This window comes from Curcuma longa, chromosome 11 (assembly GCF_044706935.1).
Source record: "Curcuma longa cultivar G26 ecotype Majalengka, Jawa Barat chromosome 11, ITB_CL_G26_1.1, whole genome shotgun sequence".
Classification (NCBI taxonomy): Eukaryota; Viridiplantae; Streptophyta; class Magnoliopsida; order Zingiberales; family Zingiberaceae; genus Curcuma; species Curcuma longa.
In genome coordinates, this window is record NC_133871.1 from 2887608 (window position 1) to 3027448 (window position 139841).

Sequence of the window (139841 nt, forward strand, 5' to 3'; positions counted from 1 at the left end):
TTTTCAATAAAACAACCATAAGAATGAAATTAAAAAAAATAAAAGTTTTATCATCTTTCCTGACCATCTCAATTAGCTTCTATAATAAAAATAAAATAGCTCTTGAGATATAATTGAGTTGATTATGATGAAGTAGATTGGTAGAAAAGGACAAGGATTCGGGACATAGTTGCTACTGGTCAATTGAAAAAATAAAAAAAAAGAAAGAAAGAGAAAAAGGATTGTTGCTGTTAAAACAAGGAAAAATAAAAGAGAATTATTATTGAAGAAGGAGAAAAAATAAATAATTAAATTATTATTGGAAAGATTAAAAGAAGAAGAAGAAGTCGACATGAGGAATGAGACTACATATGTGGGGGGGAAAAAAGAAATTACATTTTTTTCAAATATTTTATAATTTATTTTTAATCAATTACATTGATTCAATCGTAACTTAACTAAATTAAAATTAAATCAACTCCAGTTTAGATCAATATATTTTTTATGTTATGAATTTTATTTATAAGAAAACTAAGTTGACTTAATTTTGCCAAATGTATGGCACACGCACATGACCATAAGAATCGTACCATGCGTGGCTCACTCGACATGCCTAGTCTAAAATCATATTAAACTGTGATGTCGATCCTTCTCGATCAGTCTTCGACTGATATTCAGTCGGAATCTAACTTGATCATTATTGACAATGACTGCGTCATTTCTAACCAAATCGTGATCGAATTTCGACTAAATCACGATCGAGGAAGGACCGGCGTCGCACGCTGATCTTTTCTCGATCGATCTCCGATAGTGATTTGACCGGAATCCAATCGTGATTTCACCGGAAACAACACTGCCATTGCCGACCTTGTTTCCGATCGAATTCCACCGAATTCCACTGAATTCCGACCACTATCCAACCGAAATTAACGTCGAACAAAGCGTCGACAAGCGACGCGTCGATCGAGCCCGAGACGGCGATCGAAGTAGTCAGACGACGAGACAAAGGCGGTGGATCACAAATGTCATGCACAAATCACAAATTCCTCATCACACAACGTAACATTTCTCTATATACATATATAATATTAAAAATTTTAAATTTAATTAAAAATTAAACCTATAAGTACATTAAAATTTTCATTTTTATTTTAAATTTAAAAAAAAAAACAAAAATTCGACTCACGAATCAACCTAACACGGATCCACCCGCACAGTCAGGAGCCCAGACTAACGAACCCACTTTAAAATAAATTAATAAAATACCAACTCTACCTACTTAAATTATTTGACAAAACAGACCAATTCAACATACCTAAACCAAATTTACATCTCTAATTGAAAGCTCACAATTTGGCAAACTACATAGGAAGAAATAATAGTAACTTAGTCTTGGAGCTTCTAAACTTGGCTCAAGTAGAGCCAGACCTGAGACAACTCGGCCTTATGGACACCCCTAATGCTTTTGCAGATATTTTATTTCCAAAATTAAGTCAAACACAATCAAGTAAACCTCCCAAAAAGTTGCTATAATTTCCTTGGCAAAAAGAATTAACTCAATACAAGGCAGCTAATACATGAACTGGCTGGGTGAACATGTGGATGAACAAAGCATATCAGATATATCTCCAACAACATGTGGAACAACTTGCTCATCCTTGCCAGACTGAAGGATTCTGTATGGTTGCAAAATCTTGGTTCAGGCGATCGATAAGTGCTCATCTTTCAACTTGATGGGGTGTATGGCAACTCCATTTCGTGCCAACGAAACGCGACCCCATCTCCCGAGACGCGGTTCCTGGTACAAGACATCATGTTTTTAGGATCATGTGTTTGAAGTAGACGAAAGAAGAAGAAGATTTGATGGATTCAAAATGAAGTTTTATCGAACATAACATTGAATTCATTAAAATTATTTCCTGTTAGTAGACTAAAAACAATCGGGAAACGTATTACCTGGCCAACACCGGCAACAAGGAAGCGTGCAGATTTAGCAAATGCAAGTGAATTGATGAATCCAAGCTGCACATAAAAGAGGAGCTTATCGATATTCTACTGAATATTACCATACATAAACTAAATTGGGTATACAGATAAAGAACAATAACCCTTGAAAGAAGAAGTAAAATTGCAGATATTCACTATACAAATTATACACAGAGATTGCTGGTATAAGCAGGTAACAATACTCTTTAACTATAGAAATTATAAATATCAAGTGCCAATGAAAATAAGGAATAGACTGTTTCGACTAGTTAGTCGCTTACGGACTATGTATCTAAATCAGGTGGGGTATGGATCTGAACTTTCATGTGTGCTTTTTCAAAAAGTAGTCACACAAGGAATCTTAAAAAGACAAAAGTTAATACATGCAAAAAGTATATAATGTATCCAATATTGTGTAGGAAAGGTATATAGTATCTATTGTATGCAGTTTATAATTTATATAAAATATTTAATGTTTATAATTTAGCGGGCATTTTAAAAATTCCTAAAAATTTGAGCCCTCTTCCTTCCTCGGCAAGGCATGCAGGAAGACTCCTTGTGCGATCATCGAACTCCCCTCCTGTAGAACTCCTTTTCCACCCTGTGCGGCATGATCAGCCTGCAAACCTACATAAACTTCCTCCTCAATCTCTTTCTTCTCCTCTCTGGCAGACAATTCCAGCTGCTCAGACTTTTTTTCATTAAAGTTCCCATGTGGTATTGTGCCAACATGATGCCAAAGGTGTATCAGAAATTTCAGCAAGCTGAACTAAAGCATGCATCAAAAAATGGGAATACATAATCAAGATAACATACTGTGAACAATTTAGATCAAATGGTATCCATCTGATGAAAGCATATCTTAGTTTGCTGAGTCTAAGAGAATAATCACAAGAAACCACAAGTAACATAAAGCACAATAACTCGGATCAAAACTAGCATAAGAAAGAGTATAACTCTCTCTAGTCTCCCACCTTCCAAGTTTCACCTTAAGAGCACCCATAAGTCTTTGCCTAACGACGCTTCAATCAAGCTGTCGTTAACGAAGTACCAGCTAACTAGACTAGGGAAACTTAGGAAAATTTATTACTATGTTTCCTTTATTAATTAGCCGACCTCACTTAGTGGGATAAAACTTAGTTGTTGTTGTTGTATGTTTCCTTTACTAATAAGAAATGAATATAAGAAATATCATGTAGCTCTCTTGTTTGAGCTCCAATAGGATTTTTATCGGGCATTCCAATTGTGTGTGCCCATTTGCTCAGGGAACCAATCAAAAAATAAAAAAGTATAGCAAAAAGAAATTGTTGGAGAAAGAAATCAAATTCATTACGAAATGAAAGAGTAATTAAGTACTTTAGAGAAAACATGAGAGTTTGAAGAATACCAGAGAATAATCATATAATGGCTTAATACCACTGCTCTCACTTTGAATAGACCACAAACGAACAACTCCATTTGCAGCTCCAGAAGCAGCAAGATCACTACCTCTACATACAGCAACTGAACTTATCCACGAGTGAGCTGAAGAATGGCTTTCTTTTTTTTTACACTCATTGTCTAGAAACAGTCATATATAAATGGAACCATTAGGCAATTACAGGACAATCCGAAACAGTTGTAAGCAATCAACGTCTGAAACTACAAATATATACGCACAAAAAGGGTATATATGAATGCAATAAGCAAGAAAATTGCATAATGAAAATTTGAACAGAACTCAAAATTACCTATATCACCACCATTACAAGTAGTTGTACCATTCTCTTCATGTGAATGACTGTAGTCCAACAGAGATGAAGCATGTGCATTTTTTATAAGGTGTGTAGGCTTCTTGCGCTTTAAATTCCAGAGCTCAATACTACCATCATCAGAGCCAGATAAGAACTCACTATCATTTATGAAACAACAACATTCCAAAGATGATGCAGGAGCCCGAAAGACCAACTGTGATTCCTCAGGTACCTATGCAATCCAACAAAAAAACTCATCGCATATAAATTAAGCTGACGTGAAGTTATCCCATTAAGGATTTTATGCAGATATTAATAAATGATGATGGTGGCAAAAAAATCCATTGCTAGGATGTTTCTATAACGTAATTCATGCATGTTTACAACTAGTATTTAGTAATAGGCTTATGCATTCAGATTCTTCTACTCGCCTTCCATGCATATTAGGATGTTGCTCTTACCACAAACATACGGCGATAACCGTTAATGATGTATATGCATGGACTCGTGGATCCCTCTAAAGTATCCTTAAGGACAAAGGAAGGTCATGGCACCAAATATATATCGTTTTTCTTAAAGTTAATTGATTAACCTCTTATCCCAAAAACTCTAGCTGTTAGGAAAGACATCAATTTATACGTCTATAATAGATACCCTTACTTTTCCATGTAGGACCAATGAGCAGGGAGAGTCTTAGCCTAAACACGTCCAATCATTCCCATCATGACTTAGAGGTAGAGGTCCTTTTGTTTGACATACGTAGGATTAGAACTTCAACCTCCTACTCCAAAATGATGTTAAAGTATTGGCTAACCACTTATTCCAAAAGCTTGAACTGCTAAAAAATGTACAAAATATATAATTGATCGCCTTACTTCTCCATGTGGGATCAATTGGCATAGAGACTCCTAGATGCAATAGTTTGAATAAATTACAATGTGATCCTACATCTCATACAATAAGATGCAAACTTCTATATTCGCAAAGATTAAAAAGTTTTGTTCGACACAATCAGATGATTAATTTAGTGAATGTATCCATCAGCATGTTCCATCCAGACTTCTTAGTTAGACAATTAACAAGAAATCAATTTATGATGTTTTGTAGAATCCTAGTTTGCAACTCCTACATGAAATGTCATTCTATCCTAAAAGGAAGTCTTCCTAGATTATATCGTTGACTAACCATCATCAAAAGAACTGGAATGTATTTCGTTTTTTTACAGAAACAATGGATCCCCTTGCAAAAAAGAACTAAATTCACAAAGACACTTGATGCATTTATGATTGCAATCACAAAGGGAAAAGCAGATCAGAAATACCTTTTGAATAATTCTCAAAACTGAAAGTGAATGAAATCACTAAAGAAATGTATGACCATGTAAAATATGCATTTTGATGATCACATGTTGGATAGCTATTTAAACTGAAAGAAACAAGAAGTCAGACACATTAACAAAGTAGTTTGCGAGAAACTAATACGCACCTTCCACAATCGCATGGTACGATCACGCCCTACAGTCAAAAGTCGTTCTCTTCGCAGGCAGTCAATTGCCAGTATCTCACTCTGGTGGCCAAATAAGTTGTCCATATGAGTTTTATCTTCAGCATTCCATAACTTAATTGTTCTATCGAAGGACCCAGAAAAAAGCTGTGGAGTCCCTTGTCTAAAGGTAAGACATGAAACAGGTCCTCTGTGACCATGAAATGCCTGCAAAGAATGATGCAAGATAAGATATGTTTACAAAAACTAACTAGGAAACACAGTAGTCCCATGAATATATGCTTTAACAAATGGCACATGTTTCAATGGAGAAGAAGCTACTTAAAACTGTCAAGGTCAGATAATTTGAAGGAGAAAAAATTTAATGTATGTTTGGGCAAAAAAAGATTTGTGTGTATGACAGTGTCTTTCGAAGAGAAATAACACTCGGGACATCTATATAGAAGTGCTATATATGCATCCTTATTAACCAAATTATAACAGTCAAAATAACTAGCAATATATATTACTTTGGTGTTGCTCAACTATGATATTCAGAATTACCTGGAGATGTCCCCGAGTGCGGATATCCCATAAATGGACATGGCGGTCCAACCCCCCACTTGCCAAGAGCCGCCCATCAGAGCTAACAGCCAAAGCTAGCACATTCTTACTCCTTTTCTTAGCTGAATTTTGTGGCGGCTTTGCTTGATGTGATATCAAGACATCTTCGCTAGGCCATAAATACTTCTCAGACTTACCAGTCTCAACATCCCAATGCATAATAACTCCATCTTTAGAAGCTGAAAACCCCTTTGAGTCGTCTTCAGCTAAAGCAACAGCAGTAACAGCCTGACGATGCTTCACTAGCATTCGAAATTCATCATCAGGTTCTGGTCTTAGAACCCTGCATTCTTTCACATTGTTAATAATCTTTAAGAAGGAAGGAAGCATTCACTCTGTATCTATAGTCCGAATTCTAAATAGATAAAGGTAGTAGATTTTCAACTGTGCTGAAAAAAGTTCCTTTTTTTTTCCTTTCTATTCATTTAGCGGCTAGATCAAAACAAAGCGCTATCCAGAGAAAAATGAAGAAGCATAGGAAAAAATTCAACCAAGTGAGATGTTTGATGATGCAATCATTTGTATCATGTTCAGTTTTGGTGGGGGGTCCAATTACCTAGTTGCAATGACTCTCCGTAGGCGGCCACTCTCCTCAAGCTGCTCCTTTTGAAGGAGCTCGGCAACCAAAGAATCTCTTTTCCCCTCCCTCTCATATCTACCCTCGTCGCCTTCCTCCTCTTCGTCCTCATGCACCCTCTTCGCTATAGCTCGGACCCTGTCTAGGTGCTCCCTCGCGACCCTAATCCTCTTCTCGCCGGCCGTCTCCTCTTCCTCGTCTTCCCTATCCTGTTCGCTCAACTCCTCGTCGCTCTCCAAGCTCTCGATGTCGTCGTCGAGGCCGCCGCCTCTCCTGCTCCGCTTTGGTTCAGGCTCAAAGAAAGCATCGTCCGAGGACCTCGGCTTCTTCTTTCCTGCGTTCAGTCCGACGACCCTCTTGCGACTGCGCGGCGGCATCGTAGAAGGGAAGCAGCGAGCGCGAGCAGGAAGTTGGGGTCGAAAGTTTAGGGTTTTAGAAAGGCAACGGCGAGCGCTTTTATAATGTGTAGTAACTGATATTTCATATTTTTTTTCCCATAACAGAAATTTATAAAATCAAATTAGAAATTCATAAAACCCAATTAAAAATTTTATTTACCAATTTAATTCAAATTTAGATTTTATAATATTTATGTGTTAAATTAAATAATAATTTATCTTTTATTCATTATTTATATTTACATAAAGTTTTTTTTATTATTATTAATTTTTTTTCTTAATCTCATTTATTTTATGTATTTAATAAATTTTATATCACTTGTAACTTGAATATATATTGAATATTATATCCTAACTTTTGTTTTTATTTTTTATTTTTTATTTTATCTATTTTAGTATTTTTTTTATTTTTGAGATTCTCATCTTCTACTTTATATACTTAATCATAACTTCAAGGAAAACAATTAGTTAATAATTAAATTACTGAACATTTTTAACTCAATGGAGATCAAATTTTTTAAAAAATCAAATAAAGAGTATCAAACATTAAGGGTCAAAATTGAATTTTGATGAAGTCGAGATAGAGTCACAAATTACAAAATTAAAATTTTAAAAATTTTTTATTTTAATTTGGATTCGAACATAGTCAAATTTGATTTAATTGAATTCAGATTTTTGAAATGAGAATCGATTTAATCTAAATAATTGATATTTTAAAAAAGAAAAAAAATCTAAATTGACACTTTTATTAATTATCAATTAATTTAATTTAATCAAACTTTTATTATAAATATATATATATATATATATTAATTTTATACATATATTTGACTGTCATAAAAAATTTAACCATTATATATATATATATATATATTTAATTTTATACACTGTCTAAAAAAAACTTAACACTCCCCTCCTCAATATTAAATTAAATTAAATTTATAATTTTTTTAATGGAAACCAATGAAAATTAGATTTAATACTGTAAAAGTTTAGATTTGCAACCTAATTTCACAAAATTTTCAAATTATATTTAGGAAAAAGAGTTTCACATTTAATTTTTATAAATCCATGACTTTACATACAAAAATAATAAAAACTCTTGACTCCATTTTAAAGTACTTTCATTTCATTGATATGCACAAAAATAAGCTAATTCAGTAATTTTTTATTTAATTTCTCATGGAGTCAAATTTTCATTGAGTCAAGGGAATGACTCATTTGACCCTTGATTTCTACAAGATCGAGAAAGTAATCAAAAAATTATAATTGACTATTATAAAGAAGGATATTAACTACTTCATCAAAATTCAACCTTTGCTGAAACAAACAATTACTCCAAATTTCATTACAATAATTACTAAAAAACTCTCAGAATAAAATTATTTGCAAATAACACAAAAATTCATCTTTGTCATGTATTCAACTTTTTTTAGGGGACAAAAAAAAGGGGGTCAACCCAATAAATGAGGATGGAGATTAGAATATATAGTCCGACCAAAATCCATTTTTTTATCCCAAAAAATTAATTGTAATGGAATTTCCGACCCAAGTCTTTAAATGCAAAAACGAATCCGACCCAAGTCCTTAAATGCAAAAATGATTTGAAACCCCCCAAAAAAGAAAGAACTAGATGCATTAAACTCCAAATCAAACTACAATAATCTCTTCAAATCCCTCAAAATAAAATTATTTGCAAACTAAACCAACGAACACCAAATCATACATCTTTTCGAATTTAAGAAAAAAGGATTACATATAATTTTCATAAATACATGTCCTTGCATGCAAAAAAAAATTGAATTAAACTACAATAATCTCTATAGAAAACCCCTCAAAATAAAATTATTTTTAAACTAAGACAATGAACACCATGTTCTTCTTCCTTCACCACCACCCTAAACCCTAAAAAAAGAAAGGAAAAAAATAATTAAACTGAGGGCGTGTTGGTGATCTCCACGTGTCCTGAATCGCCATTCTTGTCGTTCACGTACTTGGCCCAGAACCAGTGGCTCTTCCAGACGTGGTGCATCTCCTCGATCGGAATGCCCTTCGTCTCCGGGAGGAAGAAGTAGATGAACACGGTCATGAAGATCTCCCACGCTGCGAAGAAGTAGAAGAGGCCGAACTTGAAGGAACAGAGCATCGGCGGGAAGATCTGGGCGATGACGTACGTGAAGAACATGTTGACGGAGACGGTGATGCTCTGCGCCGCCGATCTGACTTCCAGTGGGAAGATCTCGCTCGGCACCAGCCAGCCGAGCGGGCCCCACGACCACGCGAACGCGGCGACGAAGATGCAGATGAAGATCACGACGAAGACGGCGTAGGTCTTGGGGATGAAGCCCTGGCCGGAGACGCCGAACTTCAAGCCGATCAGTGTTCCGACGATGACTTGGGCGGCGATCATCTGCAAGCCACCCTCGAGGAAGAGAACGCGGCGGCCGACGCGGTCGACGGTGACGATGGAGACGATGGTGGAGAGGACGTTGACGAGGCCGGTGATGACGGCGGACATCAGCGAGGCCTCAGTGCCGAAGCCGATGGTCTTGAACAGGACGGGCGCGTAGAACATGACGACGTTGATTCCGGTGAGCTGCTGGAGGCCGGGGATGAGGATGGACATCACCAGCTGAGGCCTGTACTTCCTCCCCAGCAGAGTCTTGAACGGGTGCTTGACTCCCTGAGATTGCTTGCTGGCGGCGACGAGATCCTCGTACTCGGCGTCGATGTCGTCGGTCCCGCGGATTTCTCGGAGCATGGCCTTGGCCTTCTCGGTCTTGTTGCGCTCGATCATCGAGTTCGGCGTGTCGGGGAGGAAGAGCGCGCCGACGGCGACGAGGATCGCGGGAACGCCGGCGAGGCCCAGGCTGAGGCGCCACCCCAGATTTCCGTTGATCTTCGACGTGCCGTAGTTCACCAGATGCGCCACGAATATTCCGATGGTGATCATCAGCTGGAAGCTGATGTTGAGCGTGCCTCGGATCTTCATCGGAGCCATCTCGGCCAGGTACAGCGGCACCGCCTGAGACCAATCCAGAGAAGGCGGTAAGCTACTCCGGAGACAGCTAGCGAAGGATGAAAAAATGTTAGAAAATGAGTGGCCGACCTGGTTGGCGAATCCGACGCCGAGGCCGAGGAAGATGCGGCCGACGATCAACATTAAGACGTTCTTGGCGAAGCCGTTGAGGAGGGCTCCGGCGAGGAAGATGAGGCCGCCAAAGATCATGGTGATCTTCCGGCCGAGGAGTCTGGTTATCGAGGATGCGAAGAAAGACGACACGAAGGCGGCGAAGTAAAGGACGGAGGTGAAGGTCGACAACAGCTGGCTGTTGAACTTGCAGTACTGGTTGCTGTCGACGGCGTGCCTCTCCTTCTCTAAAACCTCCGGGAAGAACTTCGACAAGAACGCGTCCATGGATGTCACTCCACCTTCCCAAAACAAGATCAACAACTCAGTTAGATCGAATCAAATCAAATCGAGCCAAATGAGTTTAAAGATAAGTAGATCACCGGATATTCCAATGTCGTAGCCGAAGATGAGACCGCCCAAGGAGGCGACGATGCAAGCGATCAAAGCGTAGGATGTCAATCTTCCAGGGTAGATCTTCGTCTCGCCGGGGGCGATGACATGTCCACCGGCCATGGTGCTGGCAAGGGTGGCCGATGGAGAATATGAAAACAAGGAGGGGTGAAATGTAAAAGTGAATAGGGGCGAGTGAGCGAACGAACGAGTTGAATTGAGGGAAGAAGAAGTGTGATTTATAGTGGGACTAAACTTCTATCCGGTGCCACGTCATTTTCCAACGTGGCATTCTTTTTTATTTTAAAAAAAGATATTTTCGTTGACATTTTCTTCGTTTCTTATCTTCTTATTCCATTTGAAAAGTCAACAGCTGAATATCGATAATGATAATTTTTGGATAAACTTTTGAATAAAGTAACTTTTTAACCGAGCGTTAATTTTAAATTTCGTAAATTTTTAACGGAGCGTTAATTGTGTAGTAGTTATTGTTAGCATTTTATATATATATATATATATTTAGATAATTCCAAGAGATAATTATTATCTAATGAAGAAATTAATATTTTGCCTTATTAAATTAATTAAAAATATCGATGGAAAATCTCACAGTTTTCCCCAAATTCAAACCGCAGAGGCTTCAGTCGCCGGCTTCTACTCTTCGATTCCTTGCAGTTCGCCGGAGCGTCGATGTCTTCCTCCGTCAGGATGATCGGCAAGTCCACTTCCCCAACTCTTCTTTCAGTTCCGCTGGATCGATCAATCTTTTTTACTCAATTTTTACTAACGTCTCCCCTTTCCCGTTGTCGGAATTGCTCGAGACGCATAGCAGACATTGCCGTCAACTTCACAGGTTCAGTACCTTCCTCAATGTGGTAAAAATTACACCTTTTTGTTGCTTTCTCACTCGAGCTTTCAGTTCTCCTGCAGACAGCATGTTTAAAGGGATCTACAATGGCCGGCAGTGCCACGCCGCTGATATCCCCGCCGTGTTAGCTCGTGCGTGGAGCGCCGGAGTCGATCGGATCATTGTGATGCTCCTGCTTTCGTTTCCTGTATTTACTTGTGTTTGTAGATAAAAAAAAGTTCATTTTTGAATTTGTTTGGCTATTACCTTTCGTGGTAGGTCACAGGGGGATCACTTCATGAATCAAAGGAGGCCCTTGCTATTGCAGAAACTGATGGTTTGATCGTTTTTCCTTCGTTGAATTTCTATTTGAGAAATGCAAATGCACATTAGTTGTTTGTTTTAATGTTTCACTAAGATTGGCTACCACTCATGTTATGAAGGACGTCTCTATTGTACGGTCGGTGTGCATCCTACTAGATGTAAGGTGGTTAACCTGCTCAACTGCATCAGTGCAAGGTTACCTTTTGGTGATATTCTAGTTAATAATTGATTATTTTTCAGGAATTTGAAGACAGTGGGGACCCTGAGCAATATTTCCAGGCGCTTGTGTCTTTAGCTCGGGAGGGCATTGAGAAAGGCAAGGTACACTTCAAATAACATATTTTTGTGCTGTCAGTTAGATTGAACTTCATAATGTTTTGATTGATGAGGTAGGAATATGGTTGTGTAGATTGTGTTGTTCTCTCTAAGTCACAGCCATATGTACACCTACAGTTAGATCATGTTCTAATGAAAGCCCACCTGTCCGAGTTGTTACCCATGTTAGATTCTGTAATTGAGCCATTCGATTGACCATCTGTAAGTCAACTTGTGCTGTCTTTATCTTAGACTTTAGCCTGGTCTTTGTTTAGCGTTCCAAGTCATGTTTTAGCTGTAGTATAAGTCTGTGCCTTACTGAACTTGATTTAGTATTGACTTATTGCAGTGGCTTCTTTCTCATATCTTAGGTTCTGCTTTCGTTGTGGTTCTTGGTAGTTAGGAGGTGCAAATGTTAAAGTTCATATACCAATGGAATCTATGGCACCCCTTATTTCTCTGTTGCATATGGTGTTTAGATAAATCTAACGAAATTTCTTTAGTAGTTTGCAGATACAGCTACTGCATCACCAGTTAGAAAAGAAAAGAATAATGACTTACTAAAAGCATATTTCTAGCTATTGTAAGGCAGGGAAGCATCAACTTGACTAGTGAAACTAATATATGGCAGCTTACAGCGTCATACTACTTATCTAACCTTTGACGTTCAACTTTACAGTGGGAGTAGTATGAATGCTCTAGGTTCATTGTCACTATTTCTAATGCATCAGTTGTACTTTTTAAAAATAAAAATAAAAAATGCCTTAATTGAATGTAGGTGGTTGCAATTGGAGAATGTGGACTGGATTATGACAGGCTTCACTTTTGCCCTGCTGAAGTTCAGAAGAAGTATGCTTAAAACTTCAATTATTGATGTGCAATATTTGAAACTGTTGGCTTATGAGAACATGATAATAGTTGTCATTATTTCCATTAGATACTTTGAAAGGCAATTTGAACTGGCAGAAGCGGTAAAGTTGCCTATGTTTTTGCATATGCGAGCTGCTGCTGAAGACTTCTGTGATATTCTTAAGCGGAACAAGGAAAGGTGCCTACCATAACTGCAGAGTCACTTGCTTATGTTTATGTCTATTGACCGTTTTTGTCTTGCTGACATGTTTCAAAAGGGTATGGTTTTGTTTAAATAGACTTTACTCACGGAAGGATACATAAGTCTCTCAACAACATTAATTCCTCAAGGTCTCTTCATATTCTATTCACATTCTATTCTATCCTATAAAATTTCTATGAACTTTTAGATTTTGAATAAGTTTAAATTAACGCTTGTTTAAAGGAACTATTGACTGACTTTTTTTTTTTTGCTAAATTATGATGCCTATTTCTGCAAATATACAGTCTTTTCGGCTGTTAAATGCCTTATTTTAGAATTTCTTTTCATCATGCATTATGTGATTAACCTGGGCATGATTGGCATATATGCTATTTTGACAGGTTCATTGCTGGTGTTGCTCATTCATTTACGGGAAGCGCAGAAGAGCGTGATAAGCTCTTGGCATTTGAGAACCTTTTTATTGGTGATAATAAAAATTTTGTGTTTTGTCTAGTACTTAATTTACAACTAGTTGAGGAACTGAAGCTTATTTGTGATCATCTAATAAATAGCTATCCTATTTGATCTTTTAAATTTAGTACTTCTTTCTTTACTCTCAGTAGCTGTACAGTCCTCCAGTGCTGCATTATTTAATGTTTCACATTATAAATATCCACATAGTTGTAATTTAGAGTTTTATTCTGATTTTCATATATATATATATGTGTGTGTGTAGAAATTCAATATCCTGCGCGATGCACGGTGTGCGACTGTACGCGATTGTGTGTCGGCAGGATTTTTTTCCTTTTTCTTTTACTTTTTTCTTTATTTTTTTAGCTTGAGGTTAAGCTATTTAGGATTTTGCCTTTAGGGTTTAGGGGTTAAGTTATAATATTAAGTAAAAAAAATTCAAAATGAAAAAATATTTTAGGTGCTCACGAGGTGTGCAGAGTAAGGAGTGCAGGATAACATTCCCCTATATATATATTCAATAATTTTCTTAGAAGTTATAAGGTAGTGACATCCTCTCTCTCTTATTTGTCCTGACCATAGGCATCAATGGCTGCTCTCTCAAGACACATGAAAATCTTGATGCGTTGCGTGGTATTCCAGTTGAGAGAATGATGATAGAGACAGATTCCCCTTACTGTGAAATTAGAAGCACTCATGCCGCAATGCAGTTTGTAAAATCAAATTGGCCCTCTAAGAAGAAGGAGAAATATGATCCTGATTCTACCGTGAAAGGTCGCAATGAACCTTGTTTCGTGAGGTAATTGAATATTATATTTTTTTCAAATTCTTTCGGCAACATGTGTCATAATATCATATATTTATTTAATTTGGCTCTAAGTTGGTTGAACTAAGAAGGCATACATCAAGATCAAATGCATCATACCTTTGTTTTCTAAAGAAGCTACAGTTACATGTTGGCATAAAAAATTTCCAATTTAACTATGATTATGTGAGGAGGTGTAAAGGTCAGCTGTTAGATTTCTAACCTCCCGCACAGATAACTCTCAAGTACCATTTTCATGATAGTGTATACTATACTATTTCTAAATTCCTATTGTTTAGAAAATATCTAGTACTGATATTGTCTTTAGCTAATCCCCTTATGATTTGACAAAGACAATTTCCTTAATTATACTTGCTTAAATTAACAATTTGATGCCATTACGGTGCCTCTGTTTAATCTCTTGCCTAATCTTGTTTAACCAGCCTACTTTATGGTTTATGGAAGGCACACCTCTGCTTGAATTTTTGCTCTTTAACTTTTTAGCTGAAGTTCCATTACACTTGTAGATAATCGAGCCTTTCCTTTATTTTATTGCATTTTTTTACATAACTAAAGGCGTCTTCTCTCAATTTGAATAATTATATTGTCCCCTATATATTTTCACTACATAGTGATGATAACAAAAAAGGAAAAAAAACTCTTCTACATGACATTTGATTCACATTATGGCATTGGTAAGGATAGAATAGTTATTCCTTAAAATTGATAGGCAATGAGATAAGTAATATACATTCATTAGTTTCGTTCGTGGAGTGGAAACATGGATGGATCATTGTCATTCCTATTTGTTGCTTGGTTTGCCCTACTTTCTCCCTCTTAATTCATCTGGATTGTACATTCGAAATATGTTTCTTGGAGAATTGAATTGAGTAGTAGATATTCTTAAAGATTGGAATAGAATATGAATAGATGTTCCTTGAAATGGAGTAAGCAATAGGAAGGATCATTAGTCAATAACAATTTTATAAGAATTTGATATTTCTAATCAAACAAAAGTATACATTCTCCATGAAAATTCGTAAGGCGTAGAGTAGCTATTCGCAAACCAAACACTACCCTTAATGCCTTTCAGTTAGTCTGTCTTTTCTATTATCTGATTGCTTTCTCTGGAATTGATGAATCTTCACTTCCTAGGCAAGTTCTTGAGGTGGTTGCTGGTGCCAAAGGTGTTGGGGAAATAAACCGATTGAGCAAAGTTTTGTACCACAACACTTGCAGGTAATTTTTACTCTAGAGAGTGTTTTGGAAGAAAGCTTCCTCGATCCAAATCATTGAAACATAAGAAACATATGGTTCTAAACATTCCGGCTAATTCTCTCCTTGAAGATTTCACATACTTCTTATCTGCATTCTTATTACTGCGAAGATGTTTATTTCCAGCTACGGGTATTACTAGCCCTCTTAAATCAATTTACTTAGGGAAGTTTATCTTCATATTTGCATTACAGATTCAGAGTAATATAGGAACATCTGACCATCGAATATTATAAACCCTTTGTCCTGACTGGAGTCAAGAACCTACCAGTGTGTTAGGTAGGATCTAATTCACTGTCGACAAATCTAACTCATATGCAAGCTTGATTTTGTAACCTGTAGGTGTTCTGATAGTTTTCTAGTGTAGTTCATTTCAAGTGAACTTGGTTTTGCCATAGTGGATAGCTTGGTTGAAGTAAGTGCAGTTCGACCGAGGAAGTTTCAGCTTGGAAAGGCGACCATGAATGTGGTAGGTCTTAAGGGGAGACAACCAATCTAATTGCGATAACATCTCCCTCTCTGCATCCCTGGGTTCCTCTTTTATAGGCATTGCGATTAACCGGTATTAATCCCAGATTTTGATTTTTATTCCACATGATGGAGATCCAACTACCTTGTTGGTGGTTACTTCCACATCACACCTGATATCTTCTCTTCATGTTGGAAGGCGAAATTGTTAAACCTTAGATAAATCTTATACAGTTAAAGTTTCATCAATGATCCGAGTCTTTAGATTCACCGAATTATTAAGCAATCAATATGCCTATCGAGCCAGATACAAGTTGACATGGAAATTTTCGTTCTTTTCTTTCTCTTCAACAAAACACAACCACGATACAATGTAAACTGGCGAATGCCTTTACTTACTGCCCTTGATTTTGTAGGGTCTTCTTTCCGAATGATTTGGATACAGCTGCGGATGCTCTCCTTGAAGGCGATCACAGTATCGACGAATAACAGCTAATTTTCGAGACTTTTAACATACTTGTATTCCTCTCATCAGTGTTCCTGTATTCAAGTGTCTTTCCTGATACTGTACACTGTTCTAAGTTATCTTGGATTCGGTTGGACCGAAAAATTAGTGTTTTCAGACTTGGACGGGAACCGGTTAACCCCGATTGGCCTCTGGTTTCCGGTTTAACCAGTTGAATTGGCCACTTCGATCGGGTTTGAATAGATTTGTGAGTGTTTGGATTGTTGAGAAGGTTTGAATATATTTGTTTGCATGGAAAAAAAACTGTGAAATTTGAAGGGTTGTCTTCGAAATTTAAGATTTAGTCGAAAAGAGAAGGATGTTGATTGTGTTGATGTTGTTCGTAACTTTACGATCAAAGATAATGTTTTCTTGTCGTCGGGCTTAGTCGTGTTCTTGTGTGTTTTTGGATTTGGTGTTGCTTATGTAGTGTATAGGTGGTTGTGGTGATCTTTTTGAGTTCATGGAGCTTGTTGGCTTGTGAACGTGGTAAGTCGAGTGTTGGAGGCTTGGATTCAGTGGAGCTAGGAACTTGATGGACTCGAGTTGTTGGACTCGGAGAGATTTTTTTGATTAGAGAGATCGACATAGGTTGCAACATTGGATCTTTGCATCGAAGACAAGTCTTCTATTGATCAATTCAAGTCATATCTTTGCATTAGTTGATTGTAGGTTGATAGAAAGTTTCTATTTCGAACCAATTGACTAGTTAGTCAACTATAGAAGGTCAATAAAAATAACATATTGACTTTCAAAAAGTCAAATAATTGACTTGTGAGTAATTCATATCTAGTTTGACTTTTAAAATGATACTCAAATAAAATGTTTTTTTTGAAGATAACGTATTGAAAAAAAACATTTAATTTTTTAAAAAAAACCTTCTTAATTTTTATTTTTGAAAAAAAATTTAATTTTGATACTTATTGATTTAATGACTCATTAAAGCTTCAATTAAATGCATTTTTGGGTTGAGTATTCAGTTAAAATCGAACCGAATCGAATAAATCAAAAATTGAATAAACCGATTTTTTTGAATCAACCGAACTGACTGAATTTTTCAATAAAAATTGAACAAACCGAATCGATATTTTATCGATTAATTCAGTTTTTAACCGAATTAATCAAATTTTTTAAATATTATAAAAATTTTACTAATTAATTAGGGATTTATAAATTTATTTATTTAAAATTATAAATTATTTTTTATAATTTGAATAATTTGATTTATTCGGTTTAATCGAATAAGAAATTTTAAAACCGAAATCGAACCGAATTAACTAAATTAATCAATTTTTTAGAAAAAATAATCGAAATTCTGAAATAACCGAATCAAATTTTTTAATTCAGTCAGTTCGATCGATTTATTCAGTTTAATCGAATTTTTGTTCACCCCTAATTTTTATTACATGATATATACATACAATTTTTAATTTTTAATTATATTGTCTACCCAAAAAAATTGAAAAAGAAAAATAAATAAAAATTTTAAAAATAAAATAAATAATATGCTTATTAAATATTTAATTTTCCAAATTTATGGAACTCAAAAACAAATTAAAAAACAATTAATTTTAATTTTAAATTTTAATGTTCTCATCTAGGCCAAATCGATAAGACTAAGACCATTTCTATTTTAATTAATTTTTCGTGTATGAATATAGTTATTATTATATTTAAGAAAGATTCTTATTTGTCTTATGCAATTTTCTTATTATTTTCATATTTAAAATATTTATTAATAATTTTATTTGCGTATGAATTTATCCTATTTAATATCATGAAAAGTAGGGAGTTATGTGGAAAAAGTGGAAATTTATCCCCCACGATTATTTATACCTAGCAAAGCCGTCCCCGACTCTTCCTCTCGCACACCTGCTAGGGTTTTCCGTCCCCCACTGCCTGCCTCGTCGATCGAGGCTCCGATTCGTTTGAGTGGTGACGGGATCCCGTGATTCCACCTTGCATCTGTGGGCTACCGATCGATCGGGACAGGCTCTGCAGAGATGTTTGGGAGGGTGCCGAAGAAGAGCGACAACACCCGGTACTATGAGATCTTGGGGGTGCAGAAGAGCGCATCTCAGGATGATATGAAGAAGGCCTACCGGAAGGCCGCCATAAAAAACCACCCCGACAAAGGAGGCGACCCCGAAAAGGTACCAAAAGGAATACTTTTATATATATTTTTAATTTTAAATATATGTTTTATGTTGTTGTCGTTGTTCGTTTAGTGGATCTGCTCTGGTAAGCTCGTTCGCCCCATCCGATCGTCTACAATTGATTCGTTGTTCAGTGATCGTCTTAAACTGGATCGTGCGTGTGGTTGCTTTATGTTTGTCGGCTTTTTTTTTTGGTTTATGGTTATTGACGAAAGGGATTTTATTGTTCTGTTTGTAAATTCTAGTTTCCGTGTGGAAAATTTGCCTACCATATTTGGATAAAAGGGCCTTTGTGGATTTTGTCTGTAAATTTAGGTTACTTTCATTCAGATCATCATGAGAGGCGTGTTGGATGTCATTGTTCACCTTTTCTTCATCTCTTTGGAAGAAGGCACGATGAGTCATTTTGTAGCTGAAAAATTATTTTCTTTTCTTTTCTTTATGGTTACTGAGGAAAGCGATTCTGTGGTTCTCTTTGCAAATTCTGGTATATATATGTTCAATTCAGGGCATGTTCAGTCAGAACATGAGAGGTGAGATGGTTGTCTTGTTTTGATTCTTCACTTTGTCGTTATCACTTTGCAAGCAGACACTAGGTATGGAAAACTAATAATCTGTTGGTCCGTTGATTAGCAAGAAAGTATCCTTCCTATTTTGTTGTAGGTCTGGTTTAGTTTTATTTCTCCACAACCACCCACCCGCACACCCAAAAAAAAATCAAACTTTTGGTTTTGGACTCAAAGGTTTAACGAAGTAGGGTTGTAAACAAGCTTGTTTTGTGTGTGTTGTTGTGCTGTGATGGCTGCTTGTAGCTGCACCTAGTTTTTTGGTGGCTTTGTTGGATAACGTCCATCATTGATGGATGCACACACAGAGCTTATTTTTGCGATGTTGGTGTTCGCTGATGACTGCTTGTACAACTAGTTTGTGGTGCCTTTGTAGGATATCTCTGTTATTAATGGATGTGCACATGCACACACTGAAAAAAAAATCAAACATTTTTGGTTTTGAACTCAGAAGGTTTAATGAAGTAGAATTATAAATAAGTATTTTTTGTGTGTTGGTCCTGTGATGACTGCTTGTAGTTGTACCTAGTTTTTTGGTGGCTGTCTCATAATCTTTTTTATTGATGGATGCAAATTGCTTGCTTCAGATCTCTTTCTTGGAATCCTAATTATGATGAATTATTTATTTCCCTTTCAGTTCAAGGAATTGGCCCAGGCTTATGAAGTTTTGAGTGATCCTGAGAAACGTGAGATCTATGATCAATACGGTGAAGATGCCCTGAAGGAGGGAATGGGTGGTGGAGGCGGTGGACATGATCCTTTTGATATATTCCAGTCCTTCTTTGGTGGTAGCCCCTTTGGAGGTAAGTTGATCATAGCCATTTTGGAATGTTATTTGTTGATGGTTGCCAACACTGTTGGAATACTATTCAATCTTTAAAGCTATATCATTCAGAGTTGGGTAGTGGGTACACACACGTACCCATCGCTTCATCATCGGTATTGATCTGACAAATCAATTGTATGCATTTTACATATTATCTGTTAGCCTGACAAAACTCTCTCGAACTACTGTTATCTTGAATAGAGGGGATTAACTTCAGTATGATGGCCGTTTTCCATGAAGTTCTTTTTTTGTGTCCACATTTTCTTCAATAGTTGGTAGTGTTGTTAAATTTTTAAAGCTATTTCTCCCTGAATAGAGTACAAGAATGCAATACGTGTATCGATCTAGATGTTTGACATGCCATTATGTAAAATTAGGAATAGTATGTGTCAGAGGTTTCTAACCGTGAAATAAACTAACTCTTAGCATTCTAAGTATCCAATAATTCAACCATTAGCATTCTTTCTAAGTTATCAAGTTTTGTGGTTAGTGGAACGGTCTATATGTTGATTGTATATCCTCTGTTGAGTCCGACAAAAACTTAATCATGTCATTGTGCAGGTGGAGGAAGTAGCAGAGGACGAAGGCAGAGGAAAGGGGAGGATGTGATCCATCCTCTCAAGGTATCCTTGGAAGATCTTTACAATGGAATTTCGAAGAAATTATCACTCTCACGGAATGTGATCTGCCGGAAGTGCAATGGGTGAGCTCCCTACCTTTTTCTTTATGTTTTGGATTCTGTTAAGACGGATTGATTACTACATGTTGATTGTTTACACTGATGCAGCAAGGGTTCGAAATCTGGTGCTTCCATGACATGCTCTGGGTGCCGCGGCTCAGGTATGAAGGTCAGTATTCGTCAACTGGGGCCCGGCATGATTCAGCAAATGCAGCATGTTTGCAATGACTGCAAAGGAACTGGTGAGAAGATCAATGAGAAGGATCGTTGCTCTAACTGCAAAGGTGAGAAAGTTGCTCCTGAGAAGAAAGTGCTGGATGTGATAGTTGAGAAGGGAATGCAAAATGGACAGAAAATTTCCTTCCCTGGCGAGGCTGATGAAGCGGTACATTCCTTGTAAACTGGATTATCGAAATATGTTTGTGTCGACATTACCCTTTTTTAATCTATGGTTTTAACTGAAAATTGCACGCAGCCTGATACTGTCACCGGAGACATTGTGTTTGTTCTCCAGCAAAAGGAACATCCCAAATTCAAGCGCAAGGGTGAAGATCTCTTTTACGAGCATTCCTTGTCACTCACCGAGGCTCTCTGTGGCTTTCAGTTTGTTTTGAATCACCTCGACGGCAGGCAGCTACTCATCAAATCAAATCCTGGGGAAGTCATCAAGCCTGGTAAGCCTTTGCATCTATCGCATTAGATCAATACAAGCCTTAGCTACTTAGCTAACTAAATTTGCTATGACAGATCAATACAAGGCGATAAACGATGAGGGAATGCCCATCTACCAGAGGCCCTTCATGAAGGGGAAGCTCTACATCCACTTTGCAGTGGACTTCCCTGATTCACTGGCACGGGATCAATGCAAAGCTCTCGAGGCAGTCCTCCCTCCAAGGTCTGCGTCTCAGTTGACGGACATGGAGCTAGACGAATGCGAGGAGACGACATTGCATGATGTTAACATCGAGGAGGAGATGCGGAGGAAGCAAACCCAAGCACAAGAGGCCTACGAAGAGGATGAAGATGATTTCCATGGTGGCGCTCAGAGAGTGCAGTGTGCGCAGCAATAAGCTGGATAAACATCTATCATTTGGTTTGTGTATCGAGTTATCGCAGTCTCAATTCTTAGTTGCATTAAGCATGGATAATTTCGCAGCAGCATCATAATCTTGTCTTTTCTATGTAGTTCTACAGCAAATCGATGGATTAAGCAAACTAGATATTTGTTATGAATTATATTACATGTCTTCTTGGCATATGTATGCCTTGTGGATCTTATTATCTTTATATGCATCATAATTGTTGATTCTGGGAGCTTATGATTTAGTATATTGTCTAAAGATTTATAGATTCATGGAAATTTAAAAATTGTATGTAGTAGGGAATTATATGAATTTGAGATTTTTATTGCCACTTGCTCTATTATTATTATTATTTATTTTACTCTTATAGTTTAAAATTTTATATTTTACTTCCTGGGACAATAAAAAAATGATTTTAATTTTATAGAAAAAAATTATAGAGGTCTTTATTTTTATTATTATATAAAATATTTTATTTTTAAAAATAGGATTTTTATTTTATTTTTCATTTTAAGAATATTTTTATTTCAACACTGTTATAACAGTGGTAGTTATAAGTAATGTGTGGTGATCATAAACTTATAATGATAGCAACTCTGAGCATGTTAGGTGAAAGAGGAGGGAAGATCTATGGGGTGAAATTTAAACACTTAGAATTATATAAAAAATATATATAATTATAATTTAAATCTAATTTAAATAATTTTAAGTAAGTTGATACAAAATATTTTAATATAATAATATTTTATATATATCAATTTTATATTATTTGTAACAACTATAATCATTGTTACATAACACTAAAATAAAGAAAAAATTAAATCCAACGTCCTTTTATTTTTTTTCCAAAATTATAATTTTTTATTCTATTTTATTATCCTCAATCTCCAATTCTATTCTGTTCTTTGAATAATAGAATAGAATAGGAAAAAAAAATTAATTACTTTTATAAAAAATAGAAATACTTATTTATGAGAAGTTATAAAGAAGAATAAAACGATTACCCTTAGCAACAAAATGCACCATATTCATGAAAATAAAATAAAAAGGTATTTCTCAAATTAAGTATAATTAATTTTTCCTAATTGTATATTTAATCCAACAACCGCTCTAACACTAAAACAAACCAAGAATCTCAACTCCATTACATGATACAAAGAGCATTTCAGATAAAAGTTTCTACAAAATTAACTAAAATCCATGGTAAAGTTTTTATCTCCTCTCCTCTCTGTAACTACGTTCCTTGTAATACTTGTCCTCCCTGTCCCTGGTACTCCTCTCCCGACGATCGTCGGTTTCGTGTTCCCGACTTCTTCTCTTGCGAAGGTGCTCAACATCATCATGTCTGCGAAGTTCACCCTCATTTCTCCTATGACGATCTCTCTCATTCTGCCTGCGGCTATCGCCATCTCCTGTGTCTTTCATATGGTGGCTATAGCTTCTCTTTTGATCATTGCCGTCCTGTTCATGTCTGCTACTTTCGTGCCGTCTCCGGTGGCTTTCTTTGTAATGATCGTCGAATCTTTGGCTTTCTTGGCCCTTCTCATTTACCTCACTACCACTTCTGATATAGTCCTTGTGCCTGTGCCTGTCCGAGTTCCTGGTTCTTTCAGTAGAGTACTTTGGCTTCTTTGTCTTTCCCGATCGGTCGTCTCTTTGGTCCTCCAGATTATCTTCGTCAAACAACATGTCGTAGCTGCAGCACCATAAAATCTACTAGTAAAGAGAACAACAAAATGCATCGACAACAGAGAGGGGAGGGGAAAGGGAGGGAGGTTGGTACCTCTCATGTTGATGCCCACCGCGTTGTGTATTATCATCTTTCAGAACATACTTGGTTCCTTTCTGTTTGTTCTCAGTGTCGTGGTCACAGTCCTTTGCTAAGTGATCAAGAGCCCCACATTTGAAGCATCCTTCAGAAAGGAACAGGCAAGTGGTCAGTTTCCGGCACACGATGGTTGAACAGGTTCAGCAATATAGATTTACAACGAAGTATTCTACATAAAGATTAAAGTACAGCAGTAGAATTTACTGAATAGATGCACTTGATCGACAAAGTTGCCCGCGAATCATAAAACTTATTCCAAATATTGTGAACTGGTTTTACCTCTAGAAACATGATAAAGTTAGTCTAAGACCTGATAAGTGTCATTGACCACTTTTCAGTTATAACATATAGCAAGGAATCAATAAGCGAGGCTAAGAAGGGATTTGCTTGTAGTTTGCACTATGATAAATAATAAATATCAACTCTGCATCAAAATGTGGAATCCGCCATCCCAACGGCTCCACACAATCGACCCCACGACCATTTGTGAGAAGATAAATCGGAGAAGCTGTAGTTGACCACTACGGGAGAGGGCATTACCTCGACTTCACTGAGATTCGACCATTGTCCACTGCAGCAAATCTTCCCCGCAGTAACCAACTCAACCATGCCCCCGGAGCATAAATAGCAACCTCAATCGATGGACGATGGAATTGTTTTGAGTATTGATTAAGGTTAAGGTAAGACTTAGAAATCAACCTTGACACTGGAATTAAATGAGATGAACATAAAACTGTACATCAAGATTTTTAGTTTTGTTAATTAAAAGAAAACCGGGCAATTAGTTGGAAAATGTTCCAATTCATTGGAGAATAACACAATGATCGAGCAGAAAGGACCTACTTGTGGAAAAAGATAAACAGAGGCACAACATCACTTACATTTACTCTTGCAAGGAGAATACATAATAACACAACAACTATGTCTTATCCCACTAGATGAGATAGGCTTTATGGATCTTTACTACGCCATTGAATTCTATCCTCTATTATATCATCGTTTATATTTAAATAAATTTTATCTCATTTTATTATTGTTAACCAAAGTCCTCTTTGATCTTTGTCTTTCTCGTTTAATATGTGTATTTGTCATAGTTTCACATTGTCTAACTAGAGTAAGGGATATATACAAAAAAAATGCTTAAGAGCTTAAATTAAGGAATAATTAATAAAAGTTTTCTTGAAGAGAAAAGCAAGAGTCATATCGATGGATAAAATTTCTCATAATATGCTATAAGCCTATTGTGCATTCCATTCTATAAAGGTCAACTCACATAGTATATTTTTTTCTTCTGGTTGTAGATTGTGGTTAGAAACTCAACAGAAGGCTGGATTAACATAATTCATCAATGACATTGGAAAGGAGGAAAAAATAATACAAAATAAATTCGTCAGAATTTATTGCAGTAAAGATCTTATAAGGATTGATGACAAAAAGGATACGCTACCGAAACTCATGTGACAGATTTAATGAATTAAACAGAGTGGTTAGCATGTCCTCCTTCCCTTGAACAATGCTCAATCTGAGTCATTTTGAATTGAAAAAAAAATAACCTCATAAAAGGCAAAAGATCTATGGAATATGCTTCGCTTGAAAAAATGTAGACCCCTTGACATTTATCAAAAAGAAATTATGATCCTTGAGAAAGCATTAGGTGAGTAGAAATTAATCCTCAAGCTAGTTACTCTTATCATTTAGTAAATCTAGGTCAGTCATAAATCAGAGGTACTCTGTTGATGTCTTATCTAAGGTTCCTATTGTAGAATGAAACCATTTTATGCTGATTTTTCATGCGGCGCAAATACGTACTTTACGCACAATTGCAGTTTATAAATTAATCACTAATTATAGGAGTTAAACCATATATTCATGACATAATATCAGTTGCGGACAAAAAAAAGAGATGATATAACAAATATAGCAAATGGGTCGATGTTGCACATACCTTTACCGGAATTGCTTCTTTTTCCATGCCTATACTGGTTCCATAGTCTAGAAACACTTTGGCTGAAATCCACGTGTATCCTCCGATCATCAATTAGAGTGTTGTCCATCTGTTAATATGCACACACAATGTTATCTTTGGGTGAACCAGATAAGAGAGAATCAAGTTTGCATAAAGCTCGGCACATTTAGTCTTGCTACAGTGTCAAAAAGACTTGGGTATAGAACTTAAGAATGATGGAGATTCAAATATCTAGATATATAGTAAACAAACAATTTTTCATAAGACCATTAAAAGAGATTGAAGAAGCATGTTTATGTCAAATTATTTCAGATTAAAATCCTTTTGTAGATCTAAAACTTTGCTTCAATGCTAACAATTGGATGCATCATAAAGACAGTATCTCAACATAACCCTTCGATTGTTCAATTAAGATAGACAGATCCCTCCTTGGTTACTTCTAAATTGAGACGAACCAAAATAGAATGGCAGTTAATATAAACATACACAGGTTCCAATTTTGTATATAAATTCGTTAGATAGATAAATGTAACCCACATGCTTAAAACGAGTCTATGGACAAATTCAGAGCAGGTCGATAGTCTAAGAAGTATTAGGTGAAAATGCATTCTAAAGATCCCTGTTTCCTTCTCAAAAAGAATATGAAAAAATAAAGCGAACCACTTAAAAGTAATGTAAGTGCATGACTTACCTTGAAATATGCTCGTTCACATGCATCATTCGTCTCAAACTCTGGGAAAGAGATAAAAGGGAAACATGTTATTAAACATGAGCAACAACAAGCAGCAAGCGTATAATGTACATGATGAGTAGGCAAAACACTTGGAAAATATACGGTAAACTTTTTTCCTTTTCTTGCTTTGATATAATAGAAAATGCATAATCTAAAATATCAAGCCATTGCTTGATTAGCCTACAGAGAATTTTTACCATTGGTTCTAATAAAATGATTATACCTCACTAGCTTCTTCGATGTTTATGTCAAGACTTGTTCTTGAGGAATATGATAAACTGTAACAGAATCTAGTCTGCTAATGCTGGTACTGATTAAGAAAGGGGGCACAGCCAACAAAATCATTTCATGGGAATCTCATACGGATTGCAGAAAGTCATTTCAAGAAAGCATTTCAAGGTACAGATAAACTATTTTCTAAGGGGAGAAGTCACCAACATCCTTCATGCTACAACTCATCCTTGTGTACTATACGCAAACCAAGTTTTATTGCAATATAATGTCATTCTGCTTAAAAATAGGAAATAACAGAATGCACAAATTCTAGTATTTCAGTTTAAGAAACTTGCCTATGAAAGCATAGCATAAACTGTCTCCAGTCTTGTAGTCGCGTATTATGTCAGCCCTATAAAATTGATTTTTTTAATCTCAGTTCAGGATGATAAATAACAAAAACAGTGGCAACATCAAGTTCAATTAGAAATTAGCACTTACGATGTAACAGTTCCAAAGCGTGAAAATATTGTATGCAAGTCCTCATCCTGCAATCAAATCATTTGTATGACAATATCACATAAAAACTACAAAAAAAAGTGAAAGAAAGACTGCATTGTGAATAAACCTTATCATGAAAAATAAGTGATGCCGAAGCTACAGCCTTAAAAAAATAATTCACAAATAAATAAATACCCCCATGCACTTGCTGATGGTAATAGTAGCTCAGCAAAGGATTACTTACTTGGGTAACTGGATTCAATTTACAAACAAACAACACATTCTCTGGTGGTTTAATATCAGCATCAGGAATGTCTCCTATCTGGCACATAAAGAAACTCCAATTGTAAAAATTGAAAACCTAAATCAGATTAACAAAAAAAAAAAAAAAGAACATCAGAATTCTGACAAGAATTTCTTACACTTTCAAGAATAGCCGCATTTGTATGGGCCTCTTTACTACGAAGTCTCTCCTCAAGCTCTTCTGGGCCTAATGTATCTTCCAAGGGAACCCAGTCATCTTCTAGTCGCTCTTCTACAATCTGTACATACCCATAATTAAAAAAAGAGACATGAATAAAAATGACACAAGAAACTCTAACCAGTATCAATGTGCAGAAAACCTTCAAGATGCCAAAATAAGTTAAATTACTAGTCATAATTTTCTAATATACCCCCCAAAAGTTTCAATTCCACAAATTGATTGAGTATTCAAGAACAAAAATAAATCGTGTAAAGCATATTAGAAAAGATAACTAAGTCTCAATGAAAAAAATAAACAGTTTAATTAGAGCAAAGAGTAAAATTGAAGTATAAAAAGTACCAAAGTGAAATATATGGCTCATAACAAGGCACCTGCGATATTAGGTCATGATTCTGAGATATGGAGGTTCAGTGTAAAATTTGAACATGACTCAAACCTCAATCACACAAATTATAAGATAACACCTTTACCACTGTCCTAAAAAGGCTCCTAACTATGATAACAAAGAATACTATGCGCAAGAACTGCATGAAAGATGTAAAAGAAGACCAACAATTATTTCAAAGACATCTATGTAAAATTCAAGCTTTTGAACAATCTCAAAGATGCATTTCTACAGTTCAAATAAAAGACATTCAAAAAAGGAAAAAATGTACAAATACATGAACACACACACACACACACACAAAAAAAGAAAACATGGTACACAAAGTGGTAGGAAAGGTCAGTAACTTACCTCATCATCTAGTTTACCTTCTGGGGATTTCTCAGGGATAAACTCAGAAAGTTGAGGTGGGTCATCAAAAGGATCGTCCAGAATGTAGGTATGCTTGATTCTGCCGAAGCAAAATCACAAATCATTAGGAAGAAGGAAATATCAGGCAGTCTCATAAATCTTCAAACATGCTGGAATTGAAAATGAATTGTCAAAGAGTGAAACTCTCCAATTTGTGTACTTATTGTTTTTAGCTTTACCAAGATTATCAAGAGGCAGATCAAAACCCTTTTCAAGTAATTCAAAGAACCTGAGAAACAGCATTTTAATCTTGTTGCAAAGTCTGATTAATTCATTTAAGTTGGTCCTCACATGGATCAGCATCAAATTACTAGTATAAAACAAACAAGCAAATGAATACTAATGGTATAATTAATCCATTACAAAGGTCTGATACATCATCAAAACTTGTGAGAAATATTCATGCAGACCACATATCAGTGTCATATAACAGCCAACAGCACCCCTTAAATCACTTGCAATGGAATCATTAGTACATAACCTGGGAGTCTATTGTGGCACTACAAGCAAAGCATAATGAGCATGTCAAGCATTTCCTAGCTCAACTTTGTTACTCCTTCCCTAACATCTGGAAACATGGAACTAGTAAAGGAGTATGATGGAAATGACAACAATTCTTAACAATAAGAACAGAAGATGCAACCTACAACAATGAAGTTACACTTTCATTCATTTAAAATTTTCTAGGGTATTAACATTTTCTTTTTTGCTGTTGACAGAAAAACAAGAGGGGTAAAATGATGATGAAGCTGCACTGTATTGAGTTCACACAATTTTTTACAAAGAAAGAGAAGGCACAAACCTTATATCTTTATAGGGCCTATTGTTAGAATCCACATAAGCTTCATTTATCTTAGCCAAAGTGTCCAAACCTTCCTTTTCTTCGACAACACCAAATACCTGCATCAGAAATTAAGACAGTTTAGATTTCCAAAGGGTGGGAAATTTGGCAATGCAAAAAAGGATTAATGATGTATACTCACAGTGTGTTTCCCATCGAGATAGTCAATGTCATCTCGTAATGTGAAGTAGAACTGCATGGATGATACTAGCATAAGATTAAAAATTATAAATGATTTACGATAAAAACTTCAGAGAATAATACTTCAAGGTGATTAAGGAAGCAAAAATTGCCAATAGGCAAAAAATCTGGCTAAAGAGGCATCCCAAAATTAGAACATAAATTTTGTAAAAAGTAGTTTACAGGAGACTAATAGACGAACTGTATAGAATGTTTAGGGGAAAAAAAACCTGGGAAGCATTAAGATTCTCTCCTGCACTAGCCATAGCTAGAGTACCAGTCCTATTATGCTTCAGCTCAGGATGTATTTCATCATCAAAAAAACGTGCCTGGTCACCATATAGAAACCTGAAAATAGGGCATATTGATAAGAGGCATTACCAACTAGACATGTAGTTCTATAACAATATATGGCAGAAATAATCTGGCAATATGGACAAAGGGTGGAACAATAGGAATTTGAACAAATTCTAGTTGCATTTAATCAGGATAATTCAGGTGTAACATGATAAACTAAAATTAAATAAAATTATTATCCCTAGTTGATACCTCCTGCCCACTGAAAATCTTTACATTGTTAAAATGCTGAGCCTCCCACCAATAAATATAATAATAGAAAAAAAAGAAAGCAATGTGCTAGTTTTATATTTCAAAAAATCATTAGTGTAGATGAGAAATAATTCCTTGGCAAATTTCATAAGGAGACTATACATGAATCAGAAGAATCTGCCGAAATGTCTGAATTGCAAAATTTCCAACTGATAAATTATTACCCAATCATTGCAGAAAAAGAACAAGCTGGGAAAAAACACTAACTTGTACACCGAATCACCTCCAGTGCCAGTTCCAGTCCTGTCTCCAGTTTGTGCCAAGAAATCCTTTTCCACCTTATGGAACAGGCATCCATTGTAATATTTCATCCTGCACAAATAAATAATCAAAAATAAAAAATATAACATAATACTTTAGATACACTCGCTTCTTCTCGCATTACAAAATGATATCGAGGCTCATGATAAGAGTGTCAGAATGCATACTTGCAAAGTTTGAGAAAGTTTTTGGAAGTCAGAGGACACCTATCAGAGTGGAGATCCACCACAATGTCCCCAACGCTCGTCACAATCAAGACCGACATGATGAGTAACTGCACAGAGAACATTTCTTAAACAGCTCAGCTTAAACACCCTCCACCCTCCAAATTCGACGGCTAAGAACTCCGATTGACTAGAGACAAGCATTGGAACAAATAACACAATCCACGACGCCCGAATGTTACGGAGATTGAGAGGGGTAAGACTCTACCTAGGTCAACGAAGACGCTTCCCAATACACCTCAGCTCGATTGCTCCAGGAATGAGGCTGCTATCGATGGAAGGGCTGAGCTGTCGCGAGGTTGCAGCACGGCTGCGGCGCAGCTTTCCTCCGCGATTGTATGGCCGACAGAAGGGCTGCTACTCCGGATGCCGAAGAAGGAGGCAAGAAGGATGCTCTCTCGCGTGCTCGGTGGCAGAAGGGGAGCAACGCCGCGACGAGGCTGCTCCGCCGATGGCACGCGAAAAGCACCGGCCGATGGAGCGGAAGGGAAAGAAAAAGGGAACGAGCTTCGATTTGAAATCCTGTGACCTAGAACGGAAGCCCGTTTACTATGGAGGATGGAAGCACGAAGAGGAAAAAGAAAAGAAGGAAGGAAAGGTGGCAATTTACCAAAGTACATACAGATGGAATTTGTTATGATCATCTGGAAAAATAAATTAAAATATTATAATTGATTAATACGAAAGAGGATATTACCTTAAATACTATAAAATATTTTTTTAAGTAAAATAAAAAAAATTTAAAATATTGATCATTGATATTTTTAGATTTATTTAATAGATAAATTAAGAGAAAACCATGCACCTTAAAGATTAATTGATGTCAAGACCTAGATACTATATTTGAATTAAATATATATATATATATATCTATAGAATTGATATTCTGTGCGTCACTCCCGTGCGCGATCGTGCGTGCCAGGTTGATCACAACGCATGATCGTGTAGATCTGGCCGTCCAAATGTGGGAATGCACAGTGTTCTCTACGCCTGATACGTCACTGCCGCCTTGCCGTTCGATCACCATCGGTCGCTGGACCGGGCCCGTTCGACGCGTCACTCGTCGGCGCGTCGTCCGGCGTTGGATTCCGACCGGAATCCGGCACAATTTAGTCGGAAACACGCCGGCAATGGCACGCGGCATTCTCGACCAAATTGTGGCCGGATTCCGGTCAAATTACGGTCGGAGACCGGTCGGGGAAGGATCGCCGTCGCACGTCGGTCCTTCCCCGGCCGGTCTCCGGCCGCAATTTGGTCGGAATCCGACCACAATTTGGTCGCGAATGTCGTGTGCCACTGCCGACGTGTTTCCGGCCAAATTACGTCGGATTCCGATCACAATCTGATTGGAATCTGACGCGTCGACAAGTGGCGCGTCGAACGGGCCCGGTTCGACGGTCGGTGGTGACCGGACGGTGCGACAACGGCGGTCGAAAGTTGAGGGGGTTGGTTGTGTCGCGCACGAGGGTCGCGCAGAATATCACCTCTGTATATATCTAAATTTTATATTTGTCAAAAAATGCTTACTTATTTTCATTATACAAGAGTACCTAATGCATTATTTGGGCAATTTTTTACTATACCCCTAATATTTATCATTTTTTTGAAACACCACGTTTTGTTAATATCAAAGCACCTTGTAAATTTTGTTAGCAAATGAGTGGTTTAGATAGTAATTTAGGAGGGTTAGAGTGGAAATCTTAGTGACATTTTGATATTAAAAAAATATGGATAGATATTATAAAAAATGTTAATATTTGGGGCATTTTGAAATTTAGCCATAAAAGATGTTAATAATTGAATGGGAGTTATGGGTGGGGGTTAGTGTTTGGTCCTCATTCATGTTCTTGAATTTATTTCTATGGGTATCGAATGCCATAACTCGCAACACATGATCAAGTGGACGTCTAACCACGATTTCATTGTTGTCTCTAGTGCTTATTTGAGTGACCACCCAACGAACAAAGAATGGAGGAAGGTTGTTCGAGTGACCATCAATTGAAACATAGATCAAAGGATCAAGGGAGTATTTTGGAAAACTAATATGTGATTTAAAAAAGTACCTTGTGTAATTTGAGTACTAGATTAAAAATTAAAATGGTGCTCTTAATTATCCTTTTTTATTTAAAAAAATAAAATTAAAATTACATCCCATCGTATTTTTTTTCATATGAAAAATATTATTATTCTATAAATATGAAATAAAGTTCATGGGGATCGACTTCTAAAATATTGATTTATGATCATCTTATTTATTTTTTTAATATTTTACCATTACACCACATCACATGGCATGACTGTTATATTGTTTTTATATTGTTACTTGACCGTAGTCTAATAATAATCAAAGATAAATGATTTACATCTAACGAATCTTTTATATAATAATATTATTAAAAATATATAAATTTTATTCTAAATCAATAATATTCATACATACTATATAAAAATATTAAAAATAAATAATTTACCATCATAATCTAAATATTATATATATATATATAATTTTTTCTTTTTGATATCCTACGTACCTATTATGCGCGTACACGATAAAGATGTCCAGGGTGTCTGAATTACTTTGAGACGTTCGAATAGTATTATTTTTTATTTTATTTACGATGAAACCATTTAAGATTTTATTTTTTAAGATTTAAGATTTGAATTATAATATTAAGCATAATAAAATTTTTAAAATAAAAAAATAATTACTTGCGGAATATACAAGGTAAAAAGTATGAGATAATAATCTGAAATATCCTATGAGTACATAATTTTTTTATTTTTATTTTTTATATTTAATATTATAATTTAATTTTTAATTATAAAAAAATTTAAATGATTTCACCTATATAAAGTCACAAATATGTCCAAATTCTTCAATCGTCCATCTTGCATATAGGATTTAGGATTTAGGATTTAGGGTTTAGGGTTTAGGGTTTAGGGTTGACTTTTACACCATCTGCCCCCAGGGCATAGGTGAGTTGGTTACGACGCAGCAGACTTGCAGAAGAGGGCAAGGGTTCGAATCTTGGCGAAGCCAGACAATACCCTCCTGCGTCGTAATCAACTGTACTTTCTCGATTTACCTCCTCACAGATGGTCGTGAGGCCGACCGTGTGGGATCGCTAAGGTGACGGATCCACCTTTTGCAGAAGAAAAGTGGATATATATAAATATTTTTTTATAAATTTTTAATTAAATTTTTTTTATAGATGACTATCAAATCGATGAAATCAGAGAGATGGTAAATTTTATTTTTTTTTTTTATATATATATATATATCAATCAGATCCTCACAAGGACCATCCGTTTGACAAAGAAAGCACGGGACAAAAGCCAGAAGGAATATTGTACCAATTCCTTAAATGCATAGTCAATTAAGGGTAATTTACATTTTTACCCTTGTTATTTTAAATTCTCTCTTTTCACCTATATTTTTCATTATTTTGAAGGAGGATATCCTGCATTTTCATTATTTTACTGAAACACACCCCTACTTTCATTTTTTATTGAGAGGTACTCCAAATATTCTGTGGCTGTTTTGCATTGTACCTTTCTATGTTTCACAAATTAATCTCATCATTTTCAAGACATGTTTACGGGATACTTATGTCTCAATGGTGCCTAAATAATTCATTACGATCCGAAAAAGCTAATTTGACAATCAACTTATGAAATATTTAGCATATAAAATTTTTAATTTAAATTTATAGAGGCGTTTTGGAGCAAAAAGGAAAGCAAATGCTTATTTTGACAATAAGTTATAAACAAAAATTTTAAGTTATTAAACAAAAGATCATTTCATACAGAGTTTAAAATGTCTTTCATCTCTCCTCATGTTACTCTAAGAAATATTTTCAGGACAAATTTAGAACGATATTAAATACGATAATAGTCAACGCTAAACACCAAAGCCTACCATAATCAATAATTTATAGTCGATAACTCAAATCAACATTTTAACACCTCTTCATTATTAATGAAGATTAAACATTAGTAGTATTTTGAAAATTTTCTCAATTTGAAATACGATCCAATAAAATGCATCAAATTACTTAACTCTGTCACCAAGGGCTAATAGGATATAAACCAAAATTTTAGGCCTTAAACTAGAAAATTCATAAAGACATGCATTTCTCTCTGTTCATCTCTCCTCTCTCTCTCTCTTTTTGGCGCATATAAAATTGCGCGTTTACACAGTAGTTTTAGTACTCGCAGTCTGCAGATTGCTTCACTCCATTTATTCCAATCTTCAATTCCATTCCTAATTCCTGCCAACTTTGGCGTCCCGATCCCGTAGCCTTTCCTTCTCCGCCATTTTCTCTTCCCAAAATTGTTCCTTGGCGAGGTTCTTGCCGTATGTAGCCCATCGCCTGAGGCATTCAAAGGAGAGGCGAAGGGGTAGCAAACGGGATGAGAGTTGGTGGCGGAGCAGCTGGGATTTTTGGCTTCTGGTTGATTAAGAAATCATTCTTTACTAAAAGGTGAGTTTTTGTTTTTCCTCGCTGCTTTTGCTGCTGATCGAATCATGGCCGGGTGAGCAAAACGCGATCTTGCGGTTGTTTTCGGCGAAAAGTTCGTGTTTTTAGGGTTTACGATTTTTTACTTCGTGGGTTTCTTCTCCGATCGCCTTGAGCATTTAGATCTTTGCTTCTGCTCCAGTTCATCGTGCAATTGAATGGAACTATTCAGGGGTTTCTTTTACCTTTCGGTTTCTCTATTTTTCTTTGTCTTCCACGACTCAATGTGTACCGACTTGCTGAAGAACACGGTGTTCATGGTTTGAGTAGTGGATCTCAAAACTTGCTTTTGTTAAATCCGTAACACTACCATCATTTCTTTTTTGTTCCAGAACTCGGGGCTTCTCTTATCTTCGAAGTTTGATTGCCACAACCTCCGAACATTAGGGTTGATCTCTGCCCATGCTCTCTTTGGGCATATGCAGCAAAACTAGTTCCTGATCAATCATTTATCGAAGAGGTATTTATAGTCATTCCTTACAAGTTTCTTATTCTCGGTGTTAACTTCACCCCCTTTCCCTTTTACTCAGATGGTTCTCCATGAGTGTTTTAACACAATTATAAGAATAATCTGTGGGAGTTAGTCGGCTTCTCGTATTTTATATTAACACAAGCAGAGCAGAGCCATTTGTGATTGAGGTTCCTTCAATCCTTTGGATACACTATATTCATGGCGACATTGTCGTGTGCTGAATCCCGGCGCTTGTATTCGTGGTGGTGGGATAGTCATATCAGTCCCAAACTCTCTAAATGGCTTCAGGATAACCTTACTGGTATGTACATTGTTCTCGTCTTTGTTCCTTTGCAGAGAGATCAATTGATTCACTTTATACTCTAAGCGAACTACGGATGTGGTAACTTTGACCTCTGCACTTCAAGTACAGCCTCCATTATACCATTCAAATTTAGCTTGCTATGTGTTCATGGTGAATAAACAATCCGATTCCCAGCTAAAAAAAGTAGATAGACCATTTAATTAAAGGTCAGATTATCTTTTTGCCATAGGGTTTTAGAGCAGATGTATATGTTAAGTACAATCATCTTGGTTCATGAAGTCTCTTGTATGTGCTGTTGCTACAGCTCAGTAATGTGAACTATCGGTTAGAGGTATACCTTTTAGAGTTTTTAACCTTTAATCGATGTTGATGCATGTAAAGCTGATATAGGCTATTGAGTCTCTAATGCCCCCAATCCACTGCGTTCCTTACACTTCTTCAGTAGTTTGATTATTTGGTGAACTTATAACGTTAGACAATACTTTCGATTGGTTAGCTTGCTGAACTATAGCTTGTTTTAGTTGTGTCCAGAGAAATTATTTAATGTAGTACCCTTATACTGAAAGGAACTACGATGATTAAATGAAAAAAACTACCATGTTGCTTGTCAATAAATATTCCATTGAAGGTAATTGAAAAAAAAAAAAATGCCTTCTTTATGTCAGGGAGCATTCACGTTCGATGTACAGAAAACACTATTAAAAAGGGAGACACTTCCTTTTGCTGGTTATGGAAGTATCGAAGGCAATCCTGGCTGTTTTGTTACTTGTTCTCATTTTGTTTAATAGTTTGCATGTTTTATTCCCACTTGTCTTGTCGATAAAATCGAATGGACGGCAATGATTTTGTTTTGGAATAATATCCCTTTTAGCTTTATTTGAATCGTAAATTTCTCTCTAAATGGTGGAATTTATTGATTCACACACAGATATGGATAACAAGATCAAAGCAATGATCAGGCTTATAGAGGAAGATGCTGATTCCTTTGCCCAAAGAGCTGAAATGTACTATAAGAAACGTCCCGAGCTTATAAATCTAGTGGAGGAATTTTATCGAGCATACCGTGCTCTAGCAGAACGATATGATCATGCGACTGGGGCACTTTGTCGGGCTCATCAAACTATAGTAAAAGCATTTCCCAACCAGATCCCACATGAAATTTCTGATGAGTCTCTACATGAATCTCCTGCTCCAGGTTCGAGAATGAATAACCATCAAATGCCTCCGGGAATCTCTGACCCTGACGATGCTGTTTTACTCCGTGATCTTTTAGGCTTGTCATTGCACGGCGAAACAGTGACATTGGATGAGGCGTATTCTGACAAAAGTAAGGTGGAGTCATTTGAAAACATTTTGAAGCAAATAAATGAAATGTTTCCAAGCAAAGAGGATGAAGCTGGTGCTGCTTTTGGCAATGAGACCGAAGAGAATTTTTTAGACTATAAATTACTTTGGAAAGAAAACTCCAGGTTGTCGAAGGAAAACCAGGAACTGAAGCAACAAATCGCTTCAGAGTCAGCACGCGCTGATGAAGCTGAAAATGACATTCGATGCCTTAAGGAGGTCTGCTCCAATGAAAAATCTGAAAAACAAGATGTTCTGCTTCAGTATCAAGTATCGATCGCAAGATTATCTTACCTGGAGCATGAAATCTCCCACATCAAAGCAGAACTTAAGCAGCTTAATGATGAGATGACGATAGAGGCTTCTAGTTTAAACAGTGCCGAAGAGCAAAGTCTTGTTTTGGAGAAGACAAACCAATCTTTGCAGTTGGAATTTGACATTCTAAAGCAGAAAATTCGAAAGCAAAAGGAGAATCTTGATAGGAAGGAGCAGGAACTGGAGATTCTCAACATGTCCGTACAAAATGAACAACAAAGAAATTTGACAGCTGAAATGACTTGCCGATCGATGAAGCAGCAGCATGCTAAGGAGATAAAGCACTTGGAGTTGGAGATTAAAAGTGGAGTTGAAAAGCTGAAGGTTGCCAAAGAAGAACTTGAGAAGCTGAGGGAGGAAAACGGTAGGCTGAGGCAGCACAAGCTATCGTCTGCTTTAAAAATAGCAACTCTTCAGGATGAGATAATTTCACTAATGGATTTAAGAAGGGAACTTGAAGATGAAAATGATCATATAGAGGAAAATGAAGATCTTCGGTTGGAGTTGCATTGTCTAACAAACAACAAATATGATTCGGAAGGGAAGTATCATATGCTACTTGAGGAAATTCAAGCAGTCAATTTAAAGGTACAATCCCTTCAGGTATTGATAAAAGATTCAAGACTTAATAATATCGAGTTGGCAGATACACTGAAGATGAATCAAACTGCACAGTATCCAAATCTAGAAAATTTAAACCATATGCAGTGGCAGTCAGAAAAAAATGCAGCACTTGAAGCTTCATGTTCAAATGCCAATGATGAACTACATAGTCTAAGAATGAAAATGGAAGAATTAGAGGAATCTGCTCATCATCTTCACTGGAGGATTTCCACCAATCTGTCTGGAAAGTCTGCACTTATTTCCCACATGGAGGCTTCTGCTCAGAACATGGAGAAGATTTCTGTATCTGACATGGAAAAATTGTGCAAATGTCTTGACAGCGAGAACACTTGTCTTATTTCTGAAAAGAGGGATTTGTTAAAAAAGGTATGCGTTCGGTGTTTATTAGGCTCTCATTTGTCTTTGCAGTTGATATATGTGTTTAAGTATACCTTTTCTATTCTACCTAACTAATCGGCAACCACAAAGATTTATCATTATGCTGTTATAGATATTTCTGTTCTGAGTAATTCTTGTTTTACATCAGGTAGCAAGAATCAAGAAGAATACAGAGAGCTTGGAGGGCAGATGTCATGAGGGAGAAGACAAAAATTTGACTCTGGAGAAGGGTAGAGACTCGATGCTTCATCATGTTGCTAAGCTACATGAGATATTACAATTCGAGAAGGAAAAACAAAATACCCTTAGTCAGTCCTGCAATGGTCAGCTGAATGCACTCACTGATCAGATACATCTGCTCGAGGAAGAATGTTGCAAAAGGGAAGATGTTTTTGATGTGGAGCAGCTAAAGATAATGAATGCTCAGATAGAGTTATTCATCTTGCAGAGATGTTTATGCGAGATGAAAGACGAGAACTTGTTTCTTTCAGTTAAGTCTCACAATGATGAAGAGGCATTGAGACACATGGAGAGACGTATTCTGGAGCTTGAGAGGGAATGCCTGAACCAAGAGCAAAAGATGCAATATTTAGTTGAGAATAACGAGAAACTCAGGGAGTGGATTCAACTATTAATGCAATCACTTAAGATTGATCTGCAATATATCTCTATAGAAGATATCGAAAATGGCATTATTTTACAGGTCGCTTTACGTGAAGTTCAACAGCTGCTAAATGCGATTTCAGATGCCAAGGATGAAAAACAGCGTCTACTTCTTGAGAATTCAGTAGTTCTTGCCCTTTTAGAACACTTTCAGAAGTATGCCGCTGAGCTGAGAGCAGAAAAGTCCGCTCTTGTGGAAGAATCTAGAGTCAGATTACTGGAGTATACTATGCTGAGAAGCAAGAAGGATGAGTTACATGTGACGAATGAAGAACTGAAGAAGGAGATCCAGGTTAGCAACCAAAAGGTGGTTACACTGAAGGCTGAAGTAGATTTGCTGTTTAGACAGCTAATGTATTCACAAGAAGTTCATCGGGCATTACAAATTGAAGTATCCAAGTTGGTTGAGGAAAATAAATCAATCTCAAAGAAACTTTTGGATTTGAGTCAAGCAAAGGTCACACTTGAAGAGGAGGATAATGTAATGCTAGCAGAAGTTTTGACAATGGATTACCTTTCTACGGTATTTAAGAGCCTCAAGTCAGAGAGAGAATATGAAATAACCCTATTAAGCAACGAAAGAGCACTTCTTTATGAGTTGGCCATCAAGCTCGAACAGAAGATCATTCTACTAGAAGAGGAAAACACAAATCTCAAGGTACCATTAAGCAACATGAACGGTTGTCGAAGTTCACAAACTTTGGTTGTGGGTAGTCGCTTACCACAGGTCAACCATAGGCATCTTGAGTTGGATCATTATGAAGCTGAACATATAGACATGGAAAAGGAAAGCACCATATTGTCAGATGATTGTGGCTTCTTGCTGCAGGAGAATTTGTTTGAAATGATCAATGCAACAGTATGTAAAGCAAAAGTTCTTGAATTGATCGAAACATATGAGAACCTTCAGAGTAATGCCATTCTGCAAGAGGAGATCACACTAAGTCAACCAGTTGATGAGTTGGAGAAAAAGATCGGAGAGCTTGATGAGGAAAACAATGAACTGAGGGCTGACTTGAGTGCACATGAACTTTTCTTGGGCTTGTTGTGGGATGACATTATTGTTTTGGAAGAACTTACTCTTTCCCTCACGAAACGGCATTCGACATCCACCAGTCAAAAAGAAGAGGTACTGTTTCCCCGTTTATCGGTTGCTATTAAACAAAGTTAAGTACAACCCAATGAAGTCGAAAAATAAATTTGTAGTCAATAAAGGATCTTATTTTACTTATACTATGGTCAGGTTAATCAGCTTGAGTTTTATCCTTGCACTGCTAGCAATCAAGAAGCGAGTCCAGATTGCAATGCCTCAACACCTATGCAACTGTATGAATTGCAGGAGAAAGTCAAAGTTCTTCAGGAGGTGTTGATAAACACCGGAAGTATGATTGAACTGGAACGGTTTGATTCACATGCCAGTTTGGAGGCTGCGTGGAAAGAAATCGAAAGGTTAAAATCAAAGGGGAAGCGGAATTCTGATAAAAGTGCAAGTAAATCGAGGCGCAAAAGAAACACCAAAGATGTACAGCTTGATATTGTTTTCAATCCTCCACGGCGTGGGGATAAAATTCTTTCTCACGGACGAAAGGATAGAGAAAGCAGTGAAACTGACCAGAAGTTCGAGGTCTGGGGGACAGGATATGGCAGCAAGAAAGATACGGGTGGATCGTTGCTAACGGAGAACAATAGAGCATATTATCAGAGTGAGGAAGTGGAAGAGAAGTACACATCGAGTAGACTAGTTGCTGAGAATGGTAGGGGAATTGATAAACAAGATCTGTCATATGAGGTTGCACCACTCCAGGAATGGAACGAGAGAGTCATAAAGAGGCTTTGTTCTGATGCCCGACGGTTGTCGGTCCTACAAGCAAGTTTGCAAGAACTACACAAGAGTGCAGAAACATCTATGAAGATTAGACATTTGCCTCGGCTGGAAATCAACTCCATCAAGGATCAACTGAAAGTGACTGATGAATCTTTAGCACAGCTTATTGATGTCAACAGTGAGCTGAAAAGCAATGTGGAAAACCTTTCTCCTTCCTCATCGTACCGGATTGATGAATCTGATATCGAGAGCAAAAGGAGGAAGCAAATTTTTGACTGGGCTAGAAAGGCATCTGAGAAAATTGGAAGGCTGGAATTTGAGATACCAAAAATCAAATATAGTTTGCTGAAATTTGACGAAGAACATATGAACAAGAGAGCCAGAATTAAGAGAAGACCCGGGATTCAACTCAGAGAATTCATCTATGGGAGAAGAAACACCAGAAGGCACAAAGAAGCTTCATCCTGAGATTGTATCAAGGCAACATCAACTAGTGACTACCTTCCTCTCTCATTAGCAATCATATCGCTTCTGATGGATCGATAGTTAGTTTGTCGTAGCATCGAACTCGCAAATGAGAAAGGTATTTTCTGACTAAGAAACTGAGTGGTACCTGAACATTGTTCATCTAGTTACTCCAATGCAAGGAGAATAAAGGACATTCTCTTGTATTTGTTGTATATTTATGTCATCTTAGTCTGTCTTCCCAAAAATTTTAGACAGTTTGTGTTTAGAAATATAAAGAGTCTGAAAACTATAAGATGGATGTTGCCTTTACCTAAAGGCTATAGGTATGGAGGCACCCTAAAGCATTAACTTTCTCTCATTCTGCTCATGAGAGGAAGCATTTATGATATGCCTTCTTCCTTGCTAGGATGTATCACATATCTTACTTGCTTATTTGTGAGGTAGAAAACAACTCAATTTTTATTTTTACCTTCAACTTTCAATAATACTTGAAAATCAAAATTGTATATTCATTAAAGGAAGACAATAAAAGAAGGGGAATGAAATATTTACAAAATAACTAATTCGAGAGAGAGAGGAAGATAATAGATATTATCTAAATAAGATGTATTAAAGATGAATGCAATAGGGTACTAGTAAATGATGAGAAAAATAAAAAAGTGATAAAAAAGATATTTTCATCAATTTGTTAATGAATGTTTATGTGATTAACTTAATTTAGACAATATAAGTAGGTCAAATGAATATAAAAATTTAAATTTTTATCGTAGAATTTACACTTCAAAAGTAGAACAAGTTTTAAATGAGATGCAAAATAAAAAGTAGTTGAAATCAATAAAGGCATAGAAGTGCATAGGAAATAAGGTATTGAATAACTTACAAAATTATTCAATTTGATATTGAAAATTAAAAAAATATTTGATTAATAGAGGGTAAGTACTCTAGTTTCCTTATATAAAAATAAAGAGACGTATAAAATTATACAAATATAAGAATATTAAACTAATGAGTATACCATGAAACTTTGTGAAAGAGTAATAGAAAAAGGACTGAAGAAGATCACGACAATCCTAAATTAATTTGAATTTATGTTTGAAAGGTCAACAATAAAATATATGCATTTTCTTAGACAATTAATTGAAAAGTATCAAGGACAGAAGTAAAACTTATATATTGTATTCGTCGATCTAAAAAAGCTTATGATAGAGTTCCAATGAAAATTAAATGGAGATTTCTAAAAAAGGGAGATGTTAGTATAACTTATAGAACTAATTAAGAATATATACGAGGATATAATAATATGAGTGAAGACTTCAGGTGAATTAATCAAAACGTTTCTCATAAAAATAGGGTTACATCAAGGATTAACTCTGTCCATATTTTTTTATACTAATCATGGATGAACTCATCGGACACATCTAAGATACGGTATTGCGGTGCATATTGTTTGCAAATGATATTATTTTGATAAATGAGATACGTGAAGAAATAAATGTTAAATTCGAATCTTAGTGGAAAATGTTAGAAGTGAAAGATTTTATATTTAATATAGTAAAGATAGAATATATAAAATTTAAGTTTAATAATATTAGATATAATAAGACAACTATTAAGATAGAATATGACAAATATCTGTAACTAAGAGATATTTAAGATCATTTTTGTAAAAGAATAGAGGGATTGAGAGGGATATTTTACATAAAATATAAGTAGGATGATTGAAATGAAGAAGTGTGTTAGGTGTTTTTCGTGATCGTAAAATATGCTTACGACTTTAAAGGAAAATTTTACAACATGATGGTTAAACCTGCTATGTTATATGAAATTAAATGTTTATATGACTCGAGTACATGAGTAGAAGATGAGAATTAGAGATGAGGATGTTAAGGTAGATATGCGGATATACAAAAATGAGTAAAATAATATATAAAAATATTAAAAAGAAAGTTAAAATTGTATATATTATGAAAAAATTTTAAAAACACATTTAAGATGATATTGATATATTTTTAGACGATCAATAAATGATTTAATTAAGTAATATAAAATTATGATAAATATGTATATCAAATAAATTTTTTAAATTAATAATAATAAAATATAATATAATTTATTTAAATATAAATGAAGATATTATATAGAATAAATATAATGATATAAAATATTGAAAAGAAACCATCCCCACGCTAACGCTATATTTAAAATTATGTTAATTTTGATTATATCTTTATTAATTATGTTTAATGAGCATTTTTGTATGGGAACCGTCACCAACTCCGTTTCCTACCCAGAACAGAACAGCTGCTAGATCTCGGATCCTTCAACACTTCCTGTACCCATAACAAGGACCCCTATTGTTCACTTCATCTTTCATACGCTACAGCAACGGTCCTGCAGAGGGACCCACAAGGTTGACGATTTGGGTGAAAAGGCAAAAAAAAAAAAAGTCTTCCTCCTCCAGTTCGAGGCGAACACCACGACAGGCACGTAATATCACAACCAACCAAAAGCGGCCACGTCTCAATACGAATCGCCCTCAGCGTCGATGAGGTTCGTGGCGGCGGCATAGGCCGTTACTTTCCGTGTGTCGTGTTCTCCCGTCCGCATGCGAGATGGCGATCTCTGTAACACGAATTGACCGCGAACAAGATACAACATCTGTAGTTGCGGGGACCAACAAAGTGACGTGTGTGATTGGTTGGAATGAGGTGAGTGTGTCTCGGACTGACAACGCGATCCTGAACTATCGTCTCCTTTCCCACTACTTGTTCCGCTCTCCGCTCTGCTGTCGAGGTGCGTTGCGTTGTGTTGAAAAGCAAAAGAGGCATCAGAGGAGAGAGAGAGAGAGAGACAGAGAGAGAGAGAGAGAGGCTTTGAAATCCGCAATCATCTCCTCCTTTGCCGCTCTCTCATCAGTCCTCATCATTGCTGCTGCTGCTGCAAGTCTACAGCAATGTGACTCCAGCTTCATATGGGAAGGGGAAGGAGGAGGTGTGCGGCGATGGAGGTATGCGGCGATCACTTTGCTGGTGACTTCCAATGCGACTTTTTTGGCTGAGATCTAGCTCGATCCGTGCGCCGACGGCTGAGTTCTACCGTCTCGAGGCTTGTTCTAGGTCGCCGTGGAGCGAGATCTCCACGCTTGGTTTTGGTGTGGCCATTTCCTAATTATTGGTAAAACCCCTTGTTAAAGTCACGTTTTTTCTGCTCCTTTTTGCTGCGCATTTGGGTCCCTGGGTATTCTGGTTGTTGGGAGGGAAAAGGCCGAAGAAATAGGAAATGCATTTGTTGATTTTTGCTTGTTGTTAAAAAAAAAATTAATCTTTTTGCTGTGTTAGCCTTCCTAATCTTGATTAAACTATCTTTTCTTCCTGGAATAGGGAAGTGGGTGATGAATGGAAAAGCCTGGTTTTTGATGTGTTGTTGGTCGTGCAGAATCATATCTGGATTGGAGATAGCTTGGGACAGTGAGGGAGGATTCCAGAATGGAGAATTATGAGGTTTTGGAACAGATAGGGAAAGGTGCATTTGGGTCTGCTTTGCTGGTGAGGCATAAGGTTGAGAACAAGCGGTGAGGAACACATCCTTCTGCCCCATTTTCTTGTGATGTATCCTGTCTTTTCTTCTCAGGTTCTCATTTCTGCAGTCTTACTCTTAAAACATTGATTTGTTGCAGGTATGTTCTGAAAAAGATCCGTTTAGCTCGACAGACCAACAGGACCCGGCGGTCTGCCCATCTGGAGGTGAACCTCTTTATCAATCACTTATAGTATTTTCTTAGCTCATATATTTGTTTTTATCTTGGCTTTCTTTTCCTGGTCAGAAATCCGAGGAACTTCTTTTTTTTTCCCCCACGCTATGAATTCATTTCATTTGGTTACATTCAGCACATTCGAGCAAAACTACTTTCCTCCCTAAACTTGGCTTTGATTGCCTTGATGCTACTCACGTGTCTTCCATCTACCTGACTAATTGGAATTTTTCTTTATAAATGACTTCTCTGAACATGTTTTTATAGACAAAATCATTTTTAGGGAGATGATCACAATGATTGAATTGTTAGTTATGCTTTGCAACGTAAGTTTCTTCTACCAACCTGATGCTAAATCTTCTCTCTTTTTCACCATTTCTGTTTTTGTCCTTTTCCTTTTGCAGTTGGAGCTTATTATTATTATTTTTTTGGGTCCTTCTCTTTTGCAGATGGAACTTATTTCTAAAGTGAAGAACCCATTTATTGTGGAGTACAAAGATTCGTGGGTTGAAAAGGTTGGTGAATCCTCCAACTTCAGTTGAAGATCAATTAACAGTAGATTTGCTATTGTGTTTTCTCCTTTTATATGTTAAAAACTATCGAATGACATTACAAATGCTAAATCCGCTCTTTAGTTGAATTTGATCTGTCAATCTCTGAAACTAAATGACATTTTTTAGCTAACATAAGTTTCTTGACATGCTTTATATTCTACTTGTCTCTTTTTGCTGGCTTATTATATTACACTAATTGCAGTAATATGCTTTAAATAATCTATTTAATGCCCCAACACCCCATTTGTAAAATCAGGTTGGGTCATAGTGCACTTAGCATTTCTGACTGAACTCTCCATTTCTTTTAAACAACATGTATGACCGACCAATTGAAAATTTGCAGTGGCTAGGAGGTTGATGGAGACTCAGTAGTCAATAGATAGTCCTATACTCAGTATTTTCTGTTTTTTCCCCTTTGATTGTTGTTGTTGCTGATACTGATCATCAGTACACTCTATTTATAGGTGATTATACATTAATATTTTGATGTTCTCATCAGAATTCTTCTGATTAGTGAATATTTGAGGCTTGTGAATGCCAACATATTTCCTTTACTGACTTTTCAACTCAGTATAGATGTGATCTATCATAGTGTTTGGCCATTGGAGGATCTTCATATTTACCTTGATCCTGACATCATTTACTTGCTTTCATTGTTGTAATGGATCTTTATTTCCTTCCTCCTAATTTCTTTCTTTCTTTGTTCAGGGATGCTATGTATGCATTGTGATAGGTTACTGTGAAGGAGGTGACATGTAAGTTCTGCATTGAAATTGTAGTAGTTATTCATTAATGGCGAAATGTAGGTAAATTCATTGATGTGCTTTTTTCCTGTGGTTTCACAGGGCTGAAGCCATAAAGAAGGCGAATGGACTTCTTTTCTCTGAGGAGGTTGATTACTTGATATCATCGTAGATACTAGTTTTCCTGAATCATTACTTTCTGCATTTGGCAATATATATGTGGATCATCAATCTCTTTCAATTTTTATAACCAGAAACTTTGCAAGTGGTTGGTACAACTCCTTATGGCTCTTGAATACTTGCACAAGAATCATATTCTTCATCGTGATGTTAAGGTGCGAGAAATTGTCATTGTATTAGGTTATTGATCCCTGTTTATACGGTGATATAGTAGGTGCAAACATTTTATGTTAAATGTTTTCACATTTCTCTGCTAATGTGGATCAAGTCTTTATAATAGATCCAAAGTAAATATTTGCTAATTATGTTGCATTGTTTCTCTTCAGTGTTCAAATATATTTCTGACAAAAGATCAAAATATACGACTCGGTAAGTTCTTATTCTCAAGGTTGATTACAGTTTTCACTAATCTGTTAGTTCAAGTTCAAGAGATTTAGAGGACATGAAACACTGAAATTGAGTCATGTTGCAGGTGATTTTGGTCTCGCTAAAATTTTATCCTCAGATGATCTGGCATGTTCTGTGAGTATTAAAGATGATTAAAGAATATTTGTTAAAAGATCTATTTAGTTTCTCAACACCGACAGTAATAGATTTCTACTGCAGGTCGTTGGCACTCCTAGTTATATGTGCCCAGAACTTCTCGCTGATATACCATACGGTTCCAAGTCCGATATCTGGTCTCTAGGTAAATAATCCCTTTCACTTGTCCTGCAAATATTCCATTTTTTTCCTGATCTAATGACCTTTTACACAATTTTACTTCATCATTCAGGCTGCTGTATCTATGAGATGACTTCTCTCAAGCCTGCATTCAAAGCTTTTGTAAGTTTAAACAGATTCTACAGTCTATCTACAAATATTTTGCTCTAGTGTTTATTTTGACCATAAGCTATTGCATTTTCGGTTACCTCAGGGAAACAAGTTTAACTTAACGTACCATTCACTGTTGTTTTTGAAATGTGATTCTCTATTACCGAAATAGCTGCGATCCTTTAGAGCATTGCTAGAAACTCCTGTCAAAAACTTTATTTTCGCTATGGTTGAATAACACCAGTAGGTTTATCTTATACAAAATGTGGAAAGGGTGGAAATCTATTTCATTGACGGTAAGTGCATAAACATGAACATTTATAGAACCGAAAATTTTAACTGATAACTAGTTGATGGAATTTTTCAAAGAAAAAGTTGTAAATACATGTTTCTGTACAGTACTCACTATTATTGTTGATTTGAGCTCTTGAATGAGGAGCTGCATTGTGTAGTGCCTGCGTCTAGATTAAACTTTTCCTCATATATAAATGGCATTCATCGTTTATGTCTACTTGTAAAAGTTGATTATAATCTCCGTTATTGTTTTCTTAGAGTTTGCGGATTTTTATCATATACAGGATATGCAGGGTTTGATAAATAAAATCAACAAATCAATAGTGGCTCCTCTACCGAGTTCCTATACTGGTGCATTGTAAGCTTTCATTATTCTCCTCATCTTCGAAACATTTTGCTTTACTGGTAGATCCAAAAGGATTGCCATTTCACTATTTTATCGTTCATGCATGCAGTAGGGGACTAATTAGAAGCATGCTAAGAAAAAGCCCCGAACATCGACCAAGTGTATGTATATATAGGGAATTTTACTTCATGTATCAAAACCTAGTTAATTTTACTTCATGTATCAACAGGCTGCAGAGCTGCTCAAGCATCCACACCTTCAACCGTACGTGCTTCAAGTCAATCTAAAGTGTTGCCCTTCGCGGACGATGCTGCAACTCCACCATGCTAATTTCAATCACAACCGCAAAATCAGATTTAAAGATGACAAAACTGATCCTATTTACAAAGATGGAAAAAGGATATCTCTAGGAGATGAAATGATCTACAAACTTAGTGACACTGTGGAGCAGAAATCCATGACTTCCACTCGGACTATTAGAGATTTTTCCAATTATCAAAATCGGAGGATAAAGAATCTTTCTGTGGGCAGCAGTCAAATTGGTGAGATAGGCATTGAGAAAGCTATGAGTGGAAAACACACAAGAATGGTTAAAACCATAAAACACAGTCCTGTTAGAATTTCGAGAACTCCTAGGGCACCAGTGGAGACCTCAAAGACATTTCGCACAAGACCAAAGCATGAACCGGTATGGCCATAAACATCGCTGATCATACTATAAAATTTTAACTATGAACTTCTAAATAAACTTGTCCTACTGTTTTGATCGTAAATGGTTTGGGTTACTCCACTTGGAGTATTGAAGTACACATCAGATCAAAAGCCATCTTTTGTCTGACTAAGCAATGATAAACCACTGGCATAGATATTGTTGATCTTATATCATTTCCAAGTCTTTCCTGTTTGAGATTTAGGATCTTTGTAGTCATAATTGCCATTGCTCAGTTTTTGCGAAAAATTACTTAAATTATTTGCTACCCATTCTTTTTGTAGTTTTTTCTTTGCATGCTATACTCACAACTGGTAATTGTGCCTCCAATACAGATAACATCGCGAACTCCACCTGATAGAAGTGTTCATCGCATTGTTCGCAGAGTGTCTCTTCCTTTAGCTACATTTGAGAGCCATCACAAGTGCAATCCAGAGATTCTTCACCAACTGGAATCCCCTGATGTCTCAGTCAACTCCCCTCGAATAGATAGAATTGCAGAATTTCCATTAGCCTCCTATGAAGATCCTTTGTTGCCTATTCGCAGACTCTCTTCAGCTCATGGCTCTTCAGCCACCCCGCATTACGGTGATCGATCAATCACAAAGGACAAATGCACTGTCCAAATCTTCCGAACTGAAGGCGACCACGGGAGCCACTCTTCAGACCGAAATCCGATGGCCACAGACATGTCCAGCCGGGGATCATCAGAATCAAGGCAAAGGAGGTTCGACACCTCATCCTACCAGCAGCGAGCCGAAGCCTTGGAGGGTTTGCTGGAATTCAGTGCTCAGCTGTTGCAACAGGAGAGGTTTGACGAGCTGGGGGTCTTGTTAAAGCCATTCGGTCCTGGAAAAGTCTCCCCGCGAGAAACTGCAATATGGTTGACCAAAAGTTTCAAAGAAACTGTACAGTGATCTAATCATTAGGTCTCCTAATCTTTGCATAGCAAACCAGCAGAAGGGTGATCATAATACTCATTGACACCAGACCTCAAAAGTTCTTGCCACAGTATTGAATTTGCAGTTGCTGTTGAGAGTTACAAGTGAAATCTAAGTTAGCTACTCAATCTGCTTTGATGATACATTTATCATCAAAGTACAGGTACTAGAATTTAGGAAAGTTCTGAAACTGCTGCATTTAATTTCTGTCAGAAATATATATATATATATATATATTTGTAACTTTTAATTACATGTTAAATAAAAAAAAGCCCTTAACAGATCAGTATGATGTATATATAATTACTCTGAAAGTAGTTTGCTTCTCAGGGGTTTATTTAGTTATTATTATTTCTTATGATGTGTTTAGTGGGATAAAAATTTAGTTGTATGATTTCTTCAGAGTTCAATTTGAAATGTCAATTCCCATAGTATTGTTATTTCATGATTATCCTTCGTAATTGAAGGTTAAGGGTTGACCTACCATGAACCGCAGCCTTACCGTGGTCGGGTCTAGATTACATAGTTCAATTTGAAATATCAAATATTCCCAGCATGATTATCCTTCATAACTATTTCCTTCATGTGTGTTTCTAAATATCTGGCTGTTTTTTGGTTTGTTTACTTCGATAAATTTGGAGTACACATGTTCAAAAGGATACACAATTGAATTGTGGCATCAATAATAATTCACAGATGCTTAACACTTCCATCAACAAATCATAACAATACAAAAACTAGAGAAAAATCTTCGCTTAACAAGGACATTCTCAACCGCTTTATTTCTATAAAACTGAAGGAGGAGCATACAATGCTTGTCGGCAAAGACTTGAGTGTATATTTAATTATACAAGAAGAAAAATGTGCAAATCAACTCACTTTGTCTTTCCGTTGTGGTCATGTGACCTAGAGGTCACGGGTTCAAATCCTGGAAACAGCCTCTTGCCAAAGACAGGGTAAATTTTTTCTCCCGGACCCCGCATGGCGGGATTTACTGGGGCTACCCTTGTCAGTCACGCCCATCTTTCCCTGCAATTATAATGGCAGTCGCCATGTTGAACAACCCCATGCTCTACAACCCCTTGGAACGCTGAGATCTCCTTTCCTGAAGCAGCTGCATCTTTAATCGGCGTCTTGAAGTATAAATTAACGATAAAGTTTGAATTATCAGTCACGTAGGGCTTCCCATTGCTGTCCAGCCTGAGCTTAGCCTCACACCCTTCTTCGTTGAATAGTTCCTGCAACCTTATCTTGTTATACTTCCAGCAGAAGCACAACTTCCACCCAATCCAGATACAAGCTTCGTATCATCGGCTACAACAACAAACTTCTCGCTAAAGTAGTGCCCCACCGTGTCCCTTCACAAGATTAAGATCTGGATCCATCTGTTCCAATTCCAATATTCACTATACGGATTAATAACCGAACATCTTCAAGTTTGTTTAGATAGAAGATTTAGTCTTGTTTTATGCAGTTAAACATAAGGTTGTCAAGATCGAGTTCCTACAAAAAATGAGGAAAAATCTATAGGTTTGGATGGTACTTGGTAGGACCAAATTAAAGCATAGATCTTAAGATCTATATGCTTTCACCATACACATCAACATTTTGTAGAAAGTATTGATATGAAAATTCGTATACTTTGTCATTCAACTGGCATTAAGTATGATTAAAATTATTCATATCATATGTGGGCAGTGCATTTTAATTCTCAACATACTGCATCTTTATGTAATGAGTAACATATATAAAATGAACGTATAAATCGGATGACAATGATTCTTCTAGTTAGAGCAAAATAAATCTCATGAGTGAAAACTTTCTACATGATATGGCGGGAAAAAGTCTAGGACGGTTAGGGGTGAGCAAAAAGTTGGTTAAATCGAATTAACCAACCAAACCGACTGAAGTTAAAAATTTGGTTCGGTTAATTCATTTTTTTAAATATCGGTTATTTCGGTCAAATTGGTTCGGTCTCAGTTTTAAAAATCCAAATTCGGTTAAATTGATTAAATCGAATTCGACTATGCCCGAACTGGAATCAGAACTTGGAGTTTAAAATCCCTAATTTCATAATTCGTGACTGTCCTCCCCTCTTGAGTCTCGATTTAACTGAAATTCGGTTATTTCGGTTTTTGACCGATTTAACCGATGTTTTATCGGTTCAGTCTGTTTAATTTTTGTATGAAAGTTCAATGGGTTCGATTAGGTCCAAAAAAATCGGTTTGTTTGGTTTCAATTTTAACGGTTCGGTCAATTCAGTTATTAACTGATTGCTAACCTCTAAAGACAGCAATGACAATGAAAGATTCTTCTAGTTACGTTGGAGTAAAAAGATCTCGCATGAGTGAAAGTTTTTGACATGATATAGCTGGAAAAAAGTCTAAAGGTAATATATTTCATCTAGTCAAGATTGTTGGGATTGAGATCCACCATGGAAATGATGTAGAAAACATAGGAACAAATCATAAATTTCTAAGATCCTAGCACAATTCAAATCCAGCCTAGGATATAGAATGTTTCAGTCAATTTGGGTCATGAGATCGTAACATTCTAAGCTTTGGATCACAATTTAGAAAACTACCATGGATGGAATTAACAGGTCATTGAAGTTCTTCAACACTCCAAATCCCACCCAAAGAATTGTTGGTATTGTAAAAATTAAACTTCTTGCTAGGAATGATTCAGAGAGCTCAGGTACTCACTTCTCTTTACCATCACAAAGATCAAGAACAACTCATGCCCATTCAGTTCATCACTTGTTGGATATTCAACAAAAGAAAGCATCCCAAATTCACAATGCAACATTAAGATGATAGATACAAAGATCAAATGTTACTGAAACCAGTGAAAGTTTGATCAGAATCGCACTGAAAAATTGAATTTTCTACTAGGGAACAAGACAAAGGGATTCCCATCTGTTTGCTTATTGTCAATGGCATCAGTGGCAATGATCTTGTTAAAAATGAGAACCTAATACGCTAAGAAATTTGCTTGCAAAAGGAAAAGGGGCAAATAGAACGATCTTTGTTGTTGGAGAATACCTCATCGGCGGCGCCGTCAATAGCGAGATCGATCCGGGGGTGGTGGTCGAGGGTGGAGAGCGGGATCCCCAATGCCAAGGCCTGATCATACGTGCGCTTCGAAGTGGGTACTCCCACGATGTCGCTGAGCTTTCCGGAGGCGAGGAGGGAGCCGATCTCGGCGACCACGAAGGCGGCGGTGGAGCCGGTCCCGAGGTCGAGGGGCATGCCGCTGCTGACGTACTCGACGGTCTTGACGACCGCGATCTTCTTGAGGTCGTCCCGGGTGAGGGCGACCGCGGCGGAGAGCGCCCGGACGGGCGCCGCGTCAGGGCGGCGGCGGGCGGGGTGGGAGCTGCGGCGGTGGAGGAGGGAGGGGGTCGAAAGGAGGAGCGAGGCGGCGGAGGATTGAATCGGTAAGGAATCAAGTGGTGAAAGGATTTGGAATGTCTAAGGTACTTCAATTTGAATTATTAAATACAATTGGTGGGGTATGAAACTGGGTAACGATTTTATGGCGATAAATAAATTAAAGAATATTTAATTGATCAAAAGTAACTAGAAATATTTTATTTGTATTTAAAATTATGAATCGAATTATTTAATAAATTTTTAATTAAATTTAAATTTATAATATTTTATTTAATTTATCATGAGTCATCAAATTCAAATTGAATTTTATTTATTTTTATATCATTTTAATTTAAATAAATTCAAAATTTTGAATAATTTAAATCAAAATTAAATTTAAATCATACTATTGTAATTTTATTTTAAATAGAATTTAAATCAAATTTAATTATATTTTTAAATTTTGAATTAAATGTTAATATTTAATTTTATTTCCAATTGAATTCAAATCAAAATTATTTATATTTTTAAATTTCAAATTAAATTTTAATATCATATATATTTTAACTTTCAACTTAAATATCAATATTTTTTATCTGTTCATTTACCCTCTTTTTGATATTCAACGTGTTTGATGTGCGTGCACAGTGTGCCACAGAAGATTTCAAACTTTCAAAAGTATTTTAGACGCTTGAAACAATAATAGTATTATTATTTATTTATTTATGATTAAGTTATTTAAGATTTTTTTTTAAAATTTAGGAGTTGAGTTATAATATCAAGTAAAAAAAATTCAAAATGAAAAAATTAGCTGTTCAAGGGGACATCGTGTTGCTACCCCGTACTTTTTATTCGGAACACTCTCTTGAGCAATTAAATTTTTTATTATTTTAAAATATTATTTTATATTTAATACTATGTGTTTAATCATTAAACTTTAAAAGAAAAATCGCTTAATCATAAGTAAAACTTATATGGAAAAAATTGTTATTGTTTCATACGTCTAGAATATTATTGTGAACAAATGCTAAAAATCTTCTACGCGTGGGTGCGCAAGGGGATCGCGTACGTAGAATAAAACATGCATATATCAAATATATATATCAAAAAGCATCCATTCTAATTTTCAATTTTTGTAAATATAATTAAGCATTAATTCCCTCACATAAATAGTTTTTATTTAAAAAACAATACTAAATCACCATTAATCTCCAAGTAATGTAGGATTTGGATATGGACATATAAAAATAGCGAGGGAGAAAAAAAAGGGTGTTCTCGATCCTAGATGTCGTATACTTCCCCCGGTGATAGATAGCTTTTGAGTGTAATCAGTTCGCTGGTAACGATCTGTGCTTAAGCGTTTTGTCGGTCCTGTTGTTGTATCCTGAGAAACAGACGTCCGTTGTGACCTCTAAGCACCGCCGGAGGAGACGAATCTGTTTTAAGGAAATTGAGTTAAACGCAGACCTCGTTACTTATATCTTTCATCTAAAATTGATTAAATGCGTTATAATAACTATGAAATCATAATTACTATATAATTATAATAGTTACGAAATCATAACTGCTATAACATGAAAATTTTTTTAAGATAAAATTATTCAAAGTTTTTTAAAAAAAATTTAAATAATATGTTTTGGGTATAAAACTGAATTATTATAAATTCCACTCAATAATCAATTGTAGATCTTTTCATGAGTTTTGATTTGATATATTATATGTCACGTGATTCAACCTGAGTAAAAAATTATGACCTCTCAAAGTTATAGTTTTATATTCACGTTGTACCAGTTATGAAATCATAATTGCTACAACTATGTGGTACTTCAGTTGTAGCAGCTACGAAATCATAATTGCTATAACATGATTGTTAAATCCTAAATTTTGAGAGATCATAACTTTTAAATCGAGTTGAACCACAAGATGTAAATATATCAAATTAAATCTTGTTTAGAGATCTACAACTGATTATTGGGTGGAAGTCATAATGGTCTAGTTTTAGGCTCAAAAAATATCATTTAAATTCTTTTCGGAAGCTTCGAACAATTTTAGTCGTAAAATTTTTTTCCATATTGTAGCCACTATGAAACTATAGTTGTTACAATTGTATAGCAGCTATGAAACTATAATTGTTACAACTATGTAGTAGCTCAGTTGTAAGAGCTACGAATCTGTAGTTACTATAACTATGTAACAGCTACGGTTTCGTAGTTGTTATAACACACTCGATTTAGGCGAGAGATAGGATAATAGTGAGAATAATACTAGAGGATAGTTGTGTTATTTTATAAAGGTGTGTGTACTTTTTTAATAAAAAAAATTAGCATAGGATGCACCTATTTGGAAGAACGTCCTTTTGACTTTTGTCTAAAATATTACATATGCTCCATGGATATGATAGAGTGATAAGACTAAAGTTCAAGCCCCTAGGCACAGTGCAACGTTAAAGTCCCTTTTAGCCCTTTTTGACTTTTGTCCAAAATATTACATATACTCCATGGATAGTGATAAGACCAAAGTTTGAGCCCTCAAGAACAATGCAGTGTTAAAAGACACTTGGTGGATCACTAGAGCGTCATGGGTCAATCCTCGATTGGAGCATGCTTATACTCTATTTATAGCATGGAATGCAACGCGAAGTGCGATTATCCATTGGTTCATGGACTTATTGGTGGAACGACCATATTATGAGTTATAGTTGAATAGTCAAGTGGAGCATGACTCTCATGAATGAGAAATGATCTCAAAGGTGGACTATCAGTGTTTAATAACATGAGTATTTCTCAAGTTTATTTTGATGATCGATAAAATTTTTTTGTAGGACTGAGCTAATTATTCTCATGACTTAGTCAATTTGAAGAGTTAGAAAATTACAATCTAATAAATAATAAATATTTTAAAAATGATATATATAAATTATATTTTAAATTTATATTAATCAAGTGAAATTTAAACATCTAAATTATTTTTAAATAAATAAATAAATGGACTACATGCACTTGCGTGGGCCCTAAACTTGCACTAGAGTCGGGATAAGATAAAAGCCCCTAGTTTTTGACATTTTAGTCATTCCATAGTTTTAAAAATTCCAACCACCTTTTATTAGCCAAAATAAAAATAAAAATAATAACCATTAAATTAATATCAAAATGATTTTGAGTCCACTGAAATACAGCTACATAAGTCTATATAATAACATTTTTTTTGTTTGGATAAAAAGTGGAAAAATAATGCATTAGTTAAAGTGGCAATTGTAAGATGCTTTAATAGAATCTAGAAGGATTACCTATTTAATTACTTTGTATGTTTATCATGATAACTTTAATTTAATCCTCAAGATTTTTTTTTAAAAAAATAAGGCACAAATTATTTTATAGATTGATATCAAAAATTGAAAAATGAAAAAAAATAAAACTAAAAAAAGTTCACGACCCAAATAAATCCGTTCATTTATTTAGATGACAATAAGTTGAGTTTGAATCGGATTTTATATCCTTCGTTATCCTTGTCTTTAATTTTATCGAGTATCCAATTTTCATTCCATCTCTATACGTGTAAGGACTAGATATCTGCAGCCCCCGGAGCATAGCTGAGTTAGTTACGACGCAGTAGAATTGTAGAAGAGGGCAATGGTTCGAATCCTGACGAAGCTAGGCAATACCCTTCTGCGTCGTGACCAACTGCAGTTTCTTGATTTACCTCCTCACAAATGGTCGTGGGACCGATCGTGTGGGGCTGCTAAGGTGGCAGATTCCACTTTTTTTTTTTTTGCAAAAGAGATATCTGCAGCTGAATTAGTTATGATAGAGCAGAGTTACAGAAAAAGATGAGGGTTTAAATCTCGACAAAGCCGAGACAACACCCTCCTCCCTCATAAAGAGAGCTAGGGTGACAAATTTTACCTTTGCAGAAGAAAAGGATTAGATATCTATTCTGTAAAAAAAGTGGAATCCACTACCTAGCTCTCTTTACGAGGGAGGAGGTTATTGTCTCGGCTTCGCTGAGATTCAAATTTTTACCCTCTTTTACAACTCTGCTCTGTTGTAACCAACTCAGCTATGCCCCGGGAATACATATCTTTCAAAAATAGAGCCCATCTATATTCTATCCAAATATCTTATTACCACCTCCAATTATATTCTTTATTTAATATATAAATAAATAAATATACGTGTATATATTTATATATTTCTTTGAAGAAAATTAATCATTAAATAAGTATAAATATTTTTTTGTTTATAAAAAGAAAACAAAACAATATCCTTTTTAGTCATTATTAATTTGTCATTTTTTGTACTTAAAGTCATTTTTTGCCCATTAAAGTCAATAGCAATGTGAAGAAGCTGATCCAAGCACTTAGGCAAAAAAGGACAAAAGTAATTTGCACCGAAAATTCATTTTACTCCCATAATTTTTAGATTATTAATATTTGACCTTTAGCCGTTAATATGCATGTTATTTTTAGAGTTGTAAATGAATCAAATATTGATGAATAAATTTAATATTTGACTTAATAAATATTTATTTATATTCATTTAATACATATAAAATTTGAACATAATTATATTTAATTTATTAATGTTCATGAATAGAAATTGTGAATTGCTCATGAATAATATTTACTGATAAAATTTATGAATCGTATTCATTAATAAAATTCTTATCAACATAGTAAATAAATAAAAATACTTTTAAAATGAATAAATAAATTCAAAAATATAAAAAATTGAAACAATTAAATAAGTTCCAAGATGAAGATTGTAAAAAAGAAATCATGTCAAATTTGAATAAATATTTCAACAATTTTGTTCATTTTAGACTCGATTTGATTATTTTATCAAACAAATTTGAATACCATAAAATTTAACTTCACTCTGTGAAAAATTTTGTATGATAGAATGAGATATTAATATAAAAAATTTATAAATATTATGATAATTTTAAAGGGTTCTTAAATTGAAATTTTATGTGATTATTATTTTAAAAAATTATAGAACCCTAAAATTCACACGATCATCAACAAACTCTTAATGATGTTTTTACAAATCTTAAAAGTTTGAGGGTACTTCTACAAAGTACGCAAATTTTGAAGGTACAATGACATTTTCGGAAAAAAAAAGAGATTTATACAAGTACATGGGCTAAAATGATAAATACCCCTCTACTCTCAGCTGTGTTATTTATTGTTCTTCCTGGCGAGGAGCTTCCCAGGCCTCATCGTCGTTGCTTCACCTTCGCATCTTCCAGTCCCGGAGACGAAATCGCAAGTCCAACACGCCACCGACAATCTGTGTTCTTCCCCAAGGTCAGTTCTCTTCTCACCTGCCATTTCCTCCCTTGCTCTCGGCACGGCCGCTTCTATTTGGATTTCTTTTACTTTTATTATTATTTTTTTAACTTCAGTTTTCATCCAATCTACGAAATCCTCTTGTTTCAGCTTTAAATCATCGTCAAAATCAAATCCGGTTTCTTATTTTAGCTGATTGTGGTTCGGAGATCGTTTTAAACTTGTTGTTTCCCTTGTTCTGTTTTTTTGTTCCTCTCTCTTGTTGGATTTTGCTTCTCGGTTCCGTTTTGATAGTTCGTGCTTTCAATTGCTTGATACACAACTCTTTACCTAGTTTATGATATTTAGTTCATCTCGATGAGAAAAAACAATCATTTTTCTATAGAATAGTTAGGCATGGTCGCTTCTATTTGGATTCCCTTTATTATTATTATTATTATTATTATTTTATCAGTATTCATCCAATCTACGAAATCTTCTTGTTTCAGCTTCAAGTCATGATCAAAGTCCAATCCCGTTGCTTATTTTAGCTGGTTGCTTGCTCTTTTCTTTTCCTCGCTCTGCTTTCTTTTTTCTCTTGTTGGATTTTGCTTCTCGGTTCCATTTTGATAGCTCATGCTTGCAATTGCTTGATTAGGGTTAAAGTTATCGAAGTTCACACAACTCTTTAGCTAGTTTATGATATTTCATCTCGATGAGTGAAAAAACAATCATTTTTCTTAAGAATCTGCAATATGGGGCATCTCAGATGTTCCTAAGGCAAAGTGGATGCGGTTTTAGGATGCTGTGATTTTGAGATGGAAGAAGTGGAGAAAGCTAACAGAGCTGCTGTGCAAAGCTGCATCAGAGTTATTGGTCTTCTTTCCCAGCCTAAAGATAAAATTTCACCTGGGGAACTTTTGGTGGAGACAGGTGAGGCTGTTTCCAGATTCAAGAGGTTGGTGTCTTTGCTCAACGGCAGTGTTGGCCATGGCAAAGTTAGGGTTGTCAAAGTCCCACCCATCTCCAGTCACAAGATGTTCTCAGACAATCATTTCCTATCCAAAATGGACCTTGCTTTGAACCCACCCCAACACCTCCCTAGAAATGCTTTGGAGAGCAAAAACCAAGTATTGGATTCAAGTCCTAAGAATCTGTTGCAAATCTCGCAAAGGAGCTTTACCGACGATCAATTTGGGCTACAAGCATCATCGTTGTCTAGTCAATATGAATATGTTCGATGCCAGCCGCAGAATGGCCTGAAGTTTCAATTTGGTCAGCAGATGAGCCTTCAGGCTGACATCTTCAGGAGAAGCCACAGTGTTATAAACCTCAAGTTTGAGAATTCGAACTGCACGCCGTCTGTGTCTACAGCCAGGTCTTTCTTGTCGTCTCTAAGTATGGATGGAAGTGTAGTCAGCTTGGATGGCAAGTCAGCATTCCGCTTAATCAGTGGACCGGCATCATCAAACAAGGGTAACCTCCACCCTCCTCTCAAGAGAAAGTACCTATGTCGAGGAGAGGATGGAAATGGCAAATGTGCTACTACTGGCAGATGCCATTGCTCTAAAAAGAGGTGAGGCTGCAGACGATAATTCCATCGAGTATCAATTCGATAGTTATCTGTGTTGAATTTAACAGTAGATGCATTTCTGCAGGAAATTGAGACTGAAGAGAACCATTAAGGTACCTGCTATCAGTGATAAATCATCTGATATCCCTCCGGACGAGTATTCATGGAGAAAATATGGGCAAAAGCCAATCAAGGGCTCTCCTCATCCTAGGTATTTTCTTGCTCTTCTTTTTTCTTAAATCTTGAATTCATATTTCTCTTAGTGATGCATTAGTTTTGGTTGCCTTCAACTCGCTCCATCTACTCCTACCAAGTATGTTATCAGAGTTGAAAGACTAAAGTTAAAATATTCTTCTATACATGATTTGTTTTCGTGTTCTTATGCAAGCTTATGATCGAATTATGCAAATTGTTTTCTCGCTGATATGGCTTTTTATGCTAATCTTTTGAGAAAGATCAACCAACTGACTTTGGCAGTCTGAAAGTTTTCACTTAATGAAACATCAAACACACTCTATATATTCTCCATTAATTTCTTAACTCGTCTATGTTTTGGCTCAAAATGCAAGAACTGACAACTAAGAACTCTGTCAAAAATAAAATTGCAGGGGGTATTATAAATGTAGCAGCATGAGGGGTTGCCCGGCAAGAAAACACATCGAAAGGTGCTTAGAAGATCCCTCAATGCTCATTGTCACTTACAAAGGTGAGCATAATCATGCCAAGTTGCCGAGCCAGCCCACCCAAACGTAGTGTCCATAAAGATTTTACCCCTTGCAAGCCTGCCTACTGATCATCATGCATTCGACCTTCCTTTTCAAGTATGGAATACGAGTTTCTCTGTTGCATATCATCCATCAGACAAGGTCATCATTGATTCATCGCGCTTCCTAACAAGGGCCAAAGCCTATCGATCGGTTTACATCGTGACTTTGTGTTTATAGAATGAAAGAATCACACTAAGTTAGTGAGGACAAAATGCACATCGAGTAGTCTCGAAAAATAGTGGATGGATTTCATGTTGTTGAAAACATCGATCCATAACAGTGAATTTTGTATGTATGATAATCTTTTGGTATGAGATAGAGTTTGGAATGCTAACTGATCAATGTTGTGCTTTCATTCACTGTTAGAAGAATTTCCATGAACTTTGTTATCTCAAACTGAAACACTTGAAATCTTTTGCGGACCATCCACTTTCTAACACTATGAGCTTTTACCATCATCTTGTACTTGAGAATGCTTGTGTATGTTCAATTGCTTGTGTTAAGGGCACACACAATGGAAATCAAGAAGATAAACTAAAGACGCAATGCTAACAATAAACTTTTATGTGGTTCGTAGATTCCTCTCCTACTTTACGATCCTAGAGATAATGATACTACGTGGTATGGCCTGTAACTTGGTCAATATAGCCCTCTCCATGACTTAGTCAATGTAGTCCTCAATTTGTTCGACTTAGAGTAGCACTTGGGTTAGAGCCAGTCGATTCAAGATGAGACTTGGCTCAAGTTAGTAGATTCATGCTTGAACTTAGGTTGAGTCAGTCGACTCTTGGCCGAGTTAACTCGAGTCAATTTGAGTCATGTCCAGATTAATCTTGACCTATCAAAATTCAAGGGATATGATAGTTATTGAATAGACGCCAGTTACAGAAGAATACGAGTTACAGAAAAGTGTTGGCGGTCATAATGGTGCCAATTAGGGAAAGAGATGCATCAGTTACATGCTCACATCTCTTCATCCCCCTATATGAAGTAATGGTGACAACATTAAAAGGTACGCGAGGAGATTTAATTTTACTGTTTTTCCCTTCGTTACTATTTTTTCTTCAACTCTCATATTAAATTTGACTTGAGTGTCGGAGGGACATTGCTAACATATGTCTTGATCTCCCTTCTAACCTCTTTGTTTAGTCTTTCCAATCTTCATCATCCGGAGGACTTACACTTGAACCCCAATGTCTTCATCGTTCGGAGGACTTCACTCAAATCCCAACGTCTTATGTCAATATAAGTTGACTTGGTACTATGTCAATAAAGTCAACCAGATAGAGCCGACTCGATACCAATCAACCCAATAGAAGTCAATAGAGGCCAACTCGATAGAAGCTGACTCGTAAGGAATTGATTTGACACATCCAAAAGAGCTTTACCATGGAACATGACGAGGAGTCAGCCCATCTCCTAATCTTAGACTGGATCAACGCGCTAAGTGCAACATATTGAAAGTGATTTATAGCTAGTTGTATGGATGTCCTTACAGAAGAAAAGCTTTCTAAAATAAGGGCATTAAATAAAGGGACACTTCTAAATGTCCATTAAGTCTCTGAATATATTTTTAATTTTTCTCTTCAACGCTCAATCAATTAATCATAACATCGACTTCATGAATTTTAATCACAAATAATTTTTTTTATAATTTATAATTTTAAAAGTATTTTTCACATTAGCTCATGGCTTCCAAACACGTTTGTTTTTTTTAAATAAAAAATAAAAAAATAAAAAAAATTGGGCCAAAGCAAAAGCAAAGGACATGGATGCAACCTTCAATAAGGAAAAGAATTATGTAGCTTAAGTCAAATAATTAATTTATTAAATGCCATTGCTCATTCAAATATATAATATATAATATAATATAATATTGTAATTAATTATAAAAATAAATCATAGAGTTTTTTTAAATTTTTTTTGAAAATGAAGTTATTTATTTATTTATGCAAGCACACGGACAAGTAGTTTCAAGCCATTGTTTCAGTTACTCGCATAATTTATAAGTTAGTGATTGGTTTCTGATGTGGGACCGCCGGGTAATCTTGACGTTAGAAGTGTGGTGTGCGAGTCGGGTATCGGTGGTTGGTGTGATTGATTAAACTGGGTCCGGTCACCGGCCGTTGAGTGGGGTGAGCTCACCGCTCCGAGGTCCTGGTTTAATGGGGCTCCACTTCGCGATGCTTAACCGCGGCGTTAGTTGAGGCGTCGCGCTATAAATGACGTGACAGAGCTCAACGACGTCACCGGCCGAAGGCTGTGCGAGGAGGCGAACGGGCGGAGGCGGTGCCCGTCGCGGCCGTCGCGGATCGAAGGAGGCGAAGGAGGAAGCGAGCTAGGCGAGACGAATCGGAGGCGAGATTGGCATTGTCTTCAAGCTCCCCTCCCTTTGCTTGTCTCTCGGTTAGGTCTTAATCTTTTCAATCGAAGCTTTCGCGGTCTCTCGTAAGTTTTCAAATGGATATTTGACTTTGATCTGGATCATCTTCTTCTCCTCCTTTTCGTAAGTTTGTCGAAATAGATGTTTTTGTTTTCCGGTGCATTTTGCGATTCGAGGGAACGATCGTTAGAAACTTTGCCGCCTTCTTCTTCTTCTGAGTGTTTTAATAAATAAGATAATGGTCTAATCTTCATTCCATTTCGATGGCGTGTTGCTCAATCATTCCTCTATTGTTTTTTCCAATCTGCCGTTGTTTGCGTTACGTCATTGCCATCACCGTCAGTATTTGCACGGGTCTCATTCGCTGATGTTTACTTCCTGTCGATATCAAAAAAATTGAGGTCTTTAAACTAGTTCGTTACATGATTATTTGGGGCTCGGTGATGGGTTGCATGATTATTTGGGATGACTAATTACTCCAAGGCATGAGAGTGAACGGAAAAAAAAAACAGCAAAGAATTTCGGAAATCATCTTCTTGGAGGCGACTTGAGCTTGTTCAACGCATTAAAATTGCATAAACGAATGCTTCAGAGAGGCATGGAATGGACTTGTTTAAATTATCATGCCTTGCATCTTTGGAATGCTTCAAACTGTATTACCTACAACACAAAATTAATTCTGTAGAACTCTTTCTGGAGCTTATTCTGTAATTATTTCTCGTTAGGTATTACTTACGCTGCAGCATCAGCTTCTCCTGGAAATTTTGGTAAGCTAAAATCTCTCTTCACAAATCTGAAAAATACTTTGCTTTAACACAGGCTTCTGTGAGGTAACAAGAATCAACATGGCACATCTATAGTACTAGTGGTTCTATGCCGTAGCACAAAATATACTCAAAATCTCTTATTGTAAAGCTGTTTTTCCGTTTTTTTTTGGATTGTAAATATATGCTTCATTTACATTAGAGTTCGTTTCTTTTTTTATGCTTTTTGCGTGCTTGAGATGAATTAAGGTAATTGTGCTTCAAGCCTTGCTAAGTAATATATGCTATTGATAGCCAATATGCTCACCAATTTACTTGTCCACTAAACTAAAACTTTTTAAAAAATGAAGATGGACATAACTTTTTCTCTTTCAACCAAAGGCTTATTCAGAAGTAATATGAAAGGGCCAACTTGATAGGAGATGTTCACTGGTGCGAAGATAATGTTTTATTTGAGATCCATGCTCTTTTTCCTTTCTACTTTTCTTGAAACCAGTTCTTAAATTCCATTTGGAGTTTCCTTGCAATTTGTTGGTTCATGATATACAGGGTGTTTTCATGGATAACAAATTACTTCGTCAATTGGAAATATTCTTCTATTTTTTTAGCTCTGCTTTTCAGTTGAATGTAATCTTGTTATGATTGTCCTTGCTTAGCTATCTCCACTGATGTGCCTATTTCTGTCTACTCTTCGCAATCCTGTTCAAAAACTTTATCTATATCATTTTTTTTTGTTACAGACAAATGGGTAAGGAAGTTGCAAAAATGGTGGCTGCTTTTGGACAATTAGAAGCTCGTCGTCCTCCTAAGAGCAATTCGGATCAAGTAGCTTATTCTAGCAAACCTTCTGTGATTCGAGAGTTTAAAGAAGACATTAGTGGCATAAAAGGGAATGAAAATTCCCACCTGGTACAAGAGGTGGTGGCTAAAGATGATACAACAGTGACTACTGATAAACAATCAGAATATCTTTGTTCTCCCAAGAGTAATTCTAATCAAGTGAATTCTTGCCAACCCTCTGCAACTCTAGAGTCAAATGAAGCTACTTATGGCATAAAGTACCATGAAAAATCCAATCAAGGACAAGAATTGCCGAGTAAGCAAGTTGCCGAAGTGGCTACTGATAAAAAGCCAGAATCAAATTGTGCACTCAAGAATAACTCCAATCAAGATTCTAGCCAACTTCAATCTCTTTGTGCACGCAAGGGTAATTCCAATCAAGATTCCAGCCAACTTAAATCTCTTTGTGCACCTGAGAGTAACTCCAATCAAGATTCTAGCCAACTTCCTGAAACTCCAGGGTCAAAAAATGCTCTCTGTGATATAAGAGATAATGAAACTTCTCATCAAGAACAAGAAGTGCCTGACATTAGAAATATAAGTTTCGATCAGGTGGGATCAGCGAATAAGCACGCCACTCAGAAATCAAATCAGAAGCTAGCTGCATCAAAGTTGGATGATGCTGGAAAAGCACAAACTCACTGCCCTGTTCCTCATCCCTACACTCTTGCAACTGAAAAGCATCATGCTTCTGTTGCTGAAGCGAGTGGAAGCGTAAACAAACCTGTGATAGCACATAGTTCACACTCGGCAAGCATTGTAAGGAACCCTCGCTTATTTTTTCTTCTCGTTTGAAATGCTTATTTTACTTCTACTCATCTTGAATGCCAGATATGAATATATGCAGGACAAAATTTAAGTTGTACCATGATCTTTCATGTGATAAACTTGAGTTTTCCATCTTCTGCTTTCTTAATATGACTTTTTCCCTTGTATTTGGTTTTTAACGTTAAAATATAAAATTTTCATGTTGGACAATCGATAAAGAATTTTAATTGTGCTTGCTTTCATTGCTTACTTTATTCATGGAAGTATGAATTCTTGTTTGTTACCAATGCAGAGTAATTCATCTCTTACACATGGGAAAGCTTTGCAACCTGACAAGAAAATGCATCACCATGACACTGACGATTATTGCTCTGTTGTTTCTTCATATCCTTCTGCTACCTTCTACTTCTAACTGCATCATTTTAGAGTCGTATATTAGTTTTCCTCAACTATTTTATAGAACTGCAGCTTCTTTCAGATCGTTGAAAGGAAGAACAACTGTCAGCAATGCTCCTACCTTTAAATGTAGCGAGCGTGCAGAAAAGCGAAAAGAAGTACTATTTCTATCCCTCTAATGCTACTTGATTATTATCATGAACCTTAAATCCACATAATTTTTGTATCTGCCCTTTTTTCCTTCTTCAGTACTACACAAAATTAGAACAGAAACACCGGGCTATGGAAGCAGAGAAACTGCAAATTGAGGCTAAAATTAAGGTATGCTTTCTTTTTTATAATATCGGATTCTTAGTCATGATTGAAGTCCATACTGGCACAGATTGTTAAGTAGACAAGAGTTCATTAGTGAAGCTAGATAAGTAGCGATAAACTAAATTAATATTACCTTTGGTTTTCAGTTGGAGTCGCGATTCATCATATGTTCTGAACTCTCTTATATTTTTCTAGGAAGAGCAAGACACTGCTCTTAAGGAATTCAGAAACACCTTGATTATTAAGGCAAACCCTTTACCTAGCTTTTACGCAAAAGGTCCTCCACCGAAGGCTGAACTAAAGAAGGTATTCGTCAAAACTTTGTAAATGATGTTTATTACTATTTGAGTAGAATGTTGAAATCAAAGAAGTAACTGAGTAGTGAATGCTAACTTTTATGATGGAATTTTCACTATGCTAGTTGATAGAACCCTGCAAAGTTCATGAATTCGATTATTTGCTTTTCTAGTTTGTTTATGCTGGATAGATATTTGTTATTTGTTTAAATTCCAAGTAGATTGTGCTTGTCTTGCACATCATCTTGCATTACTAATTACTGAATTTTAATTATTCATGGAGGTTTTGTCCATAGTTATAGAAACTAAATTGGAGCCAGACTAGATGAGCTAATTGGTCGGACCAACCAAGATTAATCGGTATAATTGCATATCATCAAAAATGGCTACCTATGAAAAAACACAATTGTTCATAAACCCATGTTAAAAGAATAACAATTTACTAGCACACAAAGGAATATATATATCACCAAGTTAGTACAGTTCTACGAAAATTGGCTAGTCGGATCATTTCTTTGCACATCCGATCCGCGAAACTAATCTGAATCAGAGGAGGTATCTTCCAGTCTTTTAGATCTAACCAGTGGCCTAGTTTAGATTTTATAATTATGGTTTATAATCCCACAATAATTACACTTTAAGCAAGGGCCCAATTATATCATAGTGAAAAACTTACTGTTGGATCAAACCGCGGAGAAAGAATATGCAAGTTGTGCATTTTGAACTACAAGATTAAGATCATTTCCACTGCTAGAATCAATCCTTTTTAGCAAAATCAAACCATTCTTCAGTAGTTAATATTGATAGTTCTCTACATGAGTAAGCTTATTAGATGAGCCATTTTGTTTGCAACCAAGGTGCCTCCTACTCGCGCTAAGTCGCCCAAGTTCTCTCGAAGGTGGAGTTTCGGCGATGCCAATCCATTGCAAGGCGAAAAGTGTGGTGGAGCATGTGAACGGCTTCATCGGCATGATTTGCACCCTATCATGAAATCTTCCAAAAGCTTGCCAAACAGTCCTAAGGCTGTTAAAGGCAAAGGTACCAAAACAAATGAGGGCTCCAAACTCTCCACACTAAGCTCAGCAAACCAGATGACCAACAGTGTCACTGTGCAAACATAAATAAAGCTTGTCTTTCCTCATTTAGTGACATTTCTCATGTTACAAACAACATAATTACTATTATTTGTTGTTTCTTAATGATATTGGAGATTAAGGCTTCACTAAAAAAAATGAAGATTAAGACTTAATGATGTGAGGATTTCTGAAGGTGTTTGGTGCTGTAAATTATTAAAGTTATGTGTTCCCAGACATTGATGTAATTTATGTGAGATTATTTCAGTACAGTTGGAACCATTGTTCAACTTAATTTCTTTTTTATAAGTTTAAATTTTATTTAAATATTATTGAGCTCTTGATTTGAATATTTACTTGATTATTAAAAACTTTTATATATTGATAGATTAGTAAATTTAATATTATAAACTTTATTGATGAATATAATTTATAAATCTTAATCATGAAATATTCAAGACTAGTGTTAGTAAATAATTTATAATCTCTATTCACCAACATTAATAAACCTAAAGTGACCTTGTTTATTTAAATGTTTTGAGTCACATAATTATATAAAATTGAGAGAATAATCCTTCTATAGCACTTTAAATTCCAAATTCATTTTACAACAAAAACATTCATTATTCATAACAGGGTAAACTGTTCTTGCCAACCTAGCATGTACCAAATGGAGACCATATGCAAGCTCCTGAACAAAACATAACTGGAACTATAATTTTATTTTATTGTTTAAAAAAAAACTCCATTAAATCAACATAAACACAAAATTTATGATATCTAACCATCAAATTTCATAAAAGAGTAACTGTCCCATAAGCACTACAATTTAGTGAACATCACCTAAAAATAATCAAGGGCCTCCTCTATTTTAGTAGAGAACAACAGAACAACTCAAGCTTTATTGTGGAGGAAAATATACCACATAAAAAATATACCAGAAAGTGAAAAAAAACATAATTCTTTTTAAAAATCGGTTTCCAGAGAGATTGTTCCGAGAAAGAGAAATGTTAGACATCCATTTTAACGAATAATGATGACCGATGAACCTGTATTTGGAATTTAGCCCTTGCAATTCCTTGTGATACCACTTCAATGCCCCAATCTGAGATGGAGCTTACTCTAAGATGAGGTGGTGGACTTCTGCTTATGCTTGTTCTACAAAGTACCTGTGTACCTATTTCATCTCGAATCCATTTAAGTGAAAATGACAAGGCCATTAAGAGTGTCAACTAACCGAATTCGATCCCGAGGAAACAATGATCATGAATGAGATCCTCAGCATCCAAGCTCGAATTATTCAACTCTATGTTGATGTTCTCGATGTCAATAACCACATTTGCAGGCCCGACCAGCTTGTCATCTATCAGAAGAGTGCAATTGATGTAGGTGTCATCTTTTGGTGGCTGGTTTAACAAGCTTGACTTCGGAATCAAAATCCCCTTCTGTGAGCAGCAGTGTTTATGCAATGACATGACAAGACGATGCTTTCGACCAATGAGCTCTGCTACATAATCCATGGCACCGATGGCGAGAGCATGGCGTACGCGAGTGGATGATACCTGACCTTTGTCATTTGAGTTTATGTTTCTGAAAGCCCCATTGTATGATCGCTGAGTTTTGTCCATAACAGGGCTTACGATAAATGCACTCAGACCATATTCCTTGCAGAGTCTCACCAGCTCTGATGCATCACCAGAGGCTTTGTATCCGAATCTGTAATTGGCACCTGAAGCAAATGGCGTGCAGGTGTTAATGCATCGTATTGTGCTGGAAATTATCCCTTTTTTCCTTTTCAAATTGAAATGTGGTCATGTTATACCTGCAACTACTCCACTTACTTTGAGCTCCTTCGACAACCTTTCAACAAATTGCCTTGGAGTGAGATGCCTGACATTTGAAAACTGGACACTGTATTCCAGGGGCACTTCATCACCACAATAAGGAGCCCATGAAGAAAGAACCCGCTTCCTATCACAATTCGCAACAATAGGAGGCCTGCGCCAATGTTCGAAAAAGCTTAAAAATAGCTGGAACCATAATAAGTAACCGAAAACACAAAAGATAGTACAGAAATGTCTGGATAATGTCTATCTGAATAGTACGCAAAAGATTAAAAAGAGCAAATCTTAATTTTCCACAGTTTGCACAGAAAGAAAGGCATTGGTAGAAAATATTATCAGATGAAATTGCTGACCTTGGTTCCCAACCGAGTACTTCTCCGATTCCAACAAAAGAAAGAAGGAAAGGAGTGCCAGCTTTTGATGCTTGTATTGCAAGTTCTCGATGACCAATGTGAAGAGCATCAAACTTGCCTAAGGCGACTATACCTCCTGCAAGACGGTGGCCAAGAAACCATAAGAAATGTGTGCATGCTTAATTTATCTGAAGGCAGGTACCAACAACATTCTACTCTACTTCAAGAAATAACTCGGCATAGTACAACAACTTGCATAAAGTGGAAAAGCTAAGAAGGAAACATGACAGAATAAATTTATGCTGGAAGTTACTAGTATACTGCATCTATTGTATTTAAGTAGGCTTTCTACCTCGACAGTTCAAGTCGCTTGTATAAGCATACGATAGCCTGTGAATGTTTACAAAATCTAGACAACTTGTGTTGCATTTATGTTTGAATCAAGGACTCTATGTTTCATTAGTTTTCCTATGGGCACTAGTTTTTTTAATATGTGATATTCATTTCAGGTTTTTATCAAAAACAAACAAACAATCTAAACGATATGTCACAAGCAAATATGCTATATCAATAATATACGTTGGATAAAAATATAACATCTATTATGCATTGGAAAAACCTATAAACACACAATTGAACTGAACTGATTTTTCAGTGTCGGGGTTAGGATTTTTAAATAATCAGAATCAATTTAAGTTGGCCACAGTTTTTCAACAAATCTGACTCAACCCAACCCAGTTCCATCCCTATCAATCACACATTTCTTGTATATAAAAATGAGAGTATTCTTTGTCATATTTAAGTATTTACCTACCAATCACGCACTCTCGATCTGCTCCACAATCAATGAGAAGCTTATCCTTCTGTATTTCTTCACCACATAAGCTAGTTTCCTCTGGACGATTTGAACTGAAAGCTTTTGCGGTAGAATGTTGCGCAACAAAATGCATGGGCATGTGCTTCCTTCTGTGTAAACAAGAATGACACCTGCAAACAAGTGGTAAAAGGGTGGAATGCATTTAGATTTTAAGCATTATTTTGTTAGCAACTACCGGACTGCTACTTACAGATATAAAGCATAACATCTAACTGAATTAACATTAAGATAAAAGAATCAATAATAAAAATAACAATCTTATTTGAGATCATAAATATCAAGGATGCAATTTGCAATATGAAGATTTATTGGCATCAGGCAACTGGATATGGAGTTCAAATCAAGAAATCGCAAATTATCCAACTTACCTTGTTATGGAGTTCAAAAGCGCTAATTCTAGTGAAGAAAACAGTAACATGAGAAGGAAAAAAAATAAAGAATTCTGATTGTAGCTGGAGCCTAGAATATTAAGCACAAAATATCAAAGTAATTATTTTATCAGGCAATTGTAGGCCTGCCATAGTATGAATAATCAACTTGCTTGGTGGCTATTTCCCCAAAAGTGAGTTGGAAATCACAAACCTGTCCTTACAATGCTTTGCCAATTTAAGAGTGATGGTATAGGCCTGAGAAGATGCCTTGTCGACAGTTTTCAGTCAAATCCAAAACACTCTAATAGAAAGGATCACTAGATTTGCCCATGGATAAGTTGGCATCTTTTGAAACAAGTGAGGACCATCCAATTTGACCAAACTAGTGCTTTCTAGAGAAAAAGGTAATTATGGAAGTCCTGATAACCATATTCTTTTGTAAGTGAAGCGGTAAGACGAATTGACATCTTACCAAGAAGCACCATGGGAAAAGCCATACTTCACAGAAGAGGTAAGAGAGTTTGTGTTCTTTCTCACATTGCATTGCCCAAACAAATTAGTGATGTGTTTTTATTTATCTGGATTCCACAATAACACATAGCTATGCCACTAATATCGTGATTCAGTTATCATCATAACAAATCCATATAAACGAAAGCAAAAGTTATGACCCAGTTGATTTCCACAGCAGGAGAACCGCTAAGAAAGAAGGAAACCTATTTGATGCCGCCCCAATTGATTTCCACAGTAATTCAACAAACAGACAAAAACGTGTAACTCATACAAAGTAGGAGCGTCCGTACTTCACTAGGGTTTACCAGATCGAGCATCGAAAAAACAAAGGAGCACGGAAGCAAGCAAAAGTACGACCGTTGGTCAAACTATGACTCCGATGTCGAAATCAACTGACAAGTATCCTGTTCGAAAACTTACCACAACTGCCCGGATAAGAGCTGTGGCCTCGTGGCGGCGCCGCCGCGAGTAGATCGAGGGGAGTTACGACGCCGGGGAAGCAGAGGCCCATAGGCGACTGCAGACGGAGGGTGAGCGTTCCGGAAAGCGAACTGGAGGGCGGCGGTGCCGCCCCTTTCCATCGCCCGCGGCCCTCTCTCTCTCCCCGCCCAGTTCTGGAGGCGATCAGCCGAGGGTTTGGCGCCTCATCCGAACCAAAGCCCGAGCCCGCGTTGGCCGAGCGAGGTCCGCCCTTGTAACCTAATCCACTGGCGGTTTTTGACCGTTGAAAAATTGCCCCGGCAACGTAATTTCTAACTGAAAAGACAAAAATACCCTCCAACAATTGAGTCAACTTGACCCGATCAAAGTGGATCAGCTTGATCCAATGGATTAGATGAGTCAAATCAATCCAGACCCAACCGGTTGACCCAAACCATGGTTCAAATGGGCTGGGCGGAGAATCGTCAATTCAACTGTCCAATTACCCTTGTAACTGTAATCCACTTTTGAGCCCCACAAACCTGCTGGGGGCTCCACCAGTCCTGCCACGTCATCAGAGGAAGTCGCTGGTGGCGTATGGAGCAGGGATTGAAGGGGAATAGTCATGCTTTTAATAATACTACGTAATTAATAAATAGTCACATGTACCATCACCTTTTAATTTTCAATATAAAAAAATATATTAGGTACAATTTTAAAATTTTAAACGTAAGAGACAATTTTTTTTGAGGAAAATAATAATTAAGATCACTTTTTGTATTGTTTTTCCTTTTGTAAAATTAATTTTAAGAAAGATACTTTTTAAAGTAAAATATAAGATATAAGTGATTTATTTGATAACGTGCGTCACGTTCGAGTTAAAAATAATTTGTACCCTTCAAAAGGTATGATAGATTTAGTTATTATGGAATAGATTTATTAAAATAGATAAAAATTAAATTTTAATGAAGTTGAGATAATATTTTCCTAATGGTCAACTGTAATTTTTCGATTTACCTCCTTATAAATTATCGTAGAATCGATCATGTAGAATTACTGGAGTGCTGAATTTTATTTTTTTATTGAATAAGGATAAAATGATAGAAAATTATAAATAATTTTTACTTTTAAAATTTTGAAAATAATTTTAAGAAAAGATAATTGGAGTAGGGATGATAATGATCTTACATGTGATCTAATTAAAAAAAAGATATGTAGAGATATTTTTATCTAATTAAATAATTAAATATAAAAAATTTTAGATATAGATATGAAGATGAATCTAATAAAATTATCTATATTCAATTCGAATATCTAATTAAATTATAGGTAAGAATGTAAGAATATGGAATGCTACCAAACCCGACCCATCGCCGTCCGGGCTTAATAAAAGACGCCCGCAGCTTTCCTCAACCCTCAAGCGTAGTTGGGGGCGCAAGTTTCGAGGGCAGGCGAGGGAGATGGACGGAGGGGCGATCGTGGCTTCGCGGCCGGCCGTGATGGTCACCAACGACGACGGAATCGATGCGCCGGGGCTCCGCTTCCTCGTAGACCTCCTCGTCGCGTCTGATCTGTACCGTGTCTTCGTCTGCGCTCCTGATTCGTCAGTTCACCACCCTCATTTCCTTCGGCAATTTCTCTCCGTTTCTTCTCCTCTGTGTATAGCGAGACAATATCGGGTGTTGGATTAATTTTTGTGTTCGTTTATGTAGTCTGCTTTAGACTTTAGTTGTTTACCCGCTCGCTCTTTCGCACTGTAATTAATTGGATGATACAATTTGATCATGTTATTGTACTTAGATTCGCTAATCTGACCTCGTGCATGATTAATTTCGCTCGTTTTTGTAGGGACAAATCAGGTGTTAGTCATAGCATTATTTGGAATCGTCCTCTTAGTGCCAAACGTACTGAGATCACGGGTGCTACAGCTTTTGCAGTATCAGGTTCTTCCTTCTGCCCAATAACCTTGTTTATGATTTGAGAAAACATTATTTGAACATACCGTCAAACTTCTTTTATTTATATAATTTTTTTGGGGGGGGTAAATCGAAGTGATCAAATATGCCACTCTTCAAGTGTTTGGCTTAAGTTGCGGCCTATGGCTTGTTTGGAATGCGAAATTATGTTTTTTGGGTCACCTGAACTAGGAAATTGGCAGTCTCTTTGAACGTTAGAAAGCACTACCCAGTGTGCACTGGAGGAGGCAAGAGGTAGATTGTCCTGTGTCAACGCGGGTTCTAATTTTTCAAAATATTTAACCATAGTTTTTGAGATGAGGAAACTCTTGTTTGAATACTCATGATAGAGGTTCAGTGAATTCAGTTGATGGATGTTTTACTGGACAACCAATTGGCAGTATTTCATGCATTTGATGACAAAATATTTTTGAAACTTTTACATGAAATGACAAATTTGTCCATAACCATTCTTCTCCCATTGGTAATGGAGTTATGCTCACAATTCTTCACTTCCAATATTCTCATGAGTTTCCATAAATAATGTTCTTGTGTGATTTGTAGGCACTCCTGCAGATTGTGCATCTTTAGGAATTTCTGGGAAACTCTTTGATGGCACGATTCCTGATTTGGTAAATTCTAGATCAAATTTCCTAAACTCACATGATGCATCATTTAGTACCTGTACTAGCTTTGTTTACTTGTAATGCACTACATACAATGATTTAGGAAACATTATTCAATTGTAAATTTTTAGTACATCAACTAACTTGAGGTTGTTTTATACCTGAAACATACAGGTGATCAGTGGGATCAATATTGGAAGCAATTGTGGATACCACATGTTAGTTTCATTTTATTCAATTTTTTCTGCTGAATTTGCTTTTATAATCTTATTGCTTGTATCAGTATCAGTAAAGACTCAGCATGCTTAAATATTGATGTTGAAATTGTATTGAGCTTTAAACTACAAGATAAGATTGTTGTTTGTGATAATTCTCCTCCAAAAGGTTTCACTTGTATCCAGGGTATACTCTGGCCTACACTTTGAAATTACTACAGTAGCTGGTGCTCGTGAGGCATTCTTGTATGGTGTACCTTCTGTAGCTATCTCATATGACTGGTATGTTTATCATTTGGTTGAATTAATCTTTTTCTTGAATACCCTAGTTTGTTAAGAAAAGTAATTTTAGAATTTTCCTGTGTGCTATCAGCATTGTCTTCATCCTTGTTTACAATTTGAGTCTGCGATCTTCAGCCATATTTATACAATTCAAAAGGCTGAAAGTTGTCACAAGTTTGTTGATTTGACTTAATGAACACAACCTAAGTCTACAAAGAGGGTTGACATATCTTGTGAACTATATATGTTTTCCCAGGGGCAGATTTTTGATTATTTATTTATTTTCCCCCATGGTTATCTTTTCCTGTTTCCGTTTTTTCAACATGACTACTAGTAAGCAAGTAAAACTTAAACAACTAAATCACTGGTAAGTTTGTTCTTTTTCTTTGATCTATGAATGTGATTAAGCAATTCTTACAGTTTTGAATGATGCTTATTCCATGAGTTCATTAATTTCTTAATAATGCAATTCACTGGTTCCATATACCATCCAGTAAATAAGGACTAACAGCAGATATCTTTTAGAATCAAAATTGCCAAATTAAAAAGAATCAGAATTTTCTAAAAGATGAGGATAAAAAAGAATATTGCTAATGGACATATTTAGTACTCTGTAGATTCAAATTCACTCATAGACATTCACTTAAAATGTGAAATGTTCAACCTCATGGTGTCTAAAGTTCAAAAACTTACTAGGTGTAGTTTATGATAGATGGGTTATTCATAATCTTTTTTGAATTGCACAATGAGATTCTTGTTGGAATAATTCCATGATTGTGGTTAGAAATTAGAATACATGGGACCTAAACACATGGAATCATGTGGATGACATGCTATTTCACATGCTTGTTACTGGGATTCGTGCTTCCTCATTTGTCTTTCATAAGGCATTTATTTGATTGCGTCACACAATAAAGCATCAATAATCCTAATGCACGCATTTAATGCCCTATTCCTGCTACTGTCATGTTCACTGCATATCCTTTTATGCTTGTTTAAGCATGCCAACTGCAGCTTGGTGGATTAGACTATATGTAACAAAATTATTACATGCCTGGATGCAACTCTATTTAATTTGGTCAATTGTTTGTCCCTTTCTATCTCTCAAGTAAGGTAGTACTGGAGTTTTTCATTCATCTGGTTTTCAGGAAGGCAGGTAAAAGCAATGTAAATGACCTGAAGCTAGCTGCAGATGCTTGCTTGCCCCTCATTAATGCTGTATTGAATGAGATAAAAGCAAAGACATATCCTGAAAATTCATTTTTGAATGTAGATGTACCCTCAGATGCTGTAAACCACAAGGTGATAATTGGAACCAGACTTAGGATGTTGTTTTAAAGTGTATAAGCCTTATTTTTCGTGTATAGTAGTTCTTGAATAATATTCCTTGATATATGTCAGAGTTTTATTCAATATTGTCTTTTAGTAAAATTTGCCTTATCATAGCATCAAAAAGTTGTCAATTTACTGTAGAATTTGCTGCCATGGATTCTCTGAATCATAGTTGATCAAGCAGTCTTAGGCTTTGAATCTCATGCATAACCTCGATCCTTTATATATCTCACCAACACTTCAGATTATAAGAATTGGGATCATAATAGAGATGTATGTCACAAGGGGTGAAAATATCTCATGGGGATATTATGATCTACTGGAAAACTGTCATCTTTTTAATTACTTAATGGGTGACACATGAATAAACAAGCCGTTTTAGTTATACAGTATCTAGAATCTTGTTTAAATTTCTGGAGCATTTCCTCTTCTAGATTTCTACTTCTCTGACAACCTGCACTCTTTATACTTAGTATTTCTAGGATAAATCCAAATTGTCTGATGTCAATCATCCTCTTTGGCCGCTATAAATTAAACTGAAACTAATTTTGCTTCCTGTGTTTTTTTTCCCATTTGTGTACTTTAGCTATGATAATGTTTATGTTTGTGTTTCCGCAGGGATTCAAGATAACCAAGCAGGGGAAATATATGGCTAGAATTGGTTGGGAGCGAACGGATTCTTACAGACCAGCACTTGAAACTTATCAAACTTCAAACATGGATGTTGACTCTGTTTCAGGCTATGCAGACAATAGTCCATCTCAAGTAGAAAATGAACTTCTTTTTAAGAGGGTAAACATTTGCTTTCTTTTCATCTGTCTGCTGAATTTGACAACCTTTCCTCACATCTAAAGTTGATCATAATTTGCTCCTTTTTGTTTGTAATTATTTTTTCGGTGCTGATTATTTCATTTTTACATCTCTTCTCCAAATGATTATGATTTAGATTTAGTTTTTCGTACCCTTCTACCATTCAGCACAGCAAGTTCTCTCTTTTCTTGCTTTTGTTAATCTATCAAGTAAATATTAATTTGTTGGCTGTAGCCACATTCATCAATTATCATGGGTTTGTGCATTACCTGTTCCATGTTGTTACTCTAATGCATCTGATTCACAAAATGGAATCGATAGGGAATACAATAATTATTCTTGAATGAAATGGATAAAAAAATGAAATAGAAATCTATATCACTTAGTTTGGTTCATGGAATAAAATAAATAGTTCATTTTCTATCCTAGGTTTTGTTTGTACTTTGTACAAATGCTATAACAACTAAGGGATAAGTTTCCACGACCACAAGATATCCCTTCAAGTACTAGCAATGGTTCACGTAGCCAATCTAATCCATCTCATCTTATCTGACCACTCAGTCCGCTTAGTCATCCCAAACTGCTTAATCCAATCAGTCGTTTAGCTTCCCTAATCTGCTTGGCCATTCAACCTGCTAAACCTATTGGGTGGGTTTGGTTTTCCAGGCCCGCTCTATGTACCTGAATTGTCCAACTCACTTAGTCTGCATGGTTCGCCTGACTCAGTTCTACCATTCAAAATATGGAAATCTTGAAGAATTGGATAGGGTATGAATGGATAAGGATAACTAAGAAGCATGATCAGAAATAACAATTTCTTGTTGGTTTTATGAGATCATTTTTGTAATCGAACATCAAAACGCGAGCACCACTTCCATGGAAAATCCATAGGGAATTAAGTATCTATTCATACGAATCTGACACGTCATAATAAATTATGCTTTTATTGTGATTAGTACTATGACATTTTGATATCATGTATTAACAGCTTCCATGTATCCAATTTTAAAGTTTATCCTAATCATCATAGATAAAGCCATTTTATCATAAATGGCATTGATTTTGGAGAAATGCTGCAATTTGAGTCGACGAACTATGCATATTTCGATGCCATCAACAAAGCCACTGAACCCTGACATGCTAAAATAAATATAACTTAATCTCCATTAATTTTACTCTTGTACATTCTTTGAGCAGGTTATCAACAGGAGTAATGTAGTAAGGGAGGAAGAAGAGGATATAGACCACAGAGTTCTTCAAGAAGGATATGTGAGTTCGCTTCCTTTTTCTTCTTTTCATTTTATTCCCTTCTTCGCATTGACATTACGGAGGATACTTATCGATATTGTGAATATCATCATTTCTCCAGATCACAGTCACCCCCATAGCTGCCCTCGCGCACACAGTAACTGAAGATGTGTCTTTCTTCAAAAATTGGCTTACTCATTTAGTGGAACGTTCATATTCTTCATCCTTATGAAGTGAGTATACTCTAGCTCCAGTAGAATGGAAGTTTTCCCGTTTCTCAACATATTCTTCGGAATCATCATCAAAATACTCTTCAAAGTTTTCAAACTCTTATCATTTTACTCCCTAACCATTAGCACTGTTAGTTTACTTGATCCGAAAATGATGTGCCACACCTATGCCAAATGCAACTTTCTCCCTTCTCTTTTTATCGATATGCAATTGATGTTCCTATCCTTCGTTCCTACAGGCATTTAAAAGAACTGGGAACCATCCACCGATCTCATTTGCAGATTACTTATCTCAAATTGCTCTGCTAGTTGCTAGTGCTCAATCACTCTGAAACATTTAAGAGTTTAGATTCAATTCATGTAGCACGCTCTAAACAGCTGCAGCAAACTCATTGTACTTTCTATCCTTCATCCTCTTTAAATTATTACCACTGGTGAAAAAATTTCATTTCCCCCTTCATTAGGGTTTTCTTAATGCATCAATAAAATACCAGTCAAAACTTTTAGAACTCTAGTCATTTTACCTCCTAATTTTCGACAATTGTGTGACTTGTAGCTTCATTATTTGTTAAATGAGTTAACAATGTTAATAATTGCTGGTGAAACTTTTGCGCAATTGATTTAGATTGACACTTATTATTATTTGTATCATCAAAGATGATCCATTTTAAAAGAGAGTTTTAAGTAAACTTTCTATCATATGATTTAATAGCCGGATTCGAATAGTAAAAATAACCTCTTCAATATAGGCTAAGATGGTGTATAATAGATTTTTCTTCGAAATCTTACATTAGTGAAAATTCTATGCACTAAACTAATTTTTTATCAAAAAATATTTTATTTATAAAAATATTAAAAGTGGTCTCGGATTTTGTTTCAGTAGTAGTTCTGTATAAAATTATTTTAATATATTTAAAATTATTAAGTAATTATAATTAAAATTATTTTAATATTGATCAAAATTATTCAAATATTAATTAAAATTATTCTGATCTGATAAAACTCATTAAATATTATTGGAATAATTTGTTTAAAATTGTAGTAATTTTAAATCTTAAATCATAAAGCATATAGATTATTTGGAGCAGTTTCATGTTAGAGGGTATTTTTTTCGAATACGAGGTGTTTTAAATTTTTTTATATAAAAAATGATAATAAAAATAAGCGACGTGTTTTTATGAAAAAGCATGTCTTTTTATTAGTTTTGATGATTGAAAATCGCATAAAAATATTTTCTTTATATTACATATTTACTATCCGGTCCACATCGAAACCGGCTCAGAACGGAAACGGCCCATTTGCAAGGCCCTCGATTGGTTTCGATGGGCCGAATGGTACGACTTAAACCACGACATTTTTGGGAACCGCTTTCACTCGCTCGACCACCGACCGCCCCAAAACGAGGTCGTCTCCGGCGATCGGCACTCCATCGCCCATCTCCGCCTCCTCGAAGGCGACATGGCCTCTAAATCCTCAGATCGGCCCTCCTCCTCGGCCTCCTCTTTTGCCTCTACAGCTGCATCTGGCGGCTCCCTGCAGAGAAGCAGAAACCGAACCCCACTAAAGCCCCTCCGCCCGACGACGAAGCGAAAATCCCCCTTCGCCGACTTCCAAAGGTAACGAGGTTGTTTCTACCTCAAAACCGTCAATATATTCTCATCTTATGTTGAACCTTCTTGTAGTTACATGGCGGAAAAGAACCGGAAGCTGCGAGCTCAATTTCGGGCGGATGCCGCCTCCGTTTCGTCACTCGACTCCGATGGCGCTCCAGCCGATTCCGAAGAAGATAAGGGCGTCTTTCGTGGGGTCTCCATTTTCGTCGATGGTTTTACCATCCCATCCAGTCAGGTTCTTAGCTCGGTCGAAAATGATTAACTGGAAAACTTAGCCAACGCACTCCACTTACCATTCAGTTCATGAGTTTGGTTATGGATGAGGTTTTACACTGTGTATTCTCGAACGACCCTTTGTAATTAGATGGTAAATTTGGTGATCAGGAACTGAGGGGGTACATGCTGAAGCATGGTGGGCGATTTGAAAATTACTTCTCGAGAGATACAGTGACTCATATCATATGCAGCAATTTACCCGATAGTAAAATGAGAAACCTTCGGTGTGATTGTTGTTGCTCTAATTTATTTTGCACTTATATTTTTCTCTGACTGATCTCCTTGTGTTGGTTGTTTTGGTTTAGTGCGTTCAGCCATGGGCTACCTGTTGTGAGACCTGAGTGGGTGCTGCACAGCCTGGCGGCTAATAGACTCTTGAGTTGTGAGCTTTCTGCTGATGCATGCTTCTTTTCTAAATCTGCTTGCAGCTGTTATATCTCCTTGAGGTTTGCCCATGTGAAGTCTTAGTATACCGCAACAAGATCATGTTATAGGCAATTATTGGTTGCCTATGATACTGGAATACCATCAATTTTGACAGATGATATTCGGGTCTGAATTTGTGCAGGCAAGCAATTGCATGTTTGTAGGGACGTGCTAGCAAAAGAATAGGTTGATTGCACTGGTATTATATTTGTAAAAGTGATTATGCAGACAGAGCACATTCTCTTCTTTTTATTTTTGGTACCCTGATGACTGATGAGTAGCCAAATTTGAAACTGTGTAGCCTTTTTATGTACAACAAAGCATTAGCCCATTGGAAAGAATTGGGACACACCACTGTTTGTCGTTGGGTGCACTAAAGTGTTGAAGTTCCATCAATACGTAATTTAGCATGCTCCAGTTGGGTCAGTATATGGGAGTTGAGTGCACAACAAATGGCCATTGCTGTAATAATCACATCTCCCTTCTGGAATGGATCTTCAGGGATGATAACATGTGGCTGGTGCTTTCACTCATTTTGTGATATTGATTCTCAAGCTCCTCTATTAAATGACATGCTGACATATAATATGCAATATTTTTTGTCTTCTTTTGAATGGTGAAATGTGTGAAGTTGGGAGTTTTCATTGGGAGTTTCTACACTGAAAAATGTGGCAATTGCATTGCTTTTTATGTAAACAGAGTAACAAAATGACATGTTGCATATTGTTTCAGGTGATGCAGATGAAATTTATACTTATTAGATATTAGTATTACCTTTATATATTAACCGCACATCTACTTATCCTATGTGACAAGGCAAGCTTATTTTGTGTTTTGTTTTCCTTAAGGGTCTCCATATCAGCTTGTACATGGTGCATGCAAACAACAGAAACTCTCAACTTACTTTCATCACCAGAGCATTTCAACCTGCAGTGATGCTAAAGGTTCTATAAATCATGATGAGGAAATTAAGTTGGGTCAGAATCACTCGGTGGTACCAACTGAGGGCCAAACATCTGAATGTGGAGGGATAACTATTCCAGTTGGTGATGTGGCATACTTGAAAAGTGAAGAATTTTCTCAAACAAGAGATGCAAATCAAGAACCCTCTGGTGTGTAAGACTACTTTGGCATTTTAGTTGCATTTGGTTCCACAAATGCTCATTGTTGTTAATGCTAGTATTTAAGTAATTTAACTCTAACCATTCTTTAAGCATGAATTCACAGCTTCCAATATGGTACATTCAACTCTTACAGATCCAAATTTTGTGGAGAACTACTTCAAGGTGGCTTGATTAACTTGCTTTGCAAGTAAATTTACTTGTTGATATCTGTAAAGCTTTTTGGAAATATTTGTTACCCAATGTTTAATATCTTTGACTTAAATCTAATTGCCTTTTGTTTATCTTATATTTCAGTAGTTGACTGATTGTTGAATATGTCAGTTTATTTTTGCAATTAACTAGGAATTTATGTAATTTACAACAACAAACCATGAGAATCATTATTTGGGTCAGTTATATGAATGTTATCCTGCAATTGAACTCTATGCAAGATTATATCATTAGTAATATTCAGATATTTTAAACTATTTTCAGTTACATTAAGATATTTTGGTTCTACTTAAAATCTTTAGTTAGTTGCTCTCCGCCATTCATTGTTGTCCTTGTGTGTTGCTATAGCCAAGCCATTCATATAAAGTTTCAAGTTCTAGTGAGTGTGACCTAAACTAATTTGGTTGGATGTTACCCTACATGGCTTGCATAGCTGATTCGGAACTTGGAAGTGGAAACTGCAACAAACTAAACCATAGACAAAGATATCATAGTGATGGTGACTGATATTAACATAATCATTAAGTAGCATTTTGCAGTTCATATCTCTCAGTTATAAAGAGAGGATGAGAAATTATTATTTGGACATCAGAATCAGGATGAAAAGTGATAGTGAGAGTTACTGAAGATCAGAAGCCAGTGGAATTTAATGTATTATGCAAGATGCACCTTCGTATAACAAAAAAAAAAAAGAGATCCTTTTCATTAAAGATAGTATAGATGTAGTTATTTATAATTTACCTTCAAGACTTAATAGAGAATACAAAACAATAATCTTGTTTTACTGAGAAAAATGGAGAACAGCTGAAATAGAATAGGAAATGGAATTAGGGAAAACAAAAAGCATCTATGTTTGTCATTAGTGTGGTATGACCTATATATATTAGCCACTGAGAAATGGGTCTCTGAATCTCTTATTTGGTTCCTGAAAGTTCTTTATTTCTTTCTGTTGTTCTAATTCTGCACTGCCATTTGGCTAGAAGTTGTTGAGATTTTTGTATTTGTATACAGTTCAATTTTCCCCTCTATTTCACAAGAATTCTAACATTTATATTCTATGGGGAGTGGACCTCTATAGTTTCATTCGTTAAGAGAGTGTGTTCTGAATATTTGGTTTGGACCTAACTATTTTGTATTTAGAGTTCCAGACTGCATTTTATTGGGACATGGAGAAATAGATACCGACAGCGATTCTCTAAATTGCTTGCTGGAGTTAAAAGCAGCAATGAGAATTTGAAGTGTCATTCAACCAAAAAGAAAATTGCAATCATACACATCGATATGGTAAATTATTTTTTTCTATTCTAGAGATATCTTTGTCATGATGTTGTGTATTTTTTGTAGTGCTTGCTCTGACTGTTTCATCTACATTTGGTGTTAATTTTCTAATCGTTGTCCATATGTTTTCTTGTGTACTAAAAGCCTTGTGTTCCTTCTAAGGACTGCTTTTTCGTTTCGGTGATTATAAGAAACTTCCCAGATTTGGTTCATAAGCCTGTAGCAGTGTGCCACTCTGACAACCCCAGAGGAACTGCTGAAATATCATCTGCCAATTATGTGGCAAGAAATTTTGGTGCAGTTTGAGTGCATACACCTTTTAGCATTCCTATGCTTGATGATGATAAACATAATTCACCTTTTATGCATACCTTCCTTTCAGGTGTTAAGGCTGGGATGTTTGTCAGAGATGCCAAAGCTTGCTGCCCTAATCTTGTTATCTTACCTTATGACTTTGAGGCTTATCAAGAGGTAATATACACTTGATTGTATGATTCTGCTACCATATTCAGTGAAAAGTTTTAAATCTTTTCATTTGTTTAGATGCTCATCTTGCTAAGCATCCTGCAGGTGGCTGAGCAATTCTACAACATACTACATAAACATTGCAGCAAAGTTCAGGTACATATTGCTACTATGTGCTACTTAACATGTGTATAAATTTTAAAATTATAAATTACTTTTGAGTCTAAAAATCATCTCCTATAATACTTGACTACTCGTATGCAAGAGAATTGGTAAAATGTACTATATAAAGGTACATATACATACATTCAATATATGCAGGCTTGGTAATCAGTACTTTATTCATCAACTTGAGAGGATAGTCAGATTGGGTTGCAAATGTTGTTGTTTTTTTTTTTTTTTTTGCATTAATTGTTTCACCTCACATGATGCATTTTTTTTTTTACTATTATGAATTTAAGTGAAGGGGAGCCTTGATGTAACGGTAAACTTGTTGCTATGTGACTTTGAGGTTACGGGTTCGAGTTGTGGAAACAACGTACAATAGACTTCATGTGGTCTGACCTTTCCCCGGGACCCTGCACTAGTGGGAGCTTTGTGCACCGGACTGCCCTTTATTATGAATTTAAGTGCATCTTTCTATTTATCCATCTACTTGTTTTGTTTGTCCTAATCAAACATTGGATGAATGTGCAGGCATTAAGCTGTGATGAAGCATTTTTAGATGTGACAGAATGTGATGTTGATCCTGAAGACATAGCATTGGTCATTAGGAAGGAAATTGCAGAGACTACGCATTGTACAGCCAGTGCAGGAATTGCTGAGAATTTGCTCCTTGCTCGTTTGGCTACTAGGTCTGCTAAACCTAATGGCCAGCGATTCCTTCCATCTGAAAAGGTGGAACTTCACATTGATGCATTGGTTATTAAAGTATTTCACATTTAGTTCGTATGCGAATGTCATTATACCCAAAAATTCTTTTGAGTGGACTTTATTCTAAAAAGTTTGTTGTATTACCTTGATATCATTATTTTTTTTTTTAATTTATACCAAATCTATCCATCTTTGAGTACTATTGTATTGTGGGATTGGTAGGTAGAAGACTACTTAAATGATCTTCCTGTCATGGAACTTCCTGGCATTGGGTATGCAACACTTGAGAAGCTTAAGAAGAGGCAAATTCAAACCTGTGGTCAAATGCGCATGACTCAAAAGGTTTTTTCCATTATTATTTAATGTTAATTTGCTTATATTGTTCAGAGGTTCGTTACTTTATTTAATTATCTAATCTTCACTGTTGATAAGATTTCTTATGCAGTTTTACAACTTCATTCTTTGCATACGCTACATTATTTGTTCCAATGAAGCAGAAAGGTTAAACATTTCTCCAGCAACCAAGTTCTAGCTTTTAGGTCATGAAATCTTTATTATTCAATTATTAAATTTTATTCTTTTCTTTATTCTCATAACTATTGCCTTATAAATAATTCACTTCTCTTCTATCTTTTCTGTCCACCTTAAACTTCTATCATATTACATTCCTAGGACCTAAATTATAATTTATGAATTTCATTATCATTCATGATTCTTGTTTAGAGATGACCTCAAAGTCAGACCTCAACAGACACAAAACTATTGGAGAAGATGGTACCGCACATCGCTCCAAACACGAGCGTGACTTTATTCAAGTAGTGTGTTACATCCAACACCTGTCACTCCTCACTGAGGTTGCCAACCAGCGGGTGAGGTTGTTCTAAACAAGACGAACAACTTATGATTTCACAACAAAATATAAATGATGTGGGTATTATTAACAGAATCTACAGTCATTGGCTGCATCAACTCATGCAGCAAATCCTGATTGGATGTCATGGTTTTTGTTGTATAGTTTCTTGCTTCTGATATGTAATTATTTCCCAGTGTAACACAAGTATGCAATATTACTACTCTTTACTAGCACCTTGTTTTCCCTACTTTTTTCAGAAGGCTGTTAATTATCAAATAAAAACTACTTGTTTGATTTACGTCTATAGGAAGCTCTGCAGAAGGACTTTGGTGTAAAAATTGGTGACATGCTGTGGAATTATTGTCGCGGAATTGATAATCAAAATGTTGGAGAAGTTCAGGTTTGAGAGCATTGTTGAATACTCCTGTTCAATTAGAAAAAAAATCAAATATATAGGAAAAACTAATATATGGATAGATGATTCTAATTAAGTTATTGAATTCCATTATCTTGATGGCGTGTTGGAAGATTAGTAACTTTGAATTTTTCTGCAGGAAGCAAAATCTATTGGTGCTGAAGTTAATTGGGGAATTAGGTTCAATGACATGACAGATGTGGGTTTTGAGCTGGAATTGTTATGTAAATTTTGTTGTCTTTATGGTGTAGGAATGACATCATGTTTATGGTGTTGTATCTTTGTTGAATTTCAGTGTAATCATTTCCTCATCAATCTCTGCAAGGAGGTCTGGTTACGGCTTCAGGGATGTGGAGTACAAGGTCGTACTGTTACATTGAAGGTATTATACATCTACAGGCTATTCAGAATGCAAAGCTTTTATATCTGTCATTTTGAAGTGCTATGCATAGATGTCCTTAATGCATCTTTCAGGTGAAAAAAAGAAAGGAAGGAGCAACTGAGCCGATAAAGTTCATGGGCTGTGGGGACTGTGACAATAGGAGCAGGTCCATTACGGTATTTATTAAATTTGAGAAGTTTTAATTGCTTTTTTTTCTTCATATTTTCTGCAAATGCATCATCATGTGTAACTAATTTTGTTGGTTTTTGCAGGTACCTATTGCCATAGATAATGAAGCTGCCCTTCTGAGAATTGTCAAGAAAATTTTTTCTTCTTTTCACATTGGTAGGTCTTAGTTTAGATCAGATCCATGTCTTCATATATAGCTACTTTTAGACTATAAGTTCCCATCAGGAGCATGATGAGCTTTGGCTCGTTTGCTTTTTAAGCAAAGTAGTCAAGGCTAAGAAGTCTCTCCATGACACTTAATCTAAGTCAAGGTATTACCTAGGTGTAGGAACAACTAACAAGTCTTCAGGTAGTGCAGATGTATGAACTGTTTGTGATTTAGTACATCTCATCTTTCAGGACTGAATAATACATCTTTAATTATGACCTGATTTAATTGTGAATGCATTTGTGGTTATTGGAGTGCTGAAGAATTATATATTTTCTTGAATTATAATGCGCTTCTTGCAAATCATGTGATTATGATTGTCTTCTTATAGATGTCAGGGAAGTTCGAGGCATTGGCTTGCATTTAACAAAGCTTGAGAGTGCAAAAATTACTAGGAAAGGTATGTTAGGAAATTTGCTCGACAATTCTTCACACATGGTAGTGATGGAGACTCGACCCTGATAATGTAGATAATGATGTTGAGAATGGAATTGTATGAAGTACCTCAATGCATTCTTTAAATTATTTATCATTGGCTTCCAAGATTTCTTATTCCTAAGAGCTAATCCAAGATTTCCTAGGAGTTAAGTCCTTTCATTTTAGTTTCTCACAAGTTCTTTTACACTTGATTTTTGTTTTCATGCTGTGGGAATTCCCACATTTCACATTTCTGGTTATTTTGGAATTGTACAACACAAGGATCTTTTGGGTTCGATTTTGCTACATATTTTGTTTGAGACCAATGTTAATGTCTGTTTCTGCTTTTTGATAAATTCTAAAGGTCGAGAGAATATAGCAGTATGGCTCAGTTCTATGCATGCAACGAGAAGCAAATGCAGACAAATTAGTCAGTCTAACAGACAATGTGATAATGGAGGTAAAGCTTATGATTTATGGGGTTTGGAAACTTTTTTTCCTGACATTGCATATCCATCTACTAGATGTGATCCCTTATTCACAAAGGTATCTGTGATAATGGGATTAAAGCTTTCCTTCCGTTTAGGAATTATGTATACATCTGTTAGATGTGATCTCTTATGTCCCAACTATCATTGCAGAATTTCCTTTTTCTTGTGGGGCATCAGAATCGGGAGATTTAGACAGTTCACATCTGCTAGATCAGGACAAGCCTACTCTACTCTTTCAAGATGCAGGATCTAATTGCTCTTTGATTAAGGATGCTGATTGTGTCAGACCAATTAGATCGTCAGCATTGCCTCCTTTACAAGATCTTGATATAGATGTGGTTAAGAATCTCCCTACTGAAATTATATTAGAAATGGATGTTCTTTACAAGGGGGAGTTATCTGATCTTATCAGGAAGAGCGAAGGGAACAATTGCTTGACCCATGTATGCTCCTCTACTGTATCCTTGATGGATGCAAGCACTAACAGTGCTGACGCAGGCATTTCTGATGGGCATATTGATTCTGTGAAACTGGGTCTAGATTCAAAAGACAAAGGGAAAATGCCTATCTGTGAGGTGCATTTTTTTTTTAGTCAGTGTTGTACATGCTTTTGTTGTTTCCAGATGATTAGCTGAAGGTTCATTTTGTCTTTGCTTTCGATTTTATTATCTATCTTTAGGTGCTTATTTCTGTTGGTCATTTTAGGATTGTTTTTGACAAGTTTACATTTATTTTGTCGTTGAATTGAAGATATTCAAGTCTCCAGTTCATGCTTGGGTTGATCTGATATTGATCCGATGTGGAATTTAAGATCCCACACCAGTAACATACCAATTTATTTTACACATATAAATATAGGAATCAATATAAATTAATCAGAACGAGTTAGATCAGTGAGAACGATAATTACAAATTATTAATTATCTAAAGTTCATCAATGGCTAGTCATGCTGGAGCTCAAAAACTTAGCTTGCAAACTGCATAACTTTTAATATATGTGTAGCACATGTGCATATTCATCAGAGTAAACCTTTAGCCTGCCATTGGCTGTAGCATTATAATGGGGTGCTAGAGCCCTGTAGTTTTGTGTGTGCATGTAATCTCTCTTGAATGAAACAATGGTTGAATCTTTAGATTTATCAAGAAAATAAACTTTCTAATAGAAATTTAACAAACGGAAGTCTGATTACCCCTTTGATTTTCATTGTTATAATTTCACCAGCCTTGTAATCAAGAGCTAGTTGACCCTTCCAGAAATGACAACCCCAGTGAGAAAGTACGAGTCAATGTCTCCATACCTGAAAATCCGAAGGTGAATAACTTCTTGCTTAAATGTTACTTGTATTCCCTCTGCTTGTGGACCTTCTGACATTTCTCTCACCTCATTTGTATTTTTTTTTCCTCAAAGAATGTGGAGAATATCAGTTATGTAGATCAAGTAATGATAGAGCCTAAACTGTTTGATTTAATGCCTGCATCTCTAAGCCAGGCAGATGCTACAGATCTTGAACAGTTGCCTGAAGATGTGAAAGCTGATGTACATGGCCTACTTCCACTTCACAGAGAATTAAAGGTCTCTAAGGATTCCCATACTTGCATCGACTTTCCAAGCTGTGTACAATTTCCGGATCCTCACTTGAAAACCTATCTTTGGTCGGGTGATCCACCATGGTGGGTGGAGAAATTTAATACAAGCAAGAACATTCTTCTGAATGTTATTTCTAGGCATGCCAAATCCAGCAAGGATATTCGTCTTTCGTCTAGTTTGCAGTCTGTAGCTCCGTTGCTGCTGCCAGTTTGTGAATTAAGCAATGAAGTATATGCTGAAGCAATCTGTTGGTTACATGAGCTTCTTGCACAGTATATTGTTCTAAAAATTGGGTCTGATATTGAGGAGCTTTACAATTGCTTTTGTTTTCTAAAGCGGTATGCTCATTCAACTTGGACTTCTTATGTCTAGTTTACATCTGAACTTTTACAATTTTGTTCCTGTTTATTTATGGAACATATTCTTGTCTTTGGACAAAAGAAATGTAGTTAATTCCCATCTCATCCTCCTTTTCTTGTTTACTAATTGTTTTTATTTCAATTTCAATTCAGTATGGTATATTGACTTGTTATGTCTTTGTATTTTCAGGATCTCACCATCATCAAAATTTTTTTTGCAAGTATACAACAGTGCACTTCCTCTTTTCCAGGTAAGAGCGTGGAACTTTGATGTTCTTTTCATATTAACTTTCTTGATGTTATTGTGTTTGCTTGGGGAGCATTAAAGTATTGCCTGAAATGTTTTGGCTCTCTGTTCTTATAGGCATTTGGAAAAATGGAAAACATGTTTTTTTACTATAGATGTTTTGTAGATGGCCTATTGTTCGGGCTATCTGTAAATTATTCTATTACATGGGCGACTATTGATCATTCATTGCTTCATTGATGTCTAAATATTGACATTTTAAAAGGTTTCTGTTGCAAGATATAACTTTGGGAACTTTCATACAAAATACTCTGATTATTGAGGTCAAGGTGATACCCGTGATGAGTTTTTTTACCTTCAAAATGATTATTCCGATAAACTTCTAGGGCACACATTGAAGGTTAACAATGGCTTTCAAGAATAAGTATGACATATCACCTGTTGTAAGATTTATGAGAATCAGATTCGTGATAGTAGAGATTCTGATAAGCTGAAATGGAGCTGAATTGCTCCAGTATCGGGGGACTGTGGATCATACTTGAAACTTTTCTATTTCTATACACTAGTTTTCCTTTTACCTGATACTTCATTCAATATACATCTACACTCAGTTTGTTGATTGCCAACAACTCATAGATCCTCATCATGATCGATTAACTGCTGCATTTATTTATTTTTGTCAATACTGATTTGCACATTCTAGGTTCTACTATTACTCTGCAATTCAATATTATGGATTTTCTTTGTGTGTGCGCGTGTGTAATTGTATTCATGAGTTGTTTCTTATTCTTTCAAGCATCTTTGAAATGAATGTTGGCACCCTGCTCTGGAGTTCAAATTCAAATTCATCGGCTTACTATATGATATAGTTTGACATCTCCCCATCTTTCAGGCTTTGGTGAATGAGAATTACGGAGGGAAATTGCGGTTGTCAGTTATACAAACCATGGACGAATGAAAGCATCTTTGCCAATCTGTGCTACGAGCATTCTTGCTTTTAAACTCGTTCGATAATGGAATTTTGATCTTGTACATAGAGGACACAAATGTAACTGGTGGTTGTATATCTAAGTATATATGTGTGTGTATTTTGTTTTATATATATTCATACTTGAGATTAACACATTTGGCATTCTGTTATGGCCAAATACCCCAATTACAGTCCCAAATCATAGAAAATTCACAGAGATGGTCCCCTTCTGACAATTCTAAATCAGGTCCTCTCTCATCCATTGATTTAAAATACTTATTTATTGCTATGAAATTGTTTTAGTAATTAGCTTGATCAGCATTATTTTGTATGAAAGCTGTGCCGTATTCAATCGATGTACACATTAAATGTATTGATATTACCTAAGTTTATTTTAGTACGTTTAGCTATCTACTGAATCAATGTGATATAATGAATTTTCTCGCATCGATCCTTATGTTTTTATGTAAAATGTCATTGTGCAAGTTGTCTAATGATTAAAATAAACTTAGTAATGAGGCACAATATTATCTACCAAACCAGTGAAATAAACAGGTTCAAGTTTATATATATATTTTTTGTAGTTGACCCTCAAATGTGAATGCAGTTGTATTCTTTTTAGGCGGTATAGTAGTTCTGCAAAATAACATTTATCTATTTGTTAATTCTTATATCTTCAACTGTCTTTTGACTTTTTCTATTACTCTTTATGGGGATTGCAGGATTTGATCACCTCCATGAATCCCATCTGCCATCACTCCAAAGCATGAGCATGAATGATGAAAGAAGCCCGACCAGGATTTGACGTGCCAGCATTGGGAGTGGAGTATGTTTTCCTGCAACTACTCTTTAATTATTGTAAGCCAACACTCCATACCAATAAACACTACTTTTTTTTTTCCCTTCTCTCTATTTTCCTCTTTTTCTCTTCCCTTCCCTTCTCCTCCAAAGTCAAACACCTGCTCATCATTTGGTCTTCACTTTTCTCTCATGCAAAATGCATGCCTCCCTTCCGTTACTCCAATTCATACACCTAGTCAACTAGTGCATTACTCCATCTATTTAGTGTCATACTTTTTTAATTACATATTTAGGACGATCTATATAACTCTAAGAACATTTTGAATAAGATATTTAATTAATTATCATTATTGCAAAAGGTCCGTTTTGTTGCATTATTCATGTTTGTTTTCTCGTGTCATCACATCATTTCTTACTATATAAACATATAACACCACTATGCAACTTATTCCTCTCATTTACATCATCCTCATCCCCATGAAGCTTCATCAATTGTTACTAGACCAACTCCCTTCCCCTTCCACCTCCCTCTCATCTCCACTGCCCACCTCCGCCGCTGCTGTCATTCCTCTCCAGACACCTCAGAATCCCAAAAACTGCACCACCATAAACCTATATGACTCAATGCTAGTAATTCATCACCTGTGTGTGTGTTGTGTGTGTGTGTGTTCTCCTGATCATTAGACGTCATCCCTTCTGGAAATATTTGTGTGCAGTCGATGACAAGAAGATGGACTCCAACGGCTGAGCAGATGAAGATCTTGCAGACCTTGTTCGACAGTGGGATGCGGAGTCCAAGTCCATCGGAGATCGAGGAGGTGACGGTGGAGCTGAGCAAGTACGGGAGGATTGAGGGTAAGAACGTCTTCTACTGGTTCCAGAACCACAAGGCGAGAGAGAGGCAGAGGCAGAAGCTGAACAAGAAACGCAGTTATCAACAGGATGGTGATACTGATGCTGATCTCTCCAATCTCAATCTCAGGGTAAGAAGAATTAATTTAACTATTGAATTCTCATTTTTTGGAAATACAACGAAAAAAAGAAAAAAACTTACTTTATATTTTCTTTGAAATGGTTAAAGTATCCAATATAATTTCATGATATTCATTATTGTTTCATCCATTACAAACCAACATACTTGCAATATGTAAAGAGAAATGATACTTACCATGAAAACATACATTGTATCACCACTCATATGTAAAATGCTATGTGTCATATATATCAACAGTGTTACATGAGATTATAATTAAGTAGTGTTTCATATATTACCAACCAATATACTTTCTATTTAAGTGTATACTTAAATGGTCTCTTAATGTAATATTCTTAATTAAATTTTTGGTTGACAAGATGGAAGATTTCACTTTTATCTTAATTTTGTGCATGCTCCAGAAAATAATGATAATTTATTCTGTTCTATGTTTGTCAAGGATACAAGTAGATACAAATGCAAGTGTAATAAGAGGTGGAATTGCTTATTAGAGTTGAAGGTGGTTAGAGATGAATATGATGATCATGACGATCAAACTTTAGAGCTTTTTCCATTGCAACCAGAGTTTAACTTACGCAAGACCGAAGTAAAATTGTAAGTTATCAATTTTTTGGGGTTTATTTGTATTTGTTTAACTGGTTTTCGTTTATTCGTTTAGGGATATGACTTGTCTATGTTTTCTCCCTTTAAACTGTAATCCGGTGGAATCAACTCTAGATATATCGGATTATCGAGTTGGATCTTCTAGACCAAGTGAACTTTAATATTGATGTGATGATCTAAATACATGATATAATATTAAGGAATTAAAATTTATACGATATAATATTTAAGGAATTAGCATTTATATGATATAATATTTTAGGACAAAAAAGTAAGAAACTAGAGAATAATATATTTACTTGAAGAAACATGCATGGCCATCAACTGATAAAAGCGTGGGCCATTTTTATTGACTTCCTTTCACTTTAGTTGCATGCTTGTGTTCTTTCCATTCTTGTCATTTCCAAGACAAAGTAAAACGTTCTTAGGATTGTGTATGTTTTTTTTTTCTTGGATGAAAAAAGAGAATTTTTTATTATTAAAAATGAACAAAAATAAATTTTGTTTAAAGAAATATTTGTATCATTTTAATTTTCATTGCCACATAAAAGTGAATTTTTTATCTAATTTAGAAAGAAAAATATTTTTCCTTATTTTTTTCATTAAATGTTTTATAAGACATGATGAATTATAAGAGATGATGAATATATAAGTTAAAATATTTTCTTTATTCCACTTGATTATGTCTTTTTGGTAGTCAACCTCATGGACCCCAAGCCCACCATGAGCGTGTATGCAGCTACTGAAAAGGTCATCATAATTATATGTAGGCAATTTGTTTGATCTTCTTTCTCATTTTTTTTGAGACTATATCTTATGAAAATTTTCTGCCAAGTTGATATTATAATTACAATGATGTGTATATATATATATATATATAAAAGGAGCTCACAAATAACTCACATTACCAAGTAACGACAGTGTCAATTGTATGGCAAAGTATGATAACTTAATGATGTGTTGAATAGATCGCCGAGAAACAATGGTTGTCATATAACGTGAAGGGGATACTTGACTAATGAGACATTCGATCCACATAAATATATAATTTACATCACAAGGGATCTAGTATTATTATCATTCAACCAAATCCAAGATCTAGCCATAGTACATGATCTCGGAGCTTATAGAATAGACGTGCAAGATCTTATTCGATAATACATATATCATATATAGCGAGTTGCTACTTAATTATATATAGTCTCATCATGCACTGCTCTTGAGACCCCCGGCCCTTAGATGTAAACGGTAAGAGGCTCCACGAGGGAAGGCACATAGGAAGAAGAGGCAGAGGCAGCAGGGTTGTTGCGCAGGCTGGCCCTTTTTTTTACGGGGTAAAAACAACGGATTGCAATACCACATTTCCCAGAAGAGCTTGCTATGTTACGTTCCATTCGAATGTAGCCAGACTCTCCCCACTTTTTACCCCATGAGTTCTTCACAATCCAGTAGTCCTTGCCATTTTCAGTACCGTAGCCTACTACTGTCACACCATGATTTAATGAAGTGTTACAGCTTCCCGTGAATATTCCCTGCAAAAATTATATATATATATATTATGAAAGCATGTGGGAAGAGCAACATGTTTTGTGTTATGGCATCTAAATGTCTGCAGCACTTGCAGAGTATGGAGGAATAACCTGCATATATAGCTTAGCAAAACATCAAAGTGGCTGGATGCATTTCTTAATTAAATGAACAAAAATATGTGGAAATACTCATGATCAAATTAAAGATGATGTCATAAATAAACTTTTGTGAGGAAAATACAAGATTGGATGATTCAAACCGATGCAATTACCAAAATTTAATCATCTGGATGAATCTTTCTTACCGAACGATAAAGTTGGAAATCTCTTCCAGAGGAATTGATACCAACACTGACTGGTTGATTTGCGACGGCCTTTTGGAGAGACTTCTCATTGTTGGAAGGAACTTTTTCGTACGAATCAATTGACACAACATGAGCATTTTCCTGCGCGAGAAAAACAAGATTAATAAAGCCATCCACAATCTAAACATACAGAGCTAGTCTCTAGTTGCAAATGGTTAATCAATATATCAGATCACCTTGGTGGTATTGCAAGTCCCATTTCGACCTGTGTACGGGTACTGCTCCTCACTGGTGACGCCGCCATTGTCAATGATGTACTTCAACGCAACATCTCGCCATCCACCTTTGCAGCCGCGGTTTTTGGTACTGCAGTCCACTAATTGCTGCTCTGACAGCGAAATCAGATTGCCGGTGACGATTTGGTTAATACCTTCGACGGCAGCAATTGCAGCGAACGCCCAACAACTTCCTATAGACACCATCGAAGGCATATATATATAATTAGCATATATATACCTGTTGAGATCATCGAAACAAACAAGGGGCTAAACATGTTCTACTTAGGGGCTAAAGAGGGGTAGAAGCAGATCGCCATATATATATACCAGTTAGCTAGCGCCTCTTTTGTCAAAAGTCGAACGAGAGGTTAAGAAAAAGGGAACTGGAAAAACGTTTTTCAAACAAAAGCAAGATATCTAACTACTTTACTATCACTGATCACACACACAAAAATAAATAAATAAATAAATATACAAAAATCTGAAGTCCACAAAAGAAGAAACAGCTCACCACACCCGCCCTGATTCTTTACGGCGACGACGGCGCCCTTCTCCCTCCAATCTATAGAACCGGGCAGATCATCCCCTTCTCTCATCCGATACCGGCTGCTGATCTTCTCGGAGTTGGATATCGTGGAGAAGTCCACGAGAAACCTGGCCCGGTACTCCTCGTTGGTGAGGTCGGCGAACTGGTTCATCCCCAGGCGGTAAGCGTGCTCCCCGCGATCGGCCGCTGCATTGTGCTCGTCCACGAACCGGAGGTTATCTTTGAAGACCTCGAGCCGGTATTCGTCCAGGTCTTGGTCGTTTTCGGCGGGGCGATGCATGACCCTCCAGCCCAGGTAGAGCATTCTCACCTCCTCGTCGCTGCGGACGGGGACGGCCCCGCCTTGCTTGGAGAGGGTCAGGACGTCCTGATAGGGGACGGCGGAGACGGCAGCGAGGGCGGAGGAAAAGAAGAGGAGGAGGGCAACGGCGACGGGGGAAGCCATGAACAGAAAGAGAAGAGAAATTAAAGAGAAGCTTGATGCTCTCTTGGCGATGGTAAAGCTTCCTTTATATAGAAGAGCGGATAGTGAGCATTGTGGAAGGTGGCCGGTTTAAAATTTATTTATTTATTTTTGAAAATATTATTTATTATTAATAATATATATTTAATTATTATATCTAGATGTGCAATTTGTTTTTTTATGTGATAATTGATGAATTAAATGAGTTCACCTAAAACTTAGTGAAAGGGACTTTCATGTATTGTTAAACGTGAAGAAAATGATCTCATGTACGTAACTTGGAGCTAGCAGCTGCATTATTAGATAGATAGATATCAAACTATATATATATATAATTCTCATATATAGACAAACTAGTCATGATTGAGGCCATGAATATTTCTTTTTCTACACAAAGAAAACAATTTTTATTTATAATTATCTTTATCCGATCTATCATAATTAATCTTTCCCTCGATCTGTATAAATATTTCCTCTCCTTCAACTTCTTTATCTTCTTTGTTATTTAGAGCGAGCTAGATGGAATGGCTACAATGAGTTAATTATGCCAATCGCTACCTAGAGGTGGCAAAATAGATCAGGATGCATATGAGATGACTTGGCTAGCTAGACACAACATGCGTTGTACTCGACATAACCAATCAAAGGTTAGGTTATTTTGGCTTGGGCGAACCTATCTGCCATAACCCAAGTTTGTTCGTGTTGAACATGATGCATGTTAAGACTAGTTAGATCTTGACATTAGACTCAAAGCATGATAAAGTATATATGCTTGAATGATCCAGTAGGACCAATTAATTTGAGTATGATCGATGTATCATAACCCACCTCCACCTCAAATATTATCAGTAAAAGCATGTAGAATTGTATTAATATTTTTCAAAAGAAAATATATAGATAGATAGATAAATCCAAAGAAAGGTTAGGAACAAAAATTAAGATGTAATATTTATAATTATCATGAATGTATTAATTAAAAGCATTATACTATACTAAAACTAATATGTAATTATATAAATATTAACATTTTAATTACTTTCATTCTATCACTTTTCTAATTTTGAATTTTTACTTTTGAATCTAATTAATCATTTAGGACAACACATGTATAGTGATATATTACAAGATTAATGATGATGCGAAGACTTTGATGCTATATAAATAAAATGTGAAAAAAATGAATGACATTGTGACACACAATGAGAGGATACAATGCATGGTTATCCTTATCCAAACTTTAACATGTGTTTGTGTCTATTCTTGTGTGAAACTTCATTATTAATTAGATATTTGATTATAATCTTCATGTGCTGAAAACTTCAGCATACAAGTGGAATCTGTCATCTTAATTATTTCAGATGGTCGACTCTATGATCATCTGTAAGAAGGTAAATTGGAAAATTATAATTGACTACTACAGGGAAGAGCATTTCTTCGACTTCATCGAGATTCAACCCTTGTACTATAATAAATTTGTCCGGCAGTAATCAACATGCCCAAGAGCATGGGCATGAAAACAAAACTCCTTATTGTTGGCTTCCTTCTTCATTCTCTTCCTAGACGTTGGCCTGATTGACGACGCAATGACTCACCTGGTGCACCTTTTTTTCATCATGATTAATAAAGAAAAATAATTTTTTTTTTTATCAATGACTCACCTGATTGACGTTGGCCCTAAACAAGAAGCCCATGAAGGAAGAATAATTAATGGGAACAAGTTGGTGGAGATAAAAAAAATAATTAACTTCGTCTCTTTTGGTTATTTTGATAGATGGAGGTGGGTCCCGGATATAGCTGAGTTAGTTATGAAGCAGCAAAATTGTAGAAGAGGACAAGGGTTCGAATCCTGGCGAAGCCAGGTAATACCGTCCTGCGTCATAACCAACTACAGTTTCTCGATTTACCTTCTCACATGGTCGTGGGACCAACCGTGTGGAACCGCTAAGGTGACGGATTCCACAAAGAAAAAGATAGATAGAGGTGGAATTATAGCAATCAATCAAACAAACTTATTTAAGTTGTCGCTTCTTAGTCCTTAGGCTGTGCTCGGCATTGACACAGCTCGAAGATTTCTCTCCTTGCTCGTGACAATATTCATGACTGTGTCATAATCACAAATAATACCTTTAAGAGTGCAAAAGACAGCCGGCCCCTATGCATAGTGCAACAGTAAGGCGTCTAGTGGATTCCCAAAGAACTACAATTCGATTCCCAACTGGACATGCATGAGATCTTAGAGTCATACGCAACTCTACAGTGGCGCAAAAAGACCATGGAGGTTGGTTAGTGGTGCATTATTGTGAACACTTCCAGATTTACTGAGTGGTAGAAGAAGGTCAAAAATGTCAACATAATATCCAGCTAAAAATAATGATTAGCTAGACTCGTGATGATCAACTCATGTTGATAAATAAAAGAATACACCAAAATAAAAAGTAACAATTCTTGCAAAAAAAAATTACAATAGAATAGAATAACTATACCCTAAAAGAAACGATATGCAATATTATTACCGAGCATTTATGAGAAAGATCGTACCATAATATTATCTAAAAGATTGTCATTTTGAAGTCAAGGAAAATGAGGGAGTAAGCATGTTAGCGCAAAGTGATGTAAAAATAAAAGTGCACGAAATCAATATAACTACAAGATTAAAGCTCTTTTATGACACATATAATTAATGTTCTTATAGTATACTTTTAATAACATTAAAATTTTAATAACATGATTAATAGACGTCCTATAAATTGATGTCGTCTTAAGTTTTCCTGACATTCTTGAGATTTTATAATATCATTATAAAATATCAATGTCGAAGTATTCAATTATTAGAGATACAATGACAGTATGAAATATTAATATCGAGAAAGAATCATGTTTTAAGGACATTTATGTATGCTTTTTTTAATTGTGTGTGCGTGCATGTAATCCTTCTTGAATGAAACAATGGGTTGAATATTTAGATTTATCAAGAAAGCAAACTTCCTAATTGAAATTTAACACAACATAAGTCTGATTACCCCTTTAATTTTCTTTGGTTATAATAATCCCGAACTAGTGGACCCTTCCAGAAATGGCAACCCCATTGAGAAAGTACGAGTCAATGTCTCCATACCTGATTTGAAGGTGAATAACTTCTTGTTTAAATGTGTGACTTGTATTCCCTCTGCTTGTGGATCTTTTGGTACATTTCGCTCATCTCATTTGTTTTTTCTTCCCCTCAAAAAATGTGGAGAGTGTCAGTTATATAGATTAAGTAAAAGATGGAGCCTAAATTGTTTGATTTAATGTCTGCATCTCTAAGCCAGGCAGATGCTCCAGTTCTTGAACAGTGGCCTTAAGATGTAAAAGCAGATGTACATATGGTCTACTCCCATTTCACAGAGAATTAAAGCACTACAAGAAAACTATGATTTAATGATCAAATTAATGATCGAAATAAAATTCAATCGTTAAATAATAACCGAATAATATTTTTGTTTACAATTTAGCAATTGGTATGTTTATCGGTCACTAATATAATGATCGAAAATAATTCGATCATTAATTTGTGACTGAAATTATAATCAATAGTAAATTAATGAAGTAATTTATTTCAATCGTTAAATTAGAGACCAAATATAATTTTCAATCATAATTTAATGATGAAATTAATTTCATCGCTAAATTAACGATCGATTATAAAATCCATCATTAAATTAGCGATCGACTTTAAAATGATCATTAATTAACGATCGATCGTTAATTAATTATCAATTTTAAAGTTGGTAGCTAATTAATGATCGAAATTTTATTAGATTGTTATATGAGAGACTGATTATAAAATATATCGCTAAATTAGTGACCCATTTTAAAATTGGTCGCTAATTAATGATTGAAAATTTAGGTTATTAATTAGCGGCTGATTATAAAAATCAGTTGCTAATTAACAACCAAATAAATTTTCAACCTTAAATTCACCTTATATATGTTCTCAAATTCTTTTGCTTCTCCATAATCTTTCGCGCTGCTTCACTCCTTCCTCTCCCCCAATCTCTCATCTCTCGTCGGCATGGACACCATCCTTCGCTCGCTCAAGTTCTCCCCTGATCTCTTCTCTCTCGTCTGTCTCTCTCATCAATGTTAGCAAAGATAGAGGCAATCTCGCCGCGAGGCCGCGTAAGTAGTTATCATATTGGAAGTATTTGCACATTTCATATAATTTAGATGTAATGCATGTTCAGAATTTTGTTCGATAATATTTGTAATACTGTGATGTAGACCCGACCACGGGCCGGGTCCAAACCGGACCCGGCCCGGGTCAACGGGCCCGGTTAACCGTTGACCCGGTTAGCCGGGCCAAACCGTAACCGGCTCGGCAGGATGCCGGGCCGGTTAAGGTTCAACCCATTTGGAACCGACAAATCGCCGGTTAACCGGCAGGTTGAACCGCCGGTTTGGTTTTTTTAATTTTATAATTTTTAAATACATTTTTATATAAAATATATTTATTTAATTCAATTATAATTTAATTTGGCATTGTTTGGAGACATTCTAAAACACAAACACATATACTTACCACTGTTCTACAACACTTTTTGTTATAGGATTAATATAATTATATATATACTATATTTATATTTATTTAATTCATTTTTAATTAGCCATTGATGGGGAACCATTCTCACCGGTCAAAGACGTAGACACTCACCATTTACCCCTAATGACTTTTATACATAATTTTAATACGATATTATATATAATATAGTTCCATTTACCCCCAATGACTTTTATACATAATTTCAATACGATATTATATATAATATAGTTATATATTTATTTCAATATATATTATAATACGCGATTGGTGGCGATCGAACCCGAGAGTTCTGTATGAAAAATGGATACAGAGACCACTATACTTCTCTGACGTGAGAGAAAGGAATATGCACCACTAAACTACATCAATTTTTCTCTCTTTTTCAATATTTCTTTTATATACATTTTAAATTTTTAATATAATAATCTCGAACCGTGGCGAACCGTCATGAACCGTGAACCGAACCGTGAACCGGCGGTTCCGAACCATGAACCGTAACTGTCTTGAGCGGTTAAGGTTAAGGGTCGACCTGCCATGAACCGTCGAACCGGCGGTTCCGAACCGTCAAACCGACGGTTCTGAACCGTGGTCGGGTCTAGTGTGGTGAATGCTCTAGGAAAAACTAAAGACGCAATAAAAATCACTTGAGAAATAAAAAAAAAGCTAGTAGATCTGAGTTGCATCAAAATGAAAACAAGCAATAAATTTTTAAAATCTTGCTATATATTGGGCAACGAAAGTAATAATACACTATGTAGTTATTTGAAAGAAATCAAATTTTATGATGGGTATGTCTCGAATATAATTAGATGAGTGGATATGACTAAATTAAAAATATTTAAAATGAAGAATCATAATTATATCACATATTCCAATATTATGATTCATGTTCATATATGCAAAGACATATTCGAATAGCCTTTTATAATATACTTTCTAATAATGTTTAACAAACACTTATAGAATTGAGTTTATTCTTTAGAGATTTGACATCAAGAGTTATTATAACGGCTGAAATGCTTCGGCTAGAAACAGACATACCACTTATACTCGATAGAATAAAAACAATCAATAAATTTTCAAAGGTTTGTCATATATTGGAAAAGAAAGTAAGAATACATTATGTAGTTGTTTGAAAGAAATTAAATTTTATGATGGGTATGTCTCAAATATGACTCTATGCGTGGATATGGACAAATTAAAAATATTTGGAACGAAGAGTCATGATTGTTACATATTCCAATACTATGATGCATGTTCATGCTAAGACATATTCCAATAGCCTTTCATGATATACTTTCTAATAATATTTGACAAGCACTTACCGAATTGAGTTTAATCTTTAGAGATTTGACATCAAAAGTTATTATAACAGTTGAAATGTTTTGGCTAGAAATAGACATATCACTTATACTCGATAAACTTGAATGCATATTTCCACCTAGCATTTTTGATTCAATGAAACATCAACCAATTCATTTATCTTATGTAGTACGACTAGCTGGTCCCATGCAATACAGATGGATGTATAGATTTGAATATTTTTTGAAGAGATTAAAGAATAATATTCATAACAAAGCAAAAGTTAAAAGAATAATACGTAATACTTATTTGGTTGAAGAAACATCTTCTTTTTGTGCTATAATGTGAAAAATAGACATCGTAAATATTTTAAAATTATGATGATATTCAACCGATAGACTTAGAGATGCTTTCTATTGTCAAGGTTTCTAGTAGGCTAATTGGTGCATTGGTTTGTAGATAGTTAAATAAAAAAGAATATCATACAGCAAGAATTAACATATATATTATTGAACTGTGACAAGGTCAAACTTTACATAAATTGAGTTAACTTATATATTCAACATTTATCGCCTTATTTTTGTATGTTATACCATACTTGTTAAAATTTGCTTCCTTGATCGTTTATATCAACAAGAACTATAACTACAAAATCCATCAATCATTGCAAGTGAGGTGGAAAAAAATATAGATGAAATTTACATTGTGGTTTGCAATTTACGTAAGTTAGAGACTTAATTTTTTCTTCAAGTGTATTATGTAATAGACAATTTACAACTTTTCTAGGTGAAGAACCTAAAATCAAATGGGCAGATCAAATGATAAAGGATCTTGCAGTAGGATTTATTCGTAACATATGAGTCTACTCTAGTTACTATGTTAATGGTTTCAAATTTCAAGTGATACATTAGACACTAATAATTTAGATATTTTCGTAAAAGGATCTAGCAACAATACTAATACTAAATTTGATTGCTGTAGTAGACTTATGAAATCTTTGAGATGAAATATCCTATTTTATTCATAAAAATGTGTGTATTATTCAAATATTTATAATATGATCTGACTCAAAAAATAAGTATGAGAGTACATTCGAACTACAATTTAGTTAAAATTTGATGTGTGTGAATTGATTGCTCACTCCTATTTAGGACGACATGTATAACTCTAAAACACATTTTGAATAAGATATTTAATTAATTATCATTATTGCAAAAGGTTCAATTTGTTGCATTATTCATGTTTGTTTTCTCGTGTCATCACATCATTTCTTACTATATAAACATACAACACCACTATGCAACTTATTCCTCTCATTTACATCATCCTCATCCCCATTCCCATGAAGCTTCATCAATTGTTAATAGATCAACTCCCTTCTTCTTCCACCTCCCTCTCATCTCCACCTCCCGCCTCCACCGCCACTGCCACCTCCACCGCGCCGTCATTCCTCTCCAGACACCGCTATGTATTGGTCATATATATATCAACAGTGTTACATGAGATTATAATTAAGTAGTGTTTCATCCATTACCAACCAATATACTTTCTATTTAAGTATACCTGCAATATACTTTCCATTTTTATTGACTTCCTTTCACTTTAGTTGCATGCTTGTGTTCTTTCCATTCTTGTCGTTTCCAAAACAAAGAGAAAAACTTTCTTTGGATACGATCTTTTGTTTTCTTTCACAGAAAAAGAAAATTTTTTATTATTAAAAATGAGCAAAAATACATTTTGTTTAAAGAAATATTTTTATCATTTTAATTTTCATTGCACATAAAAGTGAATCACTACAAAAAAAAAAATTTATAAATTTGGGATGAATATTAGATACAAAAAAATATTCGTCGCAAATTAGCAATAAATTTTGCGACGAAATATATTTTCATCATAAATTTTGATAAATTTTGCAACGAAAATAAATTTATTACAGAATTACCGACATATTAAATTCATCGCATATTTCATTGTAAAAAATATTTTTATTGCCAAATATCGACGAAAAGATAATTCGGCGATAGATGAATTATTCATCGCGAATGCGCGACAAATATTAATTTATCGCATTGAAATTTACGATAAAAATGTATTCATCACCAATTTGGTGATGAAATTAAGGTTTAGTCACCAAATTTGCGACGAATTTAGCGACGAAAATGGTTTCATCACCAAATTTAGGACATAACCCTAAATCTCGATCCCTCATTTCTTTCTCTCCCATTTGCGCAAGCTCTCCGGATTTCTACACGCTGCCGTCGCTGTCGTTGCATCTCTGCTACCGATGCTGGATCTCTACAATGAGCGAAAGTCGTCGTCGCCTTAGGTATTCTCCCTCTCCTCTCCCTCTCGCATCACTGCTGTTGAGGTCTCTCCCCCTTCCTTGCACGGCGTTGGCAGCCAATTGCGAGCTAGGTGCCAAGGGTTGACCCCTGTTATCAAGGGGCCACAGGCCATAGCTCGATGGTCGTTGGCCGAGGCTCGACGTCCACTGGCCGGGGCTCGATTGCCGTAGGCCGCGGACTGCAAGTCATAATCTGGCGGGTGCTGGCCAGGGGCGACTGCCCGCGGTCAGTGTTTGCCGCTGGCCGGGCACGGGCGGAGCCACGTACAACGCTACCCGAGCTATAGCCCGGGTAGCTTCCATGAAAAATCTTAAATTTACAGTAGATTTTTGTTTTTTAAAAAAAAAAACTAAGGAGCAGCCCGGGTGGTCTCGTCGGAACAGTCTACAGTCTGGAGATCAGCCCGGGTAAATTACCCGGGCTGGCTCCGCCATTGTGGCCGGGGGCCGTAGCCCGGCAGTCGCTGGCCAGGGGTGGCCACCCACGGTCGGTGTTCGTCGCTGGCCGCAGGTTGTAGCCCAACAGTCGCTAGCCAGGGGCAGCCACCCACGGTCAGTGGTCACCGGTGGCTGTGGTTGGTGATCACCACTGCCTGTTGACCGCGGTTGGTGGTCGCCACTGGCTACAGTCGATGGTCGTCATGGTCGGTGGTCGCTGGGCCGGTTGGTGGTCATTGGCCACAAGCTCGGCTGGTTGACTGATTGCGAGCTTGTCTGTTTGCGTGCTCATTCCTCGCCGTGAGCTTTGCTAGCTCCAAACTAATTAAGCCATGACTAGTGTTAAGACTTCTATTTTTTAGGATATTAATTTAGTTTGTATTTGTTTGTGCACATTCTATTTAATTATTGATTTTGTAATGTTGTTTGTGCACATCTATAATTTGTGTGGACTTAAAATAATTGGAGAGATATTTGTCTCTGTTCACCGACTTTAGGTATATTTACAATTATAGTTATTTTTTAATAGTGAAAAGTATTTAGCTATAATAGTGATTATTTGAATGTTAGTTTTTGTTATTCCAATTTAGTAGGAATTAGTTAGATTAAAATAAAAAATATTAATAATTTATTTTAATATATGGTAATGTAATATATGTGTAAATTTTATTTTAATATGTAAATTTAATTTTAATCTTCAAATATGCAAATTAGTTTTAATAAGTAGATTTATAAAACTCTTAGTTCAATTTGATGTTTATATACTTACTATTTTAAAGTCATATATTTTAACCACACTATCTTTTTTCCTATAGATTATTAGAGGTGACCTCTGGTGTGTTGATTGACATACTTTTTAAAGAGTTTTTACATATGATAAGTTTTTCATATTTCTCATTATGTAAATAATTTTTATTTATTTTATCCTAATATTTTTTTGAAAGTCTTGACATGGTTATCGACGCAGTAGTCATGGGCAGTCTGTACCTAGCTATTCCCCCTCCTTCAGTTGTAGGATCTTCCCATACACATGACTCGCTAGGATTTTTTTCATTCCCCACTATCGATGGAAGGTCCTTCAACAAGACAATCAACAACCATGATAACTGACAGTCAAGAGTTTAAATCCACTCTCAGAGATTCGTAAGTACTTTAAAATAATTAATTTTGTCAACTATCATAATTATTTAATATCATTTATTTCATACTTTATTATAGATTTATCAATTATATGCATGTTATTCATGATATTAATCGAATTATGAATAACCATTGTCGAGAGATTCGATGACTTATATAAGTTTAAGGTAACCTATCCATTTTATTTTATATATGAAATTAATGTTGAATATATAATCAATTATTTATTTTTCATTTCAACAGATATTCACTTGGGACCCTAATGAAGAATTGAAAATTAAGAAATTTTTTTTAAAAAAAAAATATGGTGATCACATCCAGCATGTATTTAATCATGCAAAGATGAGGAGAAAAAAGTCACTATGCATCACCGAGAAAAATTGAGTCAGAATATCCAATTTTGGGGAAATTGAGGAGAGCAGAAAGAGGAGTCAACAGAATAAACTCAATCAAGCTTATAATTCTGAAGACTTTTTTGCGACATATGCAGACGACTCAATTAAAATTGATGAGCATACATGTAGATTGATAATTTTTTTCAAACACTTAATTTAATTTATTTCAAATTATTTTACTATTTCTAATCATGATTTTTTAGGCCAAGGAAATGGGGCGGGAGCCAATATTTATAAATACTTTCACTCGCACATTTCAAAAAAAGGATAAGACTTGGAGTGGGGACAGAGTTAAAGCAATTAAGGTTTAGATTACAATAGAACTTATATTCTATTAGTAGATGTTATTAGTTGTGTATATGCTCTATCTTTATATGTGTTTCTAAAATATTATTATTTTAATTTTTCTTATGATGCAAATATAATGAACTCTATTTAGCATAGTGAAATTTAAGTGCTAGTGATGAAAATGATGGATTTGAGTCGTTTCTTGGGAATGATCTGATTTTATGGTTGGGGGCAAATGGGGGATTCAAAAGGGGGAAGAATATTGGGTATATATATAGTCGTCAATTGAGGTTAGACCCGTCGGGTTAGCCCACCTCATCAAGTAATTTAGGAGGGTTGGATTGATATTTTATCAACCTATTTTAAGATGGGTTCATATGAGTTGACCCGCCTAGACCCGTGACCTATGTGGGTTAGCTCGCGGCGGACTTGGATTGGCCCGCGGGTTGAGAAAGTTTATTTATTTATTTTAAATTTTAAAATTAAAGTAGAAAATTCAATGAATTAGTGGATTTGATCCATCTAAATTACAATTCAAGTTTGAAAATTATAATTTAAACATAAAATTTTTAACTTAATTAATTAAAATTATAATCTAAACTTAAAATTATTAATATTTTTTTATTTTTTGACAGGCCCATGGGTTGGCCCGCCTAATTCGCAGCCCGCGTTGAGTTAGATTGGGTTGGAGATTTCCTAACCCGCCAAATTGGTGGGTCGGCCCACCCAACCCCATCATATAATGGGGTTTTAGTGGGTTTGCCCACCCCGCCATGGGTTGGCCCGTTTGACAGCTCTAATTGGGTATGAGTTATTTAAGCAGAACCCATAGAGTTGTCAATATATCTTCTATCATCCCTCCAGTCGTACCGACACAAATACATAATTTGACTTAAGAGGTTAGCCATTTAAAGGGCATAATAATACAAAGGGGTCAAGAAATGACGCAAATGGATCAGGAAATTAATAAGTTGCATCGACAATAAAATTTGATCATACAACACTTCAGTTAAATTTTGCTTCTTGTGATGATGGTGACAGCGATGATGATGGTGGTGGTTTTTCATAAATTTTTTTCTGTATGAATGTTTTTTTCTTAGAATTAGTATTATTAACATTTGTTATTTTATTAAGTTTGTAAATCCTTCATTTACACATTTTTTATTAATACTATTAAATTTTTTATAACAGGATTGATGAGGTCATATCAAAAGAAATAAATCTTTACATATTAAGTTTATAGACTTTTATTTCAGAATGATACTTTTTTCTCTTTATTTTCTTGTGCCGGACGAGAAGACATATGGAAGAATAAGGAAGTAGTATCTCCCGAGGAAAAAGACGACGATGATGATTTTGTATCTTTCTCTCGTCTTGAAACTTCTTGATATGAATTTTCTCATTTGGATGATCTTGGTGACTTATTGATATATATCTTATCATTTGAATTTTGTATCATGACTTGAAAGCATGTTGATATGGATTTTGTGACTCGAAGGAATACTTGATATATGAATTTTGTATCATGACTTTAATTTTGTATGAATAAGTTATTTGTATAGTTGATATGGATTTTGTATGAACAGATTGTTTGTATGGATTTTGTGTGAATAGATTATTTGTATAGTTGATATGTATAGAGTTGTATGAACATGTTGTTTGTAAAATATGGATCGATCCGATCGGATCATTGATTGTATATACGAGAAAATGCACAAATTAGTAGAATGGATGGGAAAAATTATGTTTTGTGACGAAATCACTTTCGTCGCAAATATATCATAAATTACTATTTTTGACGACGTCAAATTCGTTGCCGATTGTCAACAAAATCCATTTTCATCGTTAAATATTATGATGAAATTTTAAATTTTTATTATATAACTTGACGACGACTTAATAGCAATGAGAATTTATTCATCGTAATTTTCGTCGTAAATTTTTTTTCGATGAATTTATTTATAAGATTAAATTGTGATTTTTTTTAATGAATTTTTAAGTCTAATTTAGAAAGAAAAACATTTTTCCTTATTTTTTTTTCATAAAATGTTTTATGACACTCGGTGAATATGTATGTTAAAATATTTTCTTTATTTCACTTGATTATGTCTTTTAGGAAGTCAACCTCATGGACCCCAAGCCCACCATGAGCGTGTATGCGGGTACTCAAAAGGTTATCGTAATTAATATTATACGTAGGGCTTCAAGTGGAGTGCTAATGTCAATTCCACAATTTGTTTAATCCTCTTTCTCTCTCTTTTTTTTTTTAGACTATATCTTATGAAAATTTTCTGCCAAGTTGATATTATAATTAAAATGATGTGTATTAGTTTAGATTAAGTTAGAATGGAGCATTAATATTGCATACCCATATGACAAAGTATGATAACTTAATGATGTGTTGAATAGATAACAATGGTTGTCATATAACGTAGACATTCGATTCACATAAATAATTTACATCACAAGGGATCGATCTAATATTATTATCATTCAACCGAATCCAAGATCTAGCTATAGCAGAAGATCTCAGAGCTTACAGAATAGACGTGCAAGATCTTATTCGATAATACATATCATATATAGCGAGTTGCTACTTAATTATATATAGTCTCATCATGCACTGCTCTTGAGACCCCCGGCCCTTAGATGTAAACGGTAAGAGGCTCCACGAGGGAAGGCACATAGGAAGAAGAGGCAGAGGCAGAGGCAGAGGCAGCAGGGTTGTTGCGCAGGCTGACCCAGCTTTTTTACGGGGTAAAAACAACGGATTGCAATACCACATTTCCCAGAAGAGCTTGCTATGTTACGTTTCATTCGAATGTAGCCAGAGTCTCCCCACTTTTTACCCCATGAGTTCTTCACAATCCAGTAGTCCTTGCCATTTTCAGTACCGTAGCCTACTACTGTCACAGCATGATTTAATGAAGTGTTACATCTGCCGGTGAATATTCCCTGCAAAAATTATATATATATATATATATTATGAAAGCATGTGGGAAGAGCAACATGTTTTGTGTTATGGCACCAAAATGTCTGCAGCACTTGCAGAGTATGGAGGAATAACCTTCATAGCTTAGTAAAACATCAAGTGGTTTATTAATTACATTAATTCACACCTGGATATATTTCTTAATTAAATGAACAAAAATATGTGGAAATTAAATACTCATGTGATAAATAAACTTTTGTGAGGAAATTAATTAAATACAAGATTGGATGATGCAATTACCAAAATTTAATCATCTGGATGAATCTTTCTTACCGAACGATAAAGTTGGAAAACTCTTCCAGAGGCATCGATACTAACACTAATCGGTTGATTTGCCACGGCCTTTTGGAGAGACTTCTCATCCTTGGAAGGAACTTGTTCGTACCAATCAATCGACGCAACATGAGCATTTGCCTGCGCGATAAAAACAAGATTAATAAATTAAAGCCATCCACAATCTAAACATACAGAGTCTCTAGTTGCAAATGGTTAATCAATGGATCAGATCACCTTGGTGGTATTGCAAGTCCCATTTCGACCTGTGTAGGGGTACTGCTTCTCACTGGTGACGCCGCCATTGTCAATGATGTACTTCATCGCAACATATGCCCGTCCACCTTTGCAGCCGTGGTTTTTGGTACTGCAGTCCACTAATTGCTGTTCTGACAGCGAAATCAGTTTGCCGGTGACGATTTGGTTAATACCTTCGACGGCGGCAATTGCAGCGAACGCCCAATGTTGGATTAAACCAAATCCCAAGAAGCAAATTACAAGTTGAATGTCTCTTCTCTTCTACAAGAAGCCAAATTCAATTTTACCCCAAGCACCTCTTCATAGATTCATGTACCTCTTCATGAATTCATGCATTAATGCTTTGTTGTTTTCATATCATCCAAAACCCTATAAATATGGATGAGATGTGAGAGTTGTGAGAAGTGTGAGAGTTGTAGCAACAAGAAGTCCAATACAAGAAAATTCTATTTGCTTCATTAGTCTTCTCCTTTGTCCTCAAATTTCTTAGTCCCTACTTCTTCTTCTCCTTCAATCTGGTATCAGAGCCATGGCCAACAATCTTGTTTCTCTTGTACCTCGATTCAATGGTGAAAAGTTTGATTATTGGAGCACCCTCATGAAGTTATGTCTTGAATCACAAGACTTATGGTGTGTTATTGAAGAAGGAGTACCAGCGGAGGAAGATCAATTAACCGAGGCACAAAGAAATATTTTGAAGACCAAGAAGCAAAAGGATAGAAAAGCTCTTTTTCAAATTTATCAAGCCCTTGAAATTTCAGTTTATGAAAGGATCTCAAAAGCACCAAGTGCTCAAAGAGCATGGGAGATTCTACAAACAACTTATTCCGGTCAAGACCAAGTGAAAAAGGTACGCTTACAATCTCTACGAGCAGATTTTGAAAAATTAGAGATGAAAGACAGTGAAAAAGTTTCAGAGTACTTCACACGAACCACTTCTATTGTGAATCAAATGGCATCAAATGGAGAAATCATGGAGACCCAAAGGGTGGTGGAGAAAATCCTACGAAGCTTATCAACCAAATTTGATCATGTGGTAGTTGCTATTGAAGAATCACAAGATCTTTCACAAATGTCCTTGGAAAGTTTGCAAGGAAGATTGGAAGCTCATGAGGTTAGAATTCTTCAACGAAGTCCTCTTATTTCTCCTTCAAATCAAGCGTTGAAATCCCAGTTCACATCCACGGGAGGCCGTGGTTCATATCGTGGACGTGGAAGAGGTCGAAATCAAAGAAGAGGTGGAAGATTCTCTTACCAGCAATCACGAGAAAATGGGAATGAAGAATCTCAAAAGGAGGAGAAACAATTTTCTTACAATTTTCAAAGAGGAAGAGGACGTGGCAATTACAAAGGTACAAAACCTTACATTGAATGTCATTATTGTCATAAGCCAGGACATAGAATAAATGATTGTTGGGAGAAATATCCAGAGAAAAAACGTGAAGCTGGTTTAGTACACGAAAATGAACCTCAAAATTCTGAAACTTTATTGATTGCTAGTGATGGAAATATTGAAAATATTTGGTACTTGGATAGCGGTGCAAGTCGGCATATGACTGGTAATAAAAGTTTATTTTCAACCCTAGTAGAAGCTAACCATGGGCAGGTAACTATTGGAGATGCTAAGTCCTACAAAATTGAAGGAGTAGGAGAAATCTCTTTCAGAACAAAGTCTGGAAAAATTGACAAAATGTCTGAGGTATTTTATGTTCCTGGTTTACAGAGTAATCTACTCAGCGTTGGTCATTTATTGAGAAAGGGTTTTGATATTCATTTTGCTGATAAGTATTGCACCATGAAGAAGAAAAATCAATATGTGGCAAAGATCAGTTTGGGCTCAAATAATTTATTTCCTCTCAAACTTGATATTATAAATGCTGCTTGTTATCTTACTGCTAATGAAGAAATTTCCAAGTTGTGGCATGACAGATTTGGGCACCTAAATTTTCAGAGCTTGAAGGAGTTAGCAAGCAAAAATATTGTTCATGGACTTCCTAAAATTGATGGCATAAGTGAAGTCTGTGAAACATGTCAACTTGGAAAGCAACATCGAGAGGCATTCCCATCTAAATCTAAGTGGGAATCACATTCACCATTGGAACTTGTGCATACAGATCTTTGCGGGCCCATGCGTGTACCATCTCTTGGAGGTAATTTATACTTCATATTATTTGTTGATGATTACACCAGGAAAATTTGGATATATTTTGTCAAACAAAAGTCAGAAGCTCTCTCTTGCTTTAAAGTCTTCAAAAGTCAAGTGGAAAAATTTTTTGGCTATCAAATAAAGAATCTGAGAAGTGATCGAGGAGGTGAATTTCTATCTTCTTTATTTGAAGAATTTTGTCAAAACCATGGAATTAGACATGAATTGACAGCTCGGTATACGCCGCAACAAAATGGTGTCGCGGAAAGAAAAAATAGGACAATCATGGACATGGTCAGATGCATGTTGAAGAAGAAAAATTTACCAGCTGAATTCTGGGCTGAAGCAACTTCTTGTGCCGTCTACCTAATCAACAGATCACCGACAAAAAGGTTACAAAATTCTACTCCAAATGAGGCATGGTATGGAAAGAAACCAAATGTTACTCATTTAAAAACTTTTGGTTGTCTTGCATATTCACATATTCCTGATGCTTTAAGAAGTAAACTTGATGACAAGTCTGAAAAGTGCATTTTTATTGGATACAGCGAAAGAAGCAAAGCTTACAAGCTTTACAATCCAAAAACAAAAAAAATTGTGATTAGCAGGGACGTCCGCTTTGACGAAAAAGCTTCTTATATTTTTTCAGATTTGGCAGGTTCATCAAGTTGGGAAATTCTTGAATTTGAAGATGATTCTTCACCATTGCAACCTGATATTCCAGAAAGAAATATGTCTCCATCACCATCGCAAAGAAGAACAAGAAGTTTGCGAGATATCTATGATGCAACTGAAGAGGTAAATGTGACAGATCAAGTCTTTTTTGCATTCTTTGCAGGAGAAGATCAAATCACATTTGAAGAAGCATCAAAAGAAAAGAAATGGGTTCATGCTATGAATGAAGAAATAAGCTCCATCGAGAAAAATGGTACATGGGAGCTTACTACTTTGCCACCAAACAAATCTCCGATTGGTGTGAAATGGATCTTCAAGACTAAAACCAACCCAGATGGCTCCATCAATAAATACAAAGCAAGATTGGTTGCAAAGGGATACAAACAGAAAGAAGGTGAAGACTTCAATGAGGTATTTGCTCCTGTTTCTAGACTCGATACAGTTCGATTAATTATTGCACTTGCTGCTCAAAATGGTTGGAAATTATTGCAAATGGATGTCAAATCGGCTTTCTTAAATGGTTTTCTTGAAGAAGAAATTTATCTTGAACAACCGCAAGGTTTTGTGATAAGAGGAGAAGAAGATAAAGTATATAAGCTCAGAAAGGCATTATATGGGTTGAAGCAATCGCCTCGTGCATGGTATGGTCGAATTAATGATTATTTTATCAAATATGGTTTTGAAAGATGTCCTTTTGAGCATACTCTTTATATCAAAAACTCTGAAGGTGATATTATGCTTGTGAGTCTCTATGTGGATGACCTTATTTTTACTGGAAATAATCTAAGGATATTGACAGATTTTAAGAACTCTATGATGAGTGAGTTCGAAATGACAGATTTGGGTGAGCTGCATCATTTTCTGGGCATTAATGTCCAACAATCAGGAGAAGGAATTTTTATCTCTCAAGAACACTATGCAGCTCAAATTCTTAAGAGGTTCAAGATGGAAAATGCAAATCCAGTATCAACTCCGTGCATCATGGGTTTGAAGCTAAGTAAGATTGGTGAAGGAAAGATGGTGAATCCAACTATATTTCGAAGCCTAGTTGGGAACTTGATGTATCTCACTGCCACTAGACCCGACATTATGTATACAGTAAGTTTGATTAGCAGGTTTATGGAGAAACCTTATTCAAATCATTGGGAAGCGGCAAAAAGGGTTCTTCGATATGTTAAAGGAACTATTAATTATGGCATCTTCTATAAATCCCATGTTCCTATCAAACTTGTTGGCTATACAGATAGTGATCTTGGAGGAAGTATTGATGATTCTCGAAGTACTTCTGGTTATATTTTCAACCTTGGCAGTGGAGCGATCTCTTGGTGTTCAAAGAAGCAACCAATTGTAGCACTCTCAACTACCGAAGCTGAATACATAGCAGCTTCTTCAGCAGGGTGTCAAACTTTATGGTTACGGGGAATTCTTGAAAGTCTCAAATGCAAGCAACATGATCCAACAATATTATATTGTGATAACCGTTCTACAATTTCTGTATCAAAGGATCCAGTATTGCATGGAAGAACGAAGCACATTCGTCTGCGATTTCATTTCCTAAGAGAACTTGTTAATGAAGGTGAAATCTACCTAGAGCATTGTCCTACCAATGAACAACTTGCTGATATTTTTACAAAGCCGCTTGGAAGATCTACATTTTCAAAGAATCTTGAAGCTCTAGGAGTAAGAAGCACATTTGGTTTACGGGAGGCATTGTTGGATTAAACCAAATCCCAAGAAGCAAATTACAAGTTGAATGTCTCTTCTCTTCTACAAGAAGCCAAATTCAATTTTACCCCAAGCACCTCTTCATAGATTCATGTACCTCTTCATGAATTCATGCATTAATGCTTTGTTGTTTTCATATCATCCAAAACCCTATAAATATGGATGAGATGTGAGAGTTGTAAGAAGTGTGAGAGTTGTAGCAACAACAAGTCCAATACAAAAAATTCTATTTGCTTCATTAGTCTTCTCCTTTGTCCTCAAATTTCTTAGTCCCTACTTTTCCTCCTTCATTCGACGGCGCCCTTCTTCCTCCAATCTATAGAACCAGGCAGATCGTCCCCTTCTCTCATCCGATACCGGCTGCTGATCTTCTCGGAGTTGGATATCGTGGAGAAGTCCACGAGGAACCTGGCCCGGTACTCCTCGTTGGTGAGGTCGGCGAATCGGTTCATCCCCAGGCGGTAAGCGTGCTCCCCGCGGTCGGCCGCTGCATTGTGCTCGTCCACGAAGCGGAGGTTGTCTTTGAAGACCTCGAGCCGGTATTCGTCCAGGTCTTGGTCGTTTTCGGCGGGGCGATGCATGGCCCTCCAGCCCAGGTAGAGCATTCTCACCTCCTCCTCGCTGCGGACGGGGACGGCCCCGCCTTGCTTGGAGAGGGTCAGGACGTCTTGATAAGGGACGGCGGAGACGGCAGCGAGGGCTAAGGAAAAGAAGAGGAGGGCAACGGCGACGGGTGAAGCCATGAACAGAAAGAGAAGAGAAAGAGAAGCTTGATGCTCTCTTGGCGATGGTAAAGCTTCCTTTATATAGAAGAGCGGATAGTGAGCATAATGGAAGATGGCCGGCTTAAATTTTATTTATTTATTTATTTTTGAAAATATTATTTATTTATTATTAATATATATTTAATTATTATTATATCTAGATGTGCAATTTGTTTATTTATGTGATAATTGACAAATTAAATGCGTTCGATTAAGGCTTAGTTAAAGGGACCAAATAATTGAGGTATTTGGTTTTCAATCACCAATCAATCGACAACTTGTTAGATCAAAATTGTCCAAACGGTGAAAACTATATATTACTTATAAGACTTAAATATTCGTTGATGTTTAATCGTTAAGAACTAATAGATAAATATGTGAAAGTGCACCTGAATATATTTTTAAAGTCATGTGATTGGTCTTCCAGATAGATACATTCTCTTGTGATTAAGAATATAATTGTAAAAGTAATATATAATTATTTATTTCACAAATAAAATCAATATTAAATCAAAGATCCAACATCTCACATCGAGAACACTATTTCACCAACACATTACCTTCATGTATTGTTAAACGTGAAAAAAATGATCTCATGTACGTAACTTACTTGAAGAAGCTAGCAGCTGCATTATTAGCTAGATAGATATCAAACTACATATATAAAATTCTCATATATATTTAAAAAAACTTTATATTATTTTTCCTTTTTCTTTAATTTCTTTCTAGACAAAATTAATTAGTCATGATTGAGGCCATGAATATTTCTTTTTCTACACAAAGAAAACAATTTTTATTTATAATTATCTTTACATATCCATCACAATTAATCTTTCCCTCGATTTGTATAAATTATATTTTTTCTCCTTAATTTCTTTGTCTCCTTCCTTGCCCATATATCTCCTTAATTTCTTTGTCTCCTTAATTATATTGAGGCCATCAATATTTCTTTTTCTACACAAAGAAAACAATTTTTATTTATAATTATCTTTATCCGATCTATCATAATTAATCTTTCCCTCGATCTGTATAAATATTTCCTCTCCTTGAACTTCTTTATCTTCTTTGTTATTTTTAGAGCGAGCTAGATGGAATGGCTACAATGAGTTAATTATGCCAATCACTACCTAGAGGTGGCAAAATAGATCAGGATCGATGCATATGAGATGACTTGGCTAGCTAGACACAACATGCGTTGTACTCAGACATAACCAATCAAAGGTTAGGTTATTTTGGCCTGGGCGAACCTATCTGCCATAACCCAAGTTTGTTCGTGTTGAGCATGATGCATGTTAAGACTAGTTAGATCTTGACATTAGACTCAAAGCATGATAAAGTATATATGCTTGAATGATCCAGTAGGACCAATTAATTTGAGTATGATCGATGTATCATAACCCACCTCCACCTCAAATATTACCAGTAAAAGCATGTAGAATTGTATTAATATTTTTCAAAAGAAAATATATAGATAGATAGATAAATCCAAAGAAAGGTTAGGAACAAAAACTAAGATGTAATATTTATATAATTATCATGAATGTATTAATTAAAAGCATTATACTATACTAAAACTAATATGTAATTATATAAATATAAACATTTTAATTACTTTCATTCTATCACTTTTCTAATTTTGAATTTTTTACTTTTGAATCTAATTAATCATTTAGGACAACACATGTATAGTGATATATTACAAGATTAATGATGATGCGAAGCTATATAAATAAAATGTGAAAAAAATGAATGCTATTGTGACACACAATGAGAGGATACAATGCATGGTTATCCTTATCCAAACTTTAACATGTGTTTGTGTCTATTCTTGTGTGAAACTTCATTATTAATTAGATATTTGATTATAATCTTCATGTGCATGAAAACTCCAGCATACAAGTGGAATCTGCCATCTTAATTATTTCATATGATCGACTCTATGATCATCTGTAAAAAGGTAAATTGAAAGTTATAATTGACCACTACAGGGGAGAGTATTTTTTCAACTTCACCGAGATTCAACCCTTATCCACTATAATAAATTTGTCCGGTAGTAATCAACTTGCCCAAAAGCATGGGCATGAAAACAAAACTCCTTATTGTTGGCTTCCTTCTTCACTCTTCCTAGACGTTGGCATGATTGACGACGTAATGATTCACCTAGTGCACCTTTTTTTTTTTATCATGATTAGTAAAGAACAAATATAATAGAATAAATTTACCTCCAAAAGAAACGGTATATATGCAATATTATTAGTGAGCATTTCTGAGAATATATGATCATACCATAATATTATCTAAAACAATATATATTAGCTATATTTTAAAGTCATGGGAAATTAAAGGACCGGAGTAAGCACATAAGAGCAAAGTGATGTAAAAAAAAAGTGTACGAAATCAATCATCGAAGACGATGTCAACATATATAATTTATAGTTTCTATTTTCATATTCTTTAACATCATTACTCCCTTCTGATTATTCTTCTTTGATTCCTTCTTTAATTAGTTTCTTCAAGTTCTCCTTTATTTTCCACTTTTACAAAGTTACAAAATTTTTGATCTTTACATAATAATATGCATAATATATTAATAGGATGAACAATCCATAATTCACTCATACAAAATACATCATATATGGAAAGGTAAACAATCTAAAATGAACTTGATATACCAACGTACGCTTCATGTATAAGTATAAAATAGAGGAAAATGATCCGCTATATCCTTGTATATTAGAGTTAAATGGCCCTAATCCACTCATAAAAAATGCATTATATATATATATATATATATATATGATGAACAATCCGAAATGCATCTCATATAATAATAGGATGAATCACGCACCTACAATCTTCTTAATAAGTATCGCATCTCATGTAATATGATTGAAGTCTAGAAATGTGTTTTAAAGTGTTGTGGTAAAGTTTTATAATATAAAAAATTAATCTATTTTACTAGTTTAATATGTTGAAAATTTGAATGGAAATAAAAAGAAGTGGATGGAAAGGATTCCTATGTGCATGGGACTTTAGTCCCATGTTGGGAAGTGAGTGGTTTGATTGTTGATTTATATTAAATCACAACCATTGGAATTGTGAACATGGGCTTGAGGAGGGGCTCTCTTTCATGGACACCCATGCAAATGATGCAAATATAGGGTTCAGATTGCTCAAGTGCGTATTGCGTAACAGATTGCTGAAGATTGTCGAACAAAAACAAACCTCCTTCTTGTTGTATTCTTCATTCTCTTCCTAGACGTTGGCCTGATTGACGATGCAATGACTCACCTGGAGGGGTGGCAATTTTCCCCACGGGTTCGGGGCCCCGCGGGGAAAACCCGAAAATGGGGATGGGTTCGGGGTTTTTTTCGGGTATGGGTTCGGGTTCGGGACGGGTATGTGAATACTATCCCCATCCCCGAACCCGCCCCGATTCTTTAAAAAACACTTGTTGTTTCGGGTCGGGGTTCGGGTTCGCGGATGGGGAATTTGTGGTCTCCAATGATCTTGAGGCTTGTTTCACAAAACACTTGTTGTTGTTTCCTGAGAGTCGGGGATGGGGGCGGGGATGGAGATTTAATCCCCGCGGGTTCGGGGATGGGGATTCCCCGAACCCACGGGTTCGGGGATGGGGTCGGGGATGGGGGCGGGGATGTAATTCGGGGGCGGGGATGGGAATGACAAACCCGCCCCCGCCCCGCCCCATTGCCACCCTTACACCTGGTGCACCTTTTTTTCATCATGATTAATAAAGAAAAAGAAATTTTATTTTATTTATCAATGACTCACCTGATTGACGTTGGCCCTAAACAGGAAGCCCATGAAGGAAGAATAATTAATGGGAACAAGTTGGTGGAGATAAAAAAAATAATTAACTTCGTCTCTTTTGGTTATTTTGATAGATGGAGGTGGGTCCCGGGTATAGCTGAGTTAGTTACGAAGCAGCAAAATTGCAGAAGAGGACAAGGGTTCAAATCCTGTCGAAGTCAGGTAATACCGTCCTGCGTCGTGACCAACTACAATTTCTCGATTTATCTCCTCAGATGGTCGTGGAGCCGCTAAGGTGACGGATTCCACCTTTTGCAGAAAAGAAAAAGATAGATAGAGGTGGAATTATAGCAATCAATCAAACAAACTTATTTAAGTTGTCGCTCCTTAGGCTGTGCTCGGCATTGACACAGCTCGAAGATTTCTCTCCTTGCTCGTGACAATATTCATGACTGTGTCATAATCACAAATAATACCTTTAAGAGTGCATAAGACAGCCCCTAGGCATAATGCAACAGTAAGGCGTCTAGTGGATTCCCAAAGAACCACAATTCGATTCCCAACTGGACATGCATGAGATCTTAGGGTCATGTGCAACTCTACAGTGGCGCAAAAAGACCATGGAGGTCGGTTAGTGGTGCATTATTGCGAACGCTTCCAGATTTACTGAGTGGGCAAACTAGAGAAAGGCCAAAAATGTCAACACAATATCCAACTAAAAAAAAATGATCTAGCTAGACTCGTGATGATCAACTCATGTTGATAAATAAAAGAATACACCAAAATAAAAAGTAACAATTCTTGCAAAAAAAAATTACAATAGAATAGAATAACTATACCCTAAAAAGAAACGATATGCAATAGTATTACCGAGCATTTATGAGAAAGATCGTACCATAATATTATCTAAAAGATTGTCATTTTGAAGTCAAGGAAAATGAGGGAGTAAGCATGTAAGCGCAAAGTGATGTAAAAATAGAAGTGCACGAAATCAATATCACTACAAGAACAAAGTTCTTTTATGACACATATAAATGTTAAAATTTTAATCATTAAAATTTTAATGACATCATTAATAAACGCCCTATAAATTGATGTCGTCTTAGGTTTTCCTAACATTCTTGAGATTTTATAATGTTATTATAAAATATCAATGTTGAAGTATTCAATTTAATTAGAGATATAATCACAGTTTGAAATATCGAGAAAGAATCATGTTTTAAGGACATTTATGTATGCTTTATTAATATTATAATAAGAATAAATTAAAATATCACCTAAACTCATTTATATAGATAATTATAAGTATTTTATATTTTTTATAAAGATAATTAAAAATTTAAAATATATAATCTAAATAAAAATTTTACACATCATCACAATTCATCCATTGCTTAAAATAGAAATAATGATTTTCAAAATATAAATTAAAATAATAATATATAATTTTTTATTCATCTATCAATTATTTAATCAATTTTATAAATATAATATTAATGATAAGTCTTTTACATCCAAAACTAATTACACACTAATAAAGTGCACTCAAAATATTAAATTTGAGAACTAATCAAGTTTCATAAATAAAAACTCAACTAATTTATTTTGAACTATTTTCAACTATCATATTATAAGCAAAATTCAAATACCTATTACCTATAAATACAACACACATATTTGTATAAATAAAATAAAATAATAAAAATATAAAATAAATAAAAATAATTTAAAAGATTGAATATCATATCAAATGATGAACATGCTATCATTCAATATCCATTATCTTTTAATGGCAAACATATTTGATATTTGTTTAAAATTATAATAATATGATAAACATAAAATATTAATAATATTTCAATAAAAGATTAAAATCATATTAGATGGTAAGACTAAACTATCATTCATTCCTTGAGTGCACTTGAACAATCATAACCACGTAATCGAAGCCTTATACTTGTCCTAAAGGGTAGAAGAGTGCAGTTTTACTTGGGAATTTAATACCTAAATTATTTACTGCTGCCGGAAATGAAATGACATATTAAGTAAATTGTAATTGTTAGACCAACAAGGAATTCACTCAATAACTACAGATTGCCATTGATGTCACATTACCTTGTCAAAATGTTAAGAACACGACGTACATATAGGTACGTACGTCAATACTCAGATGAAAAAAAAATTAATCCATATGATAAGTAGCAGGATGCCACCTGGTCAGTTATTGACATCCAGAAGGTATTCTATCCTCACCTGAGTGGAGAATTAAGATTTGAGATCAAAAACTCTTTCTTTTATCTTTCTTCTATGTCGAAGAAGACTAAATGCTCATCAGTTTCTTCTAATTTTTTCTACAGAAAATGAGAAGCTAAAAATTAACAGCTAACAAGAAACTGAAGCCATTTATATAGTGCAAATATTTGAAAGTACCTTGCTTCAGTTTGCTTAAGGTTCTCGCTCGCTTAATTCTGCATTGAGAAGTTAATTGCTTACTATTAATTATAAAGTTCTTGAAGCCCAACTAGTTTCTGAATAAAGCATATAAGACCGAATTAAAGAATCTATAGAAGATCATGAGAAAAAGGTAGTGAATATTTAGATATATCAAGAAAACAAAATTCCTAATAGAAATTTAACAAAACAGACTTAGTCTAATTACCCCTTTAATTTTCTTTGGTTATAATTTCACCAACCTTTTAATCCCGAACTAGTGGACCCTTCCAGAAATGGCAACCGCATTGAGAAAGTACAAGTCAATGTCTCCATACCTGATTTGAAGGTGAATAATTTCTTGCTTAAATGTGACTTGTATTCCCTCTGCTTGTGGATCTTTTGGTACATTTCGCTCATCTCATTTGTTTTTTTTTTCCCCTCAAAAAATGTGGAGAGTGTCGTCAGGTATATAGATTAAGTAAAAGATGGAGCCTAAATTGTTTGATTTAATGTCTGCATCTCTAAGCCAGGCAGATGCTTCAGTTCTTGAACAGTGGCCTTAAGATGTGAAAGCTGATGTACATGGTCTACTTGCATTTCACAGAGAATTAAAGCACGGCAAGAAAACTATGATTTAACTATCAAATTAATGATCGAAATAAAATTTGATCATTAAATAGCGATCGAATAAAATTTTTTTATTACAATTTAGCTATTGGTATTTTTATTGGTCGCTAATATAACGATTGAAAATAATTCCGTTGTTAATTTACGATCGAAATTATAATCAATCGTAAATTAATGACAAAATTTATTTTAGTCGATAAATTAGAGATCGAATATAATTTTCGATTACAATTTAATGACGGAATTAATTCCATCACTAAATTAACGACCGATTATTGTAAAATCCATCGTTAAATTAGCGACCAACTTTAAAATTGATCATTAATTAACGATCTATTTTTAAAGTTGATTGCCAATTAATGACTGATATTTTATTAGACCGTTATATTAGCGATCGATTATAAAATTTATAACTAAATTAGTGACAGACTTTAAAATCGACTGCTAATTAACGATAAAAAATTTATTAGGTTGTTAATTAGCGACTAACTTTAAAAATTATTTGCTAATTAATGACCGAATAAATTTTTAGTCTTAAAATTGTCTTATGTCCTCAAATTCCTTTGCTTCTCCTTAATCTTTACCACTGCTCGCTCCTTCCTCTCCCCCAATCTCTCCTCTCTCGTCGGCATGGACACCATCCTTCACTCGCTCAAGTTCTCCCCCGATCTCTTCTCTCTTGTTTGTCTCTCTCATCAATGTCGGTAAAAATAGAGTTGACCTCGTCTCTCCTCTCTCGTCGGCATGGACACCATCCTTCGCTCGCTCAAGTTCTCCCCCGATCTCTTCTCTCTCGTTTGTCTCTCTCATCAATGTTGGTAAAAATACAGTTGACCTCGCCACGAGGCCGCAGAAGTTGTCATATTGAAAGTATTTGCTCATTTCACATAATTTAGATGTGATGCATGTGGAGAATTTTTTTCAATAATATTTGTAATATTGTGATGAATGCTCTAGGGGAATTCTAAAGATGCAATAAAAATCACCTGAGAAATTAAAAAAATTAGTTAGTAGATCTGAGTTGCATCAGAATAAAAACAACCAATAAATTTTTAAAAGCTTGTTATACATTGGACAATGAAAGTAAGAATACACTATGTAGTTATTTGAAAGAAATCAAATTTTGATCGCTAATTTAGCGATCGACTTTTAACTTTGATCGCTATTTGGAGACCGAATTACAATCGGCCGCTAAATTAACGATTGACGAAATTTAATCGATCGCTATTTTAGCGACGGAACATTAATCGGTTGCAAATTTGCGATCGAAGTTAAAAATCGATCACTATTTAGCGATCGAAATGAAATGTCGGTTGTTAAAATAGCGACCAAAATTTAATTGGGTCGGTAATCTTAGAATTGGACCACACGAGAAGAATTTAGCGATCGAATTTAGATTCAATTCGATCGTTAATATTTAGTGACCGAACTCCAAATCGGTCGCTAAATTAGTGACCGAACTGGTGTTCGGTCGCTAAATATATAGCGATCGACCCGAATTTCGATCGCTAATTTTATTTCCTAAAATTAGCGATTTCTTTTTCTCTACCGATCGATCGCTAATTTTATTTACTAAAATTAGCGATTTCTTTTTCTCAACCCCTCCGGAACCCTGAACACGCACAGGTGACTTCTTCTCTTCTCTTCTGCTGTGCGCCAATCTCTCGATCTCTCCAATCTCCTCCTTCGGCGTGATTTTCCCCATACAGTTGACCTCGCCACGAGGCCGCAGAAGTTGTCATATTGAAAGTATTTGCTCATTTCACATAATTTAGATGTGATGCATGTGGAGAATTTTTTTCAATAATATTTGTAATATTGTGATGAATGCTCTAGGGGAATTCTAAAGATGCAATAAAAATCACTTGAGAAATTAAAAAAATTAGTTAGTAGATCTGAGTTGCATCAGAATAAAAACAACCAATAAATTTTTAAAAGCTTGTTATACATTGGACAATGAAAGTAAGAATACACTATGTAGTTATTTGAAAGAAATCAAATTTTGATCGCTAATTTAGCGATCGACTTTTAACTTTGATCGCTATTTGGAGACCGAATTACAATCGGCCGCTAAATTAACGATTGACGAAATTTAATCGATCGCTATTTTAGCGACGGAACATTAATCGGTTGCAAATTTGCGATCGAAGTTAAAAATCGATCACTATTTAGCGATCGAAATGAAATGTCGGTTGTTAAAATAGCGACCAAAATTTAATTGGGTCGGTAATCTTAGAATTGGACCACACGAGAAGAATTTAGCGATCGAATTTAGATTCAATTCGATCGTTAATATTTAGTGACCGAACTCCAAATCGGTCGCTAAATTAGTGACCGAACTGGTGTTCGGTCGCTAAATATATAGCGATCGACCCGAATTTCGATCGCTAATTTTATTTCCTAAAATTAGCGATTTCTTTTTCTCTACCGATCGATCGCTAATTTTATTTACTAAAATTAGCGATTTCTTTTTCTCAACCCCTCCGGAACCCTGAACACGCACAGGTGACTTCTTCTCTTCTCTTCTGCTGTGCGCCAATCTCTCGATCTCTCCAATCTCCTCCTTCGGCGTGATTTTCCCCATACAGTTGACCTCGCCACGAGGCCGCAGAAGTTGTCATATTGAAAGTATTTGCTCATTTCACATAATTTAGATGTGATGCATGTGGAGAATTTTTTTCAATAATATTTGTAATATTGTGATGAATGCTCTAGGGGAATTCTAAAGATGCAATAAAAATCACTTGAGAAATTAAAAAAATTAGTTAGTAGATCTGAGTTGCATCAGAATAAAAACAACCAATAAATTTTTAAAAGCTTGTTATACATTGGACAATGAAAGTAAGAATACACTATGTAGTTATTTGAAAGAAATCAAATTTTGATCGCTAATTTAGCGATCGACTTTTAACTTTGATCGCTATTTGGAGACCGAATTACAATCGGCCGCTAAATTAACGATTGACGAAATTTAATCGATCGCTATTTTAGCGACGGAACATTAATCGGTTGCAAATTTGCGATCGAAGTTAAAAATCGATCACTATTTAGCGATCGAAATGAAATGTCGGTTGTTAAAATAGCGACCAAAATTTAATTGGGTCGGTAATCTTAGAATTGGACCACACGAGAAGAATTTAGCGATCGAATTTAGATTCAATTCGATCGTTAATATTTAGTGACCGAACTCCAAATCGGTCGCTAAATTAGTGACCGAACTGGTGTTCGGTCGCTAAATATATAGCGATCGACCCGAATTTCGATCGCTAATTTTATTTCCTAAAATTAGCGATTTCTTTTTCTCTACCGATCGATCGCTAATTTTATTTACTAAAATTAGCGATTTCTTTTTCTCAACCCCTCCGGAACCCTGAACACGCACAGGTGACTTCTTCTCTTCTCTTCTGCTGTGCGCCAATCTCTCGATCTCTCCAATCTCCTCCTTCGGCGTGATTTTCCCCATACAGTTGACCTCGCCACGAGGCCGCAGAAGTTGTCATATTGAAAGTATTTGCTCATTTCACATAATTTAGATGTGATGCATGTGGAGAATTTTTTTCAATAATATTTGTAATATTGTGATGAATGCTCTAGGGGAATTCTAAAGATGCAATAAAAATCACTTGAGAAATTAAAAAAATTAGTTAGTAGATCTGAGTTGCATCAGAATAAAAACAACCAATAAATTTTTAAAAGCTTGTTATACATTGGACAATGAAAGTAAGAATACACTATGTAGTTATTTGAAAGAAATCAAATTTTGATCGCTAATTTAGCGATCGACTTTTAACTTTGATCGCTATTTGGAGACCGAATTACAATCGGCCGCTAAATTAACGATCGACGAAATTTAATCGATCGCTATTTTAGCGACGGAACATTAATCGGTTGCAAATTTGCGATCGAAGTTAAAAATCGATCACTATTTAGCGATCGAAATGAAATGTCGGTTGTTAAAATAGCGACCAAAATTTAATTGGGTCGGTAATCTTAGAATTGGACCACACGAGAAGAATTTAGCGATCGAATTTAGATTCAATTCGATCGTTAATATTTAGTGACCGAACTCCAAATCGGTCGCTAAATTAGTGACCGAACTGGTGTTCGGTCGCTAAATATATAGCGATCGACCCGAATTTCGATCGCTAATTTTATTTCCTAAAATTAGCGATTTCTTTTTCTCTACCGATCGATCGCTAATTTTATTTACTAAAATTAGCGATTTCTTTTTCTCAACCCCTCCGGAACCCTGAACACGCACAGGTGACTTCTTCTCTTCTCTTCTGCTGTGCGCCAATCTCTCGATCTCTCCAATCTCCTCCTTCGGCGTGATTTTCCCCATACAGTTGACCTCGCCACGAGGCCGCAGAAGTTGTCATATTGAAAGTATTTGCTCATTTCACATAATTTAGATGTGATGCATGTGGAGAATTTTTTTCAATAATATTTGTAATATTGTGATGAATGCTCTAGGGGAATTCTAAAGATGCAATAAAAATCACTTGAGAAATTAAAAAAATTAGTTAGTAGATCTGAGTTGCATCAGAATAAAAACAACCAATAAATTTTTAAAAGCTTGTTATACATTGGACAATGAAAGTAAGAATACACTATGTAGTTATTTGAAAGAAATCAAATTTTGATCGCTAATTTAGCGATCGACTTTTAACTTTGATCGCTATTTGGAGACCGAATTACAATCGGCCGCTAAATTAACGATCGACGAAATTTAATCGATCGCTATTTTAGCGACGGAACATTAATCGGTTGCAAATTTGCGATCGAAGTTAAAAATCGATCACTATTTAGCGATCGAAATGAAATGTCGGTTGTTAAAATAGCGACCAAAATTTAATTGGGTCGGTAATCTTAGAATTGGACCACACGAGAAGAATTTAGCGATCGAATTTAGATTCAATTCGATCGTTAATATTTAGTGACCGAACTCCAAATCGGTCGCTAAATTAGTGACCGAACTGGTGTTCGGTCGCTAAATATATAGCGATCGACCCGAATTTCGATCGCTAATTTTATTTCCTAAAATTAGCGATTTCTTTTTCTCTACCGATCGATCGCTAATTTTATTTACTAAAATTAGCGATTTCTTTTTCTCAACCCCTCCGGAACCCTGAACACGCACAGGTGACTTCTTCTCTTCTCTTCTGCTGTGCGCCAATCTCTCGATCTCTCCAATCTCCTCCTTCGGCGTGATTTTCCCCATGGGATTTCCTTCTTCGGCATCTCAAGTAAACCCTAAATTTCTCCCCCTTGGTCCCCTTGGGCGTGGCCCCGTGGCTGACCTCTTGCGCGTGTTAGTACCGATGGAATCAAAATATCTCCATAATGGCATGATATTGTCCACTTTGGGCCTAAGCCCTCATGACTTTGTTCTTGGGCTCTCTCCAAAAGGTCTCATACCAATGGAAATATCTTCTATCCTTTTAAACTCATGATCTTTTCTATGTGCTTTAGATATGGGACTATGTTTGCACCCTTGCAACTCAACAATCCCCCCCTCAAACAAAGGACCACAGACCCCCCTCAACGTTATTTTTGATGTCTGAATCCTCGACCCACCAGGACTTTTTGTCCCTCCGTCCACCCGACCTACTAGGACTTTCCACCTAGCCGCAACTAGGACTTTTTGCCCCTCGGTCCACCTGACCTACTAGGGCTTCCCACCTAGTCGCAACTAGGACTTTTTGCCGCTCGGTCTACCCGACCTACTAGGACTTCCCACCTAGTCGCAACTAGGACTTTTTGCCCCTCGGTCCACCCGACCTACTAGGACTTCTCACCTGGTGTCTGGTCCTCTTGATTCAGACACGGGAGCATCCACTTCCTTTGTTTTAAGGTTCAAATCACATGGTTAGATCTGGATCATGGCTCATCCGACAGTTAGTCCGGTGATGAGCGGTCTCGCTCTGATACCACTTATTAGTACCGATGGAATCAAAATATCTCCACAATGACATGATATTGTCCACTTTGGGCCTAAGCCCTCATGGCTTTGTTCTTGGGCTCTCCCCAAAAGGCCTCATACAAATGGAGATATCTTCCATCCTTTTACACCCATGATCTTTTCCATGTGCTTTAGATGTGGGACTATGTTTGCACCCTTGCAACCCAACAGCGCGGTCGGCCGCCGGGTCTGGTGGATTGAACCCAAATTCAAATTCGATCGCTAATTTTAATAACCGAAATATTGGAATTCGATCGCTAATTTTAGCGATCAAACCCAAATTCGGTCGCTAATTTTAGCGATCAAATTCCTAGAATTCGGTCGCTAATTAGCAATTGATTTGGAATTCGGTCACTAAATCGAATTACGATAAATTTTTTTATCATTTTTTTATCGATCGCTAATCAGTCATTAATGGAATTTAGTGACCGATTAGCGACCGAAAATTTGATCGCTAATCACGATTATTTTTGTAGTGCACTTACCAAATTGAGTTTAATCTTTAGAGATTTGACATTGAAAGTTATTATAATAGTCAAAATGTTTTGGCTAGATACAGACATACCGCTTATACTCGATAAACTTGAGTGCGTATTTCCACCTAGTATTTTTGATTCCCAACCAATTCATTTATCTTATGTGGTACGACTAACTGTCCCATGCAGTACAGATAGATGTATAGATTTGAATATTTTTATAAGGAGATTAAAAAATAATATTCATAACAAAGCAAAAGTTAAAGGAATAACATGTAATACTTATTTGGTTGAAGAAACATCTTCGTTCTGTGCTATAATATGAAAATTAGACATCGTAAATGTCTTCAAAATTCTGATGATATTCAACCGATAGACCCAGAGATGTTTTCTATTGTCAAGGTTTCTAGTAGGCCAATTGGTGCATTCATTTGTAGATACACTACAACAAATTTGACTTTCCGCAGCGCGCAATTAATGTATCTGCAACGCACATCGCATGCTACATAACCTTAAGCTGTTGAAACTTATAATACATCTGCAGCGCGCACTGCAAAAAATTGCATCCACAACGCACGCTCGCGCGCTATGGATAATTACATTCTTGAGGTACAATATAATATACCTATATACACAAATATAATACAAATACAAATAATTATAAAATCAAAGCTCTAACATTTATAATCCAACACACAAATATCATATAAAATTATAATATCACATTCACAATTATAAAATCAGAGCTCAAACAATTATAATATATATAAGAGATAACCATCAACATTTAGTTAGATAAAACAATCCAAACTAGTAACAAAAATTCATTTTTACTACAAAAAGTATATGGTCAAATCATTAGCATCGATATCAATCAGACAAAATTATAAACATTGATGCCCAAGCGACTGTACTTCCTATTGCATCCTTGAGAAAAAACATCTCTTCATTTGGTCGAATTAGCTCTACCTTCTCCACGAAAACTCTATCAATCCAAACTTTCCAATAAGATCCACCAAGAGGAACGTGATGTGCTTTTGCTTTTGGATCCATGGATGCAATTCGACCTTCTACAATAGCTCCATCAATAGACCACTGAAGCAGTTTACATTTAGCATTAACACTGATATCTCCAGCACTCACATTCTTTAGTTTTGACTATATAACAATAAAAAGTAATTAACAATCAAATAAATTTTTATAATAAAACATGCTATAAATAATAAACGAAAGTATAATATTATGTTAAGATAGTTACCTAGCTGCAACATTGTTATCGCCACCAATATAATTTCCGATACCACTACCAATGCCACCACTAGCAACCTAATTTTACAAACAAATTAGTCATTGTTAGTCTAATACAAAAGAAATATGCCTTCTATAGGGAAAACAAAATAGCTAGTACAGTAGAAAACATTAGTTATTGTGGTTTTTTGAATAGATACAACTATGAATTTCCAAAGGAACATTAATAAGGAGAGAAAACTGAATCATGTACCACACAATTACATCACAACTCTCATTGTTGTATGGTGGTGAGAAACTGAGATTGTAGTTCTTCAATTGTTTAAATAAATTAGAAGCAATGAAATGATTTGATGAATTTCATAGAAATAGCTCTACAATATAATTCGGGATAAATAGTATGGACTATATAACTCTACAATAGAAATAGCCGCATTACTAACCTGTTCTTTTTCATTTTATAACTTTATAGTTTGAAAGAAGGACTTCATTTCTTGCATTTCTTGTTGAAGATTATGCACTATACTTTCAAGATGCTTAACAGTTGCATTTTTTACCACAAAAGCTCCAACTTTTGATGGTTTAACTCAAAGCCCATTCCACGTACTCTACCTCAAGATTCCTTGCCAAATACAAGGTTAATTGCATCATCGGCAATGCTAGTTGTGTTTAAAGATTCGGGTGGGCATTCTTCTATTTCTTTCTGCAAATAGCAATATACAAATATTGTAAAATAAAAACATTAACACAATCATTCTATAAATTCATGTACAATAACATACAACGAGTTCCATAAATTACAAATTATTCCACTAATCATGAACAACTAAATATAATTATTTAAACATCATAGATACAATGAAACAAAACAAAACAATGATACAACATTATACATCATCAATTTATTAATACAAGCTAGAACATAGCAAACAACAATCATCATTATACAATCTTAACCTGAACATGCTTCATCTACAACAACAACCTTTTCTACAATTTTATTCATTATCACAAGTTAATATACAACATACAACACATACAACATACAACATCACACCACAAGGCATACAATACAAAATAAGTTATTCATAAAACATTAACCAAATTTACAAGATCCATTTACAAATGATCACCAACACTACACATTATGTAACCGGTTACAACCCTTCCCGAACAACTCAATACAGGTTCAACATCAACTATGTTTCATTACACTAATGGCAATCATACAACTTAAATTGTTTACCAATCCCAAACCTATGCATCCTACAATCCAACATCCACAACATACTATGGCACCATTCCTACCCCAAATTCCAACAACAAAACACAACATTTAAAGTTCAACAACAACATGGATTTAGACAAGAACAAATTCAGACTACACAGAACATGCTATAGCACACAACCGAAACACTCATGTGATACACATATGAACAACACAAAATCAACATTTGATACAACTGAGATAATTATTTGATACACACAGGAACAATCCATTCATATTCACAACTAAACATTTCATTCAAATTCACAACCGAACACAAGAATTGTTGGGTTTTGCACAAGAACAGAACAAACAGATACCAAACAAAACATACAACCAAAATTAGGATTAGGGTTTTCCCCAATCAAGCATCCAAATAGAGGAAACAAAAGAAACAGGGGGTTTTGATACAATCAGCTAACAACAGAACAATAAGAATCAAAATATGTTTAGGTTTAGGGTTAGAGATTAGTGACTGCCTTCAATTGGCACTGGCACCAACTGAGAAGAAGAGAAGACAAAATATGGAATTGGCATTCTCGATTAGCTCAGCACAGGGCAACTGGAGTTTTGGTGGATTTCATGCCAACAGAACGAATCTCGTCGGAGTTGAACTAAACTGGCGAGATGTGATCGGAGAAACCAAGATCCGCATGCTCCGCCTCCTCTGCCAGACACCTACCGTCCATGAACAGGGCATTAGACTGAAGGAAATTGAGATCCTTACCTTGCTTCATCGGTGGAGGAGATGATCAGAGCCAAACAGGATCGACCCTCCGCCTTTGAACCACATTGGCAAAGGTGATTACTGCTCGAAGCCGGTGGATGCGGACACAACAGAGAGCTCACTGGAGAACCCTCATAGCTAATATCTCTGTGCGGAAGGCCGTCGTGCACCGAAACTGGAGAACCTTCACAGCTCCGTTTTGCGGCGACGGTGACTAGGGCTTCACTTCCGAACCACGTTGGCGAAGACCTTGCGGTGGCGTCGGCGCTCGTCAATCGGGCTCAAGTCGCAACTGCTCTGTGGCTGATCGGAGAAGGAGAAGGATGCGGTGGAGGGATGGTGATGATCGGAATAGAAGGGAGCTCAGCGATGGATCGCGATGGAGAAGAAAGGAGAAGCTACAGGACTTGCACGACCGAACCCTAGTTTCCTTCGTGAACCGGTGAAGCTTATAACGCTGTGAACCCTAAACCCAATGGACCGGAGAGGTGAATAGGCTGAGCAAGCGAAAACAGAGCGGGTGGGGAAACCTAGCCGAGCACGAGGAAACAAAGCGGGGAAAATAGAACTTTTTTAATCCCTTTTAACAGTCTTTTAACATCGTACATCCATGTGCGCTGCCAATAATATTTTTTAACCCCTTTTAACAATGTACATCCATGCGTGCTGCCAATAATAACCTCTTTTAACAGTGTACATCCATGCGTGCTGTCAATAGTACTATTTTAACAGCATATATTCAATACATGCTGCAAATATTATTTAATATTCATAACGTATAATTTTTGCACGCTATGAAAAATAGTATTTGCAGCGCACTATTATTTGTGCGTTGTTAATTGTAAAATATGAAATATTATCCGCAGCGCACTTGATTAGGCGTGTCGTAAAAACTATTATTAATAGCACACTATAATTGTGCGCCGTTAATGACGTGCTGCAGAAAGTCAAATTTGTTGTAGTGATAGTTAAATAAAAAAAATATCATATAACAAGAACATACGTACATATTCTTGAACTGTTACATATTCTTGAATTGTGTCAAACCTTACATAAATTGAGTTAACTTATATATTCACTACTAGAAAAAAGTTAATAGACAACGCGGAAAACGCGTTGTCTTTGTGGGTGCAAAAGCGTTGTAAGAGGCCCTGTTGTAAAAGGGGTCCCTCAACGACAACGCTTTTAAAGCGTTGTCTTTGTTAACATCGACAACACCTTCGCAACGCAGAAAAAGCGTTGTAAATATTACAACATTTTTTACGACGCTTTAAAAACGTTATTTTTTATAGGTATGACAACACAATTTGCAACGGTTAAAAAGCGTTGTAATTTTGTTACAAATTGCTTGGGTATTGTAACGTTTTAAAAAGCATTGTCTTTTGATTTTTTTTAGCAGTAAATAAGAAACCAATATATTTTGTAAATACAAAATCATTGCCTACAAAATTTACTAAATGACTTTCATATACAAAAACATTATCTATTATATTTACATAAAATCATTGTTACAGCAGGTTCATAACATACAGGTTCATAACACAGGTCCATAACATATAGCTTATACAAAAAAGTTGTAGCAAAAAACCAGGTCCACCCAGCTTCTTCACAAGCTCTTGAACTGCTAGTATACGAGTTGATCCACCAACAAGGATTACCTCATCTATGCCCTTAAATGAAAGCTTTGCATCTTTCAAGGTACTATCAATAGGGGTTCTAAGCCTGATATAACATATGAAAAGATTAGTGAGTGCCAAGCAAAAAAACAAAAGAAAGACACAGATCCATATTCATATCCTATAAAGGTGTAATATAGAGATTTTACATCTCTCTACAATGACAAAAAAGACATTCCAGATTGTTTCATTATTCTTCTTTTCCAAAGTTCCACCTCCTAAATCAAATACCAAAGACATTGCAGTTAGTTGAAGCCAGTGACAAAAACCAGCAAGAAATGGAAGTCCTGTTACCTGAAACATCAAAAGTTCCACCTCCTAAATCAAATACCAAAATTGTTTCATTATTCTTCTTTTCAAATCCATAAGCTAATGAAGCAGCCGTTGGCTCATTAATGATACGAAGGACTTCTAAACCAGCAATACGACCAGCATCCTTTGTAGCTGTTCTTTGAGAGTCATTGAAGTAGGCAGGAACAGTAACCACAGCTTTTGTAACCTTATCATTCAGAAACTTAGATGCATCATCCATGAGCTTTCTTAAAACCTGAACAAGGTGGAAAAGGGTGATCTCAATGATTAAGGCCAAAATAGATAATTCAATTCAGTCTAAGCTTTACCAATCAGAATACAAAAATCACTAGCTTTTTTTAACAAAAGTATTAAATTAACAACAAATATTTGCAACAATTGTAAAATTCATAAAACGAAGTTGATACCACACTGTCAATGTGCTTCCAAAAGCACTATTACACGAATTAATGAAACGAATCGGAATATGTAGAGATACAAGTCCTCTAATTCACAATAGGACAATCATAAAAATATATCCTACCTTATCTTTCAATTCTGCAGATATTCCAAGAGCTTCTGGTTGTCTAATTTGACCAGATTTTACTCGAACAACACAGCTAGTACAGCAACCTGAACGATACCAAAAGAATTAGGAGGATTACCTCCTAAAATATTTTGACAACAAATGCATAGCCGATTCAAAGTATGGATTATGCAATCCCAATCACTAATATACCCTGTTTGTGTGACATTGTAGTTTATCACCACTTACAGATCAATTGCCACGATTGTATACATGTAGATCATAAATTGGAAGTGAATAAGAACAATTACATAACAAGAACAGATTGCTAAATTAACAGTTGAAGCACTCTTAATGTGAGAGAGATCACGCATGTTCATGCGAACTTTTTTTTTTAAAAAAAAAACTTTTTCTATGAGGTCATGAAGGGATGATTGAAGGTTGCGAACAATCTAAGCAATGATGAGTAACAATATTAACACAAGAATGCTGTCAAGATGTCGTACAATGAAAAAAAAACCCTAGAAACAAAATCACAAAGGGGACGAGGTTCATAATACTATCATACCTCAAGACCTACACGAGCTCGCAACCTTCTCCCCCGCCACCGCAGACTCCCCTAGTGGAATCTATAGCCCGTAGGCGCCAGATCCCGGCAACGAGCTTCCTAGCGGAGACCCGTCGGAAGGCCTACGTAGCGGTGCGAGAAAGGAGCGGCGACGGGATTTGTTGAGGCGGCAACGGGGTTGTGGCCTGCATGTCGAGGTAGAGGGGGCGTGCGGATATCTTGACGCCCTTCATCGATATCGTCCCGGCCTCGTCCTCCTTCGGCAAAGATGACAAAGGTGTCTCCGAAGCTGCGACGGCGGTTGCAGTGGAGAGGCGGCGGCTGGGAGCGTTGGCGAGGGCACGCCGAATGAGACGAGAGACGGAGGAGGCCATGCTTGCCCTAGGGTTTCTCGATTCCAATTTCAGCGGAGAAGATACACTAAAATAAAACAAGTTGTGAATGGCGCGGATTATAACGGCACGATGAGAGAGGCAATACCGGATTAGCGTTGCGAATGCCCCGAACGACACCCACTATTGACCCGTGTGGCTCCACATGAACCATAAAGCTCTTTTCGAATCATCGGTCGAGTAGTTTTGTTGGTTAAGAACGTTCAATTAAAAATGTGATTGGTGACGGACAAGACTGTGAATTAATATTTGTCTCGTTTATAAACATTTGTCTCTTTATAAATGTTTAAATTATATAAATGAGACAAATGTTTAAATTATATATTTATATAAATTTATAAATAAATTAATATTTTTATTCATTTATTAATTTATAAACATTTATTAAATGTTAAGATTTGTATTAATTTATAAATATTAATTTATATTTATCTAAAGAGATTTTTTAATCATTTATTAATTTATAAATATATTTAAAATGATTCTGGATATAAACCCTCTAAACCCTCAACGACAACCCTCAACGACAATACTTTTAAAAAACGTTGTCTTTAAAAAAAAAAGGCTAAAAGACAACGTTTTCGACAACGATTTTTTAAAAGTGTTGTGGTTGACCCAAAATAAACGCTAATAGACAACGCTTTCAGAACAAACGTTGTCTTTTAGTTTTAAAAGACAACGTTTTTGACTAAAAACGTTGTAAATTGAAAAACCACAACGCTTTTGCTAAAAACCGTTGTCTTTGGGGCGTTGTCTATTAACTTTTTTCTAGTAGTGGTTGATATATTTACGTGAAACGTAGATTTTGATTTTGAAGTCAATTTCGACTTTCATCGATTGATGACACTCATATTTTTCATAAAACTGTATTGGTCCTTTAAGACCTAATATCCAACATATTGGATATGTGTTCTTTGAGCAGAACTCATAGAGTTGCTAGTACATCTTCTACCACCCCTCCTACCGTATTGACACAAATACATAATTTGACTGAAGAGGTTAGCCTTTTGAAGGGCATAATAATACAAAGGGATCAGGAAATGAGGCAAATGGATCAAGAAATTAACGAGTTGCATCGACAACAAAACCTGACATACAACATCTTCAGTTAAATTCTGCTTCTCGTGATCAAGGGTGGAGCCAGGTACAAATGTACTTGGGCTTCAGCCCGGGGGGATTTCAAATTTAATTATAATTTTAATGAAAGATTATCTTGATTTTGACGAATTGAATAAACAATACCTCAACCCGGGGTTAATCTTTGTTGTTTGTCATTGAAAAAAATTTAGCTTGGGCTGATTGTAAATCTTGGCTCCGCCATTGCTCGTGGTGATGGTGACGTTGATGATGATGGTGGTGGTTCTTCATAAATTTTTTTTGTGTATAAATATTTTTTATTAGAATCAGTATTATTAACATTTATTATTTTATTAAGTTTGTAAATTCTTTATTTACATATTTTTTATTAATATTGTTAATTTTTTCGTAACAGGATTGATGAGGTCATATCATAAGAAATAAGTCCTTACATATTAAGTTTATAGACTTTTGTTTCTTTTTAAGAATGATACTTTTTTTCTTTGTTTTCTTGTGCAGAATGAGAAGACATATGGAAGGAGAAGGAAGCAATATCTCCCGAGGAAAAAGACGACGACGATAATTTCATATCTTTCTCTTGTCTTGAGACTTCTTGATATGAATTTTGTCATTTGGATGATCTTGGTGACTTATTGATATATATTTTATCATTTGAATTTTGTATCATGACTTGAAGGTATGTTTGATATGGATTTTGCATCATGACTCGAAAGAATACTTGATATGGATTTTGTTTCATGACTTTAATTTTGTATGAACAAGTTATTTGTATAGTTGATATGGATTTTGTATGAACAGGTTGTTTGTATGTTGATATGGATTTTGTGTGAACAGATTGTTTGTATAGTTGATATGTATAGAGTTGTATGAATATGTTGTTTGTAAAATTTGGATCTATTTGATCGGATCATTGATTGTATATACAAGAAATTGCACAAATGAGCAGAATGGATGGGAAAAAAATTACGTTTTGTGACGAAATCACTTTTGTCGCAAATATATCATAAATTATTATTTTTGACGACGTCAAATTCGTTGCCGATTGTCAACAAAATTTGTTTTCGTCATTAAATATTACAATGAAATTTTAAATTTTTATTATAGAACTTGGCAACGACTTAATAGCAATGAGAATTTATTCATCGTAATTTTTGTCATAAAATTTTTTTCGATGAATTTATTTATAAGATTAAATTGTGATTTTTTTTAATGAATTTTTAAATCTAATTTAGAAAGAAAAACATTTTTCCTTATTTTTTTCATAAAATGTTTTATGACACTCTCGGTGAATATATATGTTAAAATATTTTCTTTATTTCACTTGATTATGTCCTTTAGGTAGTCAACCTAATGGACCCCAAGGCCCACCATGAGCGTGTATGCAGGTATTCAAAAGGTCATCGTAATATTATATGTAGGGCTTCAAGTGGAGTGCTAATGTCAATTCCACAATTTGTTTGATCCTCTTTTCTTCTTTTTTTTTTTTTGAGACTGTATCTTATGAAAATTTTCTGCCAAGTTGATATTATAATTAAAATGATGTGTATTAGTTTAGATTAAGTTAATTAGAATGGAGCATTAATATTGCATACCCATATGACAAAGTATGATAACTTAATGATGTGTTGAATAGATAAAACAATGGTTGTCATATAACATAGACATTAATTCGATTCACATAAATAATACATCAAGAATTTACATCACAAGGGATCTAGTATTATTATCATTCAACCAAATCCAAGATCTAGCCATAGTACATGATCTCGGAGCTTATAAAATAGACGTACAAGATCTTATTCGATAATACATATCATATATAGCGAGTTGCTACTTACTTAATTATAGTCTCATCATGCAGTACTGCTCTTGAGACCCCCTGAGCCATTTAAAACCCAGTTGGGAATCGCAGCAGTTAGAGGCTCCACGAGGGAAGGCACATAGGAAGAAGAGGCAAAGGCAGCAGGGTTGTTGCGCAAGCTGGCTCCTATTTTTATGGGGTAAAAACAACGGATAGCAATACCACATTTGCCAGAAGGGCTTGCAATGTTCCGTTCCATTCGAATGTAGCCAGACTCTCCCCAGTTTTTACCCCATGAGTTTCTCACAATCCAGTAGTCGTTGCCATTTTCAGTACCGTAACCTACTATGGTCACACCATGATTTAATGAAGTGTTACATCTGCCGGTGAATATTCCTGCATGCAAAAATTATATATATATATATTACGAAAGCATGTGGGAAGAGCAACATGTTTTGTGTTATGACACCTAAATGTCTGCAGCACTTGCAGAGTATGGAGGAATAACCTGCATAGCTTAGTAAAACATCAAAGTGGTTTATTAATTCACACCTGGATGTATTTCTTAATTAAATGAACAAAAATATGTGGAAATTAAATACTCATGATCAAGGATGATGTGATGAATAAACTTTTGTGAGGAAAATACAAGATTGGATGATGCAATATAATTACCAAAATTTAATGATCTGGATGAATCTTTCTTACCGAACGATAAAGTTGGAAATCTCTTCCAGAGGCATCGATACCAACACTAATCGGTTGATTTGCGACGGCCTTTTGGAGAGACTTCTCATTGTTGGAAGGAACTTTTTCGTACGAATCAATTGACACAACATGAGCATTTTCCTGCGCGAGAAAAACAAGATTAATAAAGCCATCCACAATCTAAACATACAGAGTCTCTAGTTGCAAATGGTTAATCAATAGATCAGATCACCTTGGTGGTATTGCAAATCCCATTTTGACCTGTGTACGGGTACTGCTCCTCACTGTTGATGCCACCATTGTCAATGATGTACTTCAACGCAACATCTCGCCATCCGCCATTGCAACCGTGGTTTTTGGTACTGCAGTCCACTAATTGCTGTTCTGACAGCGAAATCAGATTGCCGGTGACGATTTGGTTAATACCTTCGACGGCAGCAATTGAAGCGAACGCCCAACAACTTCCTATAGACACCATCAAAGGCCTATATAATTAGCATATATATACCTGTTGAGATCATCGAAACAAACAAGGGGCTAAACATGTTCTACTTAGGGGCTAAAGAAGGGGTAGAAGCATGCAGATCGCCATATATACCAGTTA

At 35.7% G+C, this 139841-nt stretch overlaps 16 protein-coding genes and 2 pseudogenes across 20 annotated transcripts in view; 9 read left to right on the forward strand and 9 right to left on the reverse strand.

The window, feature by feature from the left end:
* Nucleotides 1–1578: 1578 nt before the first annotated feature.
* LOC141838317 (U3 snoRNP-associated protein-like EMB2271) lies at nucleotides 1579–6790 on the reverse strand. Its single transcript, XM_074725758.1, has 7 exons — nucleotides 6361–6790; nucleotides 5745–6087; nucleotides 5184–5408; nucleotides 3696–3930; nucleotides 3353–3525; nucleotides 1936–2001; nucleotides 1579–1777 (listed from the first exon to the last, which is right to left on the reverse strand). Exons 1-7 carry the CDS (start codon nucleotides 6756–6758, stop codon nucleotides 1679–1681), a joined length of 1539 nt encoding a protein of 512 aa, XP_074581859.1. The 5' UTR covers nucleotides 6759–6790; the 3' UTR covers nucleotides 1579–1678.
* A 1919-nt stretch (nucleotides 6791–8709) lies between these two features.
* Nucleotides 8710–10425, reverse strand: LOC141838319 (sugar transport protein MST6-like). Its single transcript, XM_074725759.1, has 3 exons — nucleotides 10293–10425; nucleotides 9889–10211; nucleotides 8710–9804 (listed from the first exon to the last, which is right to left on the reverse strand). Exons 1-3 carry the CDS (start codon nucleotides 10423–10425, stop codon nucleotides 8710–8712), a joined length of 1551 nt encoding a protein of 516 aa, XP_074581860.1.
* A 501-nt stretch (nucleotides 10426–10926) lies between these two features.
* LOC141838320 (uncharacterized) lies at nucleotides 10927–16594 on the forward strand. Its single transcript, XM_074725760.1, has 12 exons — nucleotides 10927–11017; nucleotides 11135–11155; nucleotides 11233–11333; nucleotides 11429–11486; nucleotides 11593–11636; nucleotides 11714–11794; nucleotides 12567–12637; nucleotides 12726–12836; nucleotides 13241–13323; nucleotides 13893–14109; nucleotides 15271–15354; nucleotides 16275–16594. Exons 1-12 carry the CDS (start codon nucleotides 10993–10995, stop codon nucleotides 16345–16347), a joined length of 969 nt encoding a protein of 322 aa, XP_074581861.1. The 5' UTR covers nucleotides 10927–10992; the 3' UTR covers nucleotides 16348–16594.
* Nucleotides 16595–18238: 1644 nt separating this feature from the next.
* On the forward strand, nucleotides 18239–21877 carry LOC141838321 (dnaJ protein homolog). Its single transcript, XM_074725761.1, has 6 exons — nucleotides 18239–18516; nucleotides 19723–19888; nucleotides 20473–20614; nucleotides 20699–20975; nucleotides 21066–21264; nucleotides 21338–21877. The coding sequence occupies exons 1-6, from the start codon at nucleotides 18367–18369 to the stop codon at nucleotides 21658–21660; spliced, it is 1257 nt and encodes a 418-aa protein (XP_074581862.1). The 5' UTR covers nucleotides 18239–18366; the 3' UTR covers nucleotides 21661–21877.
* An 856-nt stretch (nucleotides 21878–22733) lies between these two features.
* LOC141839952 (peptidyl-prolyl cis-trans isomerase CYP59) lies at nucleotides 22734–30776 on the reverse strand. Its single transcript, XM_074727820.1, has 15 exons — nucleotides 30517–30776; nucleotides 30252–30358; nucleotides 30031–30135; nucleotides 29445–29562; nucleotides 29177–29227; nucleotides 28996–29093; nucleotides 28134–28233; nucleotides 27336–27455; nucleotides 27158–27235; nucleotides 26914–26960; nucleotides 26769–26824; nucleotides 26158–26198; nucleotides 25446–25554; nucleotides 23456–23585; nucleotides 22734–23368 (listed from the first exon to the last, which is right to left on the reverse strand). Exons 2-15 carry the CDS (start codon nucleotides 30347–30349, stop codon nucleotides 22885–22887), a joined length of 1635 nt encoding a protein of 544 aa, XP_074583921.1. The 5' UTR covers nucleotides 30350–30358; nucleotides 30517–30776; the 3' UTR covers nucleotides 22734–22884.
* Nucleotides 30777–34567: 3791 nt separating this feature from the next.
* LOC141842389 (protein NETWORKED 1B-like) lies at nucleotides 34568–41424 on the forward strand. Its single transcript, XM_074730599.1, has 6 exons — nucleotides 34568–34792; nucleotides 35161–35288; nucleotides 35359–35601; nucleotides 36533–38253; nucleotides 38414–40057; nucleotides 40172–41424. The coding sequence occupies exons 3-6, from the start codon at nucleotides 35499–35501 to the stop codon at nucleotides 41219–41221; spliced, it is 4518 nt and encodes a 1505-aa protein (XP_074586700.1). The 5' UTR covers nucleotides 34568–34792; nucleotides 35161–35288; nucleotides 35359–35498; the 3' UTR covers nucleotides 41222–41424.
* A 2666-nt stretch (nucleotides 41425–44090) lies between these two features.
* On the forward strand, nucleotides 44091–49763 carry LOC141838250 (serine/threonine-protein kinase Nek2-like). Of its 2 annotated transcripts, XM_074725671.1 has the most exons (15): nucleotides 44091–44395; nucleotides 44657–44792; nucleotides 44898–44964; nucleotides 45422–45487; nucleotides 46235–46281; nucleotides 46372–46417; nucleotides 46524–46604; nucleotides 46776–46818; nucleotides 46922–46971; nucleotides 47056–47137; nucleotides 47225–47274; nucleotides 47841–47914; nucleotides 48012–48063; nucleotides 48132–48590; nucleotides 48947–49763. In XM_074725671.1, exons 2-15 carry the CDS (start codon nucleotides 44707–44709, stop codon nucleotides 49526–49528), a joined length of 1785 nt encoding a protein of 594 aa, XP_074581772.1. In that variant the 5' UTR covers nucleotides 44091–44395; nucleotides 44657–44706; the 3' UTR covers nucleotides 49529–49763. The 2 variants fall into 2 exon arrangements, with proteins under 2 accessions (XP_074581772.1, XP_074581773.1); XM_074725672.1 differs by lacking the exons at nucleotides 44091–44395; nucleotides 44657–44792; nucleotides 44898–44964 and adding an exon at nucleotides 45273–45298.
* A 798-nt stretch (nucleotides 49764–50561) lies between these two features.
* LOC141841138 (putative ribose-5-phosphate isomerase 3, chloroplastic) lies at nucleotides 50562–54414 on the reverse strand (annotated as a pseudogene).
* Nucleotides 54415–58144: 3730 nt separating this feature from the next.
* On the forward strand, nucleotides 58145–60866 carry LOC141838659 (protein WRKY1-like). Of its 2 annotated transcripts, none has more exons than XM_074726197.1 (4): nucleotides 58145–58231; nucleotides 58962–59768; nucleotides 59851–59976; nucleotides 60374–60866. In XM_074726197.1, exons 2-4 carry the CDS (start codon nucleotides 59011–59013, stop codon nucleotides 60516–60518), a joined length of 1029 nt encoding a protein of 342 aa, XP_074582298.1. In that variant the 5' UTR covers nucleotides 58145–58231; nucleotides 58962–59010; the 3' UTR covers nucleotides 60519–60866. The 2 variants fall into 2 exon arrangements, with proteins under 2 accessions (XP_074582298.1, XP_074582299.1); XM_074726198.1 differs by having other exon boundaries at nucleotides 58151–58231; nucleotides 58851–59768.
* Nucleotides 60867–62880: 2014 nt separating this feature from the next.
* Nucleotides 62881–67415, forward strand: LOC141841149 (uncharacterized). The gene is made up of 8 exons (XM_074729273.1): nucleotides 62881–62938; nucleotides 63641–63682; nucleotides 64420–65278; nucleotides 65580–65671; nucleotides 65751–65841; nucleotides 65933–66004; nucleotides 66194–66304; nucleotides 67152–67415. Exons 3-8 carry the CDS (start codon nucleotides 64424–64426, stop codon nucleotides 67413–67415), a joined length of 1485 nt encoding a protein of 494 aa, XP_074585374.1. The 5' UTR covers nucleotides 62881–62938; nucleotides 63641–63682; nucleotides 64420–64423.
* An 897-nt stretch (nucleotides 67416–68312) lies between these two features.
* On the reverse strand, nucleotides 68313–71977 carry LOC141840093 (FAD synthetase, chloroplastic-like). The gene is made up of 5 exons (XM_074727987.1): nucleotides 71746–71977; nucleotides 70379–70551; nucleotides 69565–69700; nucleotides 69190–69365; nucleotides 68313–69096 (listed from the first exon to the last, which is right to left on the reverse strand). The coding sequence occupies exons 1-5, from the start codon at nucleotides 71904–71906 to the stop codon at nucleotides 68600–68602; spliced, it is 1143 nt and encodes a 380-aa protein (XP_074584088.1). The 5' UTR covers nucleotides 71907–71977; the 3' UTR covers nucleotides 68313–68599.
* Nucleotides 71978–73138: 1161 nt separating this feature from the next.
* LOC141840436 (uncharacterized) lies at nucleotides 73139–78957 on the forward strand. Its single transcript, XM_074728419.1, has 10 exons — nucleotides 73139–73348; nucleotides 73594–73688; nucleotides 74265–74332; nucleotides 74501–74544; nucleotides 74728–74823; nucleotides 75972–76125; nucleotides 76774–76947; nucleotides 78163–78234; nucleotides 78335–78446; nucleotides 78683–78957. The coding sequence occupies exons 1-9, from the start codon at nucleotides 73206–73208 to the stop codon at nucleotides 78443–78445; spliced, it is 957 nt and encodes a 318-aa protein (XP_074584520.1). The 5' UTR covers nucleotides 73139–73205; the 3' UTR covers nucleotide 78446; nucleotides 78683–78957.
* An 889-nt stretch (nucleotides 78958–79846) lies between these two features.
* Nucleotides 79847–91647, forward strand: LOC141838787 (DNA repair protein REV1). 3 transcript variants are annotated; one of them, XM_074726364.1, is made up of 25 exons: nucleotides 79847–80059; nucleotides 80126–80291; nucleotides 80441–80556; nucleotides 80638–80714; nucleotides 81607–81870; nucleotides 81986–82044; nucleotides 83233–83376; nucleotides 83533–83665; nucleotides 83753–83841; nucleotides 83941–83991; nucleotides 84532–84732; nucleotides 84931–85050; nucleotides 85869–85961; nucleotides 86116–86175; nucleotides 86272–86358; nucleotides 86451–86534; nucleotides 86631–86703; nucleotides 87087–87155; nucleotides 87537–87632; nucleotides 87814–88238; nucleotides 88886–88975; nucleotides 89072–89589; nucleotides 89801–89861; nucleotides 90750–91074; nucleotides 91550–91647. In XM_074726364.1, exons 1-24 carry the CDS (start codon nucleotides 79902–79904, stop codon nucleotides 90813–90815), a joined length of 3300 nt encoding a protein of 1099 aa, XP_074582465.1. In that variant the 5' UTR covers nucleotides 79847–79901; the 3' UTR covers nucleotides 90816–91074; nucleotides 91550–91647. The 3 variants fall into 3 exon arrangements, with proteins under 3 accessions (XP_074582465.1, XP_074582467.1, XP_074582468.1); XM_074726366.1 differs by lacking the exons at nucleotides 79847–80059; nucleotides 80126–80291; nucleotides 80441–80556; nucleotides 80638–80714 and having other exon boundaries at nucleotides 81756–81870; nucleotides 81973–82044; XM_074726367.1 differs by lacking the exons at nucleotides 79847–80059; nucleotides 80126–80291; nucleotides 80441–80556; nucleotides 80638–80714 and having other exon boundaries at nucleotides 81756–81870; nucleotides 83241–83376.
* On the forward strand, nucleotides 91612–93360 carry LOC141838788 (uncharacterized). The gene is made up of 3 exons (XM_074726368.1): nucleotides 91612–91685; nucleotides 92345–92611; nucleotides 93062–93360. Exons 1-3 carry the CDS (start codon nucleotides 91656–91658, stop codon nucleotides 93218–93220), a joined length of 456 nt encoding a protein of 151 aa, XP_074582469.1. The 5' UTR covers nucleotides 91612–91655; the 3' UTR covers nucleotides 93221–93360.
* An 857-nt stretch (nucleotides 93361–94217) lies between these two features.
* On the reverse strand, nucleotides 94218–96365 carry LOC141838217 (zingipain-1-like). The gene is made up of 4 exons (XM_074725627.1): nucleotides 95849–96365; nucleotides 95296–95528; nucleotides 95060–95200; nucleotides 94218–94757 (listed from the first exon to the last, which is right to left on the reverse strand). The coding sequence occupies exons 1-4, from the start codon at nucleotides 96327–96329 to the stop codon at nucleotides 94461–94463; spliced, it is 1152 nt and encodes a 383-aa protein (XP_074581728.1). The 5' UTR covers nucleotides 96330–96365; the 3' UTR covers nucleotides 94218–94460.
* A 13059-nt stretch (nucleotides 96366–109424) lies between these two features.
* Nucleotides 109425–115645, reverse strand: LOC141841545 (zingipain-1-like; annotated as a pseudogene).
* Nucleotides 115646–133697: 18052 nt separating this feature from the next.
* LOC141841165 (stromal 70 kDa heat shock-related protein, chloroplastic-like) lies at nucleotides 133698–135612 on the reverse strand. Its single transcript, XM_074729293.1, has 5 exons — nucleotides 135365–135612; nucleotides 134689–134764; nucleotides 134148–134400; nucleotides 134003–134071; nucleotides 133698–133899 (listed from the first exon to the last, which is right to left on the reverse strand). The coding sequence occupies exons 1-5, from the start codon at nucleotides 135610–135612 to the stop codon at nucleotides 133871–133873; spliced, it is 675 nt and encodes a 224-aa protein (XP_074585394.1). The 3' UTR covers nucleotides 133698–133870.
* Nucleotides 135613–138581: 2969 nt separating this feature from the next.
* LOC141841176 (zingipain-1-like) overlaps nucleotides 138582–139841 on the reverse strand; it is a 1836-nt gene continuing 576 nt past the window's right edge. The window contains exons 2-4 of the mRNA XM_074729307.1: nucleotides 139470–139702; nucleotides 139244–139378; nucleotides 138582–138932 (exon numbers count right to left, since the gene is read on the reverse strand). Of these exons, the coding sequence (XP_074585408.1) occupies nucleotides 138582–138932; nucleotides 139244–139378; nucleotides 139470–139702 (719 nt within the window). The remainder of the gene's footprint in view (nucleotides 138933–139243; nucleotides 139379–139469; nucleotides 139703–139841) is intronic.

Coding starts and splice junctions, on each gene's coding strand:
- LOC141838317 (XM_074725758.1), bottom strand. CDS start 6,758: ATGCCGCCGCGCAGTCGCAAGAGGGTCGTCGGACTGAACGCAGGAAAG. Junction 3,526..3,695: donor TTGTAATGGTGGTGATATAG/GTAATTTTGAGT, acceptor GACTGTTTCTAG/ACAATGAGTGTAAAAAAAAA. Junction 1,778..1,935: donor TTGTTGCCGGTGTTGGCCAG/GTAATACGTTTC, acceptor GTCTTGTACCAG/GAACCGCGTCTCGGGAGATG.
- LOC141838319 (XM_074725759.1), bottom strand. CDS start 10,425: ATGGCCGGTGGACATGTCATCGCCCCCGGCGAGACGAAGATCTACCCT. Junction 10,212..10,292: donor CTACGACATTGGAATATCCG/GTGATCTACTTA, acceptor TGTTTTGGGAAG/GTGGAGTGACATCCATGGAC. Junction 9,805..9,888: donor GCGTCGGATTCGCCAACCAG/GTCGGCCACTCA, acceptor GATTGGTCTCAG/GCGGTGCCGCTGTACCTGGC.
- LOC141838320 (XM_074725760.1), top strand. CDS start 10,993: ATGTCTTCCTCCGTCAGGATGATCG. Junction 11,156..11,232: donor CATTGCCGTCAACTTCACAG/GTTCAGTACCTT, acceptor GTTCTCCTGCAG/ACAGCATGTTTAAAGGGATC. Junction 11,334..11,428: donor CCGGAGTCGATCGGATCATT/GTGATGCTCCTG, acceptor CTTTCGTGGTAG/GTCACAGGGGGATCACTTCA.
- LOC141838321 (XM_074725761.1), top strand. CDS start 18,367: ATGTTTGGGAGGGTGCCGAAGAAGAGCGACAACACCCGGTACTATGAG. Junction 18,517..19,722: donor AAGGAGGCGACCCCGAAAAG/GTACCAAAAGGA, acceptor TTTCCCTTTCAG/TTCAAGGAATTGGCCCAGGC. Junction 21,265..21,337: donor TGGGGAAGTCATCAAGCCTG/GTAAGCCTTTGC, acceptor TTGCTATGACAG/ATCAATACAAGGCGATAAAC.
- LOC141839952 (XM_074727820.1), bottom strand. CDS start 30,349: ATGTCGGTCTTGATTGTGACGAGCGTTGGGGACATTGTGGTGGATCTC. Junction 29,563..30,030: donor GGAGGTGATTCGGTGTACAA/GTTAGTGTTTTT, acceptor CCCTATTTTCAG/GTTTCTATATGGTGACCAGG. Junction 26,199..26,768: donor TTTATGCTATGCTTTCATAG/GCAAGTTTCTTA, acceptor TCTCTTTCCCAG/AGTTTGAGACGAATGATGCA.
- LOC141842389 (XM_074730599.1), top strand. CDS start 35,499: ATGGCGACATTGTCGTGTGCTGAATCCCGGCGCTTGTATTCGTGGTGG. Junction 35,602..36,532: donor GCTTCAGGATAACCTTACTG/GTATGTACATTG, acceptor ATTCACACACAG/ATATGGATAACAAGATCAAA. Junction 38,254..38,413: donor AGAGGGATTTGTTAAAAAAG/GTATGCGTTCGG, acceptor GTTTTACATCAG/GTAGCAAGAATCAAGAAGAA.
- LOC141838250 (XM_074725671.1), top strand. CDS start 44,707: ATGGAGAATTATGAGGTTTTGGAACAGATAGGGAAAGGTGCATTTGGG. Junction 44,965..45,421: donor GGCGGTCTGCCCATCTGGAG/GTGAACCTCTTT, acceptor TCTCTTTTGCAG/ATGGAACTTATTTCTAAAGT. Junction 45,488..46,234: donor AAGATTCGTGGGTTGAAAAG/GTTGGTGAATCC, acceptor TTCTTTGTTCAG/GGATGCTATGTATGCATTGT.
- LOC141838659 (XM_074726197.1), top strand. CDS start 59,011: ATGGAAGAAGTGGAGAAAGCTAACAGAGCTGCTGTGCAAAGCTGCATC. Junction 59,769..59,850: donor TGCCATTGCTCTAAAAAGAG/GTGAGGCTGCAG, acceptor GCATTTCTGCAG/GAAATTGAGACTGAAGAGAA. Junction 59,977..60,373: donor AAGGGCTCTCCTCATCCTAG/GTATTTTCTTGC, acceptor ATAAAATTGCAG/GGGGTATTATAAATGTAGCA.
- LOC141841149 (XM_074729273.1), top strand. CDS start 64,424: ATGGGTAAGGAAGTTGCAAAAATGGTGGCTGCTTTTGGACAATTAGAA. Junction 66,005..66,193: donor AAATTGAGGCTAAAATTAAG/GTATGCTTTCTT, acceptor ATATTTTTCTAG/GAAGAGCAAGACACTGCTCT. Junction 66,305..67,151: donor CGAAGGCTGAACTAAAGAAG/GTATTCGTCAAA, acceptor TTTGCAACCAAG/GTGCCTCCTACTCGCGCTAA.
- LOC141840093 (XM_074727987.1), bottom strand. CDS start 71,906: ATGGAAAGGGGCGGCACCGCCGCCCTCCAGTTCGCTTTCCGGAACGCT. Junction 70,552..71,745: donor CTCTTATCCGGGCAGTTGTG/GTAAGTTTTCGA, acceptor ACTTGTTTGCAG/GTGTCATTCTTGTTTACACA. Junction 69,097..69,189: donor AGTAAGTGGAGTAGTTGCAG/GTATAACATGAC, acceptor CATTTGCTTCAG/GTGCCAATTACAGATTCGGA.
- LOC141840436 (XM_074728419.1), top strand. CDS start 73,206: ATGGACGGAGGGGCGATCGTGGCTTCGCGGCCGGCCGTGATGGTCACC. Junction 73,689..74,264: donor TACAGCTTTTGCAGTATCAG/GTTCTTCCTTCT, acceptor TGTGATTTGTAG/GCACTCCTGCAGATTGTGCA. Junction 76,126..76,773: donor CAGATGCTGTAAACCACAAG/GTGATAATTGGA, acceptor GTGTTTCCGCAG/GGATTCAAGATAACCAAGCA.
- LOC141838787 (XM_074726364.1), top strand. CDS start 79,902: ATGGCCTCTAAATCCTCAGATCGGCCCTCCTCCTCGGCCTCCTCTTTT. Junction 83,377..83,532: donor CAATCATACACATCGATATG/GTAAATTATTTT, acceptor GTTCCTTCTAAG/GACTGCTTTTTCGTTTCGGT. Junction 86,704..87,086: donor TTTTTCTTCTTTTCACATTG/GTAGGTCTTAGT, acceptor GTCTTCTTATAG/ATGTCAGGGAAGTTCGAGGC.
- LOC141838788 (XM_074726368.1), top strand. CDS start 91,656: ATGTTTTCCTGCAACTACTCTTTAATTATT. Junction 91,686..92,344: donor GCAACTACTCTTTAATTATT/GTAAGCCAACAC, acceptor ATTTGTGTGCAG/TCGATGACAAGAAGATGGAC. Junction 92,612..93,061: donor TCTCCAATCTCAATCTCAGG/GTAAGAAGAATT, acceptor ATGTTTGTCAAG/GATACAAGTAGATACAAATG.
- LOC141838217 (XM_074725627.1), bottom strand. CDS start 96,329: ATGGCTTCCCCCGTCGCCGTTGCCCTCCTCCTCTTCTTTTCCTCCGCC. Junction 95,529..95,848: donor AAAGAATCAGGGCGGGTGTG/GTGAGCTGTTTC, acceptor TGGTGTCTATAG/GAAGTTGTTGGGCGTTCGCT. Junction 94,758..95,059: donor ATTTCCAACTTTATCGTTCG/GTAAGAAAGATT, acceptor TAATTTTTGCAG/GGAATATTCACGGGAAGCTG.
- LOC141841165 (XM_074729293.1), bottom strand. CDS start 135,612: ATGGCCTCCTCCGTCTCTCGTCTCATTCGGCGTGCCCTCGCCAACGCT. Junction 134,401..134,688: donor CTGCAGAATTGAAAGATAAG/GTAGGATATATT, acceptor CACCTTGTTCAG/GTTTTAAGAAAGCTCATGGA. Junction 134,072..134,147: donor TGGAACTTTTGATGTTTCAG/GTAACAGGACTT, acceptor TATTTGATTTAG/GAGGTGGAACTTTGGAAAAG.